The following is a 144,179-nucleotide window of genomic DNA, read 5'->3' on the forward strand; positions in this document are numbered from 1 at the left end:
CGGAAGCGCTTCTGTTTTGGAAACACTGGCCGCACGGCGCACGCTGATTGGCTGAATCTCAGCCAATTAGCGTGCAGCCAGTGTTTCCAAAACAGAAGCGCTTCCGCATAGCCCGGCGGATAGCGCTCGTTATTTCTTATTGACTGCAGGGACCCCCCGCTGCCGCCAGCTTTTACGCACATATACGCCGCAGGACAGGTACCCGGGCGGCAAGGGGGGGCGAAATACCGCCCTCCAGTGGCCGGCGCCCTAGGCAAATGCCTAGATGTGCCTAGTGGTGGCGCCGGCCCTGACTGTATGAGCAGGAAGCATATGCCACCCGCTATATTTAGGCCCTCTTCTGCGGACCTTCCAGCAAGTCCAGCTACAGAGCCAGAGCCACAAAAAACACCTTTGGCGACACCCTGCCCCAGTGGAGCTTACAATCTATATTCCCTATCACATGTATATACGCACACACATGGTTTTATGATATAAAACATAGACTGACTCATGATAGACAGTCAGATGGTCGACCCCTAATGGTCGACCGGGTCAAAATAGTCGACAGGTAAAAGGTCGACATGGTTAAATGGTCGACATGGACAAAAGGGTTTAAGGTAAAAGGTCGACATGGTCAAAAGGTTGACAGAAAAAAAGGTTGACATGTAAAAGGTCGACATGGTCAAAAGGTCGACATGGAAAAAGGTCAACATGAGTTTTTAATGTTTTTAGGGTGTCTAACATAGGTCGACATGGACACTGTCTAAGTGTACCGCGCCCCCCCCCCGCAGCTGCACTCGGCACACTATTTTATTCTCCCACCATGCCCTAGTGGATGGTAGGGCATGAAATACCGCCTGTCGGCACACGTCGGCTGAAAATTTTGTAAAAGAAATTGCATGTAGACCTTTTTTAATGCCGACCTTTAACCCCTTGAGTGGTGGGTTTTGCTGGGGCAGGTTTGTCCTGCCCCAACAAAACCCACCACAGATAGTTGGAAGCCGCCACTCCCCCCCTCACCTCTGCTCCGGCGAAACTAGCTCTTCTGCCGCCGCTAGCTCCCCTGCCGCCTGTCAGTCATGACACAGGCGGCAGGCTCGGGGATGTTTTGCAGCGGCTCGGGTTCCTGAACTCTCCCGAATCCCCCCGAGCCGCGCCGACCATCCCCGAGCCTGCCGCCTACGTCACTGATACAAATAGTGATTGGCGGCTGGCAGCAGGGAAGCTCCGGCGGCGTACGATCGCCGGAGCGGAGGGGGTGGGGGTGAAAGGAGGGAGGGGGGGGTGATGGGGGGACCCCTAAAGGTAGTGCGCCAGTGGTGCTCCAGTGGAGCACCACTAGCGGTCACCTAATTCAAAAAGTGGTATGCCCGAAATTTTCCGGGACAGCCCGCTGCGGGCATACCACTCAAGGGGTTAATCACTGTCAACCTTTAGACCATGTTGACCTATTGTGTGTCGACCTTTAAACACTGTCGACCTTATGACTGTCTATCATGAATCAGTCTATAATCAGTCCGGATTTTAACTTTGGTTGGGAGCCAATTAACCCTATCAGCATATTTTTGGATTGTGGGAGGAAACCGGAGTACCCTGAGTAAACCCACGTAAGCACGGGGAGAATATACAAACTCCAATCACAGCACTCAAGTGCCTACAATCATTTCACAGTTAAATCACTTTTGGAAGCTGAATATTTGTAGATGTACTCAGCATTTCTGTCCAATGAAGTTTGCAGTCTACATTGTGACAATTCTGTGATACAAATCAATCAAGCTGGTTCAGTAATGTGAGACTCCGGTACGAGCCAGTGATTGGTGGACTATGAATATGAGACAATAATAAGCCTTTCGTGAAGTGATATTACATGTTCTCATTACAGATTAATAACATACAACTACATTAAATTCCAAGGGACAATGAAGAATCACTTGATTGTCCCTATTATTGTCTTTGAGCACAATTATTAGACCTTCTGTCTTGGGTTGTATATATATGAATGGATAAAGCCCCTGTGTTTTGTGATTCTGGGGTAAAGCCGTAAAGGTAATACATGGTGCAGGCAGCACCAAGGTACAAGGCTAAATGATTGCCCCCAAAACATTGGGCAGCCTTGTCGATGCCTCCATCAGTGATGGCCAATGACCATTGATGATTCGAAATAATCTTTTGTTTATGGCCAGTGTTGAATACTTTTGCCATTGATGGGGAGAACCAGATGGTTTCCCTCCATCGATGGCACAGCAAAACCAATGTTTTTTTTTCTCAAGGTGCTGGGACATGACAACCCTGAAGCCCCACCCCCACATTCTGATTGGTCCATGTGGCCAGTCAAAGAAAATGGATGACCATTGTAAAACTTTTGCTGGTAATCCATCACATAGATTCTTAGTATCGATGGCTGGTTGCAGTATCACCATACATGGCAACCATCGATGGCCATCCCTAGCCTACATGGCACCATTGAATTTACTCCCCATGGCTGTAATATAGGGGTGCTGGATTTCTTATAGATGAGGAACATTAGTCCATTAATTCTATTAATATGCAGCCGGAGTTCGGAACAGACTTCACTCCGAGCATTAGTAGTAAGCATTATATACTGGAGTGAGGACGGAGACAGGAATCCAGAGACTTGGGGATCTATTGACACTCCAGCTGTTGTTGAATTATGCATCCCAGCATGCCCTGCAACAGTGGGTTGTGTAGTTCCACAACAGCTGGAGGATCAAAGGTTCCCCATCCCTGCTCTCATCCGTTGGGTGGCGGGCACACACAGAGTGGTTGAAGGAAGAATTGGACTCAGACAGAACCATTCTAGATTTATTATAAAGTTTAAGAGATGGAACCATGTAGCGTAAGACAACCATATACTAAATGCACAGTAACTGTGTGCTGTGTACGCTGCACAGGCAGCTCTTCTGTACAGAGCCAATGACATCCAGTCCTGTAATCCCTGCACTCTGAGAACGATTAAACACTCCAAGCTACAATGAAGAGGAAAGTGGGGGTGAAAAGATTTAAAGGGGTGGGTGCCTGCCGCAGAAGGCATACAGGGGCTGTGACCGAGACGGCCGCCTACAGATTCAGTTGTGCCATGTATTAAAGTCAAATCCCTTGGGTCAATGGACGAGTGTATAAATTAACCCTTGGCGGGCAGCAAGACGGAACGTGCAGAGCATGACGGGTTCCATCCTGGGCAAAGTGTCCATACGACCCCTGAAATACCTTCCCCGAACTGGCATTTACTGCAGAGAGGGTACAGATGGGGTCAGTCTTTCAGCATTCGGAAAAGGAGGAAACCCCCTGCTGTCGCCCCGTTTCTGAACTTGTGATGTCAGCGTGAATGGGCAGACAGGACCTGTGCGGTGACATTAAGGACAGAATTGGTTCCCAGCGACAGGTCACGGGCAACTCTCTGGAAAGGTGGTGGCATGTTCTGTCCATCCAAAGTATCCAGGATACCTGCCCACGGAAGAGAGAGAGAGAATTGGTTACATGTGTTCCTGATTCTGTCACACAGGAGGTGAAAGCATGCCGACATATGTCTGCACTGTACCCCACAGGGCCTGGTATAGTCTCATATCATATATCATAGTACAATATAAGGCCCCTTCTGATGTAATGCCATGCAATAGAGCTCCATGTCACAAGGGCCCCACCTACTACCACCATTCCATTAGGTGCTCTGGGTTGTCCGATATTTCTGGCAAGTATGAGCTTCACCCAACTGCGTGAATCCCAGGTTTATAGGTCACTGGAAATCACAATGTCCTTACGGCCGGATCAATTGGTCTTCCTAGGCCCATGGTCAAAATCATTATATTTAATAATGGGGCATACACACGGGAGATTTCTGCTTCATTTCTAAGCGATTTGGCTAATCACCACTTAGAAATTAAGCACATTAAGTTCTCATTTAAGCACCTTGATAAAAAGGCCTAAGGGCCTTGAAACGTCGCTCCCCACACCGCTTGTTGCCGCCGCCACCCAACTTGTTATAATATATATATTATATAGATAGAGAAAGAGATGGCAACTTGGTTAGAATTAAATCACTATTCATTAAAATTGTGCAATTATTTGTAATAAAAAAATCTAAATCTATATTACATGGTAATTGTGGTTATTTACTCAGACATTATATGCACCTGATTTTATAGCGCAGTATCTTTAGTGGATTTGCACTGTAATCAGTGAAATAGAGGTGTGTGGTTACAGACACACCTGGGTATCCGCTGCTAATAGCAATTGCTATACATTTTACAATATAGTTGTTAAAGGATAGAAAAACATTATTAGCCTCTAAACAAGTAGGATGCAACATTATTCAGCAGCGCTCCCCACAGTGCCTGTACAAGGCATTCGGCAATCTTATGTGTGTACATTATCCTGCCCCTCTGGTGACATCATCTAGCAGTGCTCCACACAGTGCCTGTACGAGGTATTCTGAAATCATGTGTTTGCACATCATCTCCCGATCTGATGATATAATTTAGCAGTGCTCCACATGTTGCCTGTACAAGTCATTCTACAATCATGTGTCCCTCTAGTGACATCATTTAGCAGTGACCCATACAGTTCCTGTACAAGTCATTCTGTAATCAAGGGCCAAATGTAATAGGGTGAGAGTTTCAGAGAGTGAGAGATTTTGGGAGAGTTTTCCTTTTTTTTTTTAAAGCAGCAATCAATTACATGGCAAAATCAACCTGGTTTTTCTGTGTAAATGATTGCCGCTTTAAAAAAAAGGGGAAAAACTCGGCCAAAATCTCTCACTTTCTGAAACTCTCACCCTATTACATTTGGCCCCAAGTGTATGTGTTGGATGCAGTTTAAATCCCGGCGGTCAGGATCCCGGCGTTCAGAATCCCGACGCCGGAATCCCGACCGCCAAAATACCGACACTTTCTCCCTCCGTGGGTGTCCACGACACCCCTGGAGGGAGAATAAATTAGCGTGCCGAGCGTAGCGAGGCACCGGGCCCGCTGCGTGGCGAGCGCAGCGAGCCCGCAAGGGGGGGCGATCCACGTCCCCCCCTTGTCGGGATTTCGGCGGTCGGGATTCCGGCGTCGGGATTTTGAACGCCGGGATACCGACCGCCGGGATTTCATACTGAATCCGTATGTGTACATCACCCCCCTCCTGGAGACCTTTAGCAGTGCTCCTCACAGTGCCAGTAGGAGTTCCTTGATCACACACCATAACCAAACAATTTTGATTATTGACATTTTCTTGGACTTTGCATTCCCAGTTAAAATACAAAAATAATCTCACTTTTGGGTAATGTGCTCATGTACCCCAAACGGGTGTGGTACAGGGGTCCGACAGTCATTATCCCGACTGGCCGGACCCAGACAGCATGGTGAGTGCAACTAAGCCCCTTGTAGGCTTGCTATGCGAGCCACCTATTCTATTCTCCCTCTATGGGGGTCGTGGACCCCCACGAGGGAAAATAGCCAACGGCCCTCGGGAACCCGGCTGTGTTTTGACAGTCGGGATCCCGACTTCGGGTAAATGCCTTTCGGGACCCTGTCCGGCACCCACCCCAAACAAGGATGAAATATATAAAGGTCAGGTCTCATTCTGCTCTTACCTTCAACAACCTTGTGATACGCAAAGTGGAGGTATAGAAGGAACAACATGTGCAGGGCAGTAATAGAGCCACAAAGGATGAGTCGCTGTGTGTGACCTACAGTGCGAGACAGCAACACCGCCACCTACAGTGTGATACAGAACACAATTATTCAGGAGTCAGGCTAACCTGGACGGATACAGGGGGGTTATTCAATAGCGCTCGGTAACCTGTGGTTGTTCGCTGCTAACCAGGCAGCTTAACGCCCCATTCCGCATGGTGTACAATCACCCCCACAGTACGCCGGGGAAGGGAATAACAACAACCTTACCATGCGCAGTGTAGACATGCCCCCAATGCACAGCCAGAAGATGTAGAAGAGTGAATGGAAATGTATGTTATACGTGATGAAGAGGACGATACAGTGTCCAAATAATCCATAGCCCTAAAACAAAAGGGGCAATAAAGACCATTGATCAGCATCAGCCTTACACATGGGTGCACTCTGTAACACCATCCCCTTTAACTGCACTGCATGTGCACACCCCAAAAACACTAACTCCCACTCCCCGATGTGACCCAACCAAGATTTGAGCATATCAGCAGCAGATTATTACTTTTTACATCATATGAGCATCCGCCTTTATATCCTTGTACATTAGGGGGCGCTATGCAGTAACATTAATATAGAATCAGTGCTGGTAAATGGAGAGCCTGCCGGTTTCAATGGCTATAGTGGTTACAAGTAGTGATTCATTTATAGCATGGGTGGGGAACCTTTTTTGGGGACAAGGGCCGTTTGTATAGGGGAAAAATGCCTTGCGGGCCATAAAAAAAACAAAACACTTACAAGTTCACCTGCGGCAGCCGTCCCATGCTCCGGCGGCTGCCGCAGTTTAAGAATTGCCGGTCTGTGTGGTCTGACGGCTGTGCAGGGAGCCAAGTATAGGGGAAATCTCGCGAGAGGTCGTAGTTCTCGCAAGATTTCCCCTGTACTTGACTCCCTCCGCAGCCGCCGGGCAGGTGGGCCGGACAAACCGGCTGCGGAGGCCGTATACGGCCTGCGGGCCAGAGGTTCCCTACCACTGATTTACACGTATAACCATGGTTATTATAATAAACATGGAGGCAGATTTTTCCCTCCATCCTGCAGCACAGGGCCAACCGATCAGACCAGATAGGCGACATAGCTGTGTGATCAGTGTATGAATGATCCTCGGTGTATACTCACCAACAGTGACAGCGTTTGCAGCATGGTGATCTGAGCGTTACACAAATAGGCAACAAAGTAAAGTAAGGACGAGATTCCAATCCAATACCCGAAGCATGTACCGATGGCAGTGCCCATTAAGGTGCCCTCTACCTGTTACACAAAGAAACACAATACTATAAATGTCCATTCATCTTGTATAATCAACTTAGACTTTCTGCAGGGTGACCATATCTATTGCACTTCAGACAACCCATTGGCTCGTATCTTTCACTCCTCTAATTTTCCTCCTCTGTTGCTTCACATTTTTTTGGTATCCCATCAGTCTTTCCGCTATCAGTCCATCAAGTTCTACCATAACGTCTAGTATATTCCCGTTAACCTATATCTACCCCTAGGGCTGATTCAGCCTCTGAGTCTCCACTTACGATGACAGTCCCTGATGATTTCATTCCATGCAGTAGAATAGCCACCATTGTGAACACCAACATGAGCGGTCCGTACAGCTCCCCGGCAATTTTCTGCAGAGAGAAAATTAGGAAGGAGCCGCTTAACATCATCACTGTTTGTAGTCGTTGACGTTTCCAATACCGGCTCCAGCAATACGCTCACCGCATCGCAGCCCTTATATGACATACTCACCTGGGGGAAGTTAATCATCTTCACTGGGATCATGGACTCCAGCAGCCTAGGAGAGGAATATGTGATTTAGCATGTACCAATCAGATTTGCTGTACCTCTCATTCAACGTAAACAAAATCCAAATGAATAAACAAGGATTGTTGCAGATGTCACCACCAGCGAAGGATTACAGTATGGGGTAATGCTTATTGCAGAATTGTGCTAGGTTGTCAGAGTGCGGACTCACCGATTGCGGACCTGTATCGGTTCCACGTCAAAGTATGGACGTAGGATATCTATGTTTGCATAAAGGTTAAATGCCTTAGATGCCTGTCTCTTTCCTGCTTGCCACATCTGGGAAGAAGAAACAAATGCATGTTACATAACATGGAGATACGGCAAGTGACTGGGGCATGGGTCAGCAAGAAACCCACTCACAGGGTACGCACCTCATCTGCTACTTGCCGGCCTAACTGTCCCTTGACTCCTTTCATCCCGAGAAAGGCTCCATCCTCTTCACCTTCCTCTGGGACTGCATCTACTTCTTCTTCATCCTCCTTCAACCTCTGATGAATCTCCCCCATATCCTCGAAGCTGGACCCCGATGTGTCGTCCATATTCTCCATATCAATCACAGCGGCTCCGCTCCCGCTCTGTACAAATAAATAATATTAATTTCTGTCCACCAGAGCCCAGGCAGAGTGCGGATGTGGGACGCTGGATGGATCACGAATTACCTGCATGTTGTCTTCAAAGCCACCCCAATCAGCTGCTGTCAGGTTTCCGCTGCTTGCACCTGTGCTGGTCATCCTGTATACAGCCCCTGTATACTGCTCCTGGGGCCTGGATATCTCTATCTATATCCTGTTACTTGTGTATTACTATATCCTATATATTTACCCCTGTGTACGAGCCCAATGTGCTGTATCCTGCCACCTGTATATTACTATATCCTTTATACTTTCCCCCTTATCCTAACCCAGTGTACTGCCCCCTATGTGCTGTATACTGCCACCTGTATATAACTATATCCTGTATACTTCCCCCTGTATACTAGCCCTGTGCACAGCAACCTGTATACAACGCCTATATCCTGTATATTTACTTCTGCATCCTGGCCCCATGTACTGCCCCCGTAGCTCTGATCACCCCAGGGTCAGGAGGTGGAGGAGCTGTTGCTGCTGTTGTCTTACTTCTGCTGACACCCGGAAGTAAACAAGATCTGGAGACGTGGAGAGAGACTGCCCCGGAGATCTCGCGAGAGCTGGGCCGCCATGTTACCGGTGGCAGAGAGAGTAGCGGAGACGCCGCTAACCTGGCCCACGGCTGCGGATAATCCTGTGTGTCAGTTAGCGGTGATCCCCTGGTCACACCGGCACTCGGCACAAGACTTTAGAATAAACTTGTCCTGACTCCTACGCCCGGGGAAGGGGTCAACTAACTCCACCAGAAACATGGCGTCCGTCTCCGTGGTAACAGCTATTGGAAGTGCCGGTCCGCGCATGCGCCGCATTCGGCTGTCTCTCAGACAGCAAGCATGGCGGACATCGTGCGGGAGATGAGGAGCCGCGTGGTGCTGGGGGAGTTCGGGTTACGGAATGTGAGTGCGCACTCACCCTCAATGTCCCACTTACTGCTGACACTCACTCTCATCTTCAGTGACAGTCTGTCACTCACTTTTTATTCCACTTATACTCAGTCTGTCACTCACTCTTACCTCGTTATTCCTGACACTCACCCTTGATTCCACTGACACCCACCTCTTCATTCCTGCCACTTATCTTACCTGTTACTCACACTCAGTTCATCGCTCACTCGCCCTGTCTCTCACCATCATAGTTATTATCACCTTCATATGGGGGTAACGCATTCACACTTGCCCTCAGTACTCGTGCCACTAGCCCAATCACTCGCACTAAGGGGCTGATTCAGACCCGGTCGTATCGGGCCAAATCCAATGTTTGGGGTTTGCGCATGCACGTTTAGTGAACAGCTTTAGGAAGAGATATACTAAGCCTTAAAAAGTGATACAATGGAGAGTGATAAACCTCCAACCAATCAGCTCCTACCTGCCATTTAAAACCCCTCCTGTGACATGAAAGTTAGGACTCGGAGCTGATTGGCAGGTGGTTTATCACTTTTCAATCTTAGTACATCTGGCCCTTAGTGAGTTTAACACTCGCCGGGCTGTTCACTCCAGAGTAGGGTGGCCAATCGGCTAGGTTGTGAGTAGACGCAGCCTAGCGAACAGGTCTGAATCGTGCCCTCAGTATATTAGGGATGGACATCGTTTTCTGATGGTTCTTAACCATCGAAGTTTATCATCTGATAGTGTTTTTACAGTTCGATGGCCACTTTCCGATTTTAAAATAAAGTGGAATTCAGGTACGATCGAGGGGTTGCTTTAGCGTATGCGAAATAGGATTTTTTGCTTATGCGCAAAATTTGATGGTGTGCTTCTGATGGCCATCCTAAATACGTCCGTCATACAATCCCTGTTCCTCCATGTCTCCAGTACTCTCCCTTATTGGTGCTGTATTCTTGGTCTGTCACTCACCCTGTATCACTATAAATGATCTTTATCAATGTCACGCTACACGTGTACCTCATATTGGTCCTACTGCTCACAAGTCACTCACATGGTGCGCACACTCCCCCCCCCCCCCCTTCTGACCTGATCCCTTCTGACCTGATCCCTTCTGACCTGATCCCTTCTGACCTGATCCCTTCTGTGTTTCTCTGACAGGTTCACAGTACGGATTTCCCTGGGAATTACCCTAACTATGATGACACTTGGGACCAGGAGAAGTTTGAGAAGGTGAGTTTGTTCCTTTAGGATTGTGTCTCCTAGTGACAGGAGGAAATACTCCATCAGATATTGGGGGTTATTTTGGTTCACTCCTTCTGGCAAATTCCTTCTTAGATGGACACAACCATGTGCACTGCAGGTGGGGCAGATGTAACATGTGCAGAGAGAATTAGATTTGAGTGAGTTATTTTGTTTCTGTGCAGGGTAAATAGTGGCTGCTTTATTTTTACACTGCAATACAGATCTCACTTTGAAGTAAAACCCCACCCAAATCTAATTCTCTCTGCACAAGTAACATCTGCCCCACCTGCAGTGCACATGGTTTTGTCCATCTAATAAGGAATTGACCAGAATAATCCCCACTGTCTCACTACGCAATGTGGGATGTTTATGGAAACATTGAGCGAAGGCTGCTCTCACCGGCAGTATTACTCGGCGCTCAGTGTAGTCATATTCATAGGGATCATTGGGACAGATGTATTAAGCCTGGGGAGGTGATCATGCAGAAGCCAGTCAGCTACTAACTGCCATTTTTAACACCAGTCTATAAGTTGACAGTTATGAGCTGTTTTGGTGCTTATCCACTTTATTACTTCACCGGGCTTAATACATCTGCCCCATTGTGCTGGTTCCTTTATTACTGAAATTGATACAGTGGGAATCTCCATGCTTATAAAGGGCCTTATTCTGGTTCACTCTTAGAGGCAAATTACTTCTTCGTGCAGATTGAAGAAAAACCCAAATCTAATACTATCTGCACATGTTACATCTGCCCCACCTGCAGTGTACATGGTTTTGTCCATTAAAGAAGGAATTTGCCTCTGAGTGTGAGCCAGAATAAGGCCCAAAGAGGGGATCCGAATGTGAATCCTAGAGTCAGCAGGTCACCCACGTGTTAATGCAGTTATGTATACTGGAGAATTGGCTGCTGCAAAAAAAAATGAACTCTTGTGTAGATGTTTGTCCATATAATAATATAGTATAGTGTTCATTCTAGCACCCACCATATTTGAAAACCCATGCAGTTCCTCTTCCTTGCCTGGGGTGTCGCTGTCTGCTGTGGTGTTTCTAGCACAGGTTTAATTTGCATATCAGTGCTGATATACAGACCACACTGTGCTAGAAGCACTACAGCAGACATCGACACCCCAGGCAGGGAAGAGGAACTGCATGGGTTTTCAAATATGGCGGGTGCTAGAATGAACACTATAGTATAGTATGCTCCACTGGTGCAGGGACTAAAGTGAATGACAGATATACAGTATTACTTATATAATTCCTGTGTGATTCTGCCTCTCTTCCCCATACGTCTTCTTAATTGTGTCTTAGAACTTCCGGATGGATATTATAAAGATGGAAGATGACCTCCTGGAGTTTGACATGATTGGAATTGATGCATCTTTTGCAAACGCATTCCGGCGCATCCTGCTAGCTGAGGTTCGCACACGAACTTAGACTTCTGTTACCGTATATTATTCACAAGAAGCAAACTGCCCCTTCATCTGAATACCAGCCTGAAATGTCTTGTAGCTTGGAGTCCCGTCTCCATCAGCAGGCTTACTCTCCCGACCCCCCTCCCCTCTTCAATTTTTGTCTAGTGACACCATATCTCTCCGCCTTGCACGCTCACCCTAGATCATGGAAATAGTGTTTTTCTCTGTATTGATTGGTGATCAATGCTAATTGTGGAATACACAACTGCTTTACTCCCACAGGTCCCAACCATGGCCATAGAGAAAGTCTATGTGTATAAAAACACCTCTATCATACAGGATGAGATCCTTGCTCATCGGCTGGGCCTGATTCCTATTCGGGTTGATCCTCGGCTCTTTGAATATCGCAGCACGGGTAAGAAATTTAAGAGATATCTGTTACTGCATAGAAGATTGTATGTACTCAGACTTTATAATGCAGGATAGACACGCCCACTTGTTAGTACAGTGGGGGCACACTGATGCCCACACACTGACACCTTGTCATGTACCTTATTTCACATTATAAGGGTACACGTGAACACTGACCCCCTCCTCCCCTTTATGCACTCCCTCCATATCACTCTCTCTCCTGTTCTCCAGAGGAGGCAGAGGGCACAGAAATCGACACTCTCCAGTTTGAGCTGAACGTGAGATGTAGGAGAAACCCCCAGGCCTCTAAGGACTCCTCAGACCCCAATGAGCTCTACCTGGATCATAAAGGTGTGTGGCATCTTAGTTGGCTTTCTGCTGCAGTATTATTCCCCTGCGATATTACTAATACCTCGTCCTCTATACCCATCTCAGTATACACAAGACACATGAAGTGGCTCCCGCAAGGTAACCAGTCCGACCTGTTCCCTGAAGTGGAGGCTCCTCGTCCTGTCCATGATGATATCTTAATCGCTCTGTTGCGTCCTGGACAGGAGATCCATGTGGTCTTGCACTGCGTCAAAGGCGTTGGTGAGTGGATACAGTAGCTAAAGGAATGGAGATAATTCAAAGCAATATCACCGGACGTGCCTGGCATAGTAAGCACATTTCCCATGCTGTTATTGGGCATTCTGCCGCTTACTCCTGCCACCATTGGTCTGATTTAAATGAGTGAAATGGGCAGGACAGGGGCTTTCTAATGTAGCCAGTAAGTGAGTGTTTAACAAATTAGACACATAACTTTGCACCTGGATTGAGCTGTCTATATACCTGAAAAAGCTGCTTGTGAATGGTTAATGTTAAATAAATTATGGGTGAAATTTAATAGGATGAGAGATTTGGTAAGAAATCTCGGTACTCTTTACCTAGAAGGGCGCCCACGATTTTGATCGTGGGCATCGTTAGGGGAAAAAAATCACGTCGGTCGCATCGGATGCGACCAAAAAATCGCATGCGATGCGACCGACGCGATGACCGCGATTTCCCATAGGGAACATATGTTAAATGTCCCAATTGACCCGATTTTCCATAGGGAACAATGTTAAATGGCCCACAGAGGCCAAATAGGCACCCTGAAGTGTGAAATGGGCCCCCCAATTGTTAACGCCACCCCACGATCAACGTCAACCCGAAGCGTGGCGAGCGCAGCCATTTAACATTGTTCCCTATGGAAAATTGGGTCAATTGGGACATTGAACAGGAAAATCGGGTCAATTGGGACATTTAACATTGTTCCCTATGGGAAATTGCGGTCATTGCGTCGGTCGTATCGCATGCGATTTTTTTTAGTACATGCGATGCCACCGATGGGCGCCCTTCTAGGTAAAGAGTACCGAAATCTCCATTTTTATTTTAAAGCGGCAATCATTTACACTGCAACATCAGTTTGATGTTGCAGTGTAAATGATTGCCGCCTTAAACTGGAGATTTCTTACCAAATCTCTCACTTTCTGAATCTCTCAAACTATTACATTTCTCCCTATGATTGTTGCTGACACTACCCAATCCCTTGTGATTGGCTGTTTGCAAACTCTTGCTGACACTGATTGGTGCTCTCTTTTTATGCTCAGGCATTTGCTTTTTTTGTTTGTGCATGTAAGACTGGGTGTTGTTTCTGCTGTATCAAGAGGAGGTTTACCGGTTTTAATGATGTCTGATAGCAAATACATTTATACATAATGGTGCGTTTTATTTTTATTAGCATATACTACTGTTACTGACCACATATTTAGGAGTTATGGATTCCCAGCAGCAGCTGCAGCGCTGACCACATAGAGCAGGGTATAAATATACACATTATGTTGTATGTGCTCCCTTATTTCTCGGTTATTGGTAGATGCTGTGTGTATCAGGTACCGTGAGTCACCCAGGACCAGGCATAATGCTTCATACTCCTTTGAAGCCCGCCCCCTAACTCCTATTGGCTAGTTTCACAGGAGTCTGTAAGAGGCTTAGAAGTGTGAAACCTTATGTATACAGTGCTGCTGATTACTGGGGGTATTACACACATCATAACTTTTATGTGTGCAATGAAAACCTTCCATTATTTATTCCTGCACATGCTACTGACCTATGTGTAATCTAGGATCCTGCTCTCTCCCCAGGGAAGGACCATGCCAAGTTCTCTCCTGTGGCCACAGCCAGTTACCGGCTGCTTCCAGAGATCACACTCTTGCACCCGGTAGAGGGGGACCTAGCGGAGAAGCTGCAGAAATGCTTCTCTCCTGGAGTCATCGCGGTGGATGAGCACAATGGTGAGTTGGTCTCATTGTTGCATCATGGAGAACGATGCTGGAGGCTACTTACTATGTAATGGTAAATACTGAATGTTACATATGGGAATGTTTATACCAGTAGATGACTTACTCTGTCATTTGGCAGCTGTGCTTCCACGTCACGTGTGTCTCCTCCCCCCAGGTACAAAGGTGGCACGGGTGGAGAATTCACGGATGGATACGTGTAGCCGCGAGATTTTCCGACACGACGAACTAAAGAACTTGGTCAAAATGGCTCGGGTTCGGGACCACTTCATCTGTAAGTGTTCTGACAATCAATGGTCATCTATCTATTTATTTGGCTGACTGGCCCATGGGCTATTCAGAAACTGGGGGCGTGGCTTCACTGGTGTCAGGGGTGGAGCTATGCTCTTGTGTCCCTGCACCTTCGGGAGAATAATAATAGCTAAAAAAAACAACTAGTTAGTCTGTGCCATCAATGCCGAGAACCATCTGGTTTACCCCCATCGATGGCAAAACTATTCTACATTGACCATAAGCTATCTGATTATAATTCATCGATGGTTGATGGCTGGTCCCTAGTGTAAGCAGTGGCCCTAGTAAACTTTGCAGCTTGTTCTGTATCGTTGCGTTTTCACCATGTAAGGAAATTCGGTCTTGGTACTTTTTGTTTAACTCACGTGAAAAGATATTAAAAAATAAATTGGTGCATTCAATGATTTTATGGCACATTAGAACATGATCCACATCTACTGATAAAGCTGCTTTCACAATAGTTAGGGCTATTTCTGAGTCTGTTGGTGTGAACGTGTCCCACTAGCTGAAGGTAGTGTCGTTTCTCATTCCTTATGTGATTCCGAGATCTTACAGCTTTGTTGGCAATGTGCAAGTTCCCTTGGTGGGCTTCTTATTTGGAAATTACCACATTGGCCTATGTACAGATGGAGCGTCCCTTATCCTTGCCAGGAGCCCACCAAAATGCCCCCTCTGGCGAGCGCCGGCAGACAGGGACGCCATTAAACTCACGCGCATCCCAGTCGGACCCTGCCCGTCTCCGCTTCAGGGAGATGGGCAGGGTTAGGTGGGGAAAAGCGTTGAAACGAGGCGGCGAGGACCCGGGGGGAGCTCCGTTGCCATTGGGTGCGCGAGCGACGCGTGCGCCCCCTGGTGGGATCTTTAGGCGCTACATCAGTACGTGTCTAAGTCCAGCTCTATCCACTGTTATTACTTAGCTGTAATCGTTGCATTGATGATTCTGTTGCGAGGCACAGGATTGTAAATGGTCACCAATGGTATAGCATGCTCAGGAACCTACTTTAGGAATGTCACAATAAGAGCGCGCACCTCTCATATAACCAAATGTCTTCAGTTTCCATAGAATCCACTGGTATTTTGCCACCGGATACTCTGCTCAAAGAGGCCATCAAGGTTCTGATGGGGAAATGTCGCCGGTTCCTGGATGAGCTGGATGCTGCCCAGATGGACTGACGTTCCAAACACTGGATGGGGACAGAGACTTGTAGCGGACACCACAACTTTAAATGAGGCCATTGCACATAAATGGGGAGCACAGAAACCCATAATCAGCAGACGCTCGGTTCTATGGAGCAGATTCTGAAGGTTTGAGCCCCAGACCGTGTGGAGAAGAGGTTTCCTAACACACGTCTGTAATACTTGATTTTTACAAGTAGGAAAAGGAGCTGTTCAGAGAAATACCGGATTATTGTAAAACATGGTGAATTCATGGACATAATTATTGTGTATGTTGTGTTATAGCTCATGATAATAAATACTGTACATAACATAGCCTCTAAAATGTAATACAAGCATAGTGCCAGTTCTTAGGGTGTGACCACATGGGACGATCTGGCATTGGCTGGCAGTGAGGGATGATGCTGCTGCTGGGGGAGCGGGGGACATGCTGCATTGGCCCTTGCTAATGCAGTGCTGCACAGCCTCTCTACATTCATTTCTCCTTCATCCACTAGGTGTCACTGGAGTAACAGTGGGGATAGAAGGGCGACCACAGGGAGCATGGGCACTTTAAATATAATTAAGTGTGGCCAACTCCTCCCCCTTCTACTCCCCACCTAGGCAGTCGTAGAATGTGCCCTCATGGGAGCTGGTCACACTTCTGGCTTGCTCCAGGGCACAAGTTTTTTAAAGCTTGTCCCGTCCTCCCTCAGCCTTTACCGCCGCCGACCAGCAAGGCAGCGGTAATGTTTTCCTGACCTCCCGCTTAGCGCGGGGGTCAGTGTTTAAAACATGGCGGTAGTGCAGGTTTTAAAAACTGGCGCCATATTGGAGAAGGGGCAGAGCTACCCCGTGGTACGTGGCATCTCCCCAGCGTGACTGAGAACAGCGGCGGCCATCTTTTAAGTGCGCACCGCTGCTGACATGCTGAGGGACTCCGCTTTCAGCTGAGACAGTCGGCAGACTCAAGCACAGCCTTCCTCCCGGTGTCCAGACCTGCAATAGCTTCCCCAAGCCCTGCATGCAGACAGTGGGGTTAGAGCTGGGTGAGACAGTTCTGGGCTGTATGTAAATTGGGCTATAGCGCTTCCTGGTACATACCATAGCGTAGTTGATGGCCTCTGGCAGCTTCTCCTTCTGATACTGTCTCTCCTGTCCAGTCCTTTCTATCTGGCTTCTGACTGTACTATCACTGGTGTGTATGTGTGTGTGTGTGTGTGTACAGTTCATTAACCTGTTGATTGCTGCATATATATTGTGTATAGCTTAATCACTGTTAAGATGGCAAGAGGTAGCTCAAAGAAGTGTTGCAAGAAATGTAATGCTAGGCTTACACAGTCTGCTGAGGGTGTTGTGGTGTGAGAAAAATGCACTCCTGAGCCCACCCCTTCCACTTCCCAGCAGCCCTCCCCGGCATGGGCTTTACAGCTCACAGAGGTGATGTCATGCCTGTCCTCTGAAATCTGATTCCCAGAGGGACAGAGAATCCTCTAGATCACAACAGCGGGAATTAACCTTAGCTGTGGAGGGTTGAATCAAGGCCTTGGCCCCAGAGCCCATACGGCCCTCTGCCCTTGACACACAGCCCCCAGTGTTAAAAAGACTGCTCACACAGGTCTTAGACACTGATACAGATGATGATATGCCTGACCTTGAGGAAGGGGAATACACTGCCCCTGAGGTGGATGTGCAACAGGATTTGCCGCCACAGCAACTGGAACCGGTTGCGCAAGGTTTAGATGACCTTATTGATATGGTCAAACTGGCATTAGATGTGGAAGAAGAGGCGTCAGCCCCCAGTCGCCCCTCCCTGTTTGGTAAAAAGCCAAAACAGGCGGCGGCTTTTCCTCCTGCAGAGGAATTAGATGACCACGTGCTACAGGTCAGGAAAAACCCCGATAAAAAATTCCAGATCTCTCAGAGACTCTTGTCTTCATACCCCCTATCTGCCGCAGGCCGAAAACTGGTGGAAACTCCACCCGTAATTGACCCTTCGGTCACGCGTCTTTCCAAAAAGACTGTCCTCCCAGTACCGGGGGCCACTACTCTTAGAGACGCCTCAGATCGTAAGCTTGAGCTTACACTTAAGTCTATTTACACTGCGGCAGGGGTAGTTCAGCGTCCGGCTCAGGTCGGATGCTAGGTCAATAAGGCCATTAGGGTTTGGGCCTCCCAGTTGGCTCAGCAACTGAAGCAAGGAGGTGAGGTGGATGTCCGGGTGCAATTAGCAGAAAATATTTCTGAGGCATCATCCTATATGGTAGAGGCCTCCAATGATGTTTGCATGCTCTTTCCATATAGGCACGCCGATCACTGGCTCCGCCAGTGGCAAGCTGATGCAGAGTCTAAGCTGGCAGTGGAAGCACTCCCCTTCACGGGTGAGGTACTTTTTGGGCCCGAATTAGATAAGTGGATATCACAAGCTACTGGTGGAAGATCCACATTCCTCCCTTCCACGGCCCCTCCTCCTACTCATAGAACCATTCAGGGAACATCCTTTCGGCCCCAGACAAAGTTCTTAGGTCGTTCTAGAGGAGGCGCTGCCTCTCAGTGAGGCTCCCGAGGTCGTGGCAGAGTTGCTTCCTCTTCCACCCAAGAGACAAAGGCCTCCACCAAGCCACCTGGGGGATCCCAAGGTGGGAGCGCATCTTCAAGGCTTCAAGCACGTTTGGCTGCAGTCTTACCAAGACGCTTGGGTGCAAGATACATTTCCAAAAGCAACCACCTCACCGGTTTTTCAAAACCGGTTTGCAAGTTTCAGCAGAAAAAAGCCTGCTACTGACTGCGGTCATCCAAAAGTTAGTCTCGGCAGGGGTGGTCATCCCGGTCCCAGAAGACCAAAGGACCTTGGGGTTCTACAGCCTTTTTCTGGTCCCCAAGCCGGACGGATCGGCACGTCCTATTCTGAACTTGAAGGATCTCAATCCTTACCTCCAACCGGTCAAGTTCAGGATGGAGTCCCTGCAATCTGTGATAGCGGGGTTGGGGGAGGGCGAGTTCTTGGTGTCACTCGACATCAAGGACGCCTACCACCATATCCCAATTTGGCCTCCACATCAGGCCTTCCTTCGGTTCCCAGTCCGCAGCCAACATTGGCAGTTTCAGGCCCTTCCATTTGGCCTCTCAGCCCCCCGGATCTTGGCGGTGATGATGGAGATTCTGCGGAACCAAGGAGTGACGGTCATACCGTACCTGGACGATCTTCTGCTTAAGGCTCCATCCAGGGAGGCCCTCCTGGGCAATATAGCCCTGACTCAGAGTACTCTCATTAGTCACGGATGGATACTCAATTTTCAGAAGTCCCAGCTCCAGCCGTCTCAACGGTTACAGTTCCTGGGAATGGTCCTGGATACCACTCTTCTGAGGGTGTTTCTTCCAGAGGACAAGATACAATCCCTCCAGGCCTTGATCCGCTTGGTTCTTCTGACCAGACAGTTGTTGGTCCTCACATGTACCAGGCTTCTGGGGAAGATGGTTACCTCCTCCGAAGCTCTCCAATACGGTCAATTCCGATCGAGACCCTTCCAGCGTTGCCTTCTCCGTCAGTAGTCAGGCTCTCACCTGCACCTTCACCACAGGATACGGTTGACAGTGCGGGCACGACACTCTCTCCTGTTGTGGCTGAACCCCGACAACCTCAGGGAGGAAAAGAGGTTCGCCATCTGGAACTGGATACTGCTCACAACAGACGCGAGTCTTCGCGGTTGGGGAACAGTCATTCTGGACCATCATTTCCAGGGCCGTTGGTCTCAGCAGGAGGCCCTTCTCTCCATCAATATCTTGGAGCTCAGAGCAGTTTACAATGCTCCCCTGCAGACCCATCATCTCCTTAAGGGTCAGGCCATCAGAGTGCTGTCGGACAACTCCACTACAGTAGCCTACATCAACAAGCAGGGAGGCACGCGCAGTCGCGCTGCCATGAAGGAGGTGAGTCAAATCCTGCTGTGGGCTCAAGATCATGCCCTGGCCATCTCCGCCATATTCATTCCTGGCGTAGAAAATTGGGAGGCCGACTTCTTAAGTCGGCAGGATGTACACCAAGGAGAAAGGTGCCTCAGTCCCCAGGTTTTTCAACTCCTGGTCCACCGGTGGGGGTGTCCCCAGCCAGATCTCATGGCGTCTCGCCACAACTACCAGCTACCCCGGTTCTTCCCCCGCACGAGGGATCCTCAAGCTGTGGGAGTGGACGCATTGGTGGCCCCTTGGTCATTCCACTTTGTGTACATTTTCCCTCCATTTCCGCTAACACCTCGGGTGCTGCAGAGAATCCGGAGGGAGGGGATCACTGTCCTCCTGATAGCTCCGGATTGGCCGCGCAGGTCATGGTACACCAGCCTCACATCTCTTCTGATAGATGAGCCTTGGCCCCTGCCACTTCAAGAAGATCTACTCAGCCAAGGGCCTTTCGTGTTTCCAGACTTAAGTCGGCTTCATTTGACGGCGTGGCTGCTGAAAGGTCCATCCTGAGACAGGCAGGTATCCCGCGGGCGGTGATATCTACCATGATGAAGGCCAGGAAGGAGGTCACCTCCAAGCATTACCACCGCATCTGGAGGGCCTATGTGGTCTGGTGTGAGAGTCTTGGTGTGTCCACCACTCTTTTCAAAAAGGCCAGGCTTCTCCTTTTCCTGCAGGCCGGCTTAGCTGCAGGGTTGCGTCTTTCCACCTTGAAGGTACAGGTATCGGCGTTGTCTATCTTTTTTCAAAATAAATTGGCCCTTTTACCTGAGGTACATACTTTCTTTCAGGGAGTGTTGCGGCTGCAACCTCCTTTTCGTCCACCCACGGCTCCTTGGGACTTGGATCTTGTTCTAAGTTTCTTACAGTCTGCGGTGTTCAAACTGCTAGAAGACGTGGCCCTTCGTTACCTCACATGGAAGACAGTGCTCCTCCTGGCCTTGGCATCGGCCTGGCGAGTTTCAGATCTGGGGGCTCTGTCATGCAGGTCCCCGTTTTTGATATTTCACGCGACAGGGCAGAACTGCGCACCAGCTGTTCCTTTTTGCCAAAGGTGGTATAGGCCTTCCACATAAATCAGCCAATTGTGGTACCAGACTTCCAAGACGGCTCTCCTGAGGACAGTACTCTTGACGTGGTCAGGGCTCTGAAGATCTATGTATCCAGAACAGCATCGCTGAGGAAGTCAGATGCTTTTTGCTACGTATGATCCGGTCAGGCGGGCAGACGTTGTCTCTTTGGATCCGCCTGACTATTCATCAGGCCTATGTGGCAAGTGCTCAACGCCCTTCTGCCTCCAACACATTCTACGCGCTCGGTGGGCCCTTCTTGGGCGGCTGCCAGAGGGGTCTCCATTCAGCAGCTCTGCAGAGCTGCCACCTGGTCTGGTCATCAGACTTTTGGGCTCTATACACCACAATGAATTTGAAATGAACCAAACAAGATGTGCTTGAACTGCAGACTTTCAGCTTAAATTTGAAGGTATTTACATCCGAATCAGGTAAACGGTGTAGGAATTACAACGGTTTCTACAGTATATGTGCCTCCCACTTTTTAATAAAGCCATCATTAGGCTGAAAAATCAAAAGAAACCCATCAGGGAGAGAGAGAGAGTGTAAAAACATTAGGTGTGGCCAAATCAAACTGTTTGGAACATTCTTAGAAAGAAAGCAAGCACCGGAGAGCTCAGCAACACCAAAAGACCCGAAGACAATGGAAAACAACTGTGGTGGATGACAGAAGAATTACTTCCCTGGTAAAGAAAACCCCTTCACAACAGTTGACCAGATCAAGAACACTCTCCAGGAGGTAGGTGTATATGGGTCAGTCAGCAATCAAGAGAAGACTTCACAAGAGTGAATATAGAGCATTCACCACAAGATGTAAACCATTGGTGAGCCTCAAAAACAGGAAGACTAGATTAGAGTTTGCCAAACATCATCTAAAGGAGACAAGAAAGTGTTCCCCTCAACGCTGTCTTGTCAGAAGATATATTCCCTCTATTTCTCTTGCAGTGTCTATCATCTAAAAAAGCCTTTGCAGATCTGGACCAACAGAGGAGACAAAGATCAGCTTGTACCACAGTAATGGGAAGAGAAGAGCATGGAGAAGGAACTGCTCATGATCCAAAACATACCACCTCATCAGTGAAGCATGGTGGTGGTAGTGTCATGGCGTGGGCATGTATGGCTGCCAATGGAGCTGGTTCCCTTGTATTTATTGATAATGTGTCAAATGTTTTCAGAACTCATTGGGCGGCGCTTCACAGTGCAGACGGACAATGACCTGAAGCATACTGCAAAAGCAACCAAAGAGGTTTTTTTTAAGGCAAATAAGTTGAATGTTATGCAATGGCCAAGTTGATTGACCTGACCTGAATCCGATTGAGCATCGCACTTGATGAAGACAAAACTGAAGGGAAAATGCCCCAAGAACATGCAGGACATTTGCAGTAGAGGCCTGGAAGTGCATCACCAGGGATGAAACCCAGCATCTGGTGATGTCTATGGGCGGTATTCAATGAGTCTGATTCGCCATGTTTTTATGGCGAATTTGTGCTGTTTGGCGAATTTTTGACTAAAACGGTGAATCACCCTATTCAATGACCAGATGGCGAATACATTTGAAGGTTTTTTTCGCCATGATTCACTGAGTAGCAATCGCTATCTTTTTATGGTGAAGTGGAATGTGAACTTTTAAAATAGTGTTTTGTTTTTTACATTTGGTGTCAAAAAATCAGGAATTTTATTCTGAGGAGGGGCATGCTATTTTTATTCATGTGCTGTAAGCACATGAATATATATTTAATTTAAAAAAAATTTTTTTTTTTTTTACACAGCAGCCAGCAGGGGGCGCCGGAGCCGAGCCGCTCATTAGATATTCATATATTCACTGCACCCGATCGTTACATATGCACGATCGGGTGTAGTGAATTTACCCATCCCCTGCTGGCACCCCCGGGGGGCAGCCTGTGCTGCCTGGCTCCCGGGGAGCCCACCGCCCCCCCACAAACGCTCTGGGGCAGGCAGAGAGACTTCCATCTCCCTGCCTGCCACCGTCCTCAGGCTCCCTGCGGCGTTCGCCGCAGGAGCTCATATTCGCCGGTCAGGGGCAGCAAGCCCCTGACTCGTTGAATACCGGTGCCGGCGAGGCTCCGGAACGTGGCGAATGTGCAGCGAATCCTAAACAGGATTCGCTGCACCTCGCCGGTATTCACATTGAATACCGCCCTATGTGTTCCTGACTTCAAGCTGTAATTGACTGTAAAGCATTTGCAACAATGTATTAAAAAGTGAAAGTTTGATTTAGGATTGTTTAGTTTGTCCCTTTACTATTGGTCCCTTAAAGAGTGGGAGGCGCATATAGAAACCGTTGTAATTCTTACACCGTTCTCCTGATTTGGATGCGAATCCCTCAAATTAAAGCTGAAAGTCTGCAGTGAAAGTACATCACAATTTGGATTTGAAATGAACCAAACAAGGTGGCGTATAGAGTCCAAAATATGAGAATTGTGTCTCTGTCCCAATATTTTTGGACCAGATTGTAAATTGTTGGGCAATTGCTGGATGTATGTTGAAATGTTCCGATTGTGGGCTATATGTGTGATTTAACATCTGCTATATGACAAATCTATGGTATTATGCTTAAGGCAGAGAGAGGATTATTTACTTTAAACCTGTGAGTGCCAGAATCTCTGTGAGATGCGCAAAATATCGGCTAAAAATGGCAGCTTCGCTCACAGTTGTTATATGAATTCTAACAAAAAATGTGTAAAAAAAGATGCTATTTCTTATACAAGGAAACATTACAGGTCATTATGATGAATAAAAATGTCAGCTTGGCAATTTTGACAGATTCACTTGGCACTCAAAGGGTTAATAAGTGGGATAAAAAAAAAAAAAAAACAATGGTTCCACTGCAATTAACTTTTTGTCAAATGCTAATAAATCAAATGCTGTATTCATTCAGCTGATGCAAATGATGATGTTCCACTGGATTGGCTAGATAAAGTTTAATCTGGCCAAGGAACTCGCTCAATTTCTTCTGAAGATACTGCCGGTATTGGATATTCCAATTAGGTGGTTATTTGGCTTTTTAATTGGATTTATGGTCCCTGTGCTGAGCTTATAATAGCCATACACCAGGCTAAGGCAAATAAGGTAACTAAGGTTAACAGTTGGGCGTATCCAATACAAATAAAATTAGTCCCAAGGCGCAATCACTTTTCTTTAGCCGGATCCAAAGAAGGGATCACCACTCAACCCCGTGTAGGTACAATTTTTGTTGGGAGAAATGGATCAAGGGCGATGAGAAGTTATCAACACATCCACGTAGTATGTAAAACAATAAAACTTGAATCAATAAATGTCCTGATATTGAGAGTGTTACAATATAGCATACCCGCACTCACGAAAATGTTACGAGAATGGTGCACATAAAGGTTTCTTTAGACCTGGTGAATCCCTTTCAGGTCTAAAGAAACCTTTATGTGCACCATTCTCGGAACATTTTCGTGAGTGCGGGTATGCTTATAGTTACCCTTCCTTCAGTCTATATTGTAACACTCTCAATATCAGGACATTTATTGATTCAAGTTTTATTGTTTTACATACTACATGGAGGTGTTGATAACTTCTCATCGCCCTTGATCCATTTCTTCCAACAAAAATTGTACCTACACGGGGTTGAGTGGTGACCCCTTCTTTGGATCCGGCTGAAGAAAAGCGATTGCGCCTTGGGACTAATTTTATTTGTTTTTGTATTGGATATGCCCAACTGTTTACCCTAGTTACCTTAGCCTGGTGTATGGATATTATAGGCTCAGCACAGGGACCATAAATCCAATTAAAAAGCCAAATAACCACCTGTCAACAGATTACTGAGATTATCAGCCATCTTTCATATATTAGATACTGTGTTCTATGACATACAAAAAGCAATAAACGTATAAATATGCTGCAACATCATCACCTACAATCTGGTTTGATAGAACCATATCAGCATAAGAACATATAAACACACATCATCAATCACCCACCACTTATATACAGGACACGTTCCAGCTGATGAGAGGCTCATCCAGAAAACAATATTCATAGTACCAATGTAGCAGAAAGGTATCAGTATAGTGAACCTTAATGCCTTTATTATTTAGATCAGGAATGGGGAACCTTTGACCCTCTGGGATGCGTAGTTCAACAGCTGAAGAGCCAAAAGTTTCCCATCCCCAATTTAAATGCTGCAAAACTTAAATGACTAAACACTAAAAAAATTGGCAGAACAAAGAGTTTTTATACTTTTTTATTTACACATCACTTTGAGTGTTTTTTTTTTTTATTTCATCTAATTGATAAAGTTTAGAGGCTTTTTTTTTTAATTAATTACTGAACCCTGATTGCCTCACTGTGGAATTGTTCCTGGGCGCTGTGGTTCTATTCTGACCACAGAAAATGGAAATGCCTATTGCCTCATTATAGTGAAACCATTAGGAGAGTCTTTGAGACCATCCATTTTCCAGTGCGGTTATACGCTCTGTAGGACTTACGCTCTCTATACAGTATCCTGTTAGAGAGACAACTGGAACACACAACATTCTATAATTACCACAAACGTAGTGTGATTTTTTTCATTTATATCACGTGAAAGAAAAATAGTTTTAAAAAAATCATTTACTGACATCTGAACACATTACAGAGCTTCTGGGTGGTCTCTATCGTTATTATTCAGCTTAAAAAGTGTAAATTTCAAAAAATTCCCCCAAATAATAAATAAGGAGCGCCAGGCAAGACCTGGTTAACTGCACTCACTGCCTTCATAACCGATATAATACATATATTATTTTAAACTGCTCCAGTCCCACAAATCGGTCACCTGTAACTCTGACCCCCATCGTTGACTACAAATAATAGTCAGAGTTTGGCAGCAGTAGGAACCAGGGTTTTTTTCGGCTTTAAAAATATAAAAGAAAAAACAAATAAGGTTAATTAGGTTGATCATTAATTAGATATTCCGGATGCAAAATTTTAATTCCCAGGTTTCGTGATAAAAATGTGTTATTCTTCCCATGTTGTTCCGATTGTGTTTTGGCAACCAGCAGCTGGGCCCCCCATTTAGCGCCAGATGTGAGCGTAAACTCATGGGATGAGGGCAGAAAACAATGTATAGAAAAAAGCAATATTGACATCATCTGTCCTAGCGCTGATGTCATCAGATTACGGCAGTAATTGATCTTTTCCTTCCCCAGTGCAGACTACTCTTGGTTCATCATACTGTGTAATGGCAGCCCCAGCTGGTGTGGAATGTCTCAATAGTGAATTTCATGATGGACCCCCATAGGGGGAGAAGAGACTGAAGCTGTAGGAGGCCAGCTTGCTTTTCTTTGTAGTGATCCGGTATCCGCCCGACGAAACGGTCAAACTTGAGGCAAGAGGTCGCACAAGCCCCCTTAAAGCTTCCTCGAACTGCTGTCCTTCCGAATAACAGGGCGGTCTATCATGGTTGAAACAAAGAGGTTAGAGCCGCTTCACAGCTGCCCAGAATGGGATCATTGTCCGGTATTGGTTTAGGTTTCTTCTGGAACAAAGAGGGCAGGTTCCGGATGTGAACTTCTTTCCGAAACTGCTCCCCTAGAGGTTTCTATAGTGAGAAGAGAAAGGTCACAGTTCAAGTTTGCACAATAACAACATTAAAGAGATCTTATGTTCAAGCGAACAATGAGATTAAAACCATAGGATGATGTGGCCTAGCCAAATGTGTTGGTGCGCACAGCTAAAGGGAGCTCTTGAAACCCAATGATTTTGTGGCAGGGCATCTATAAAAGACAATACGATTGCATTGCCCAGTACAGTACTTGGTCGTCCTCGGCCATCCACAGTGGAAACTTGGGTCTTAATAGCCAAAGCAAGATGCTCCAGAAGTGTATTCTTTATTATGTATATAAAACAATATCATTACCTCTTTAAGGCTTCCCCCAACTCCAACACATTGAATACTGTATTTTTAACCGAGACTAAGGGTGGTATTCAATGTATGGCGACATTTCTGACATTTGGAAATATCAGCACACATCTAATTCAATTCAGCCGTTTCCGACCACATTGAAGGCATGCACACGACCTTTTAAAAGCCGAGTCTGCATTGTTGAAAAACGGCCACTGGATAGTCGAATCCACGGGCGTTTGACAATCTGCAACCTTCCCAACTGTTGGAAGATTGAATTCAGACTGCTGAATCGACGTAGGAAACCGGCGGGATTTCGACTGTCGTAAATGTTCCGTTAGAATCATGATTGAATACCCTCCTTAGTGGCTCAGTAAAGCAACAGATCAGCTTAACTATCGTTTCATAGAATGTACTAGATAACGAGAGAGATTTTAGTTTTTAAATTGATCTTTATGCAGCAGATGTCTCTTACCCCAACACAGCCGGAGAGCAGCCTCTTAAACTTCTTCCGCTTCTGCGGCTGTTTCTCAACGGTGTAGATAAGAAGTTGCGAGTCAAACATCTCTAAAGAGTCCAGCTCGATCTCCGGAACTTGCTCCATGACCCCCCGCAGCTCTGGATATTGTGGACGCTTTGGAGAAGGACATACATGAGGTTCAATGTACTAAACCATAACTTAACAGGTCATCAAGAGATTCAAAAGATTTTAATAACATCACCCCGATGTAAGTGCTCCGTAAAGCAGATGAGTATCTTCCTCGTGATAACCACAGAGTCGCTATTATGTTGAAATCTGTTGGGATTTCATAGGTATATGGTCACCAGGTCGACACTATAAAGGTGGACCACCAAAGGTTCCCCGGGGGGGGTTTTGGGGGAGGGAGAAGACATATTTTTCACTTCACGCCACGCCGCAACCCCCCCCCCCCCCCCACACGCTGGAGCGGTGTCCATGATTGATATTCGGGACAAAAAAACGTTAAAAACCCAGCCCTATGACCAATACACATTTCATATTATCAATCAATAAAAATTATAGAGCCAAAAAGAGAACAGTCACACAGAAAAATAAAAATGCCAGAAAGTTCTACTAAACGTTTACAGAAAGAACAAAATCTCTAGAATGTAATGAACTATAAAGGAGAAGATAGGGAATCATCGCTTCCGTAACAGAACAGTGACTGGAGTGACTTTAATTCTTACTAGAGCCTCGTAGATTTGGAAAGCCAGGTTATTGAGGTCCGAATCGCAGCCCTCATTTTGACCGTGCGTCTGAAGTCCACCCAACACATAGTTGTATAGACAGATAACCGCTTCGGTGCGCAGGGGACGAGAGATCACCTGGTGGAGGAGAAGAGAGGAGAGAAGAGCGAGAGAGAGAATGGGGCAGTGAGTGCATTGAATACAATTTGGGGAGAGGGCAGCTGGCAGAAAGAGGCCGCAGTAGATCGGGTTGAAGATCGGTCCTCTGACACAGGATCAGGGGATGAGGGTCCTGTGCATACAATACCTGTTTCAGTAGAGGCCAGCAGAGATGAAAGACCACCTTGCGGCAGGTCGGGGTATCCTTCCAGATGAGCGAGCTGTAGGCGCTGATCAGTAATGCAGCAGACACCTCCTTAAACAAAAACATGTGATTAATACATTGTTTAACTATGTACCCAACATCAAAGACCAGCACGGATGGTGGAATGGTCAGTATGGCAACCTCATACTCCCACCATGGCCTTAACTGTGTGGAGTTTGTATGTAGGCGTTTTCTCCCTCTTGGACTGTCAGACCAGGTTGTGATGAACAGAGACAATGCTTCCAGTAGGAAGCCAATTCCTGTGTTATATACCACCAACTGTTCCTCAATTTCCCTATCAGCGCTATATGCAATAAGAGAAGTGTTTGGAACTGAAATGGTGTTGGGCTAAGAGACAAAATATGGGAGAATACACCTTAAGCAGATATTATTCACCCCCTGTATCTGTGCTAGATCCAAGATAATGGGTACATGCAGATACGCATCTTGTATGTCGAGGGATGCCATGTAGTCCCCTGGTTGCAACGACAGCACAATGGACCGCAAGGTCTCCATCTTGAACTTCGGGACCCGGAGGAATTTGTTAAGTCTCTTTAGATTTAAAATGGGACGGAAGGTCCCATTGGGCTTCCGCACCAAGAAAAGACTGGTGTAGAAACCTGTGCCTTGTTGCGACACTGGAACGGGGGCAATGACACCTGCTGACAGTAGTTTTTGTATGGCCTGTTCCAGGGCTACGCGCTTTTCCAAGTCCTTGGGAGAACTTGTTGAAAAGAAGGAATTTTTTGGTCGACGGCAAAGGTTATAGAATAGCCTTTGGAGACTACGTCTCGAACCCAAGCATCTGTCATGGACTCCAGCCACATGTCCGAAAACTGAAGCAGGCAACCCCCCACCCTGGGATCCCCAAGGTGGAGCACCGGCCCATCATGCCGAGGGCTTAACCTCGGGTTTATGTTCAGCACGTCTAGTGGGCCAGGGACGTTTTCCCCTGGCCCTAGAGGGCTTTGCGGGTTGGGCCTGAGTCTTTGTGAACGACTGTCCCCTACCCTTGCCCTGGAAACGAAAGGACTGGAACACTGGTCGAGGACGTGGAGCAGGAGTGGATGGCAGGAAAGCCGCCTTTGAGGCAGCCACCGTGGCCACGATTTTGTCCAGCTCTGATCCAAACAATAGAGAACCCGCAAAGGGTAATGCCTCTAGAGTTTGTTTGGACTCAGTATCCGCTTTCCAAGAGCGAAGCCACAGAGATCGTCGTGCCGCCACTGCTGAGGCAGATGCTCTTGAAGTAAGAGTGGCTGCATCTAATGCAGCCTCTCCCAAATATAGGCCCTTATTCTGGTTGGTGCGGCCGGAGCCGCACACGGTGCTCCGGCCGCACAAACCAATCCCCGCCCACGAGACGGATCGCCACGGCCGTCCGTACACGGACGGCTGGCGATCCGCATAAAAATGGTGGGGCGTACGCCTCCACCATGGTGGGAGCTGCCCCCTGCATTCGATGGTCGTCGACCATCGAAGGCAGGTCCGCACGCCGCGGCAGCTCCCGCAAGCTGAGACCACACGGACAATCGTCCGTGTGATAGCTTGTATGGGGGCTGAGAGCTGACATCCGGCGACGTCAGCTTTCCGCCCCCATCACTGGCGTCATACCCTCATTAGCATGCATACGCCCCGCGTTTGCATGGGAACGCCCATGAAACGCGGGGCGTATACATAGGGAAATGAGGGTATGAAGCCCCTCACGCCCCTATACGCCCCCTTTGCGGCGGACGAAATACGTCTGCGGCGAATGGGGCTGCACATGCGCAGATTGACCTCTGCGCATGTGCAGACTAAAAACATCGGCGGTACGGCCGCACGCGGGCCGTACCGTCCGATTCTGAATAAGGGCCATAGTGCAGCCTGATGCATGATGTCAAGAATAGGAAACATGTCATCTACACTATCTCCCTCAGTAATAATATTAGTGAGGAGAGAAATCTATTTTACCATTGCCTTCGCCACCCAGGCAGATGCCAGGGTAGGCCGTGCAACCGCCCCAGTTGTTGTAAAAATTAGCTTAAGAAAGTTCTCAAACTTTCTGTCAGCGGCATCTTTAAGAGAGGCGGTTGGAATGGGTAAAGTACTGGAACGCACAATCTTAGCGATATGTGCATCCACTTTGGGAGGAGTCTCCCAGCGGACTCTATCCTCTGGAGGGAGCAGGTACAGGGAATTAAACCGCTTAGGGAGCGGAAACTTCCTATTTGGTAACACCCAGGCCTCCCCAAGGACATCCTCTAGCTCAGAAGAGTTAGGGAACACTGCCCGCGTCTGCTTGTGACGTTTAAAAGATGGGCCCACAGACTGTACGGGTTCAGAGACCTCCTGTAAATTGAACACGTCTCTAACCGCAATTACCAGGGCCCCTACATCGACTTTTGCTGTTATGTCGCCTCTAGAGGTGTCATCAGCATCTGCGTCGACTGTGTCATCAACCAGCTGATCCTCCTCCTCATCAGTATCATCTGCATCAGTATCCTGATGGGTGAGGGTAGAAGGAATCTCCTCACCCCGGGGCTTACGGGTTTTACCCTTTAAAGAGGCACGGATGCCCTGAACTGAGTCTGCCATGCAGGCTCCTCGGGTGGGGCACATGGCCGAGACACGGATGGTCCCGGCTGCAGGGATGGTGCAGAAGAGAGCTTGTCTATTAACTGCGACATGACCTGGGTAAGCTGGGCCCAAGCAGGTTCCCGCGAGGGAGCTGCGCATGTGTTTTTATACATTGTAAGCATAACCCCTCTACAAGCTGGGGTACGCCCGCTCTGCAACGCGTGCAGGACACCAATATAGGGGCCCATGTGTCGTCACCGCTTTCCTTTGACATTGTACAAGAGGCAGCTGACTAACATTTAACACAATATACTTTCTGACAGGCAGTGATAGTGTTAAGACAATATGAGACACAGCACACAAACAGAGCATACAATGCAAAAATAAAAACCTGGCACTGAGCTCCGCAAAGCACTAAGGCCGGCAGGAGCATAAATTACTGTAACCTGGTATCCTTGAAGGAGAGGTACAGGGGGGGGGATTTGCCCAGATGGCCAGGCCGTGAAGAGATGGAACTGGAGACTGGCAGAGAGCTCTCGGTGTCCTTCCAACACGTGCAGCAGGCAGGAAGAGATCAGGGCTGGAAACCCCGTGGGTACATCCTAGCTCCTGTCTCCGGGGGAGGGGCTGTGTGTGAGGAGAGGCTCCCTCCCCCTACTAGCAAATGGCCACCGGGATTAAATGACTCATGTGGCGCCGGTAAAATGGCGGGGATCCGGCGCTTGCCGGGCGGCCCCGCGTACCGACGCCACTGCCCACACTCAAAGTCTCCCTGGTGGTCCAGCGGGACAAAGTGCACAACACTACGAGAGGCGGCGGTTCTGCCGCTTGCTAGTGCAGCCTGGCGATCCCCCTCGCCGGGCTGCTCAGCCGCCATTTAGACATGCGCGCGGGCTCCAAGCGGGGAGCGCGTTACCTGTAAGCGGTGCTCACCGCTGTCGTCCCGGTCCCGGCTGTGCTCTCCAGTGCTTCAGAGCCAGCCGAACACCTCCGCTGTGGAAACCACGTGGGTGGTGTGCGGCTGCCGGGTGATGGAGCGCAGTGCAGGGGTCTAACAGACCCCCGCGCTGCTGCTCTGTCACTGACTCCGGTCAGTATAAAAATAAGAATAAAAAAAATAAAAAGGAAAAGTTTTATGCTGCTATTATTAGCAGCCAGAAGTTTAACCTTTCTGGTGCTGGATTGGTCGTGACGTCACTCCTAGACCCAATGTTATCTCTGGGGCCCCTGACGTCTACCGCAGAAGATAGAGATATTGCAATCATAGTTATTCTGGAAACTGCACCAAACTGTTCCTCGGAATGAGTAAAACAGGCCTGGCCAAACTGCGGCTCTCCAGCTGTTGTGAAACCACACATCCCAGCATGCCTCGCCATAGTTTTAGCATTCCCTAATTGTAAAACTATGGCAAGGCATGATGGGACTTGTAGTTTCACAACAGCTGGAGGTCGATAGTTTGATCATGCCTGGAGTAGAAGATGAAAACAACAATGCTGGCATTTTCTGCCCATCACTACACTGACTACTTCCCAGGACAAACTAAAATCTACCACTATTAAACCCTTCTTCAACACTGCACCCGTCTATCACTTGTGTGGGGATATTTCATAAAGTATATTCCTGCACCCATCAATCGTATAACAACCACTAACTTCACGCACCTCATTTGCCATCAGAAACTTCCCAAGTTCGTTTAACTCTAATGAGCTGACCGAGGTAGCATCCAGCACCATCATCTCTTCATCTGGTGGTGAGAAAACCAATTTAGGGTGGTCCAAGTAAGGGACAATGGAAGGATAGGTCAAGTAGGAGGAGTCATGTGAGGAAACGCCCAGGGTGGTGAATAGGGAGTGGCAGGTGTTGGCACACACCCAGGTGAGAGCGAACAGTAGATGAGCAGGTACACACCCAGTAAAGGTAAGAGTGAAAAGATGGCATGTGGGTCCACACCCATGGCAGAGGTGGTTACACAACCAGACAGGGCGTGAGGAATAGGTGGGCATGCGGGTAAACATCTATGTAAGGAAAGAGGTAAAGGCAGACATACAGGCTCACATCAAAAGAAGGCTAGAAGGAATAACAGATGTCACATCCAGGCTGGCATATAGGCACACAAAACAATATACACAACAGCGGCTCCTCTTACCCTCATCATTTTGTGCTGCGCCATGCATACCATCCACTCCTGTATTTGATGCGCTCTGATCGACTTTCTTCTTGGCTACACAACAAGCAACTACAGACACAAGAGAACGGTCACATTACCAGATGGAGATCTTCGCTCCCAGAGAGAAAGACCACGTAGACCAGAGAGGAGGAACATAGAGGACTAATACTCACTTATTAAATCTACCATTTCTCTGGTGAGCAGTCGCACCAGTTCAATCTCCAGTATCTCCGTCGTTTCTGTATTGAGCTCTGTATAATCTTCCCCGCTGCAAAGACAAAAGCAACGTCTCAGAGCCTTGGAATAAGCGACAGACCAGGCACCCATAACAACAAACCCCCTCCTACACTCACCGAAGCCAAACGATCACATCAGCCCCAGAAACCTATTCTGTCGGGGCAGAATACTAACCGCCATAGATCAAACATCAGCCCCGACCTATCACTACTCTCACAGACCCCAGCATGAACCACAAAACGTATGTTCTACAACCCGTCTACAAGGACACTGCAGCTTATACCCAACATGTGCTACGTTGCTGTGAACTCACCTCCACTTCAGTGACAGTCTCTGGAATACAAAAACAAGAACATTAGCATGAACCAACGCACGAGGTGTCAGCAGGAAAACACAAGCATCCCTGACCCCATCATCTACAATGGCCACTATGGCATTTATGAACGTGGAAAAGGATTTCATGAATTTGGGACAAAATGGTTTAAACTCCTTTGTTACCCACCTCAAAATATGTGAAAACATTCCATTAAATTTGTCTCAATATCTGCACATCTATGACCGTGTCCCAGTGGAGCCAACCCCGATTTTGGCAGTCAAGAACCGCATCTTGTAAGCCGCAGGTACGGAAGAGATTACACCTATGACCTACATGACAGAACTTATCGCTTTACCGCAGTATGGGTCCCCTGTCTCATCAGAGAAAGCTGCAAACATGTCCACCATTCATAATGGCTCCACCCCCTCTCCTGTGAAGCCACCGCCCCTTCCCCCTGCACTATCACCTGCGGTCAGATCCCTGTGTGCTTCTTTCCCCTCTACTTCTCCACTGTAACCTGATTTGCCATTTTATGTGTTTTCATAGTTTGTGTTTATACATTCCCCCTATGAAAATGGGCCATGCGCTTGATGTATTTTAATGGCGGGATGTCATGCGGTCCAAGTTCCGTTCCCAGGTGGTGCAGGATGCCGGCCAAACGCTACAGTTTTTTAAAGTGACAATCATTTCAGAGGCTTCGTTTTGCCTTGTACACAATTGCCGCTTTAAAAAAGTAATCCAATATCAGCCAGCATCCAGCACCACCGGCGAATTCTGACGGTATTACATCCCGCCATTAGTGGTGAAAATTGACGCGATAAAAGTGTGCTCATCTGTTACCATGAAGAAAGAGTTCTTCAATAACCTCCTACTTGTATCAACTCCATTTTCCAGAGTACTGGGAAAGGCCAATGTGGAAAATCGCTGCCTAACCTGGATCCTTAGTTGGGAGGGTGAATATTGCGTTCAATGGATGACCCAAAATGGCTTCCACATCCTTTATATTCTCTTCACATTCTCTGTACGATGCTCATAATTTCAGAATTGTTTGGGAAGCTAAACCCAGGGCTGTATCTAGCATTAGACAGCTGCCTAGGGGCTCCAGAATACGGCTAACACAAAATGAAGGAGAAAAGCATCCTCACTGAACTTAATGCAAACGGCGTCTTAAAAGTTCAACCCCTACCACCTCCACACTTTGACCTGAGGTTCCGGAAAGTCGGTATTGTTGTGTGGGAGGTGGTGGGAACAGTAAGCTGAAGTTTTTCATAGGGTGGCAAAATCCATTGTATCGGCCCTATAATATGTTCATACTATCTGTACGACATTAAGTGCTTCAGGGCTTATTGGAGAACGAGCACTATATCATACTTCACAACTGTGCCGGTTTTCAATGGCTGCCTTACTTGTGTAGTTTCACGGCGGCAGCGTAAGCTACATTATCAGCGTAGACTGCCACCATGAAACAACACAAGTAACTACCGTACTGTTGCCGGGAACTGCATCTCTGTCCCCGGTAAGCCTCCGCCTCTTTGGCAGAGAGGCGCTCCATCTGTTTGAGAAGCAGGAGTGTCTCAGACGCTCCAGCAATGATACGCTCCTGTGTCTGAGTAGCTATTGCTGAGATGTATGATATGGCAGGTGAGAATGTGTTCCTGAAACACCCCCACTATCCACGGCAGCCCGAAGCGTGGCGAGCGCACGCGTTACGCGCCCTCCAGACTTTTTCATACCCCCACTATCCACGCCGGCGTGGGGCTGATTTTATATAGTGTGGCGAGCGCCCATCGAGCCCCATGAGGGGACGCGGATTACATGTAAGGTAATCTGGGTCCCCTCGCTGCGCTCGCCACACTATAATAAATCATCTCCACGCCGAGGTGGACAGTGGGGGTATGAAAAGGTCGGGAAAGGAAAAGTAGTAATAGAACATGAGGACATGCACTGAAGCTGGAGGGAGGTAGGTTCAGGGGAAAGGTTAGAAAGAATTACATCACAGAAAGGGTAGTGGATAAGTGGAATAGCCTCCCATCAGAGGTGGTAGAGGCTAAGACAGTAGAACAATTTAAACATGCTTGGGATAGGCATTTGAATATCCTTACAAAGAAATAAGGATTAAAAAGGGTTGAGTTTACCTGAAGGGTAAAAAAAGGGGCAGACTAGATGGGCCAAATGGTTCTTATCTGCCGTCAAATTCTATGTTTCTATGTGGACGCGTAACACGTCCCCTCGTTGCACTTGCCACGCTTCGGGCTGCCGTGGATAGTGGGGGTGTTTCAGGAACACATTCTCACCTGTCATATCATACATCTGAGCAATAGCTACTCAGACACAGGAGCGTCTCAGACAGATAGAGCACTTCCCCGCCAGTGCCAACATGATCCCCTCTCCGCCAAAGAGAGGGGATCAAGCTGGCGCCCGCGGTGTGAGAGAGGCACTGACTAGGCTTCCAAGGGACGTCAGGGACAGAGATGCAGTTTCCGGCAACAGTACGGTAGTTACTTGTGTAGTTTCACGGCGGCAGCCTACGCTGATCATGTAGCTTAGGCTGCAGCCGTGAAACTACACCAGTAAGGCAGCCGTTGGGCTACGCCGATTCTGACAGGGACGCTACGCTACTTCTGACTGACTACGCTGGCCTCGGGAACACTACACTGATTCTGACAGGGACGCTACGCTGACGGTGTAACTGCCGCCGTTAAACTACACAAGTACCTTTTAAACTCCTCCCATTACTCTGTGCCTCCACAATGCTGCCATGTATGTGCTGTCTGCTGACTACACGTGTGATGTGATGGGTTATGGTATATTAGACTTCTCCCATCACTCTGTGCCTCCACAATGCTGCCATGTATGTGCTGACTACACGTGTGATGGGTTATGGTATATTAGACTCCTCCCATCACTCTGTGCCTCCACAATGCTGCCATGTATGTGCTGTCTGCTGACTACACCTGTGATGTGATGACCTTCTGCAGTAACTTGCTGGGGTCCTGTCATTATTTATATTGTCTGATGTGGTCCCAGAGCAAAATTGTTTGAGGACCCCTGGTCTAGGTAAACCCTTCTAATGGGACAGCAGGTAAAGGATTGTGGATTCATATGACAGTAGGATGTTGGGGTACATGTGTGTATAATGATTAGAAGCATTGACGCATAAGTAGCACATACCTGGTGCAGAAAATTCAGGAGAGGTCCCAAAATCGGGCACAAGAGGATTTCGTACTTCTCAGGTGGACAGGAAAGGACAAAGGGCTTCACAAATGAACGTAAATTAACCAATTAAGGAGATAATAAAAACCAGTTGGAGGAGTCCAGCAAGACCTTTCACCCCTTCCTGCAATCAGAACACCCCCCTTCCTCGATTCACTGCACGATTCGTCAAGTGGTCCCTACCAATCACTATCCTCGACCTGAGGACTCTCCCATTTCCCAGCCCCCCCCCCCCCCAATAAAACGTATCTCACAGCTCCCCACTCAGACATTACATTCCCCCCATCATGATGTGATTCTTACAATGACCCAACACATCTTTGCAACCTTACCAACCCCCCCCCCCCCCCCCCAACACAGGCACGAACATTTGCTGAGGTTCCAAAAAAAAAAGATATGTAACAGGGGTTTGAGGCGGAAGTCAGGCACATTGTTAAGGTTGCAGAAGGTGGAGTTAACCAGGAGGGTCTCCAGGTCAGGAATGGAGTAGAAATCCATCAGTAACGAGGGTCCAAGGTTTCCCAGGATCTGATAGCTGAAACGAGGATATAAGTAGGTGTTATATGGCTAGTTACCTCTCGTACCTCCTCATACACAGTATCAGCCCATAGAATTACTCACCAGCTGTCCGATATGGAGCAGAAAAAGGCCTGCAATCTCTCCTGCGTGCTCTTATATACAGGGACATCATACGCATCAGCAAGAGGCGGAATTATCCCTGCAACATCAATTCAAGGTCAGTGGGACCAGCACATGCAGCAGTAGGAAAGGAGAGGATGCAACCGTCATTCATCCTAAAAATTGGAGACCAGTGTTGGCCTTAGATGGGTCCAACCTGATCTTCAGACTGAGCAACTGGATTGTTTTACAAACAGGTCACACATGTGAATGGCCCGAGTGAATGATTCCAGATATTTGATAGAAAGTTTAAAATCGGACAGCTAAAAAGTTCTCACACCAGTGCACAGTGCCATCTGCTGTCTGCACTAAGATGCACACTTAGGAAAAGGTGGAGCCTGCAGCCAGCAGAACGGGACATGACAACATAGACAATGTGGAAACCTTCTTCTAGGATTCCAGAATACAAAGCAGGTGATAGATTACATAAGCAGGGTAAGAGGGCGATGAAGTATCGGGTGTATACAGCTGGCGATGGGGAATATATTAGGGAAGCAGTGAAAGATTAGGGCTTTGTATAGGTGATTTTGGGGTATGTATCAGAGGAGCAGAAAGATTGGGTGTATATAGCTAGTATTAGGTTATGTACAGATGTGTCCACATAACTGGCCATGTAACGCATGGTCTCATGCGAATCTGCTAGCACCAGGCAATTTCACATCCTTTTGCGCAAAAAAAGCATTTTTGACACAATGCGATGCGATTACGATGCACTAGAAGACACTGCGGATTAAGTTTACATGCAATGCTTGCATATCTATGGGCCTAATTCAGATCTGATTGTAGTGCAGCTGGTTATTCACCCCCCCGTCCTCACATGCTCCACTCCTTACCCAGGATGGACTTCTTCTCTCCCTCAAGCATGTCCAAACATTTGACGTAGTAATCCCCCATCTTCTGCATGATGTCCGGCAAGTACAGATTGTTGTATGTCCTACATGGGGGGCAAACAGGACAGCGGCGTTCAGCTATAGGGACATGTGGCGGAGTAGGTAAAAGCTGAAGATGCTGGGATGGAGCTTACCATCCCCCCACTGCGTATGTGCGACACTTACCTGACCAGGGATAAGAGCGTGTCCAGAACCTTCAGCACCTGTTCGCTGCAAGGGTTGCGGAAGATGGGCGTCCCAGCAGGAGTATAACCCACAACAAACCCACCAGATTTGGCCTCGGCAGGGTCACTGGGGCAGCGCACTCGCCTCACCGCTGACTCGATGGCGTGCAAGCCGAAACTCAACTGTGTGATGTACAAGCGGCAGGATTAGCTGAGGGGGGGGGGGGGGGGGGGGGGGATGGAACATGCCGCAGCTCAGTCACTTCATTAGGAACAGGCAAAACTAACCTGAGCGCGCCTCATCTGACACAGCTCATCCTCTTCCTGGGTTCCTCTCAGCACTTCCCGTCCAAGGTACGTAATGAGTTCATCAGGGGAGGAGACCGCTCTGTGAATAAGGCACGACACAGATAAAATGACAAACAGTGAAAACACCCACACAGGGCGAGAACCTTTCTACAATGGAGCTACCTATATAAGCGCCAATTCAGGACTTTAGATAGGTCAGAGTTTAGAGTAAAGGTGCCCATACACTAGTAAGATTTATCTGCAGATCTGGCTGGTTGGAACAAAAACATGGTTATGGATGATGACAGTTTGTCAGTTTTCCAGCATTTCCAAGCAAATGGTCAACTGTCATTTGCTCTCATCCATAACCAGGTTTTTGTTCCAACCAGACAGATCTGCAGATAAATCTGCGTGTGTATGGCCACCTTTAATGCTCCCCCCAGACAGCACCTGGGTAACATGTCCTCTGCCAGATCGACAGAGATTTACCTGCCCGAACACAGCGGCTTATATTGGTGTCAGAAAGTGGGCGCTGAGAAGTTCTGGCAAAGAGCAATGTGTATAACACATGGGGCCAGATGTACGAAGCTTCAAAGAGTAGTCAAGTGGAGAGTGATAAACTACAAGCCAATCAGCTTCTTACTGACATGCTACAGGCTGGGTTTGAAAAATGATGGGTTCTGGTTGGCTGGAAGTTTATTGCTCTCGTGTTTTGGAGCTTATGGGCCCACAGTGAGAAATAACAAATCCTGCTAGACATCAGTATCAAGTCATTAGTAGAACACTATGTATTGTGTCTCTATCCGAGTCTTACCATGCATTATCTCCCTCTATACACAGTGGGATCCTGCCTCAACCCACATAATATACAGGCGGTCCTATCAGATATCACTCCTCTGCTTATTAGGTCTCTATAAGAGCCCTGCACAGCAGCCAGTCCCATCTGGTGATGTCTCCTATATACTGCAACATCTTGGCTCAGACTATAGAAATCACTACACGGTAATCGGTGTAATACAGACACCTAATGTCACAGAAAGTCAGGAACTACAGTATTATTCTACTCTAATGTCAAACACAGATGAGCGCACACTCAGACAACACGCCAAGTGTCGCACCCCAGCAGCGGATGGAGATAAAATGACGATGGGGTATTCTGCTCATTGAGCCTAGGAATTAAGTGTAAAGACTTTCAGGAAAGGCCTCCCCCAGCCCACTCACCTCTGCACCTCTTCCGAAAACAAGACCGACACCGCAGGCAGCAGAAGCTGCTCCAGGAAGACCCGCTGCTTCTCAAAGTCTTTGAAGTGGTTACTGAGTACCACTTGTGCTTCCATTACCGCACACTTCTCCATGGGGGCGACCTGCCGGCTGTGGAGTAACAGCATAGAGCGCGTGCACAGGAGGTCCAGGTGTGGCTGAGAGGAAGAGAGGAGACAACCAACAACCTGTGTTACAGGCAACCCCAGAATAATAATAATAATAATAATAATAATAATAATAATAATAATAATAATAATAAATATATATATATATATATATATATATATATATATATATATATATATATATATATATATATATATATATATATATATATAGAGAAAAAGGGGGATGTATGGCGCCACCTGTGTTTCTGGACTAATAAATAACCTAGTAGTATGGTTATGATAGGTAACCTTTATAAAAAAGGAGGGGGTTGTCAGCTGGTCCTTTAAGGAAAAACACCTTGGTAAGGGGTGTAAATAACAATTAGCAGCAAAATTGGATAAAGGATAGCGACTACCTGTACCTATATAAAAAACGTATCCAGTTGTAAAAAACAAAGGATTTTTATTCAAGTACACAGTACTAGTTAAAAGAGCAAACAATGGGTAAAAATAGAAAAAACACTTTTACGTAAAATATGCGAAATATTATAAAAAGGCCTACAACAGAATTCGCTATAAAAAAGGGGGGTGAAGGGGGAGAGAGATAAAGCTGTAATAAGTAAATAAAACAGGATCAAAAAGAAAAAACGTTTTCTTAAAAGCTGAAGTGGAGTGTCACTTATCTAAAAGGGAGGAGTCAGCAGGCTGTACCCAACGCGTTTCGTCGTAGAGACTTCATCTACGACGAAACGCGTTGGGTACAGCCTGCTGACTCCTCCCTTTTAGATAAGTGACACTCCACTTCAGCTTTTAAGAAAACGTTTTTTCTTTTTGATCCTGTTTTATTTACTTATTACAGCTTTATCTCTCTCCCCCTTCACCCCCCTTTTTTATAGCGAATTCTGTTGTAGGCCTTTTTATAATATTTCGCATATTTTACGTAAAAGTGTTTTTTCTATTTTTACCCATTGTTTGCTCTTTTAACTAGTACTGTGTACTTGAATAAAAATCCTTTGTTTTTTACAACTGGATACGTTTTTTATATAGGTACAGGTAGTCGCTATCCTTTATCCAATTTTGCTGCTAATATATATATATATATATATATATATATATATATATATATATATATATATATATATATATATATATATAGTCACATTTTCTATAAAGCCCATGTTTCTAAATATCAGGATGCAAATCCTAATATGGGAGATCTGACTGGGCGATCTTTTACATCACTACAAAGAAGCCACTTGCAGCTTCCCAATTGGGTTAAGACTTTGACTTGGCTGCTCCTCAGTCTTTATTCTTGATCAGCCATTTAGTTGTAGGTCCTGATTAAACATTCCAGGTGCCCTAAGCCAATACACATGTAGCTCCCCTTGTAATAGTGCTAAACACAGGTGTATGGGCGCTCAGGGACTCACCAGTCATACTGACCATGTGCAGGTAATGCTGCTATACACACGTGTATGGGCGCTCAGGGACTCGCCAGTCATACTGCCCATGTGCATGTAATGCTGCTATACACACGTGTATGGGCGCTCAGGGACTCGCCAGTCATACTGCCCATGTGCATCTAATGCTGCTATACACACATGTATGGGCGCTCAGGGACTCGCCAGTCATACTGCCCATGTGCATGTAATGCTGTTATACACAGGTGTATGGGCGCTCAGGGACTCGCCAGTTATACTGCCCATGTGCATGTAATGCTGCTATACACACGTGTATGGGCGCTCAGGGACTCGCCAGTTATACTGCCCATGTGCATGTAATGCTGCTATACACACGTGTATGGGTGCTCAGGGACTCGCCAGTCATACTGCCCATGTAATGCTGTTATACACACGTGTATGGGCGCTCAGGGACTCGCCAGTCATACTGCCCATGTGCATGTAATGCTGTTATACACACATGTATGGGCGCTCAGGGACTCACCAGTCATACTGCCCATGTACATGTAACACTGCTATACACACGTGTATGGGCACTCAGGGACTCGCCAGTCATACTGCCCATGTACATGTAACACTGCTATACACACGTGTATGGGCACTCAGGGACTCGCCAGTCATACTGCCCATGTACATGTAACTCTGCTATACACACGTGTATGGGCGCTCAGGGACTCACCAGTCATAATGCCCATGTACATGTAACACTGCTATACACACGTGTATGGGCGCTCAGGGACTCACCAGTCATACTGCCCATGTACATGTAACACTGCTATACACACGTGTATGGGCACTCAGGGACTCGCCAGTCATACCGCCCATGTGCATGTAATGCTGCTATACACACGTGTATGGGCGCTCCGGGACTCACCAGTCATACTGCCCATGTACATGTAACACTGCTATACACACGTGTATGGGCACTCCGGGACTCACCAGTCATACTGCCCATGTACATGTAACACTGCTATACACACGTGTATGGGCACTCAGGGACTCGCCAGTCATACTGCCCATGTACATGTAACACTGCTATACACACATGTATGGGCGCTCAGGGACTCACCAGTCATACTGCCCATGTACATGTAATGCTGCTATACACACACGTGTATGGGCGCTCAGGGACTCACCAGTAATACTGCCCATGTACATGTAACTCTGCTATACACACGTGTATGGGCGCTCAGGATGTAATGCTGTTATACACACACGTGTATGGGCGCTCAGGGACTCACCAGTCATACTGCCCATGTGCATGTAACGCTGCTATACACACGTGTATGGGCGCTCAGGGACTCACCAGTCATACTGCCCATGTACATGTAATGCTGCTATACACACGTGTATGGGCACTCCGGGACTCACCAGTCATACTGCCCATGTACATGTAACTCTGCTATACACACGTGTATGGGCGCTCAGGGACTCACCAGTCATACTGCCCATGTACATGTAATGCTGCTATACACACGTGTATGGGCGCTCAGGGACTCACCAGTCATACTGCCCATGTACATGTAATGCTGTTATACAGGTGTATGGGTGCTCAGGGACTCGCCAGTCATACTGCCCATGTACATGTAACTCTGCTATACACACGTGTATGGGCGCTCAGGATGTAATGCTGTTATACACACGTGTATGGGCGCTCAGGGACTCACCAGTCATACTGCCCATGTGCATGTAACGCTGCTATACACACGTGTATGGGCGCTCAGGGACTCACCAGTCATACTGCCCATGTACATGTAATGCTGCTATACACACGTGTATGGGCACTCCGGGACTCACCAGTCATACTGCCCATGTACATGTAACTCTGCTATACACACGTGTATGGGCGCTCAGGGACTCACCAGTCATACTGCCCATGTACATGTAATGCTGCTATACACACGTGTATGGGCGCTCAGGGACTCACCAGTCATACTGCCCATGTACATGTAATGCTGTTATACAGGTGTATGGGTGCTCAGGGACTCGCCAGTCATACTGCCCATGTACATGTAACTCTGCTATACACACGTGTATGGGCGCTCAGGGACTCACCAGTCATACTGCCCATGTACATGTAATGCTGCTATACACACGTGTATGGGCGCTCAGGGACTCACCAGTCATACTGCCCATGTACATGTAATGCTGCTATACACACGTGTATGGGCGCTCAGGGACTCACCAGTCATACTGCCCATGTACATGTAATGCTGTTATACAGGTGTATGGGCACTCAGGGACTCGCCAGTCATACTGCCCATGTACATGTAACACTGCTATACACACGTGTATGGGCACTCAGGGACTCACCAGTCATACTGCCCATGTACATGTAACACGGCTATACACACGTGTATGGGCGCTCAGGGACTCACCAGTCATACTGCCCATGTACATGTAACACTGCTATACACACGTGTATGGGCGCTCAGGGACTCGCCAGTTATACTGCCCATGTGCATGTAATGCTGCTATACACACGTGTATGGGTGCTCAGGGACTCGCCAGTCATACTGCCCATGTAATGCTGTTATACACACGTGTATGGGCGCTCAGGGACTCGCCAGTCATACTGCCCATGTGCATGTAATGCTGTTATACACACATGTATGGGCACTCAGGGACTCACCAGTCATACTGCCCATGTACATGTAACACTGCTATACACACGTGTATGGGCACTCAGGGACTCGCCAGTCATACTGCCCATGTACATGTAACACTGCTATACACACGTGTATGGGCACTCAGGGACTCGCCAGTCATACTGCCCATGTACATGTAACTCTGCTATACACACGTGTATGGGCGCTCAGGGACTCACCAGTCATAATGCCCATGTACATGTAACACTGCTATACACACGTGTATGGGCGCTCAGGGACTCACCAGTCATACTGCCCATGTACATGTAACACTGCTATACACACGTGTATGGGCACTCAGGGACTCGCCAGTCATACCGCCCATGTGCATGTAATGCTGCTATACACACGTGTATGGGCGCTCCGGGACTCACCAGTCATACTGCCCATGTACATGTAACACTGCTATACACACGTGTATGGGCACTCCGGGACTCACCAGTCATACTGCCCATGTACATGTAACACTGCTATACACACGTGTATGGGCACTCAGGGACTCGCCAGTCATACTGCCCATGTACATGTAACACTGCTATACACACATGTATGGGCGCTCAGGGACTCACCAGTCATACTGCCCATGTACATGTAATGCTGCTATACACACACGTGTATGGGCGCTCAGGGACTCACCAGTAATACTGCCCATGTACATGTAACTCTGCTATACACACGTGTATGGGCGCTCAGGATGTAATGCTGTTATACACACGTGTATGGGCGCTCAGGGACTCACCAGTCATACTGCCCATGTGCATGTAACGCTGCTATACACACGTGTATGGGCGCTCAGGGACTCACCAGTCATACTGCCCATGTACATGTAATGCTGCTATACACACGTGTATGGGCACTCCGGGACTCACCAGTCATACTGCCCATGTACATGTAACTCTGCTATACACACGTGTATGGGCGCTCAGGGACTCACCAGTCATACTGCCCATGTACATGTAATGCTGCTATACACACGTGTATGGGCGCTCAGGGACTCACCAGTCATACTGCCCATGTACATGTAATGCTGTTATACAGGTGTATGGGTGCTCAGGGACTCGCCAGTCATACTGCCCATGTACATGTAACTCTGCTATACACACGTGTATGGGCGCTCAGGATGTAATGCTGTTATACACACGTGTATGGGCGCTCAGGGACTCACCAGTCATACTGCCCATGTGCATGTAACGCTGCTATACACACGTGTATGGGCGCTCAGGGACTCACCAGTCATACTGCCCATGTACATGTAATGCTGCTATACACACGTGTATGGGCACTCCGGGACTCACCAGTCATACTGCCCATGTACATGTAACTCTGCTATACACACGTGTATGGGCGCTCAGGGACTCACCAGTCATACTGCCCATGTACATGTAATGCTGCTATACACACGTGTATGGGCGCTCAGGGACTCACCAGTCATACTGCCCATGTACATGTAATGCTGTTATACAGGTGTATGGGTGCTCAGGGACTCGCCAGTCATACTGCCCATGTACATGTAACTCTGCTATACACACGTGTATGGGCGCTCAGGGACTCACCAGTCATACTGCCCATGTACATGTAATGCTGCTATACACACGTGTATGGGCGCTCAGGGACTCACCAGTCATACTGCCCATGTACATGTAATGCTGCTATACACACGTGTATGGGCGCTCAGGGACTCACCAGTCATACTGCCCATGTACATGTAATGCTGTTATACAGGTGTATGGGCACTCAGGGACTCGCCAGTCATACTGCCCATGTACATGTAACACTGCTATACACACGTGTATGGGCACTCAGGGACTCACCAGTCATACTGCCCATGTACATGTAACACGGCTATACACACGTGTATGGGCGCTCAGGGACTCACCAGTCATACTGCCCATGTACATGTAACACTGCTATACACACGTGTATGGGCACTCAGGGACTCGCCAGTCATACTGCCCATGTACATGCAACACTGCTATACACACGTGTATGGGCGCTCAGGGACTCACCAGTCATACTGCCCATGTACATGTAACACTGCTATACACACGTGTATGGGCGCTCAGAGACTCACCAGTCATACTGCCCATGTACATGTAACACTGCTATACACACGTGTATGGGCGCTCAGGGACTCACCAGTCATACTGCCCATGTATATGTAACACTGCTATACACACGTGTATGGGCGCTCAGGGACTCACCAGTCATACTGCCCATGTACATGTAACACTGCTATACACACACATGTATGGGCGCTCAGAGACTCACCAGTCATACTGCTATACACACGTGTATGGGCGCTCAGGGACTCACCAGTCATACTGCCCATGTACATGTAACACTGCTATACACACACGTGTATGGGCGCTCAGGGACTCACCAGTCATACTGCCCATGTACATGTAACACTGCTATACACACACACGTGTATGGGCGCTCAGGGACTCACCAGTCATACTGCCCATGTACATGTAACACTGCTATACACACACATGTATGGGCGCTCAGAGACTCACCAGTCATACTGCTATACACACGTGTATGGGCACTCAGGGACTCGCCAGTCATACTGCCCATGTACATGTAACTCTGCTATACACACACGTGTATGGGCGCTCAGGGACTCACCAGTCATACTGCCCATGTACATGTAACACTGCTATACACATGTGTGTGGGCACTCAGGGACATGCCAGTCATACTGCCCATGTGCATGTAATGCTGCAAAACACATGTGTATGGGCACTCAGGGACACGCCAGTCATACTGCCCATGTGCATGTAACGAAGGTTAAAAACCTGGCATGTAGTATCTATTGCTTGTGGCATGTGAAGGAGACTTTGGCTTTAGGCTGCCCGGCTGGCGCTGTAGCACAATGTACATAAAGTAATTGGCACAGTCATCCGGCAGTGGGATGCAGTTACAATCCCGACCGCCGAAATCCCGACACTTTCTCCCTCTATGGGTGTCCACGACGGGATTCCTACCACCGGGATTTAGTACCACTCCCCCGGCAGTCACCTTAGGAACTTTACCCCCCACAGTACATCGGGACGGGTGATAACCAAGAAGAATGGCATCATTTAGGCATTCATTTTATTCCTCAGCTGCGTCCTGCAAGGTTCTCCCCCCCCACCCCCCGCCCAAGTTCTTCTGCACCAGGCTGCAGCCTAATCAACCTATTGCAAGTAACTGTTCCTCTGCACAAGACAGGAGCACCCCCTGCCTTAGGGGACAGCTTTGGAACATCCCAATGTCCCCATGTTATTTAGTAAATCCCATACACACTAAGCAATGATGACCGCGGCCAATAGAGTTAAGATTATTGGCCGCGGGTAGCCCATATGGTGAGTACACACTGAACTAGAGTCTCCATCTACTCACCATAACCAGCTCGGCAGAGTTTCGGCAAATCTTGATAAGGGAGAAGTAGGCATGTCGGCGAAGAGTCTTCACCGCGCGCGAACGGGGACCCTGGAAACACCAGCAATGACCATGTAAAATGTGCAAAGAAAAAATTCCACCCAAAGATATAATGAAGGATAGAGAGAGAGAGAATTCCCACCCAGAGTGACAGGAGGACCGGAGCGCTGCACAGTCGTCACTAATCACCAGGGAGAACCCACCATAATGGCTGATACACTGTCAGGACTGTTACCTTATTATCCAAATCCAAGGTGGCGGCTGAAAAGAGCTGCAAATAAAAAGGAGGGAGAACAATCAGATTTAAAAGGAAGCTCTGACCATAGTGTCCTATTAGGAGACATCATTTCCCCTAGCCGCTATTTCAAGTACCTGAATCACAAAGGCAAACACGCTGGGCACTTGGGAAATATTCTCACAGAGGAAAGCAGGTTTGTATTACATGCTCCTTATACTACAGTTACCTTAATAGAACCTACCACAATGTAACAAGGAACAGAACCGGCCTGATGGCAGAATACAAGCAACTAATATTTAGGTACCCAGAGGGCAAAGAAGGAATTGGAACGTTCACAAGAGACAGGGGGGTAAAATAGACTTGCAGGCATCTGCACATTTCTGGAGAGTTGATCCCATGTTTTAAAGGCTTAGTATTTTATTTATTTATTAACAGTTTCTTGTATAGTGCAGCTTATTCCGTTGTGCTTTGCAATAGGAGGCAGTGATACAACAAACTGGGTATCTACAGACAAAGGTACGAGGGCCCTGCTCGCAAGCTTACAATCTATAGGGAAATAGGCATTATTTCCACCAGAATGCAAAGGTTCCTGGTGTGCTGTATGATACGGTGACCCAGCAGTTTGGCCAGGGGTCAGGTGGATGGAAAATGTGAAAAAGAAAGAGTGGATATGTGTGGTCTGTACAGTGGGGATGTGATTGGATAGGACAGTGGCTATGTGTGGCCTGTACAGTGGAGATGTGATTGGATAGGACAGAGGATATGTGTGGCCTGTACAGTGGGGATGTGATTGGATAGGATTTGTGTTGCCTGTACAGTCGGGATGTGATTGGATAGGACAGAGGATATGTGTGGACTATACAGTGGGGATGTGATTGGATAGGACAGAGGATATGTGTGGCCTGTACAGTGGGGATGTGATTGGAAAGGACAGAGGATATGTGTGGCCTGTACAGTGGGGATGCGATTGGATAGGAGAGGATATGTGTGGTCTGTACAGTGGGGATGTGATTGGATAGGACAGAGGATATGTGTGGCCTGTACAGTGGGGATGTGATTGGATAGGAGAGGATATGTGTGGCCTGTACAGTGGGGATGTGATTGGATAGGAGAGGATATGTGTGGTCTGTACAGTGCGGATGTGATTGGATAGGACAGAGGATATGTGTGGCCTGTACAGTGGGGATGTGATTGGATAGGAGAGGATTAGTGTGGCCTGTACAGTGGGGATGTGATTGGATAGGACAGAGGATATGTGTGGACTGTACAGTGGGGATGTGATTGGATAGGACAGAGGATATGTGTGGCCTGTACAGTGGGGATGTGATTGGATAGGAACGTTATATGAAGGTTACGTGGTTGGTTCTGGAATTTGATAAGCTTGCCTGCAGAGGTGAGTTTTCAGGGAACGCTTATAGGTTTGGAGACTGGCGGAGAGTCTTATTGTGCTTGGGAGGGCATTCCACAGAGTGGGTGCATCCTGAAGAAAGTCCTGCAATAAGGAATGGGAGCGAGTAATGAGTGTGGATGAGAGTCTTAGAACTTGTGAGGAGCGTAGAGGTCGGGTTGGATATTGTGAGATAAGAGAAGATATGTATGTTGGTGTAGTTTGGTTTATGGCTTTGTGTGTAAGTGAAAGGATTTTGTATTGAATACGGTAGAATACAGGTAACCAATGAAGTGACTAATAGAGTAGCTTTGCAGACGATGAACGTCTGGCTAGGAAGATTAGCAGCTGCATTCATGATGGACTGTAGTGGTGAGAGTCTGTATTGGGGACTATTACAATAATCACTGCGTGAGATGATGAGAGCATGGAATATGTTTTTTAGGTACACGTGACATGATTTCGAGACAGATTTCATGAGGGGAACAAAGGAAAGTTCAGAGTCAAGAATGACTGATTGTCATATTCTCAACAGCGCAAACCAGGTTAGGGGGTTGAATCAACATTGTGGAACACCCACACCAGATATCACCTCTAGAGAGAGATCAGGGATGCTCTCCCCCTCCAAAATACAGATACTTAGGGGAGGGGGTAGGTTCATTACAGGGTCCATTGTCCAGCAGTGAGCTGGTAAATACACAAGGGTGGGGGCATAAATCTGCAAGGTGTAACTGTCTCCCGGTACTTCTTGGGGGATCAGCAAGAAGGCTGGAAGTGACCGTGTTTCTGTGCCATCCCCCACAACAGATTCCTAAGTACTTGGTGTAAGTGTTAGGTTCTGACATATTATTCCCTTTTTATTTTTCCCTTTTTATTTTTATGAGATTTCTACGTACTGTATTTCCTGTCTGTTTGTAATTGTTTTGTAATGATACCTTGGAATATTTTGTTCTAGTGTATTTTCTGTGTCCTGTGAGGCCAAACACTTTGTGAGTTTTGCAACTGGTAAGCCTGGATACAGGTAAGTGCAAGAGATAATCGGATATCCATATGGTTATTAATTATTTTCCTTTTGTCGGTGGCAGTTAGTTTATGAATTTTAGCATCCCAGGTGCTGGAGCATCCATAAGTCTCTGGTGGCGATTCTCAGATTAAGATATCTGGAGAATCGGCCATCCAGACCGTGACTATTAGTAAATAGATCCCTTAATACCCCAATCCCCCTAGATGTCCTGCCTAGAGAATAGAGAACTAAATGAAAATCAGTGTTTGGTGCGACCACCCTTTTGCCTTTAAAACAAACATATGCAGGTTTAAACGCATTCAATAACTGAAACAGAAACAGCTGTGCAGAAGGCTTAATACTGGGTAAGGAGTACAGACACACCCAGAAAGCATCAGGTTTCCACCCCAAATGCCAGCTTCCTGTCAGTCAAGCTCTGGCCCCACATGGTAAATGACCTGTGACCTAGGGCCTAATTTAGCATGGTCGCAAATCGCTAATCTATAATTTGCGACCATGCTGAATTAGGTCACAGGTCATTCACCATGGAAAGAATGATCGCAGCAACAAGACACAAGGTAGTCCTACTGCATCAGCAAGGTCTCTCCCTGGCAAAAAAAATTCAAAGCAGACTGGGGTTTCAAGATGCGCTGCTTAAGCTCTTTTAAAAATGTAGTGGTGTATGGCCAGCATAAGATAGTTAGCTGTCAGCCCACATTATTCTCTAGGCCAGGGGTGGGGAACCTCCGGCCCGCGGGGCGGATACGGCCCCCGCACCCAGTTTGTCCGGCCCGCCCGCCTGCCTATATTACAGCCGCCCGCCCGCCAATACTACAGAAGTATCATCCGCCCGCCGGCTGCCTACATTTCATACCAGCCGCCGGGGATGGCTGCTGCTGCTGCCGCCGAGGAGATGTGCAGAAGACGCGCCCGCCAATCACTGCCGGCGCATCCCCTCCACAGCCACTGTGATTGGAGGGCGCGTCTTCTACACATCTCCCCGGCGGCAGCAGCAGTAGCAGCCATCCCCGGCGCCTGGTATGTAATATAGGAGGGCGGGCGGCTGTTAATATAGGCGGGCGGGCGGCTGATACAGCGGGCGGGCGGCTGGTATGAAATGTAGGCAGCCGGCGGGCGGATGATACTTCTGTAGTATTGGCGGGCGGGCGGCTGTAATATAGGGCGATAATCACCCTCCCTTCCCAGGCAGTGACTGACACATCCAGGGGTTGTCATTTACCCCTGGATTCACCCCCAAACAGGTTAATGTGATTATGTCTGATTCTCATAATCAGACATAATCACATTAACCTGTTTGGGGGTGACAGCCCCCCTTCCTCCACACTGTCACTTTTTATGTCGCTGCCCGTGTGTATAATGCCCACAAGTATATGCCGCTGCCCGTGTGTATAATGCCCACATGTATATGCCGCTGCCCTTGTGTATTATGCCCACATGTATATGCCGGTGCCCTGTGTATAATGCCCACATGTATATGCCGCTGCCAGTGTGTATAATGCCCACATGTATATGCCGCTGTCAGTGTGTATAATGCCCACATGTATATGCTGGTGCCCTGTGTATAATGCCAACATGTATATTCCGCTGCCAGTGTGTATAATGCCCACATGTATATGCCGCTGCCAGTGTTTATAATGCCCACATGTATATGCCGCTGCCCTGTGTATAATGCCCACATGTATATGCCGCTGCCCTGTGTATAATGCCCACATGTATATGCCGCTGCCCTGTGTATAATGCCCACGCGTATATGCCGATAATTGATAATTTTTATATGGCCCCCGAAGGGTTTTAAAATTTTCCAAATGGCCCTCGGTAGAAAAAAGGTTCCCCACCCCTGCTCTAGGCAAACAGGCTGCTTGGGAGTTACAGAACTACACTGCCTGAAATAGCATTGAGATATCCTGACCCAAGACCTCCGCACCCAACCGGAGTAGAATTGGCACCAGAGGGGATCTTCCACTTGGATATATAATGACAGCAATTTCGCAATGAAGAGCAATCTGGTCTGTCCCAGTGTATTGAATCCCACAGAGGGCAACCACCTTCCCGGCTAAGCGTAGTTCCCCCACGCAAAGCATTCTGGATATGCAGACACATACACACATAAAACATAACCACCTCTCTCTTACTAAATCCAAATGACCTCACCTTGTTCAGCACAGTGGGCATAAAGCCATTAATGTAGCACACAAAGGGGAAAAATGCAGACAGGAGGGTCAGGATGCCGGACAGGATGATGGGGTCCTTGGTCTCGTAGCTTAGCACACTTTGGAGAAGTTCAACCCCACGTGAGACTGGCAGCTCCTGAACAAGAGGACACAGAAAAAACATGATATCCCTCCTGCACAGGACAAGCTTTAAGTGCTTAAAAGGTAAATAAAAGGGACCTATGGGACCAGAATATACATCTAAAAGGTGCGTACAAACTACGATAATAGCTAAATACATGCAAAACACATACATAATGATATTGTTAACTATGCATATTGACTAGTGTGTATGGACTATGGGCAGTATTCAACGTGAAATATTCTCCGTGCATGGCGAGAGATTTTTTCTCTCGCCCTGTTCCGGAGGGCTCGCTGCCTCTCCTGCTCCCACTATTCAATGTGGTTAAGACTCGCCGCCACTCGCGGCGAGTCTTAACCCCTGCAGCGGACGAGCGTCCGTGGCAGGGAGCCGGGGGACGGTGGCAGCCAGGGAGATTAAAGTCTCCCTGGCTGCCCCAGAACATATGTGGAGGGGAGGTGGGCTCCCCGGGACCCAGTATTCACTGCACCCGATCGTGCATATGTAATGATCGGATGCAGTGAATATATGAATTTTTAATTAAATATATATTCATGTGCTACATGAATAAAAATAACATGCCCCTTCACAGAAAAAAAATCCTGATTTTTTTACACCAAAATAAAAAAAAAAACCTTTTAGTTTAAAAGTTCACATTCCAGTTCTCCATGAAAAGATGGAGAATTGCTACGCGGAGAGACACGGCGAAAATCACTTAAAAAGACGGCGAAAATATCACATTGAATAGGGTGGTTCACTTTTGGAGAGCAAAATGCTCCTTCCAACGCGAAAACAGCATAAACTCGCCATAAAACAAGGCAAATTTTTCTCATTAAATACTGGCCTATATATTTAACAATAAACGCTCCCACAAGTCATTAACGACGTCGTATTGCATGTACAGACGAGGGAGGACATAGCTACAACAGCAAGTGTGTATGCACACCCGCCTGGTTCCATCACTAAAGACATCGCTGGGTACACGTATTGTGTAGTGTGTACCCAGCTGGACACTCACACCAGAGGTTACATGAAAGCCCAACATACGACAATCATGTCTCATGTAAGGACAACCCATGCATCATATCCTGTACTAGGTCATTCGTTCATATTCACAACAAAATGGTTTATTCCCCAGCCTGGGGGGAAAACACAGACACTTGCAGCTCTCTCACCTCTTTGGGAAGTACTCTGAGGATATTGCTGATCACACACTCACAGAAACCAGTCATGGCTTCCCACTGTATGTGTGACGGGGGCAGGAGCCGGCACAATCCCTCGCCAAGTGTAGCTAAAAATGAAACAAACAAATAGTCACCCTACTCAGTATAACAGGTAAAAACCTAAGCTACTACAGATACCAGAAATGTGTTATGCTATACAACAGACCACTGCTGATTTAGATCATCCAACAGGGGGCTGCCGTAAGGAGAACGTACAATTCTGGGGTATAGAATCCAGTGGAGCGGACAGTTGAAATTGAAGCCATTCGTCAGCCAATCGGAAGCTGGTCTGGGGGTCTATGCGACAAGCTTCCCTGATCACATCTTTCACTGACGCTTTATAAGCTACAAAGAGAAACAGAACAATGACACTAATCCAACACTGCGCATATATAAGTATTTTCACCATTATACCAAATCTAGTAATGAGATTATATATATATATATATATATATATATATATATATATATGAGAGAGAGAGAGCGCAAGAAATAAAAAGTACCAACCCCCCCACTCCAAAAAAAACAAACCATCCTTTATTCCTCCTCAACTATCCCAAGAATAAAATTTCCCCAAGTAAAATGGTTTCTCTCTCTCCAGATGAGACAGTGATATTGTTGACATTCATTGACCAATACATCAGCCATAGGGCCCCGCAAGCTGATCACTGCGTTATTGCGGATCTCTCTCCAGCTGAAAAAAAGTGAAGGACTACCCTCTCCCCATGCAATCCAAGAACGGAGAATTATCACCTCCCCATTGGGCCAGAGAACTTCCCCTTTCCCCATTGGTCCCCGGAGCAGAGAACATCCCCTTTGCCCATTGGACCCGAGAACAGAGAACTTCCCCTTTCCCCACTGGTCCCCGGAGCAGAGAACTTCCCCTTTCCCCACTGGTCCCCGGAGCAGAGAACTTCCCCTTTCCCCATTGGTCCCCGGAGCAGAGAACATCCCCTTTGCCCATTGGACCCGAGAACAGAGAACTTCCCCTTTCCCCACTGGTCCCCGGAGCAGAGAACTTCCCCTTTCCCCACTGGTCCCCGGAGCAGAGAACTTCCCCTTTCCCCACTGGTCCCCGGAGCAGAGAACTTCCCCTTTCCCCACTGGTCCCCGGAGCAGAGAACTTCCCCTTTCCCCACTGGTCCCCGGAGCAGAGAACTTCCCCTTTCCCCATTGGTCCCTGGAGAAGAGAACTTCCCCTTTCCCCACTGGTCCCGGAGCAGAGAACTTCCCCTTTCCCCATTGGTCCCTGGAGAAGAGAACTTCCCCTTTCCCCACTGGTCCCGGAGCAGAGAACATCCCCTTTGCCCATTGGACCCGAGAACAGAGAAATTCTCTCGCCCACTTAGCCTGAAAAAGGATTATAAACTCCGTTTCTTTCTGCTATATAAATAGATGGTAATACAAATAAATCATAAAATAGCCCAACATAATGCACCCTCCCCTCTACTGCATGACCAAAGACAGTGATGGCTAACCTTGACACTCCAGCTGTTGTTGAACTACACATCCCAGCATGCCCTGCTACAGTTTTACTATTTGGCCATGCTAAAACGGATGTAGGGCATGCTGGGATGTTAGTTCCACAACAGTTAGAGTGTCAAGGTTAGCCATCACTGGCCTAAGAGGCAGAAAACTCCCTCTGTCCACAAGGCCAGAGAATAACTGGTCTGAGGAGGAGGACCATCTCAGAATTCACACCAGAATTCACACCAGAAGTACAATGCACAAATATCAGCAATTTTATGGAAAGAAACAGACTTTACTCACAGTTGAAAAAGTTATTGAAATCCTCGTCGCTGTCAAAGTCGAAGCGAGAATATTCGCAGCTCGGACTATCATTTCTGGAAGGGAAGCCCACCTGATCAAACAAAACAATTACTGGATAAATCAAACTAAGCGCAGAGGTGGCAAAATAAAATTAAATAATTAAATGTTTGTGGACAGAAACCTAGAAAAGAGACAAATAAACTCACCTTGGCAATGTTAGCCATAGAAACTCTCATAAACTCCGGGACTATGGCCTTCAGAGCAGGGTCCTTCGACAACACCTCATGTTTGAAGAGAGACCCCCACGTCAGTATGGTAGAAGATCTGAGAAACTGAATGAGTAACGATATGAGACGAGGGTGGCCGAGTGTGCCTGGAAATCACCCACCAAGAGGCCGCCGGTCACTCACCTGACTCGGGTGCACTGTAAAGTTCAGCAGCACGTGTAAGTATTTGCCGAAGGTCACGGGGATGTCCACTTTCACGTCCGGAGACTGAAGGCAAATAAATTAGGGAATAATTTCATTCAAATTTCTATTAAATACTTTTATATGCTAAACCGCTGTATACCAATGGATAAAAGTCTAGGAGTCAGAAGCATAAGCTCCATCTGAAGGTTTGTAGGGCGACTGATAAATCTTCCTAAACTGTCCTTGAAACAAAGGATTTTCCTAAAGGCCCCCCCGTCCCCATACACTAATCCTCACGGTGGCAGGGTACGTTATATCGGTTGTGAAAGGAGCGCATGCCAACCTGACCTCGCATAAGGCAGTAAATCAGGCGTCCGCTTGCAACTACAGCCAATTTGTGCGCAACTCGAACTTTGCCCCACTGGTGCCGAGGCGTGCTTCGCCATACCCCTCGTCACCACACACAAACACACAGAGGTTACTTAGGTGGGACACAGGAAAAAGACACCAGATGAAGGAGTCCTAACACTACATACATTCCGTGTGTGTGTCATTTCCAGCCTCCACTCAGCTGGCTAGGGAGGTAACAGGTGCATGTAGGACTGCACAGGAGTGAGTTAGGAGACCTTGGCTGGAAATCAGGCTGGGGAAATGCAATGTGATCCTTACCAGAGTCAGAGCGCACAACTGGCTGCTAATCGCGCACAGGACCTGACACAGCCTCTTCAGAAACACGTAGCGCTTCTCCTGTAGCCCCTCTCCATGCGCCTTCCTGGGGAAGTACAGAACAGGTCAAGGCTTAGTGAATCAATCAGTAGAATCAACGCCTGTTTTGAGATATAGATCCGTACTCACTGTGCAGCAGTCATGATGTAGTGCATGGGATTGTCTCCGAACAAGATGAGGAGCGGAGTCCGGTGATCGAGCCTTCCCTGCGCACACAATAAGCCAAAGGTTAAATTCTCCAGACACTCTTAATCGCACAAGATACTGAGATGTTCCTGCTGAAAACTACCAAATACAACTACTCCTAGTACCAGATACTGGTGCCAGCATGTTACGTATATGCTGTACACTTCCCGTGACTATTACCCATACTGCACGCCTCCTCCGAGGACTCACCTTCCTGCTGACAGCAATGAGCAGAGCCTCCGCGGCCTCCACTTGCAGCTCTTCCTCACTCAGCAGCAGACACAGCATCTGCAGCAACTTGCAGTCCTGGGCAGTGATGTGACTGATATGCACCCAGTCAATGTAGCCAGCCAAAGTGTTCAGGGCCGCCAATGCCACTCGGCACATCTCCTGGCACTGGCAAGAGTAAGGAACAAGTGAGAGGCCAGCGGGGAGGAGATTGGTGGGACAGAGTGGGGAGAAGTTAGAATGGAGGAGAGACTGCAGGGACAGAGGAGCGGGAGGCAGTTGGGAATCAGAAGAGCAGAATTATCAGCAGGACAGGGGTTGGGGGGTGTTGTCTTAGGGTGGAGAGAACAGTCTGTGGGTTACAACTATAGCACAACATTCCGGTACAGTTTGAAAATCAGCAAATGTTCATAAGGATAGAGGAGAACTAAAAGGTGCCCCCATACACAGCCAATTGAGCCGATTCCAATTCGTCTGAGTCGTCCCAAGTTTGATGTCCCCTCAGGTCCGATGCATGGTCCTGGGTGCATCGGACCACCTGACCTGGGACCTCCCTCCCCGTGTGGCGGGCAGCGGCGTCTGTCCGAGCAGCATTTTGGTGGGCAGAGGGGTGGGATGCGGCTGCTGAATATTTTGAAATGACTGACCGGATGTCAAATTCTCTCAACCAATCAAATGGGAGGCCAATGATTGGCTAAGAGAATTCTTTCAGCCAATCATTGTCCAGCAAGTCATTAAAAAAATATTCAGCAGCCAAATCCCGCACCACAAAATGCGGCTACAAGCTCCCAACCGCCCCTGCTGCTGCTCTGACGGACCCCGCCGCTACAAGCTGAATGCCGCCACCCCCTCAGGTGCCCCCCACCAAGCAATCATGCCTCATACAGTGTGTCCTGGATCTGGACCAATGCATGACGACAACAGAAGAAAGGTTAATAAAAGATATAAGATATAAGTCATTTATCTTCTCTTTACAAATGGTAGATTAAAAGGTGTCAGGGGTCGTTAGTCATAACAATCAGACTAATTAGTCGCTCACCTTCTCTTTCTGTGCGGGATCACTCTTCTACAAGAAACACAAACACAGAACATACGTCATATACAAAGCAGAGCATCATGGGATATATTGTGAAGGCAAGGAGATCTGAAGAACCTTTATTCCATTTACTAACAGACAGCATCATCTACCTGACAGTGGGGTGTATGAACAGGGCATCTAAGCTGGGTTTCCGTCCTATGAAACAACCAGTACAGAAATAGCACACAACCGATCTCTTACCAGCTGCTGGTACTGATGAACGCAGTCCCCCAGGATGTTAAGCATGAAGGTGAATAGCTTGTCCATGTTCTTGGTCATGGTGGTTTGTATATCCTTCCGCCTCATGGTGGGGAGACTTCGGAAAATGACCACGTCCTCTGCCAGCCGCAGCAGAATGAGCATTACCAGCTCGGTCTGTACCGCCTATACACCAGAGACACATAACACGCGTGATTAGGAGGCTCCGCGTCTCAGGCGTTGACATAAGAGGCTACACAGAAAGGTTATGGCTAAGAAACGGTAAAACAAAACAGACGCTACAAAAAGCCATCTCTGCTAAATAAAACAATTCAACCTAGTGGTATACAGGCTAGGCGCGGACTGACAGGCACCCAGCTGTTTTCCAAACCGCCCCCAAGAAAAGATTTCATTATAGAAAGGTTCATTGGGGGGAGACTGTTCTGTATGGGGTAGCGATGGTTGGCATGTAAATGTGTACAACATAATGCTTCTCCACAGGGCGTACCAGACTACAAGCCTAAAGATAATGGCTTCTTCAACCACTAAACAACCCTGTAAGATGGGTCGAAGAAAGATACTAGTGACAAAAGGGTACTTGTTTCCTAGCACGGCCACAATCGCATCCATCGTGTACCTTAAAGTTAAGGTACACGATGGACCCGATTTCCTTTGAAATCAGGTCCATTTTGCCGGCAAAAGCAAAATCGGGGGCATCGCGTCGGTCGCGTGCATTAACATGTCCCCCGACGCGACGGATGGCACAAGATGAGATGGACTTGATTAAGTCCATTTTACATAGGAAACAATGTGAAATGGGCCAATATGACCCATTTCACATTGTATATGGCCCCGTCATGGTGTAAAAGTAACGCAACCCCATTGTGAGCGTCACCCCACGATTGATGCCAACCCGAAGCGTGGCGAGCACAGCGAGCCAGCGTGGGGCGGCGGTGCGCGTCCTCCGACCTTTTCATACCCCTACTATCCACGTCGGCGTGGAGTTGAGAATATAAAGTGTGGCAAGCGCAGCGAGCCACCGAGCCCGAAGCGTGGCGAGCGCAGCGAGGGGACGCGTATACCTGTGAAGTTATACGCGTCCCCTCGCCACGCTTCGGGCTCGCCACACTTTATATTCTCAACTCCACACCGACATGGATAGTAGGGGTATGAAAAGGTCGGAGGACGCGCACCGCCACCCCTCGCGGGCTCGCCACGCTTCAGGTTGGCGTCAATCGTGGGGTGACGTTGAGGGGGTAAAATTGGGGGCCTGGGGAATACTTTACATTGAATCCAATGTAAAATAGGGTCCCAGGGGCCCTATTCACATTTGATTCAATGTAAAAATCGCGTCGATCGCATCGCATGCGATTTGGTCGCATGCGATGCGACCGACACGATCACCCCGATACAAATCGGAGTGGCCGTGCTAGGAAACAAGTACCGACAAAAGTATATAGACATAATTAGGGGCCGAATTGCCCAATCTGTGCCATCCCTAAAAGTGGCACAGATTGGGCAATGCAATAGGAATAAGTAGTGTCCCTCAACCAAACATGGAACCACTTGACCCATCTAGTCTGCCCCCAAACACACATACATGTACACAAAGGTTAATTTGCTTATTGAGACCCGATTAACCTACCAGTAGATTTTTGGGGACTCAGTTAGGGACATGGTGGGCATTGAACCCGTGACCTCAGCGCTGGGAGGCAGTAACGCTAACCATTACACCATCTGAACTGGCCAACATGCAAAGGCGGCGATACCCATCTATTAATACCCTCACTATAATGATGAAAAGGTTCTAAATCTGACGTAATGCTTGTTTCAAGCCTAAATTGTCCAATTGGTGAAAAGGAACGCTTGGTCTTCCTTTGAATGAATAGAGTGAAGTATCTCAGATACTTTGCAGTCCTGCCTGTTTAGTTATTAGCACACAGCCTGCATTAGATCACACACACACACACACACACACACACAGTGAGGTCATATAGCACCCAGAACTAACCCAGAGAAGGGACTTTGGCTTCTGAGACTTGAGCAGTAAATGCAATCCTCTCTAAAGAGATAGAAACCTTGTAGAGCAGGGCTGGCCAAAGCGGTCCTCGAGATCTACCAACAGTGCACTTTTCCAGACCACCTAACTGGTGCACAGGTGCAGTCATTACTGTCTGCACATTTCCCAGACCACCTAGCGGTGCACAGCTGTAGTCATTACTAACTGTCACATTACCCAGATCACCTAGCTGGTGCACAGGTGTAGTCATTACTAACTGTCACATTACCCAGACCACCTAGCGGTGCACAGCTGTAGTCATTACTAACTGTCACATTTCCCAGACCCCCCAGCTGGTGCACAGCTGTAGTCATTACTAACTGTCACATTACCCAGACCACTTAGCTGGTGCACAGGTGAAGTCATTAGTAACTGTCACATTTCCCAGACCACTTAGCTGGTGCACAGGTGCAGTCATTACTAACGACCACATTTTCAAACGTGTTGCATTCATTCCTAACCGATCCCTCTCAGCCTAAAAAAAGGCAGGGGATTCAGGTGTTGTATGCCTGTCCCGGCGCCCGCTGTACTCAAATGTTCCTGCAGAAGGGCATGCACACATCTTTCAGCTCGCTTTCCCCAGGGTATCGAGCAAAAAGACGAGAAATGTCACCCGTTTAGCTGGGTCTGAGCACTTTGCGCGCCTAAACCCAACCTTAATGGGTGCGATAGCTGTGATAAAGATAATTATTTGAATATCGCCCTGTGATCCCCCGTCACGGAGATCAGGTGCAATTAAACATTTCAATTCCCCTGACGGTCACAAAAGACACCAGCATGTGAAGGGTGCTTCATACCCCATTCTTGGTGAGAGTTTCCAGCTCAGTTAACATATCCGGCCATTGCTGAGGCCATTCTCGTTTTATCATCTCCACCACGATTCTGGCAAGGACGTCCTTAATGTGCCCCTCTTCTTGCAGGATAGGATGAATTCCCTGAGGTGAGGAGAAGAAAAATAATTTATAAAAATAAAATAAAAAAAAAAACCACACACACACACACACACACACACACACACACACAGAACAGAGACAGAAAAAATGACATTCCAATAGATGTCAAGAGGTCACCGCGTAACCCGGCATACCCCACAGGAGAGAAAGAGAGGACTCTGTGCAGCCCGGTATAACACATAAGTGGCCAGATGCACTAAGCTTCACAAGTGATAAAATGGAGAGTGATAAAACAACCAACCAATCAGCTCCTGTCTGACATTTCTCAAACACAGTCTGTGACATGGCAGGTAGGAGCTGATTGGCTGGCTGTTTATCCCTCTCTATTTTATCACTTTTTGAAGCTTAGTGCATTTGGCCCAAAATAAGGCATGTAATCCTAAAAACAATATATAACCCTGCCCGGCTATAATCTGTCATCACACTATACAGTTACCCCATTTATATAGATGTCATCACACTATACAGTTACCCCATTTATATAGGAACAGTTTACATATCAAACTCCTGACAACTTACACTGGCAATGAGACCCATGACGCTGTCCTTCAGACACACCTTCTCCGCACCCTTCATATTATTCCAGCGAAACCTGCACAGAGTATATAGCGGGGAGCAATAGGTTATCTATCAATATGTGACATTCTCCTCCACATACGAATAACAGAGTCAGCAATAAAACATTCCTTGTATCCTGGAATAATCTCACCCTGGCAGTTAGGGAGATGAATTGTCTAGGCACCAGCCAGGGGCGCGTGCAAACGTACAACACGAGTCTAGGCACCAGCCAGGGGCGCGTGCAAACGTACAACACGAGTCTAGGCGTGCGTGCAAACGTACAACACGAGTCTAGGCACCAGCCAGGCGTGCGTGCAAACGTACAACACGAGTCTAGGCGTGCGTGCAAACGTACAACACAAGTCTAGGCGTGCGTGCAAACGTACAACACGAGTCTAGGCGTGCGTGCAAACGTACAACACGAGTCTAGGCACCAGCCAGGGGCGCGTGCAAACGTACAACACGAGTCTAGGCGTGCGTGCAAACGTACAACACGAGTCTAGGCACCAGCCAGGCGTGCGTGCAAACGTACAACGCGAGTCTAGGCACCAGCCAGGCGTGCGTGCAAACGTACAACGCGAGTCTAGGCGTGCGTGCAAACGTACAACGCGAGTCTAGGCGTGCTTGCAAACGTACAACGCGAGTCTAGGCGTGCGTGCAAACGTACAACACGAGTCTAGGCGTGCGTGCAAACGTACAACACGAGTCTAGGCACCAGTCAGGGGCGCGTGCAAACGTACAACACGAGTCTAGGCGTGCGTGCAAACATACAACACGAGTCTAGGCGTGCGTGCAAACGTACAACACGAGTCTAGGCACCAGCCAGGGGTGCGTGCAAACATATAACACGAGTCTAGGCACCAGCCAGGGGTGCGTGCAAATAGACAACACGAGTCTAGGCACCAGCCAGGGGTGCGTGCAAATAGACAACACGAGTCTAGGCACCAGCCAGGTACGTGTAAATGCAGTATGTGTATCTACTCATAACTGCACAAATGTACACGTATCGATTTACATGTGAGCCATAAGCGCAAATGTGTGACCTGCACAAGGTGCATTTCTGTAAAATGTAGGACATGCATTTACTTATACGTCTAACAAATTTATTTACATGTGTGCCTTATATTTAGCATATAAACACATTGAGATTCTGGCGATCAAGTTTGACTATATAGGTCAAAATCAAATAGAAATTTAGTCTGAGCCGCAGAGAGTTCAGTCACAATCGATGCGGATGCATCACTGGTTTTCTGCGATCCTCGATGTTTAACCTGGCAGCAGCGTGCAGCATTGAATACGGGCCTAAAGGTGCCCATACACGTTACAATTATTGTATAAAATATCGCATCTCGGTTTTGCGATGAGATCTAGTACAAAAGTATGTGCAGCACAATCAGATAGTCAAGATCGGATTGAACTGGAAATGCACCGTGTGTCCACACTTATGCGCTGTGTGTACATTTGTGCCATTAGATCTGTCCAGAAATATATTGCCTTTCACAGATAACACGCAATTTCCTGAGTGAAAACGGTTGCAGGCAACTTGAGTAATCAGCCGTCCACGAAAGATGTGAAGAGAGTGGAAACCACAGACTACAACACTACAAAGTGCTGTACATCCTGACACAGCCCTGCAAAGCTAAACCACTCATGTGCAGCACAATGTGACGCTCCAGGTGTGCGATTATCCTCGAGAGCAGACCCTCTAACAACAGTCCTTCATAGAGGAAACCCCAGAAGTTCACAGCTGGAACCAAGTGTGTCTGACCCCTCAGTGTCTCAGCAGCTGCATGACAGGAGCTTATGCAAATCTGTCTAACGGCCTACCCAGATCAGCCTTGTGCACCACAAACAGGACAGATCCGCCCCCCCCCCCCAACAAACCACGGATGTGTCTGTCCCCACTGAAGCCATGCCACAGACGTATCTGCTCACCAGTCACACAGAGTAGACACAACAAAGAGGACCCTAACCCGATCTCAGGACGCCCTTCTCTTACTTGACAACATGCTCCAGAACCTGTAATCCAAAATGTCTTATGACTGGAGGCTGTGTCTTCTCTGCCAGCTGCAATCCGCAGGGTACACAGACAGGGCACTCCTCCTTGAAGTTCTCACAGAACTGCAGAAAAAGTAGATTATATTAAGACCTCTGACAACGGACATGGTTTGAAGAAAAAAAAAATGCTGTCAATTATCCTCTGTGCCTGCTAATCCTGTGTTATACAGCCCCATGAGCCTACTGTGCCACACGAATATATCCCCAAGTCCCAGCTGCACCCCAAACTGCCCCATGTCCCTGTTGCAGTCCCACTTCCAATCTCTTCCCAAATAAAAGTCACGAGTCCCTGCTGTACCCCAAATCTGCAGCCCCACATCCCTGCTGTACAAATACCAGCTGTACCCCAAAATACGGTTGACGTCACACCCCCCCCCCCCCCCTCACACCCAAATCCGCCTCAGTAACATAGAATTTGGCTGCATTAGGAACCATTTGGCCAATCTAGCCTGCCCTTTTAGGGTGTGTTTATTAGGGTTATGGGTTAAGGAAGTGGTTCCCAAACTGTGTGCCTAGGCACCTAGGGGTGCTTTGGAACACTTGCAGGGGTGCCTTGGGTTGGTGGTTTAGGCCCAAAACAAATTATGGCACTTCCTCATTTGTGGCCACCATTATGCCAGTTACGTTAGCCGCTAAGTAAGGATTTTAGGCTAGGGAACCTGTGTCCACACCTCTGTGTATTACCTTTAGTAAAGTTGTGGCGTGCGAAGCAGAGCGAGCCACCGAGCCCGTGAGGGGAGGGATGATGATGCTACATAAATTCTGCAGCGTAAGTGGTGGTCGCAAAGATGAGGAAGTACACAAATTATTTTTGCTCAAAATGAAAAGGTAAAACTTGTGCTGGTGGCTGCCAACCATAAATTATAGCATTCATTCTAGCACCCGCTATATGTGAAAACCTTTGCAGTTCCTCTTCCCTGCCTGGGGTGTCACTGTCGCTTCAGTGTTTCTAACACAAGTCTGGTTTGCATATCAGTGCTGATATACAGACCACACTGTGCTAGAAGCACTACAGCAGACAGCAACAACCCAGGCAGGGAAGAGGAACTGCATGGGTTTTCAAAGTTGGCGGGTGCTAGAATGAACACTAAATTATACAGAAAATTAGAACCAAAACTATGTCCACCACCACACGACCACTGAACATAAGGCTGACAGTTAAGCATACTTTATTTAAAATTTAATATATTTTTACTTAATATCAATAAGAAGCATTTGGATTTGGGGAGCCTTGAAATAATGCTATTACTCTAGGATGCCATGATTCAAGAAAGTTTGTGAACATCTGGGTTAAGGGTTCAGCATGCTGGTCTGACCTCCGACTCAAGTCCGATGTGCACGGGACCCTGCAGTGGTCCTGAGGGGACATCACACTGACCACGATTGGGGACGATTTCTCTGGCCGTTCCGCCAGGCCCAAATCATGTTATTGTACGTGGGGCCTTAAGGGATGGGTGTTAAGATTGTAGAATTGTGACTGGTACTAGTGTTAAGATTACTATTGCGAATACAATGCTGCAGCTCATGTCACCCCTGTACCGAGGCCCCATATCCCATCTGTACCCCAGTTTTGCAGCCAAAAGTCTCCCCTATACCGGTGCTCAGACCCCATGTCCCCCCTGTATCCCAGTGCTGCAGACATATGTCCCACCTGTACCCCAATGCAGCAGACCCAAATACCCATCTTTTCCTCATGGCTGCAGCCACATGTCCCCCATTATTGCAATGCCATGGCCTCCCTGTACCCCAATGCTGCTTCCCCATGGCCTCGCTGTACCCCAGTGATGTCGCCTTTCACTCCCTATCATCAGCAACCTCAGCCCTCACCTTTAGCGCCTCCAACCTGAGCTCCTGGGAGGAACCCGGCTCCATAATGACAGTCACAGCCTGCACCAGCTGCTTGCATAGACCCTGCACTTGCTCCGCCATCCTCCCGGAGTATTTCGTCAGGAAAGAGACCGGGACCACAATGAGGAGAGCCGCACCAGCCGCGCATGTGCACCGTCCCCGGCCAGCATGGGAGACACCGAGCATGCGCACTGGGCGCAAAGTAGCCACGACACATGCGCACTGACATCATGCGACCGCGGCTCTCTGCGCATGCGCCGCCCCATACACTGACGTCGCTGCCCTGTCAGCGGCAGCGCTCCGGCGGGAAACTGTGGCTGGCTGCGAAAGGATCCTACCGCCACACACACCACAGAGACACAGGGTGAGTGACGGTCACGTCATGCTAAGAGACTGCGACGTCTACACCAGGAGACAGTGAGAGTGCAGTCACCTATATGCGTGTATATATAATATATATATATTATATATATATCTGCCAACATGGCCCATTCCAAGATGGGCACATTGATATTGGACTTCCCTTTTAATCTATGGTTGCCGTTACCTAGTGTTCATTCTAGCACCCGCTATCTTTGAAAACCCATGCAGTTCCTCTTCCCTGCCCGGGGTGTCGCTCTCTGCTATGGTGTTTCTAGCACAGGTCTGGTTTGCAGATCAGTGCTGATATACAGACCACACTGTGCTAGAAGCGCTACAGCAGACAGCGACACCCCAGGCAGGGAAGAGGAACTGCATGGGTTTTCAAATATGGTGAGTGCTAGAATGAACACTAATTACCAGATCTAAACAGGTTAATTGGTAAGAAAGGTGTCTCGACACAGGTGATGCTAATCATAGATTAAGAAGGAAGTGCAGGGCTAAAAAAGGATCTCAGGGGTAGATTTATTATAGCGGCGCTAAAAGGCGAAGCAGGAGGAGACAGCGCTAACTCCCCCCTCCAGCGATGTCCCCTCCAGCTGACAGCACGTCAGTTAACACTGCCGGCCGGCTGGACTGCGCATGTGCGGGATCTTGCTACTCACCCGAGATCCCCAGCGCAGCTCAGACCCAGCAGCAGGGACAGCGCTGTCCCTGCTGTGGGCATACGGCATTGCGGCCTGCAGCTGTCGAAGTCGATAGCTGCAGGCGGCGGAACGGTCAGCGATGCTGACCGTTCATAAATTAGGCAGGAGGCAGGGGCGCAGCACGAAATATCGTAGCTGCGCTATGCCTCCTGCCCCACAGCGCCGCACGATAGACACCCGCTCAGCGGGTGTCATAGATCAGGGGAAGCGCTATCCCCTGCCATAAGGCACGGGGATAGCGCATATTCCCCTGATCGTCAGATAATGAATCTGCCCCTCAGTTCTTTACTCCTCTCGCCTTTTCCAGAGCGTATAAGTTAAGCGATTTGCATGCTAAATGGGTGATTGCGCACCTCCCAACTGTCGCGCTTTCCACAGGAACGTCCTGTTTTTTGGGGACATTCTTGCTTCCCGCCCAGGGCCAGCAGTGTCCAGCGGGGGAGGGGCAGTTGGGATTCTCCACTGCCACCCGCTAGGCTGCAGTGAATAGACGCAGAGGGGCAGCAGCAACATCACATGTGAAGTAGAATTCACATCTTAGTAAATTTCCCCCAGAGAGTGTGGTTACACCTAACGATGTGAGAGACAGAGAGAGCAGTCACACCTATGATGGTGGGAGAATTCTGGATAGACAGGTAGCTATGCCCCTTTACACATGGGTCTTTTGAAAATGTCCCTTCCACCCTGATTACACAGTGCAGTAAGCAGCACTTTGCCATCGATGGCAAAAGTGCAACAGGACATCGATAGTGTATAACCATTCAATGTATGATATTGATGTTTTTGCATATCGATGGTCATCCATTTTCTCTGAGTGGCCTGCGGGCCAATCAAAATGTGGGGGTGGGGCTTTGTGGGGGCACAGCTATCCGGCACTGTAGGGAAAAAGCAAAAATGAAACTATTCGTTTAAGCTTTACATCGATGGTGGTTCTCCCCCATCGATGGCAAAACTTCGACATCGGCCATAAACCATCAATGACTTCTAATCATCGATGGTCGATGGCCATCCCTAAGCAGCACTGTCATATACAGACTGATCAGATTTACTTAAGGCAAAACAAGAGTTAAGGTGCGTACACACGGGGCAATATGTCGCTGGCAATATATTGCTCAGCAATCATATTGCTCAGTGTCCTGTTTTCATCTGCGACCAGACATGGTCGCAGATGAAAATGTCACACTGCCGGGAGAAGAGGCAGGGAAGTCGTTGGTCGGAGGAGCATGCTCCTCTGACCAGCAACCATTCAGGGGCTGAAAACGGGAGAGCGCACCCGGCGATTTATCACTGGTGCACACTCCAATCACTGGCCATATGGTCGCTCACCAGGAGACTCTGTGCTGACTATGGCCGCCGGTCTCTGTGGGAGCAGGGAAAGGGAAAGCAGCTTAAGGGCGGTAAACCTGCGGGAGCTTGGCGCCCAAAGCTACGGTAGGAACTGCAGGCTGGCCCCGCCTCCCCTAACCTGGACCTCCCCCACCAGTGCTAGTAAGCCCTATGTAAAAATGGGTGAATACACCCATCCTGCGCTAAATGCTCCGGTGATCTAGGGGAGTCCCTGCCGCTAGCAGCAGTGTCCACGCCAGCCGATGCGGGCCGGCTTTTCAATTTGGACGGCTGGAATTATAAACGCACGGATACAGTAAAACGTGTGTGTTCACTAGAAACAACAGCTTGGACAGATCAATCTTCAGATGAGAGATTGGATGGATACGTTTTGTTTTGTGTATCAAGATTTAGTGTTCTGTGGTATAAACATACCTTTCTTCAAGATACATCTCTGGATGGAGTGTTCTGCAGTACCGTGCATTGAGTGGCCCTCCACATTGGCCTGCTGTAGTCTGACATCATGCCATTGGTATTTACATCTTCCTTAAGCAAAACCCTTGTAAGTAATCGGAGACAGGGCAGTAGAGAGTGTGGCAGGGCCCAGGTAGTTTTCAGGGGGCATGGCCTAATAGTGGGAGGTGTGGCCATGCACCTTTAGAATAAAATACAGACACAATTGCTGTTTAAGCACCTCCCTAGTTACACAGCAGCATGTGTTGGATTGAGAAGAGCTTCTGCTGCCAGGTAACAAGGACCTCACTGGGTCCCTCCATCAGACTTGGGCTCGGGTAATTAGTATCCCCCCTCCCCCCCAGTGCCACTGATCAGAGGAGTGGAATGGACCACGAGAGTTTTTTCTTTATTACCAGTGTGTGAATTTGTCCAGCTGCATGTGGAGTGATAATACACTACAGTCCCTACACTTTGCTCACCAGTCTGCTCTGTTATGTCTAGTGATAGGACAACATGATGGACTCCTCTCCGGGCCGTGTGGTAGCCCTGGTGGATATGGATTGCTTTTATGTGCAAGTGGAGCAGAGACTGAAACCAGAACTGAAGAACAAGCCAGTGGTTGTGGTGCAGTACAAAACCTGGAAAGGAGGCGGGTAAGAGGGACTCTGGAGCGTTGTATGTGTGCATTCATATACAGGATGTAAATGTGCTTTACCTGGGGTGATACAGCAATGAACTGATGTGTCCAGCTCATGTTCTGTCTGTAGAGTTATGTGTCACACTTTTGTATCAATAGTAGGGTACCCTATGGCTATTTTGGTGTCATGGACCTGTGACTATATCCACCATCCAGGCTGAAATCCATTAACTCTATTCAAGTTTTATTAATAGAAAAAAATCCATCATGTTAACAAATGAGCCTTACAATAGTATAATAATGCCTTCGTTACTGATCAGCACCCTGCACCTAGAGTGAATATTAGTGACCACTCCGGTGTTCCTGCTTTACACCAATGTTTCAGTGGCTCCTCCCCTTTGTGTGGTTCACTGTCACTCTACCGTGTTTCCCCGATAATTAGACCTACCCCGATAATAAGCCCTACCCCAGATTTTGGACGCTGGTCCAAAATAAGCCCTCCCCCGAAATTAAGCCCTATCAATTTCCCCATGTAATTTTATGTATTTGATAAGTGTAGCCCCCGCTCAGCCCCCGCTGCCCTCCGCTCACCTCCTCTCACTCACGCCCGCTCACCTGCAACACCGCAGCTCCCGTTCCCAGGGATGCATTGCGGTAGGCGCGGCGTGACGTCACGCCGCGCACGCCGCGCACATCACGCGGCTGCTGCTCACCACACAGCGCCGGCACAATACCGTTACAGTACGGTAATAATCCATTTAGAGAGATCCCCTTACACAAACAGGTGGGGGCATGTACCGTACGTTACATTATGGATGACTGGGATGGCATTTTTTTAAAGGCGCAGTGGGGCATGTAACATGTAAAATAAGCCCTCCCCCGAAAATAAGACCTATGGTCTTTTTTGAGAGAAAAAAAATAAGACAGTGTCTTATTATCGGGGAAACACGGTATCAGCAAGGCTTGCATAGAACCCATTGAAGGAAGACGTGAAAATCCTCACAGTCCTTGTGTAGCCCCCTGCTTCTCCAGTCAGACCAGCAGGGTGTGGATCATTAGGTCACCAGCAAGTTGGTTGGCAGTCATTACGTCAACACCATTAGGTCGACATGAGTCTAGGTGGACATGCAGGAAGGTCAACATGGGTTGTCGTCAGGGTCATTAAGTCGTAGTCGGTTAGGTCGGCAGTCAAAAGGTCGACATGGGGTTGTAAACAAAATTTGTCCCGAATGTCAACACAGTCAACATGGACACTGAAACGTAGCACCGCGTCCGCTCGCCATGCTTCGGGCACACTATTTTTCTCTACCATCCAATGGGATACTGGGTTGTATACTATGGGGATAGAGATCCTCCGCACGAGAGACAGGCACATTAAAGCTTTCAGTGTGGGTGCACTGGCTCCTCCCCTCTATCTCCCTCCACTAGTCAGTTTAGAAAAATGTGCCTCAGGAGAGGCAGTGCTTTCTGGATGCTCCAGAGTTTTTCTTCAAATTTTATTTAGTTTATTATTTTGGGGCGCTGCTTTGACCAGGCAGCTGTCCTACTTCGAGGGTGTCAGGGGTAGGGTCAGTCCCCGACCTCTTAAGGTGCAGAGCTGACCCTGCTGCAGGATAATCTGTCCTGAGTGGGGCCTGTCACCGCACAGCATTGCGCTGTAGCGAGCAGGTCCCCCAGCTGCCGCACACCCCCTGACTGTTCTGAAGACGTCTGTGGTGAGTACAGGTTGGGGGTCCCACAAGGGGACACCCCAAACCGTTCCGTGCGGCAAGATGGCAGGTTCCCCCCTCTCCCCTCCCCTCATCACATTGGCATAGGGTGATGCCGCTGGACCACCAGGGATGCCCAGGGCGTTTTAAGTGAAAAGCGCTTCTTATGCCAGTTTAAATATACTGGAAGCGCCAGCTCTGTGTAAAGGGGGCGGGGCTTCGCTCAGAGCGGGACCAGGCTCTGCTGGGCGCGCCCTGTCTCTGCTTCCTGCTTCTTCACGCATCCAGAGGTCGCCATTACAGCTCCTCAGCGGCGTGGTGGATTTGATCCTTTGCAGCAGCGGCAGAGACAGCAAGTTATAACAGCGCAGCAGCGTTGCTTAGCTGTGTTATATTACACTGTGTATGACATATCACTGTGTGTTTTGTGCGTTACCAGCTCACTCAAATCCGTGAGTTAAGGTTTAGGGTGTACTGGTCTCCTCATATTGCTCTGAGTCTACCCCACTGGCTAGTTGACCACTTGTACACACACTATAGTCTCTAATACAGAGGTGTATTACACTTATACTGTGTAGAGTTACAGTACATCAAGTGTGGGTGTTGTGTGTGCGTGTGTGCGCTGCTGGGGGTGTCCTGTTGCTTCATCATGGTGAAAAAGTTAACATGCATGGTGTGCAGCACAAAGTTTATTCCAGCTTCACAGTCACAGGTTATCTGTGAGCCGTGTATGCTGCCACAGCCCAGTGGTGTAACCACTCAGGTCAGTGGGGTGCCACCACAACTTGTGGATGGGTCACAGGCTGATAGTCAAGAGCCTGCCTGGGCCAGCAGCATAAAAACAACTCTGTTGCTTCCCAGCTCTCTGCAAATACACAGCAGACGCAGAGGGTGCAAAGGGAATTAGCCATGTTGTCTGCCAGGGTTGATATTCTCACCCCTCCCCCTGCTCAGCCTCCAAAGCGGCCTGCTACTGCAATGGCCCCTGACTCTGATGATGATGATGACATCCTTGAAGTGGGAGATGGGGCAAATGAACAGGATACTGTTCAGGAGCAGCCTTTAGTCTTTAATTAAGGCCATTAGGGAAGTGTTAGAGCTTCCTATGGAGGAACCCTCTGAGGGAGATTCCTTTTTCATGACCCAGAGAAAACAGCCGGTGTATTTATCAGAACAGGCTAAATTAGAGAGTGCTTTTAAAGGTGCTTGGCAGAACCCTGAAAAGAGGTTCCAGCTTTCAAAGAGGTTCACAAATGCGTATCCCTTTGATCCTGTTGGTAGGAAGAAGTGGGAGGAACCGCCAGTAGTGGATTCCTCTGTTTCCCGCCTTTCAAAGAAGGTGCTGTTACCAGTCCCTGGGGTGTCCACACTCAAGGATGGTGCAGATAGGAGACTTAAAGCAACGCTTAAGTCCATGTTCACGGCCAGTGGGGCTTCACAACGCCCGGTATTGGCCAGTTGCTGGATGGCTAAGGCCATTTATACTTGGTCCACGCAGATCCAAGAGGGTTTGTTGGGGGACATGTCCGTGGCTCAGATAGGTGAAAACATGCGTCACATTCAGGACACGACACGGGTGCTTTGTGAGGCACAAAAGGAATTGGGCGCTATAAACGCGCAGAATTCTGCTATGGGCTTGTCGGCTAGGCGGTCTTTGTGGTTGCGCCAGTGGGTGGCTGATGTGGATTCCAAGAAGAGTGTGGAAAGCATCCCTTTCACAGGGGAGAGGCTCTTTGGTAGTAAGCTGGACGACTGGATTTCTAAGGCTACTGCAGGGAAATCCACTTTCCTCCCATCAGCACCCACTCCGGCAAAGCGCCCTTTCACTGGTCCCTCCCAGCAGTCCTTTTGTGGGTCCAAGTTCCACCCTAAGGCCAGAGGCGCCTCTAATGCTAGCAGAGGCACTAGAGGGAAATTCAGGAAGCCAAACCCCTCAGGTCATCAGGACCGTTCCACCGCCCCTGCCGCTTCCAAGCCGGCAGCATGGCGGGGTGCACCCACCACGAGACTGTCTCAAGGTGGGGGCCCGACTGTCGCACTTCAGCAAGGTGTGGGACGCCTCGTGCCTAGATTCCTGGGCCAGGAGTCTTATTTCGCTAGGCTACAGGCTAGAGTTTGCCAGGCCCCCTCCTCGACGCTACTTCATGTCGGCCCTCCCAGCCTCAGTGGAGGATCAGTTGCTCCTTCAGGGAGCAATTCACAAGCTCCTCCTGTCCAAAGTAATCCTACCTGTACCAATACAGGAACAAGGTCAGGGTTACTATTCAAACCTGTTCCTTGTCCCCAAACCGGACGGTTCAGTAAGGCCCATTTTGAATCTGAAGTCGCTGAACCCCTTTCTGCAGGTGTACAAATTCAAAATGGAGTTGCTCAGGTCGGTGATTGCCTCCCTGGAAAAAGGGGAGTTTCTGGCCTCTGTAGACGTCAAGGACGCCTATTTGCACGTCCCAATTTGGCCTCCCCATCAAGTCTTTCTAAGATTTGCGGTGGGAAACAGCCATTACCAGTTTCAGGCGCTACCCTTCGGGCTGTCAACTGCCCCACGCGTCTTTACCAAGCTCATGGCAGAAATGATGGTCCTTCTCAGGCTCCAGCGGGTGAATGTCATACCCTACCTGGACAATCTGCTGATCAAGGCAGGATCGGAGGAGGCCCTGAGAAGTGCGTTAAATCTGACCATGCAGGTGCTGAGGGACCACGGGTGGATTTTAAATATACCAAAATCCTCATTGCTCCCGAGCTGGAGAATGGTGTTCCTGGGTATGACTCTGGACACGATGGAGCAGAAGGTGTTCCTGCCGGCCGAAAAGGCTTCAGCTTTACAGGAATTGGTAAGAGAGGTCCTATCAAATCCTTGGGTCTCGGTGCACCTCTGCCTGAGGCTCTTGGGCAAGATGGTTGCTTCATTCAAAGCCATCCAGTATGCCAGGTTCCACTCCAGGACTTTTCAGCTGGATACCCTCACAAAGTGCTCAGGATCCCCCCGGCAAATGCACAGGAGGATTTGCCTGTCTGCGCAGACCAAACTCTCCCTGCAGTGGTGGCTAGATTCGCCAAATCTATTGGCGGGTAGCTGCTTCCAGATACAGGACTGGCTTCTGATTACCACGGATGCCAGTCTCAGAACCTGGGGAGCCGTGATACAGGGAGTCCGCCTGCAAGGCCGTTGGTCTCCGATGGAATCCATGCTGCATATAAACAACCTCGAACTGAGGGCTGTTCACTATGCCCTATTACAGGCGGAGCCTATGCTGCAGGGCAGGGCGGTGCAAGTCCAGTCGGACAATGCAACTACGGTTGCCTACATCAACCGCCAAGGAGGGACAAGGAGCATGCCCTGTATGAGGGAAACCACCAGGATATTCTCCTGGGCTGAACGCCATGTAAAAGCCCTGTCTGCCATCTTTATACCAGGAGTCGACAACTGGGAGGCGGATTTCCTCAGTCATCACGATCTCCACCCCGAGGAGTGGGGTTTTCACCCTCAGGTGTTCCAGGACCTGGTAGATCTTTGGGGGCTCCCTCAGATCGACCTTATGGCCTCACGATTGAACCAAAAGCTGGACAGGTACTGTGCCTGGACCAGGGATCCAGGGGCGACAGCAGTAGATGCCCTGACTTGGACGTGGGATTTTCAGCTGGTGTACCTGTTCCCACCGCTCCCGTTGCTGGCACGGGTGCTAAAGAGGATTCGACACCAGAGAGTAGAAGCCATTCTAGTGGCTCCAGACTGGCCTCGAAGGGCCTGGTTCGGGGACATTCAGGCCATGCAGGTAGAAGACCCGTGGCGTCTTCCTCTAAGAAAAGATCTTCTTCTCCAGGGACCGTTTGTCTTTCAGGACTTACCGCGGCTGCGTTTAACGGCCTGGAGGTTGAGCGGCAGATATTAGGCCTCAAGGGACTACATCCCTCTGTAATTACAACCATGACGCGTGCCAGGAAGCCAGTCACGGCTTCTCACTACCATGTGATATGGAAGAAGTACATAGCCTGGTGTGAGAGAAATGCTTTGCCACCAGCGGTATTTCGTCTTAGCAATCTGTTAAGATTCCTTCAAGCCGGTTTGGACTTGGGCCTCCGGTTGGGGTCCTTGAAGGTACAGATCTCAGCTCTGTCAGTATTTTTTCAGAAGAAACTGGCGCTGTTGCCGGAGGTCCACACCTTCCTGCAGGGGGTGCTGAGGATTCAGCCTCCCTTTGTACCACCCACCGCGCCTTGGGACTTGGATGTGGTCCTCACCTTCCTCAAGTCCTCTTGTTTCGTTCCTTTGGAACAATCGGAGTTAAAACATCTTACTTGGAAGACTGTTGTCCTGCTGGCCTTAGTCTCAGCCAGGCGGGTGTCTGAGCTTGGGGCATTGTCTTGTAAAAGCCCTTACCTGGTATTCCACGAGGATAGGGCAGAGCTCAGGACCAGGCCACAGTTTTGCCAAAGGTTGTGTTTGCATTCCACCTGAACCAACCTATTGTGGTTCCTTCCAGCGTGGTACATCCTGATATACCTCTCTCTTTGGATGTGGTACATACCCTCAAGGCGTATTTTAAATGTACGGCTAGAATCCGGAAGTCGGATAGTTTGTTTGTGTTGTATGATGCGCAAAAGAAGGGCTCTCCTGCATCTACAAGGACCATAGCCCGGTGGATTCGATGCACTATACAACAGTCCTATGCATCGGCTGGGTTGTCCCTTCCTCCAGCGTTGAAGGCCCATTCCACCAGATCTGTTGGGACTTCTTGGACGGCTGCCCGAGGGGTCTCGGCCCTGCAGCTGTGCAGGGCCGCAACTTAGTCAGGTAGTAACACGTTTGTCAAGTTTTACAGATTTGACACTCTGGCCAGGGAGGATTCCCAGTTCGGACAAGCGGTTCTACAGCAGACTTCACACGTTCCCGCCCGTTCTGGTAGCTTTGGGACCTCCCCATAGTATACAACCCAGTATCCCATTGGACGGTAGAGAAAATAGGATTTTGGGTACCTACCGGTAAATCCTTTTCTCGTAGTCCATATGGGATACTGGGAGCCCGCCTCTGTGCGGCTTTCTGCTGTAACGACACTGTTACTAACACGGTTAGGGCTTGTTGTCATATATTGACCTTCTTCAATGATTATTGGTGAACTCAAAAGTTGTTCTGATTCACCTCTTTTGTTATTTTATGTTTATTATTTTGGTTTGGGTGTGCTGTGAGAATCTCACCACGTTCTTGTTCACATACCTCCTCACATAGCTCTCCTAGTGGAGGGAGATAGAGGGGAGGAGCCAGTTCACCCACACTGAAAGCTTTAATGTGCCTGTCTCTCCTGTGGAGGATCTCTATCCCCATAGTATACAACCCAGTATCCCATATGGACTACGAGAAAAGGATTTATTCTCCCACCACACCCTAGTGGATGGTAGGGCATGAAATACCGCCTGTCGGTTAAAAAAACAACTGAAAATAATCCATGTCGACCTAATGACCCTGTCGACCTAAAGGCATGTCGACCTATTGACTGTCAACCAACATGTTGGTGACCCAATGACCATATACCGACCAGCAGGATCCATAAGCCCAACACACAGGAGACCAAAGTGACGCACATTATACAGTGACTAATGCTATTATGAAACAAGCAATCCTCTGCCATAAATTCATATAAGGACTAGAAACATTGCATCAACCCGATTGGGTGTTTGTGCAAGGTGAACAATCTAAGTAGGTGTTTTACTGCCCCGAGCCGACCAATCAGTACTAAGGGGCATATGAATTAAAAAATAAAATTCAGTGTACATCACATGGGTAAAAAAATCAGTATTGCAGTGACACTGCAAAATTCCTGAAGGTTACATCATCTGGCATAAACTAATGGGTCCAAACTAGAAAAAGGCTTTGTATTTCAGAGTTTGGTATAGAACGTAGGCCCATTGAGAATATTGGGGCTCCGGTCTACTGCTGTAGTTAGCCTTGTGCAGGAGATTTCTGTGAACCTTCATGCATTAGGGCAGTGATTCCCAACCTGGGGTACTCTGCAGAGCAGTTGGGGGTACTTGAAAATAATATTGGTAATGGCGGAAGATGAAAAAAAGTCTTTTGATGGCAGAAGAAGACCCATTGCTATGGAGAAGAACCATGTTGTGTCTCTTATGGTTCTGTCTTCAGCGTCTCATTGTGCTTTTGCCTGACCAGCAATCCAATGAGAGCTACCCATGCTGCCCTCAGACATCAGCGATCATCTGCCCTGCACTGACACAGGTGGAAGAAGCAGCGGCATTAATCCTACAGGTGTTAGTGGGAACCCTGGAGACAATACACAGCCAGTGGCCAGACACAGAAGGGTACGATTCCTGTCCGCTACTCCTTAATATAAGGACATGCATAAGGATAAGCATACCGCTCACTTCCACTCCACGCATAAGTACTGTCTATATTTTAAATTGAGAGGTGGGGGTAATCATCAATGAAAAGCCTAATCAAGGGGTACGGGAGAGAAAAAAGGTTGGGAACCACTGCATTAGGGTGTTCTTACATAGCTGGAATACATACAATTATAGAAATTAATTATAAATGGGTCCCTAAATGTGATTGAGATAAATGATAACCCATTTCTGAGTGCGTGTAGTTATTTTTTCTCTGGCTTTGCGAAGAGAGAGACCTAGTCTCATAGCACTGATGTGCAGTCAAGGCTGAAATGTGGTGGTTGATACCCCTTTCACACTGGAAAGGGCTTGCAAGCCGGGTACAAAATCCAGGCTGAGACCAGCCTTGCAAGCGCTTTCACACTAGCTGCGACCCAGCATAAAGCCGGGCGGGTGACATAATCGTGAGGCAGGGCCAGGCGGCGCCTTTACAGTGCAGTGAATGGGTAGCATCGACCCGGGATACCCGTTCACATTGGCCCTTGACCCACGACTGTCAAGGGTTCAACCTGGTCAAGACCCGTGATGAAATCCTGGAACAATCTTCCAGGACCCTTTCACACTGACCGGTTTACCGGGTTGTAGCACGTTCATGTGCAGTAACCCAGGAAATATTTGTCAGTGTGAAAGGGGTATATGTAAACGCCATCCACCCGGCTACCTGATAAAGGCACATTGGTATGACTTCCTATTATCACGCTATTGGCAGACCTGGCACTAGTTCAAACATGCTGGTTTCCCCACAGGGATATGTTCTGCTAGTGTTCCCGCTAGGCTGATTTAGCGGAGCGCTGCGCCCTGCCCAATTTTTATATGGCAAAATGCACCCTGCCCTCTGGTGTGACCGGGGAAGCCCGGCGCCGCTGTAGATAGCGGTGCCCGTGGCTTCCCCTGGCAGGGCAGAGCCTTCGGGGTGGCCAGGCCCGGCCCCTTCTGTGACGGCGGCGGCCGGGCCCGCCCCTTTTCTTGATGACGGCAGCTGGGCCCGCCCCTTTTCGTCACAAGCCGGGCCCGCCCCTTTTGTGATGCTGGCGGCCTGGGACCGCCCAAAACAGTGATGTCGGCAGGCCCAGTCCGCCCCCTTTACGCTGCCCCTGTGCAGCGGTGCCCTGCCCTCAGTAGTTCCTAAAAGGAACACTATTATGTTACAGTGATAAAACTTCTGTATGTTACTATTCCGAATTTTACTGTTCTGTATTTTGCTTCTGTTCTGTTCACCCTTACGTGGAGTAATGTAGCAAGACCCACGTCTTGCTACATTGCTGTAGAGGGATTGTACTGATGGTGTGTCCAGATGGGCGGATGATATTCCTGTACATACCGCTGTCCTGTCTGTCTTCTACCATACAGGATTATTGCTGTTAGCTATGAGGCCCGAGTTTTTGGGGTGACTCGAAACATGTTTGCCAATGATGCCAAGAAGCTGTGTTCCGACCTCCAGATTGCCAGAGTCAGGGAGGCGCACGGGAAGGCAGACCTTTCAAAGTGAGTGTTAACAGAGCAGCCAGGTGTGTAAGTTCTGTGTTGGAAGTGCTCTAGCAGTGTATTGCTGCATTCCCTCTGCCATGAACAACTGGAAATAAAAAAAAAGGTCAAGATACAATGACTTGAACCTAAGACGTTCAGCCGGACACCTGTTTTCCTGAAGTCATTCCTCCTCCTGTCAGGTTACAGCATTTAAATGTATGATGTCATTTGTAGCTGCAGAACTGACATCTCTTTATATGGGAGTGTAATATGATTGATGTGACACTTGTTGAGGGTACAGCTGTTATATTACATCACGTGAGAGGTTAATATGTATAATGCGGGAGCAGTTTGTAAATCGTGTTCCACCGAAATCTCATAAAACGGGCATACGATATGACTTGCAGGTATCGGGCGGCCAGCGTGGAAGTTATGGAAGTCATGTCTCGGTTTGCGGTGGTGGAGAGAGCGAGCATTGATGAGGCCTATATCGACCTGACTGACTCTGTGCAGAAGCGGCTACAGGAGATGGGGGCCCTGCCTATATCGGAGACCTTGCTGAAGACCACCTTTGTGCAGGGCTATCCCCATTTTGACCCAATAACTGAACAGAGCAGCGATGGCTTATCAAAAGGTGACCTCTTGTTCTGGAACAGGCCGCGTCTCTGACATCCATTTGGGAAGTGTATTTAGCATCCTTCATCCATGTGTCGTTTAATTTTGGGTTGCTCCTTTTCCGTTCCTGACTCAGATGCAAAACCACCGACATCTCCGTTTACATTGGAATTTCTAGTTGTGGTGCTTATGGGGGAGGGCGGATGACGTTTTGTTAGTTACGGGAGGGTGATGTTTGTTGCACCCCTTTTACACCTAAAAGCTGGGTCGCACCGAGGTTTTGACCCCTTTTACTCTGTGTCCCCACCTGGCATAATGCCGGACGGGTGACGTCACCGGAGGTGGGGCCAGAGTCGGCGCAGGGAGATGACTTTTCCATTGCAGTGAACGGATCCCTGGTCACATCGACCCAGGTTACCCATTTACACTACACCATGATCCCGGTTGAACCAGTGTTTAGCTCAGAATGTTTGCCGTGTTGGAATCCCAGGTTGGCCATTACTCAATACAGTTATATTAAATCCTGTGTAACTTTAAGATCTTAGATTTCTTGGAGCATTAAACATCTTCCCGAGATTATAATAGAATGTTTTCTCTTGTCCCTCAGAGGAGCTGCGCCTGCTGGGGATGAAGCAATGGCTGGCTTCCCTCCCCACAGAGACCCTCCAGAGCTCAGAGCTGCAGCTGACTGTTGCTGCCATGATCGTGGAGGAGATGAGAGCAGCCGTGGAGGAGGAGACCTCATTCCAGTGCTCTGCTGGGATCTCCTACAACAAGGTGCTACATTATCGGGGGTTAATAACGGGGATATGCATTCAAGATTAATATTGCTGCTACATATATAGCAGGGGTTGGGAAACCTTTGGCTGTTGTTAAATTGCACATCCCAGCATGCCTTGCAACAGTTTTGCTATTTGGCTATGCTAAAACTGTTGCAAGGCATGCTGGGATGTGTAATTCAACAACAGCTGGAGTGCCAAAGGTTCCCCAACCCCTGCTATATATTGTAGGGTGGGAGGACAGCTATGGAGATGAGGGAAAGAATCCTGATCGCTCTTCATCCTTCCATTGCTGACAAACACCATAAGTAATATACAGGAACCCCAAATGTGTATGTGTATGGGATTTTAGGCTCCTGGTTTCTTTTATTAGTATACCTGTTCATTATTTCCTTTGCTCTGTATATTTAATACTTGGTGTGTCAAATATTGAGACCTCATGAATCCGAATTCCAACTTAAATCCATGATGTAGCGATTGCTGTTAGAATCATTCCTGTCCTTCTATCTGTCGTCTTCTCCGATCTAGGTACTGGCTAAGCTGGCCTGTGGGTTAAACAAACCAAACCGTCAAACCATCTTGTCCCAGGGCTCAGTGGCCGAGTTCTTCAACCAACTGCCCCTCGGCAAGATGTAAGTCCTGGAGCGTATGGCATACATTGCTCTGGCGTACACCTGCTAAGGAATTATTACAGGTGCCAGTGAGCTGAGGTTTCTTGAACATAAAAGGAGAAAACTAAAATCTTTACCTAGGGACTTATCCGTATAGAATTATTCATATCAATGTGCCTGTCCCAAAGGTTCTGTGTAGCTCAAGGTAGCGCAGGCAAGAGACCAATCGCCTTATAGAAAGCAGCTAGTCAATACTCTGTCAATGAACATGCCAACACCTTCCTATTCCTGTAAATAAACATGGAGAAGTAGAGTCTGATGTTAGGTGTTCCTACCTTTAGGGGCGACTATTATCTGGTAGAGGTACTAAATAAATAAGTAGTAGAATCTGGTTGTTATGGGTAAATTTAACCCTATGTATCCACGTTAATTATAAACATGTATCCAATGTACTGTCCGTCTAACAGTCTGTTCTTTTATCAGTCGTCACCTTGGAGGCAAGCTTGGGTCGTCAATCAAAGAGATACTAGGTGTGGAATACATTGGTCAGCTGACCCAGTTTGACGAATCATATCTCCAGAAACACTTTGGGGACAAAACAGGGTAAGGGTTGATTTGTAAGGTTATGAGAACATTGGTCATTGACTGTATTCTGTAAGTGTTCTTTCATATAACCTGACACTCTTTTACTTTGTTGTGTGCCACTTCTGCCAGCGCCCTTGTGGCACAGTCCCTTCTTTTATACAGGAAATGAGTCCCGTACACACAGGTCTTTAGCTTGATTGCTAAATTATCCCATTGGTGGTCGCTCAGCAATCAGTACAGGTTATAGGATATTAAAGGGGGGATCCAGTACCAGTGGAAGGAGCCTATGTGTCCAGCTAAAAAATGGCATTGAGGGGGCCTGGAAGAATCTCTTCTTCCTCTATCTCTTCTATATACAAGTTATGGAGAGGAGTCTGCATAGTACGTGGATCCAGCTTATAACGCAATGCTGAGGATTCTTACATAAAGTGAGGAACCTGAAACATCCCCCAGAAAGAGTTATTTGTATAATTATAAATGTGTTATTTAAGTTATTGTTTTCCAGTTGGTTTCAGTGTTCTGCGGTGACAAATCATCCAGTTCCTGCTATTCATACCACTAATAGAAGTTAATATTCACACATTGTAATGATTAGTTTTGTACCCTGCCTGCGCCCTCCTCAGGATCGCTTTCTAAGTCTGTGTTGTGTTCTGTAGCTCCTGGCTCTATTTCCTGTGCCGCGGTATTGAGGATGAACCTGTGAAGCCCAGGCAGTTACCCAAATCCATCGGCTGCAGTAAGAATTTCCCTGGGAAGACATCGCTGTGCACTCAGGATCAGGTGGGCGAGCTACAAAACTGTTCTCATGCCGGAATGTATCGGTAAGGAGTCTGCAGTCCAATCCCATGTAACAACACAATATAAAAACACAAGTTGAAGGCCCTTCACCAGCGCACCAAATGATGTCATGAAAGCTTCCCTTTTGGCTCTCTGGTATGGCACACAATCGAAGATGATTTCGGTTCTTGGACCATACATCCGTTTAGGCAATATTCCTCATATGGGTTTCATCATAAAATGAAAAAAAACATGTCCATAGCATAATACTTTAATTGTAATATATCAATCACATGACACAATTAATACAATCAAGAATAAGTCTTCACAAGTGATAGTGCACTAGACACAGTGTCTCTGGCTTATAGTGCAAGGATGTCAGCAGAAACTTAATTACCGGATGGGTTGGAACTGTCTATAAAAGAACCGTTCAAAGCAGGTACAGATGAAATGCCCGGCAACCTGCAGCCAGATGGTGGTCTCCGGTAAAAAGCGCATCTCACAGCTTGCAGTACCATCAGTGACCACTAGAGGCTACTTGATGGGGCAAATTACTCCTTAATAGAAAGTGAAAGCAAAATGATCGTGTGAACTTGTCGGATATGGAGAGCAGGAGCTGTGAGGACAGAGATTGGGGGTAGGAGCAGATAAGGGACAAAGCCGTCATTTTGACAGGCTGTTAACTAGTGTGCTTTTAAGGCCGATAGCAGGACTCCTATCCTGATTCCCGTATCCAGTGGGATAACACTGTTTGCAGCGTCGGCATGTTAATGTCACACGTTAAATCCTAATAGACTGTCCGTATAATGTCGCCTCCTTGTTCCTGCAGGTGCAGTATTGGCTCTCACAGCTGGCTCTGGAGCTGGAAGAGAGATTACAGAAGGACAGGGACACGGTGAGTAGCTCAGACACTGGCCCTGTGTTTCCCAGTAACTGATCGTTAATGTGTACCATGTCCCCTGATATCCATGTGTTTGCTTTCTCAGAACCACAGAGTGGCCAAACTGCTAACGGTGGGCTTACATCGGCAGGGAGACCCCAAATATAGTAGCTTGTCCCGATCCTGTGCCCTTGCTCAATACAATGCGCAGAAGATCAGCAGCGATGCCTTTGTGATCCTGAAAAGCTTCAACACTGCAGGGTCTCAACAGGCCGCATGGTATGTACTTGAGAGAACTTGTAGCGGTAGATGTATGCAGAGCAGTAGCTAGGTGACATGGTGCCCGGAGCAACGGTATCTTTCAGCGCGCCCCCCCCCTCCCCCGTCATTTTTCCCTGTTATCATAATGCTCCTTACACATTATTCCCCACAAAACTGTGTAATACACATTACTCTGCTTGCCTACATGATGGTTGCCAGGGGTTCCATGCTTGTTGCTAGGGGTTCCTTGCTTGTTGCCAGGGGGCATACTGAGGGTGATTCAGCTTCATTCTGTGTTATCTGAATTCAGACCCATTCCGATGTTTTGGTGACTGCGTATCAGCCTGCGCGATGATGCGATATGTAGCCCCCCTGTGCGCTATCACAGTCGCCGAGGCGTTCGCAGGCATCAGGGCGAGCAGGAGGATGGTGCATAGGGATACTGAGCCTTTCCTGGGCGTGCCCACAAAAGGTGGGTGTGCCCAAAAAAACGCTGGGTGTCCCCATCCGCACACAGGTGTGGGGAAGCCTGCATGGGGCGGGCGGGCAGCTGACGCCACATGAAGTCACCACCCACCATGTTCTCTGGCATTTCCGAGCCAAATAAAAGTCAGTATAGACTGACTTTTTTTTGCGTATGCGGGAACCATCAAATGATTTTTCCTCCATACACTCGCATGCGAATGGATGTGTCAGCATACACATCCAATCTTATGCTTCTGCGGGGATATATGGGGTGGCAGGAAGTGGAGGTTCATTTGCCTGGTGTGAGGCGTTAAGCTGACCAATAAGCAGGGAAGGACCGCTGCTCAGCAAGCAGGCCTGAATCACCCCCCACAGTACATATTAAAACACACAACAGAAACACAGACACTTACATTTTTAGAGTGCCCTGGAGGATGCCATTGCCACAGATGATCATTATTGGAGTACTGGGGAACATCACTTTCCATCATTAGGACCTGCCTCCACGGCATTTTGCCGCGGGTCGGCGGGAGGAGGCGGAGCCAAAGTGACGCAATTTAATGGGACCTTGTGTCATCATATTTGAATCACACCCTCCCCCCTCCCTTCACAGACCAGCGATTTACAACATATAGCCGTGAAGGGGCAGTACTACAATGAACACATAATGAGAAGAGGAGCTGCTGCTGGTCAAGCACAGCAGCCCTCCTCGTCCCGCAGACATTTTTAAACCTCCCCTGCTGCCCTAACTTGCTGCTGTAGGGTCCGGGCTGAGCTGCCTGATCCCAGCTGAGCTGAGAGTCCCAATCACGGCAGCCAGCCTAAAGCATGAGGCGCGGAAATACAGGACTGTGAGTGGATGGCAGAGGGGAAGAGTGGGCGGGAGTGATGGGTGAAAAAGAGAGGATATCCCTCTTCAAGTTGCCGGTGCTGCTGTCATATAGATACACTGACAGGCGCAGCACAGCCAGCAGCAACCACGGACATGCAGCAGGCTCTGTATGTCCGTGGTTGCTGCTGGCTGTGCTGCGCTGCGCCTGGCAGTATATCTATATGACAGCACCGGCAGCTTGAAAAGCATATCCTCTCTTTTCCACCCATCACCCCCGCCTACTCTTCCCCTCTGCCATCAACGGGCGGCATCCAGAGGGTGGACCGACGGGCAGGGAATGTGGTGCCGGGCGCCCTGCTAATCTTCTGCGCCCGGAGCTGACGCTCCGCCGGCTCCACCCTCGCTACGCCTCTGGATGTATGAAGCCGTGATGGAGGAGAAGTGATAAAGTGCCTGGTACTTTATCACCGGCCAATCCGCTCCTGACTATTAAGTTACAGGCTGGGTTTAATAAGGGACAGTCAGGAGCTGATAGGCCGATGATAAAGTACCAGGCACTTTGCACCAGTGAATCATGGGTAGTATAATTGGATTTCTCTTTTTTTCATGGGGGACACTGGAACCTTGGGTATAGGTGGAACTAGGTTAGCTGTGAAACTGTGACTGTTGCCCCTTCTGTGACTGTAAAGGTGCCCATACCTGGTGCGACAATGCAGTGCGATGAGATGCAAGCTCCCATCGCACTGCACATAAAGTAACTGCTACCCGTGCTTTTAGTACTAGATTGCACAATATCTAGTACACGGTACTGTAGCACATTGTATGCTTTTTGTACCAGATACAATGCAATCTAGCACCATGTATCGGCACCTTCAGTTGGGATTGCTTAGTGGCGATCCTGTTATTCTGCTGTATTGGACTGGGGATGCCATTACCACCACTGGGAGGAGAATGCATCTGGTTCTTTCTTGTCCCATCCTTTGGCACACTTCCATTCTAAGCTGCCCAACAAAGGTTCCCTCTCTGGAACATTGGGCAGCCATTTTCCTTTAGATGTTTTGCGTTCCCACTGGGCTGTTTCAGCGGAGCGCTGTGCCCTGGTCATTATTAATATGCTAAAATGCGCACATCTGTTATGGAGCAACTCCCCCGCTGCCGCCCATCTGCAGGCCGGCATCCACATGGCATCTGTTCACAGTGCTGGGAGAGCTTGGTGACAGGCCAGCATGACTGCATCGGTGCCCCTAAAGTGACTAAGAAGGGAAATGTCTCAAGGCCACACCCTCTTTTCAAATGACCACACCTCTTTTCTGCGGGCCCTTTCTCCAGTTAAGGGCCCTGTCACATTTAAAGCCTAAAATGAACACTAATCGGTCGGTGTTAGAATGTTACTGCGATGGCACATCTTGTACCCTTTCCCAGCAGCCCTAGACTCCCTCTCTGTGTCCCTAGACACCCTGCTTCCAGGCTGCCGGTTTAGGTTTTGTGCTGGCAGTATTGGGTAGCGGTCAGTGAGGGGGTCTGTATTAGGTGGTCCCCGTTAGTATTTCTTCTGCGGCAGACGTCAGGGGCCAGAGGGATTACATTGGGTAGAGAGTGAGGTCACGACCTTTCCAGCACCAGAAAGGATAAAACTTCTGGACTGCCCAGAGACAGCCCTGGCTCCTCCCTCCTCTACCCCGCCTCCTAGGCTAGCTTACTTTCAGTTTTGATTGTGCTGGCAGGAGCCAACACGCATTTTGAAAGGGCTGCTGTTAAAGCAGCTTAAACTTCGTTTTTAATTTTATTTTATTCTTGTTTTTACACTGACTATTGGTCAGTGACAGAGCAGCAGCGCTGGGGGTCTTTTAGACCCCTGCACTGCGCTCCATCACCCGGGACCCGGCAGCCCAACACCACCCACGTGGCTTCCACAAGCGGAGGTGTTCGGCTGGCTCTGAAGCACTGGAGAGCACAGCCGCGACGGGGACCGGGACATCAGCGGTGACAACCGCTTTCAGGTAACGCGCTCCCCGCCGGGAGTGCGAATGCGCACGCAGTTATAGCGGCTGAGCAGCCCGGTGGGGGGGATGGCCGGGCTGCACTAGCAAGCGGCCAGAACGCCGCCTTTCACTAGGTGTGCACCCTGACCCGCTGGACCACCAGGGAGACTTTGAGTGTGGGCAGCGGCGTCGGTATGCGGGGCCGCCCGGCAAGCGCCGGATCCCCGCCATTTTACCGACGCTGCATGAGTCATGAAATCCCGGTGGCCATTTGCTAGTAGGGGGAAGGGAGCCTCTCCTCACACAGCCCCTCTCCCGGAGACAGGAGCTAGGATGTACCCACGGGGTTTCCAGCCCTGATCTCTTCCTGCCTGCCTGCTGCAAGTGTAAGAAGGACACAGAGAGCTCTCTGCCAGTCTGGAGTTCCATCTCTTCACTGCCGGGCCATATGGGCAAATCCCAACTGTACCTCTCCTACTGGAGCACAGGGTACAGTACTTTATGCTCCTGCCGGCCTTTGTGCTTTGCGGAGCTCAGTGCCACTTTATTATTTGCATTGTGCTATGTCTCATAACTGTGTTAACACCATCACTGCATGTCAGAAGTATAGGTGTTAGCTGTACCAGTTTAGCTGCCTCTTGTACAATCTTAGAGGACAGCGATAGTGACACAGGGACTCCTATATTGGTGTCCTGCACACATTGCAAGGCTGGCCCGTGTACCACCGGCCAGCCTGGGCATATGAGTATAGCCTGATGGCGCAGCTACCCTTTCAAAAAGGGACGCCATTGTAAGGACGGAGCTGGTCAGGAGGGAAGCTTACCGCAGGGTTTGCTCCCAGAGACCATGACACTTCCCCAGCTATCACGCGGTTCTGGCGGTCATTTTAACATGCTTGCCGCCATTGCACGCTGCTGGAGGCTCCTGACTACTAATGCCAGGGCTGTGCTCAAGCTTGTCCTGGTTAACTGCATATTGAATGCAGTAGCTCCCCCGGGTTCTGTGATCAGACAGTGGGGTTTAGAGCATAGTGGGACAGTATTGGGCTGTATGTAAATTATGTCATAGCACTCCTGTGTTATATACCATGGTGTTGTTGATTGGCCTGTGGCAGCTCATCTCCTTATACTGTCTCTCTTATCCAGTGATTCTATCTCTGGTTACCTATACCTACTCTCTCTCCCTGTGTGTGTGTAGTGTATATATTGGCAGGTGGAAAGTGTATAACTCAGTTTACACTGTCATCTGAGGCATGTGTCTGCTGCCTTCCCTGATGTATTTTTCCTCTGTGACATAGAGATCGTTAGATTTCTGCAATAAGCCTCTAATTGTGCAATGTGTATCTGCTGGCTGACAAAATAAAAACCCCTTCTTGCTTTCTTCCAGAAAGATACTGTGTTCTCAGATTACAGTTTATGGGGGGACAGTTTGCTGCCAGCTAGGTCATACAGAGGACAGCAGGAAGTCTTATACCCTGCTATCAGAGTGACACAGAGGTCACTCCATTAATCAAAGGCAAGGGCAGCAATATCTAATGCAGATAGCATGACTTGTATGTTACTAACTCATGAGTTAGCAAAGTTTTCCATAGCAAGTCAATTAGAAATCACAGTGTGTGCAGCCATTACAGTTCTGGTCCAGACACTTAGTGTAAGACACCTCTGCTAACTTTTAAACCCTGTCGGAACATAGTCCAGGCCTGTTTTACCCTAATAGAGCAATAGCTCAATCAGCAACGCTCCCGTCTCTTAAGTAGACAAGGCGCACGGCTATAAGGATTCAGTCCCCACAATACCAGGGGTTATTTCATGTTCTGACAGGGCACTATGGCAAACGTCACTATCCAGACGAGGCGCACGGCTATAAGGATTCAGTCCCCACAATACCAGGGGTTATTTCATGTTCTGACAGGGCACTATGGCAAACGTCACTATCCAGACGAGGCGCACGGCTATAAGGATTCAGTCCCCACAATACCAGGGGTTTTTTCATGCTCTGACAGGGCACTATGGCAAACGTCACCAACGGTGGACTCTGAAGTGTAATTTCTCCACAGGATAACCTTCGGTATTCCTGGTCATTGGAAGTTGGAACATTGCACTGTCACATACAGAGCTGTTTGTGGTGTGTACGCACAATACAATCCAGTGTGGGATCTGACTATGAAGTCGGATTTACATTAGGATCACATGCATGTAGCATGCAGATCGCACATTTGAGATAATTTGACTTAGTATTCCTCCAGGCCTCTAGTAGCCTTGCACCCCAGCGGGGTAGCATTTTTGGGAGATGCAGCTGTGGAGGTGCAGTACGAACTGTGTAATGGTTAACATTACTACCTCACGGCACTGATGTCAATCTATATTCATACCACACTGGATATGCCCAATCTCGTTTGAGATCACATGGGAACACCAGCTGTTGTAGATAACATGGGTTCCATTCAGACAATGCCATTACCCTAACGGTGTGGAGTTTATGTGTATTCTCCCCGTAATTGTGTGGGATTACTCCAGGTACTCCCGTTTTCTCCCACAAACAATTCGGTTTGTCATTTCTTATGGTTCTCCTTTAAGTTATGTTAGCGGAGTAACACTGGCTGTAGCTTTTATAATTAAAAGCTAATATGGCCTTGACTACACATCCCTTCAGGGACGCAATCTCACTTTGGTAGAAGTTTTACTGGTTGCCAATGTTGACGGCCTTGTTCATATCAGCGCCACCATATGCTATATACCAATATGTTGCCTCTTAATCTGTACGACCTATTGTATAGGGGTACATGAATGCATATGTTTATGCTTGTAGGCATTTGTGTATGTACATGTGTGTGTATATATATATATATACAGTACATGTACATACACAATATATATATATATATATATATATATATATATATATGTTATATATATATATGTGGATATATATAGCGGTGCTAGGTCAGCATTCTCGCTTCTTACATTCAAACAGCGGTTCGATATAGTTTCCTGTTTGTTTGTTTTCTAATGTATCTACATACACATACATTATGACCAAAACTGATCCTTTTGGTAAATCCGTGTTTTATACACGCAACAGTACATCTTAAGGCATAGACTTAATGCTATTATAGAAAAGATGCTTCTGTCTTGAAACCGAAGTGAAAAAGACAGTCCTGTGGGATTTCTGCAAGGTAGAACCTTGGTTTCTAGGTCACCCTGTGCAGGTCCAGTCGGGTGATGCAAAAAGGGTGGTTTGTTATCAACCACTAGGGCGACACTCTGAGTGAGCCGGCTATGAGCCTACGGCCACACCACTCTGAACACGCCTGATCTCGTCTGATCTTGGAAGCCAAGCAGGGTCAGGCCTGGTTAGTACTTGGATGGGAGGCCGTCTGGGAATACCAGGTGCTGTAGGTTTAGGCCTCCCGCTTCTTCCAATGGGTGCAGCGCAAGATCCCGGCCTTGTTGGCAAAACTATACCGGCAGATGGACCCTCCCTTCGGAGGTGTTCCTGTGGTTGGTAGGCCATTGGGGTGGACCAATGGTGGATTGATGGCTTTGCGTCACATTTACCAGGTCACCCTGTATGTGTCCAGGTCTCGAGACCCTGCAGGTTACAGAGTCCACGCTCTGTTATGTCAGTCCAGTGGCTATTCGTTCGGAGGTAGGCTTTTCCCCATTTTTGCTCCTCCTCAAAGTAATTTGTACATTAAAAGTGGAGGTGGGGGCACCTTAATCCAGGAGAATCTGGTTCTCGGATCTGTGAACCCTGTTAGGGGTCTCACTTATCTGTCTGCCTCTGGGGCCAGAACTGCTCACAGGGCTGTTAAGACAACCTTATTAAGAGCCACGGATTGAATTCAATCCCAGAATTTACCGTTTGTCTAGGGTTTTGTCCTTTCGGTAGAAGTAGTGGGGGCTGGCCTCCGCCTGTTTCTTTAAAGCAACAGGGCTCGGCTCTCTCCTTTGTATTCCACAGCCTATGAGCTCTGTGGTATGATCTCCGCTCATTCTTGCAGGGGGTCCTGCAGATCCAACCTCTGGTTGTTACAAACATGGTGGTTTGATAAAATCTTTCTCTGATTCTTTGGGCCCTTTAGGGCTCTTTACAGGCTAACTGGGACAACGGTTTTCCTGTTGACCGTTGCTGCTGGGTGTCTGCCCGGTAGGCTCTGTTAGGTCAATCGCCTTTCATAGTCTTTCATTCTCATAGAACGGATTCTTTGAAACGTTACTTTACACCTCACAAGGTGGTTCCTGAATTTCAGGTCATCCAGGAGATAGTGATCCCTGCCCTTTGTAGGCCGGCGGTCTCTCCTGGGCATCAACTGGAGATGGTCTGTGCTTTGCACGTCTGTAATACTTTGGCCATCTGACTCTCTCTTTATCCAATAGAGAATTTATAAGAGGGGCTGGTCTGCTACCATGCAGACTATTGCCAGCCGATATCTGCGGTCGTTTATCAAGCAGGATTCCTTGTTCACCTCACTCCCCGTTCTTGCAGGGGTACGGGCTCATTCCACTACATCTGTGGGTGTGTTTCGGGCTTTTACAGGTGGTGCAACGGCAGAGCAACTTGGCAAGGCGGCAACTTGGTCGTCTGCCAACGATTTCTTACGCTTTTTTGCGTTTGTTATGTTTGCCTCTCAGAACTCGGCATTCGGCCACAATATATTGGCCGCGGCACAGGCGCGTCCCCACCCTTAGGTGGCTGCTTTAGGACATCCCAATGTAATCCCTCTGGCCCCTGACGTCTGCCGCAGAAGAAAACGAGATTTATGTCTTACCTGTTAAATCTCTTTCTTCGAGGACGTCAGGGGCCACAGGGATCCCTCCCTGCCGCGCCTGCTTCATGGTATTGAAGTTCATAGTTCCTCCGTTGAGTGAACTTAGTTAAAAGTTCCTTTGTTGAGGTACTTATACATGTCACAGTTATGGTTTCTCTGTTGAGCAACCACACACACATATATTTGTTAAATGTGTTACTGTATGGGTTTCTCTTCCTTCTTTCTTGTCTCCTGCCTGGCTTTGGGAAAAACTGAAAGTAAGCTAGCCTAGGAGGCGGGGTAGAGGAGGGAGGAGCCAGGGCTGTCTCTGGGCAGTCCAGAAGTTTTATCCTTTCTGGTGCTGGAAAGGTCGTGACCTCACTCTCTACCCAATGTAATCCCTGTGGCCCCTGACGTCCTCGAAGAAAGAGATTTAACAGGTAAGACATAAATCTCGTTTTTATTTATTTTAATTTGTTTTTAAGTTCCTAAGAGCGACAGGGTCCAGTATACGTTTTTCTCCTGGAGTCAATATTTGTGCATGTAATTGATCTACAAATTAAGCTTTTCATATATTATTTCCCAACTGTATTATTACTTTAAAGTTTGAAAACTGCTTTGCAAGTTTTAAGACTTTACTCTAGTTTATATCTCTGAGGTTTGCTGCAAAACTTTCTCAGATAAGCAATAAGTTTATATATGTCATCTTTGATTTTCATTTGTTGAGTGCATCCCTTATACACAGTACATTTTACATGTCCTGTGTGTATGTCACATATTTTGGCATGCAACTGCATCTTCCCAGGGAAATTTCTCAAAGGTTGCCCAGGAGAGGACATAGAAACATAGAATTTGACGGCAGATAAGAAACACTTGGCCCATCTTGTCTGCCCCCTTTTTTTTTTTTAACATATTACTACCTCAAACCATATTTGATCCTTATTTTTTTGTACGGATATCAGTATGCCTATCCCAAGCATGTTTACATTGTTCTACTGTATTTGCCTCTACCACCTCTGATGGGAGGTTATTCCACTTATCCACTACTCTTTCTGTGAAGTCTTCCTCCCTCTGAACCAAAATAAGGCCCTAGTGTCAGTGCCTGTCCTCGTGTTCTGCTGCTCCTCTTCCTGTGAAGAATGTCTCCCACCTGTACCTTCCTCCCCCTAGTGTCAGTGCATGTCCTCGTGTTCTGTTGCTCCTCTTCCTGTGAAGAATGTCTCCCACCTGTACCTTCCTCCCTCTAGTGTCAGTGCATGTCCTCGTGTTCTGTTGCTCCTCTTCCTGTGAAGAATGTCTCCCACCTGTACCTTTCTCCCCCTAGTGTCAGTGCATGTCCTTGTGTTCTGCTGCTCCTCTTCCTGTGAAGAATGTCTCCCACCTGTACCTTCCTCCCCCTAGTGTCAGTGCATGTCCTTGTGTTCTCCTGCTCCTCTTCCTGTGAGGAATGTCTCCCACCTGTACCTTCCTCCCCCTAGTGTCAGTGCATGTCCTCGTGTTCTGTTGCTCCTCTTCCTGTGAAGAATGTCTCCCACCTGTAACTTGTTAAAACCCTTGACACTTCTGTGCTGGGGGACCAGTGCCTTCAAAATATGTCAGGAACAATTTTCTAGTGCATAAAGAGGGCATTGTGGACAGTGCTTGCAAAGGTACAAGGCCAGGTTCCCCAGCAGTGGAACCTAAACCCAGACCTTCTTTTTTTTGGTCCTTTTTGCCTTTGCACAGAGATTTTAGCCCCCTCAAGGGGCTAGGGTCCCTTGTCCCTGTGGAGATAAATCCAGGGCCAGGTTTGGTCAAACCTGTGGATAAACAGATGGAATGACAACCGGACTCCCACCTGGGAGCACCCAGGGTGAGGGGCTGTTTTACACGGATTTGCTACAGACAGCATTTTACCTCTATGAGCGAGGCCTAATGACTTGGGGTTGTGCTCTGGACTTCCAGGGGCACCCTCAACTCCAGTGATTCAAGACGGGTCTTGCTGTCAATATATCCAAAGCAGAAGCCATCACTGGTTTTTACATTTAGCCAGTTCCTCATCCAGAAGCTGAACAGCTCCCTCCACCCCATCTGTAACGTAAAGGGCCCACATCCTACATGTAATGGGATGTGATTTAGTGCTAAACTCTCATGTCTTCATGCCAATCTCACAGATCATTGTGATCCGTACATGCTTCTGTCAGGAGAAGTTTGCACCTTAGAGGAGCTCTGCCTCTCATTCGCTCTAGGCATCCCATAGAGCTCAATGTTCTGGAAATAACATTTAGCTTTATGATGGGAACCAGTGTTTGTGGCTGAGCGCAAAGTTAATTGACCTAAACTACAAGGTTATAAAGGTCAAACTTGTAGTTTAGGTCAATTTACTTTGGTAACCCGAAGATCAGAGCATTGGAGTACGAAGAATCTCTTCCTCGTAGCCTGTGCTGCAACATGTATTTCATTCAGATATTTCTTGTGCTGCTCCAAGTTCTACCGCTGCATCTTTGTACCTTTTTATCGTTTGTGTGAGGGGCTATGAATGATAAAGGTGGAGCTACTTCTGTTCTTCTGCCTCCGGTAGTGAAACTAATTAATTAATATAATGGATTATTTGGTCAGATAACCAATCGGTCTTCTTGTGTGTTCTCTGTAGGTCCCCAGCTATCGGCTTGCTTCAGCTCTGTGCCAGCAAATTCTCCCCGACCGCGTCCTCTGGAACCGGTATTGCAAGCTTCCTGAGCAAGGACGTAGACGGAACCCAAAGATCTCAGTGCTCTACTACACAAGCGTCACCAGGCAATCCTAGAACCCCACAGAGCTCGAAGCAAGATACGGAGATGAGAACTCCCAACAGCATTCAACTCTTGTTCCAGAGAGCGGCAGACAAGACAAGAGATAAAAGAGAAGCACAAACCTCAACCTCTAGTGTTTGCGTGTCTCCTGAGCGATCTCCCGAGAAACCGGACAGTGTGAGAACAGAGTCCGACTGTAGGTCGTTCTTCCTGGCCAATTCTCGGCGGCAGCTGAACCTTCAGGAGACGGATCTTGCAGCCACTCCACAAGACACACATGACTCTCTAGAGGAAGCGAGTGGTTTCCTGGACGGTTCTTCTACCAGCTCCGATCCATGTCCAACAGAGGACAACAGCAAACAGTGCAAGGAGGACTTGGTGAACTGTGAGAAGTGTGACCAGACCATCCTGGTGTGGGACCTCCCAGAGCACATGGATTATCACTTTGCCCAGGAATTGCAGGACTCTTTCTCTACTCCCAGTCCCAGAACAGCTACACCTGCCCTCACACCCACAGTCAGACCAAAGAACAAAGCTAAAAACCAGGCAACACCAAGTGCAAAACGCTCCCGGAGTGAGGGTAGCAGGACTCTGGATTCATTTTTCAAAAGGGCCCCTCCGTGACGTCCATCGACGACACGTGTCCAAGGAAAAAACTTTTATTCCTCATATATTGTTTGGAATTATGTGAAATACTGGTCCATGCAAAACACTGGATGTGAATCCTGGAGAGATCATCCCAATGGGAAATACCAGACGTTTCAGTGATCAAAACAGCATCCCCTCTATATGGGCACTGAGTGGTTGTCTCTGGGATGGTCCTCCACTTCCATTGTAGATTTTATGTGCAAAGATTATATACATATATTATGTGTTGTTAACAGGTGTATACAATAGTGTTCACTCCTCTGGGCCCGCCCCTCCAGCTGGAACACCCCTCCCCCCATCACAGAGCAGGCATTTCCGTTTAGCGGTGTGTCAGCTATTCCAGCCGCATCCGGTCCCCCACCGCTCTCAGCCTGTCAGCGCGGCAGATGGGGCAGGGTGCATTAAGTTTAAAAAAAAGCCAAAACTCCTAGAGGGAACACTAGTATTGTACACATTATATATGTAATCTAATTTTAAAAGAAATAAAAGTTTACCATTTGCTTAAAGATTGGGTTGTGAATATTTTTCTACTGTATTATATAAGTCTTCACACAAATGCAGGAAAAATGTAGTGCCAACAGATCGGAATCCTTTCCTGAAAACAATATATACATACGGTAATTAGCTTGTAAAAGTATTCAACTCCCTATAAGTTATCAGGTTTTCCTGTGTTACAAATAACATAGACAGATTGTTCCAGGCAGTATTTTATTGTGAACCAGTAAATGTACTGTCAGAGTCGCCATATGTGTAGGATGTAGCCAGGGAGAGTGTTGCATCTCCAACTGTGCTCTACTATTGTGGGGTCCTGTAACACCTAGATCAGGCCTGGCCAACCTATAGCTCTCCAGATGTTGTGAAACGACATTTCTCCTTCATCCTCTGGGGACACTGAAGTACTACGCTGGGGATAGTGTGGTGTTATGGAGGAGTTGGCACTTTAAGAACTTGAAATGTGGTGTGGCTCCTCCCCCTCTATCCCCCCCTCAGACTCCAGTCTTAGTTTAGTGCCCGGAGGAGTAGGATCCCTGGGCAAGAGGCTCCCGCAGGAGTCTCTGTTTGTCCTTATTTTATTTATTTTTTGTTGTTTATTATGAAGTGTGCAGGCAGCCTGGGTGTTAGAGTGTGTACACACGGTTCGATGTTCTGTGCAATCCGATGTACGATTCGATGTTTTGTCCGATTTTTACTTTTCCCTTTTTTTTTTTTTTTTTCTCTACTCCTTGAGATATGCCTTAAGATATGCTTAAGATTTTGACTTTTTACCATACAATTTGCTATGCGATTTCCTATTTGATTTACTATGCGATTTCCTATGTGCCTTACATGTTGTTATCATAATCCAGCTAACCTCAGTATATCTCCCCCACTGACTATACCCCTCCTCCACAATCTCAACCAGGGCATCTTAGACTAATCCAAATTTGAAGATATTTCCTCAAGGACAACAGTCTGTCCTTTCTCCTCTACTGTTAGTATGTCACTAATACTAATAGGAATAAATTATGATACAATGAAATAATAAAATATAAAAAATAATAAAAAATAAAAAAATAATAATAAATCTCAAAAAACTTAAAAACACAAACAACCATTAATAAAAACCAAAAAATAATTTAAAAATTAAAAAAAACAAAATAATAAGTTTTGATTAAAAAACCATAATCACAAATTGTTACTTATATATTCCTCTTTTTATAAACACAGCAAGCAATCCCTCGCTGGAATCTACCAAAATAAACATTCTTTAAAAGTGATAAACCAGCTTAAACTCTCAAATCTGCAATCACAGACACCAGCAAACAGCCCATTGGCTGTCAAAATTGTCAATCGGAGACTATCCAATACTATTGGTCAGGAATCAGAATAAAGGGCAGTTGCCCTCAAACAAGATGGCGCTGCATGAAGAAGCCAAGGAGGCGAAACACGTGTTCAAGCAGGCGCCCCACGTTACCCCCACTAGAGCAAGACGGACCTGGCTCTCCCTTCCTAATCCCCCTGCATACAGCCGACTTCCAAACCGCAAGTACGCATCCTGACGCCCGCCGCGAGTTACGACGGCACCAGAAGTGACTACAAGCCGTTTCCGGCGTTCCCTCAGCAATTAGGACGCATCGCCGCACTTCTCCAGCCGCATCTCGGCTACGGACAGCTTTCACCACCCCCGCTATCGGGCTCCCTGGATCCTTCCCCCCAGCCGGCACGCTAGAGGATAAGGTACAGGAGTTGCCACAGTCTGGATCCTCAGCTGTGGTACACTCCACCAACAAATGCCAGTATTATACCTGTATACTATTGTCTGTTTAACCCCAGGCTCTTCAAGTTGCACAAATTGACTATATCTGACACTTATTGCATTAGTCACGATATCCAGGCTCACACATTTTTTTGAGTGATTAGGCTGTATTGTCCCAATACTTGCACTTAGCTATCGTTTGCCAGCAAATCACAGTGCTTCTGGAGGATCAAAGTTCTGTTACATTGCTCTTATGGTTACACTGTGACCTAATATCAGACCTTCAAACAAATTGTATCAATACCAATGACTGATCTTTTTCATTTGTAACAAAACCGTGTGTATATAGCAACAAAAGTGTGAGACACAGACACTGGAACTAAAGCCGCATAAATAATCTAGCTATTGCAAATCTGTCATCAGATACCTGTTCAGTGCATCCAGCGTATTATTATTATTATAATTTTTTTCTTACTACTTGCTGCGAATGATTTATTTGTAAATTGTACGTTGTTGGTACCTGATACAGTTGCGTGACATATACTTAAAATCTTTTGCCTTTTTGTCCCAAATTATTTGGGTTTATTTCTTGTCTTTTGGATGCTATCCAGCAGTTAACCTGGGCTGTTGGGTCGTGACACAATTCACAATAAGTATACCACCATACCTCACTGGTGTGCCCAAACCCGTCTCGAACTTGGAAGCCAAGCAGTGAAGGGCCAGGGCAGTATCCAGGTGGGTGACCCCTGGAGAAGTCCAGGTGTGGTACTACACCTGGGTATCCCAGTCAACAGACAAACAGCACAGGAGCCGCCTACTGCTCGATTTCAATTATAATAAATTTTTTTTAGCTCACTTATAGAGCCACCCCGTAACGTGGGGTTGCTGATACCCCAACCTGTGTAACAGTTTGGGGCTACCAACTCATTTTTGCCACCTTTGGTCACTCTGGTTATTATACCGCTGATGATCACATGCAACAAATGATAAATTATACGTGTGGTTAACTTCAAAAATTGATAGTTGTATCAGTAATTTTCATACACTAGTACCACACAACAAAAATTAAACAAGAGACTCAAAACAATTTTTATTGTACTCATGCGTCATGCCGCTATATCCTAACAAGTCCACATTAAAAGTTATGTCTTAAATAATAAGTAATATACATTATATTTTCAAAGAGTGCGCCCAAAAAGCGTTTACTTTCTTTTGTTTTGCTTCTTGCGAACACAAAACAAACCCACCCTCAGTTATTGTTACTGAACGCTGGGCGCACCACCAACCATATAACCACCGGCATTTAGATTAAGTGGTTTTTTATGTTGGTTACAATAAATTGGTTACAATAATATCAATCAAATAATTGTTTCAGCTGTGCGGGTCCTTTCCCTCTTCTTCCTTGTATCTGTGTGGCTGTGTTTGAGTGTGCTGAGTGAAGGAAGTGTTTGTATTGGATTGCATTATGGCAACAAAAGCTTCTGGCTCTAAGGCCCCATACACACCAGAAAGATCAGGATCGTCTAACGATCGTCTAACGATTTTGTGTGCACTTTCCTGCGGCGCTCTCCCGTGGCCTTTTAACGATGTGCTAACGATCGTGTTCTATGTTCCATACGATTTACTAACGATGTACTCACGATACGACATCGCACATGATGGTCGTACGACAGTCGGATGTGCGGATCGTGAGTGCATCGTGAGTGCACTGGTCACGGTCGTTTTTGGAATGTAAATAAAGGGCCGGGCTACCAGAGGGGAGACAAGGTGGGGACAAAAGAACACAAAGAATTATGGGCTGGGCTAGCAGAGGAGGGTAACAAGACTAGGAGCCATTTTGCAGGACCTCATTTCTGCTTTGTGACTAGTGAGGCTTGGTGTATACCTGCTGAACGCAGCACATTGCTATTTTTGTCTGCTTTGTTTTTGCATTCCTTCTGAATGCTGCACATTGCTATTTTTGGCTGCTTTGTTTTTGCATTCCTGCAGAACGCTGCACATTGCTATTTTTGGCTGCTTTGTTTTTGCATTGCTGAACAAAGTGTGTTTTTTTCCCCCATTTTGCTTTTTTGAATTATGGATTCGTTCCAGCAAGATTTCCTGCTTTCCTACGTTGTGCTCAGGGTGAGGAGGATGAGGGCCCAGCGTAGGAAGGCTCGATCCTGCTGGACCAAGCAGTGGCTCCTGGGACGACAAGCGCGGTCTCATATGCCCCTGCTGATGGAGATTCGCGAGAATAATCCCCAGGATTATCGCAATTTCCTTCGCATGGACGATGAGACCTTCCAGGAGCTGCTGCGTCTGGTCACCCCCCACATCCAGAAGCAGGATACCAAGTACCGGATGGCTATCCCTGCTGAGGACCGGCTGGTGGTAACCCTCAGGTTTCTGGCTACAGGACGATCGCTGGCGGACCTCAAGTTTGGATCCATCATCTCCCCGCAAGCGTTGGGACTCATCATCCCGGAGACCTGTAAAGCCATCGTGAAGGTCCTGCAGCATCAGTATTGCAAGGTAAGGAAAAATATACCACACACTTGTAGTGAAAAGATAACGTTTTTTATTTAAATAATGGAACTGTGAGTTTCACAAATACTGATAATTTTTTTTTTTTTTTACAGTATAAATATAAAAATTGCCAAAAAAGTTATGCAAATATCAAAAATATAAAGCAAATGTATTGTCTTTGTTCGGACATGAGGTAGATCTCAGTATGACACATGGTGCTTGTGCAGATAATGCATGTCCCCTCCACCTCACGTGATGCATAGTGCAGATGCAATAGTCCTGGCACCATTGATATGCACTATGTGCCACGTGGCCATGTCCTTTGTCTGTACCACAAGTACCATGTGTCATACAGCACATTGAGTACACATAATTTTTAAAAGTGCTTTGTGTTGATTTAAATATTGTTATCCTAAATGCTTATATAGTAATGTTGTTTATTTAAATATTGCAAGAACATTATATTAATTGACTGGAATGCAGCAAGGGGGCAGCATGGCAGACGACGCATGTAGCGCGGACAACAAAAGCACCCTCATGCATCCATGGCGCATAGTGCAGAAGTAGTGGTCCCGGCCCCATTGCTCTGCACTCTGCGCCACTGTAGCATGAAGGTCCTTTCATTGTCTGCACAACATGCACCATGTGCCATACTGCTCCAAGCATGGACCTATAGAAAGAACACACATAGCATATAAAACATAGGCAAAGTGCCCTAAAAATAACAAGGCATTTCAAATGCTTCATTGCCATGCGGCAAGGGACAGTATGGCAGACGACGCATGTAGCGCGGACAACAAAAGCACCCTCATGCATCCATGGCGCATAGTGCAGAAGTAGTGGTCCCGGCCCCATTGCTCTGCACTCTGCGCCACTGTAGCATGAAGGTCCTTTCATTGTCTGCACAACATGCACCATGTGCCATACTGCTCCAAGCATGGACCTATAGAAAGAACACACATAGCATATAAAACATAGGCAAAGTGCCCTAAAAATAACAAGGCATTTCAAATGCTTCATTGCCATGCGGCAAGGGACAGTATGGCAGACGACGCATGTAGCGCGGACAACAAAAGCACCCTCATGCATCCATGGCGCATAGTGCAGAAGTAGTGGTCTCGGCCCCATTGCTCTGCACTCTGGGCCACTGTAGCATGAAGGTCCTTTCATTGTCTGCACAACATGCACCATGTGCCATACTGCTCCAAGCATGGACCTATAGAAAGAACACACATAGCATATAAAACATAGGCAAAGTGCCATAACTACTAAAATTATTTTAACTTAAAACCAAACCAGTGCCTCATTGCCTTGCAGTATGGAGCAGTAGAGAGACGGCGCTTGTAGCGCAGATAAAGAAAGGGACTCATGATTACCTGTTGCATACTGCATATACAATGGTCCCGGCCCCATTGTTCTACAAGTATGCAACAAGTCAGCATGGCCATTATCTCCGCCACAAGCACCGTGTTACATACTACTCCATGCCAACTGCGAAATAATTCTATGGGATGCGGTCATAAATCTTGCAAAACCGGTGTATCATCCAGGTTCGTGCTGTCTCCCAACAATGTTGTATACATGTGACTGTACCGGGGTGGGGTCTGAGGTTGGGTACAGGATTGTCTAATGGGCGGGGTGTTTAAAGGCAATGATGCAATGGCTGGTGAGGGTACGGCAGGCATCTGTTGCAGCGTCTGGTGCAATGGAAGAAGCCCCATCAGTGTGGTTTTGATTGACAGGCGGCCCTGTCGGCCCATAAACAGGAGTTCGCTTGTGACGCGTTCGAACGCCATCTGTTGGTCCGGATGTAGCTTCCGTAAGCCATCAGCCATGTACTTTCCAAAGGTGTCAAACTCATCAGATGGCCTACGCAGCACCTGTTCGGCTCGAACCAGAATATCATCGGGTTCTTGTTCAGGAACTGCCTTGGTTCTGCGTTTTTTCTTTTTGCCAAATAGTTGAGGCGGGGTGGGGGTTTCCGGAACTCCATAGATTGTTCCCGATGAGTCTTGTGGCTCTGGGGTTGGATTAGGGGTTGAGGTGTGGACCACCTCTATCTCTGTACTTGTTGTCTGTGGAAAAGAAAACAACAACAATTAGTTAACATCACCTTCTCTTTTTTTCAGTTCCCCAACACCGTTCAGGAGTGGCAAAACATCGCTGCTGAATTTGATGAGGCGTGGAACTTTCCTAATTGTGGAGGAGCCATCGATGGGAAACACGTCCGGATCAATCAGCCACCCCACAGCGGTTCGTACTACTTCAACTACAAGGGGTACTTCAGTATTGTGCTGATGGCTGTGGTCAATGCGAACTACGAGTTCCTCTTTGTGGATGTCGGCAGGAATGGTCGGGCCTCAGATGGTGGAACTTTGAAGGACACCAAGTTCTACCACAGGCTCGCCTCCAACACCATGCACTTGCCCACAGCTCAACAAACCAAGCATGGGCTGAACTTTGTATTTGTTGCGGACGAGGCATTTGGGCTTCATGAACACATCATGAAGCCCTATGCCAAGCGTGTACTGGACCACGACAAACGGGTGTTCAACTACAGGCTCTCCAGGGCACGCCGGCTTGTGGAAAGTGCATTCGGGATAATGGCCAGCAGATTCCGCATTTTCCACACAGCCATCAACCTCCGGCTGGATAAAATTGACTGGGCCGTCATGGCGTGCTGCGTCCTGCACAATTTACTTCGCCGCAAAGAAAGGGCACATCGCCCGGCAGGACCAGCACCGCCGGAGGACCCAGATGATCCCAGGGAGGTTGCCCCAATTGTGTCCCTGGAGATGCCGGCCCAGCAGTACCGGGGGACAGCACGAGCCAAACAGGTCAGGGACCAATATAAGGCATATTTCAATGGTGTTGGTGCTGTCCCCTGGCAGGAAGACCACATTTAAAATCTTTTTGGATAAAGGAACAAAAAAATGATTGAAAGAAAGAAATGGGGCAAAGGGGTGATATACACATTGGACCAGTACTTACTGATAACGGCTGGGAACTTTCATCCATGGCCGCTGTCACGTCATCCGCCTCGCCTTCCACCATCATGCAGAGCCCTCGCCTTGGCACCTCCTGGCTGAGTGTGAAGGTCAGCAAGTGGTAATACCACAGCGACGTCTCATACACCTCTCCTGCACCAGCACCGGACCTTTTGGAAGACTGTATTTTTTTATGTTCCTTAAGAAACACAGTCCGCAAATTCTGGATCTTTTTACGGACCCATTCCGTATCAGCCTCTGGGTTGTAGCTCTTGCTAAATTCAAGGAGATCTTGCAGCGCTTGAGCTCTTTTGATTTTATTGCTATAGTCTTTCGACTTTGTCTTCCAGAGGCATTCAAGTTCGCGGTATTTCTCTATGAATGCCTCCACAAACTCCTGTTCTTTGGCCAGTGCCTGGGACATTCCTGCCAAAAAAAAAAAAAATTTGACAATAGTCTATGTACATATTTTTCAAATGTCAATAGTTTGGTTAATATAAATAGTAGTTAAAATTAAATGTTTCATTAAACTGTATATAATTAATAAAAATAAATGTTTTGTTTTTATACATTTAAGAAATTTTAATAAATCATATTTCTATACATTTATCATCTTTACATTACATTTAGTGGTGGTGGCATAATATTTGGTAGGTAGGCCGCAGGGGAAGATTGGCGGCTGGGCTGGCATAATACATCTGGCCACCTTTATTAGTGGGCAGCGGGGACCCAGGTGGGGTGTTGAGTTCAGCGGTGGCCTGGTATGGGCAGCGGGGACCCAGGTGGGGTGTTGAGGTCAGAGGTGGCCTGGTATGGGCAGCGGGGACCCAGGTGGGGTGTTGAGTTCAGCGGTGGCCTGGTATGGGCAGCGGGGACCCAGGTGGGGTGTTGAGTTCAGCGGTGGCCTGGTATGGGCAGCGGGGACCCAGGTGGGGTGTTGAGGTCAGCGGTGGCCTGGTATGGGCAGCGGGGACCCAGGTGGGGTGTTGAGGTCAGAGGTGGCCTGGTATGGGCAGCGGGGACCCAGGTGGGGTGTTGAGTTCAGCGGTGGCCTGGTATGGGCAGCGGGGACCCAGGTGGGGTGTTGAGGTCAGCGGTGGCCTGGTATGGGCAGCGGGGACCCAGGTGGGGTGTTGAGGTCAGCGGTGGCCTGCTTACCTGCTGTCAGGTGCGCGCAGTAGAAGACGCCGTGTGCTCCTTCGCTGCTGCATCCACGGGGCAATATGGCTGCGGTAGGAGTGTCCAGGAACTCGCGCGAAAACACGGATCGGATGGATGGTCGCGACGACGGAAGCACACTCAATGTGCTAACGATGTGCATATGATCAACACACAATCTGCGGTCGGATCGGCTGATTCTGCTGCAGGAGGCAAAACCGCCAATGCGACATACGAGCTGACGGGAGCGCGCATCCAATCGTTAACGACCACAATCGTGAGTAAAAAACAAACGATAGTGATAAGATTCATGCACAACCGTCGTTACGAACGACGAATTGTACCCTAATCTTGCATGAATCTTTCTGGTGTGTATGGGGCCTAAGGCTTCTCAGAAGCTGTTCACTTGCACTCAGTGTAATCAGCAATTTACACAACATGTGAAAGGTGTGTCACTGTGTAAGGATTGCTATAAAGGAGGGGCTGTTCAACAGCAAGCTGCTCTCCTTAATGCTGAAGGGGTTACAAGTGTGTTAGCTACCTTAGCTTCTGAGCTGGCAGCGTCTCGTAGGGACAGGGAGATTTTACATTCTCATCTGTCTACTATGTCTTCTGCTGAGCCTTCATGGGCCAGAGAGTTGATTAGGTCAGTGGATTCGCTGGTACAATCCACCGTTATGCCTACACAGTCCAGCGCCCCTCCTCCACCTAAAAAAAGGGGTGCTCCTTTGGTTTTGAGGATTGATACCTCTGATGAGGAGGAAGTTAACCCTCTAGAAGAGGGGGAGTGCCAGGCGTTGGATGATACCTTTGCGCCTGTGGATGAAGAGCAGGGTGTTCAGGATGAGGCTCAAGGTTTAGAGGCCTTGATTCAGGCTATTAAGGTGACCCTTAATGTTACTGAGCAAGAACCTCCTGCTCCGGTTTCTATTTTTGGCCGTCCTGTTAAGGCTGCGGTAACTTTTCCTGAGTCCATAGAGTTGGAGAAGCCTCTGTTGGACATTTGGAAAGTGCCTGAGAAAAAGTTTCAGTTATCCAGGCGCTTTAAGGCGTCTTACCCTTTTGCCCCGGAAGCCAGGGCGAAATGGGAGAACCCGCCGTTAGCGGACGCATCCGTCTCTAAGCTTTCGAAGAAGGCAGCGCTTCCCATTCCGGGAGCGGTGGCCCAGAAGGAGGCGCCAGATAGGCGTTTGGAGGCGGGGCTTAAGCACATCTTTTCTACGGCTGGGGTCTCTTTGCGTCCTATTTTTGTTATCTCCTGGGTCAGCAGGGCCATGGAGAAATGGGCAGAGGATTTGTCCAGGGGCTTGGAGGAGCAGAGGCCTCCTGAGGAGTTAGCTCAGTTGGCTGATCAAATGCGGGAATCCGCGGCATATATTGGAGAGGCGGCCAGGGATTCGGCTTCACTGGTGGCAAGGATCTCGGCTCTGTCTATTACAGCCAGACGGTCTTTGTGGCTTAAGTCTTGGCAGGCGGAGGCGGATATAAAAAAAGCAGTGGAAGCTCTTCCCTTTACGGGGGATGTTCTTTTTGGCCCAGAGCTGGATAGATTAATTGCTCAGACGACAGGGGGTAAATCTACCTTCCTCCCTTCCTCAGCGCCTCCTCCGAAAAAACCTTACCAGGGTCCGGCTTTTCGCTCCTTTCGAGGGGCCCCGAAATTTAGAGGTAAGTCCAGAGGTTCCTTTACCTCGGGCCGTGGTAGAGGTAGAGGCTTTGGCGCCGCCACCTCCGCCGCGAACCCTGGCTCCCAGCGTGCAGACGCCAAGCAGCCAGAAAAGCCCGCGGCATGACGCCCTCCCCTCCTACCTGGGGGATCCCAGAGTAGGAGCGCGGCTTCTGGATTTCCGGCAGGCCTGGGAAGAATCCTGCAAGGACAAGTGGGTTCTCTCAGTCGTGTCTCGGGGATACAAACTAGAGTTTGCCGGTTCTCCTCCTAAACAGTTTTTTACGATGGGTCTTCCGCATGCGGAAAAAGACTCTCAGTTACTACTCCAAGCAGTTCAGCGGTTGTTATCAGCCGGCGTGGTAATGCATGTCCCAACCGATCAACGCAAAGAGGGTGTTTTATTCTCCTCTTTTCCTGGTTCCAAAACCAGACGGGTCGGTAAGGCCGATCTTAAATTTAAAGAAGCTGAACGAGTACATTATGTACCACAGATTCAAAATGGAGTCGCTTCGCTCGGTGGTGGCAGGTCTGGAACCGGGGGAATATTTGGCATCCTTGGACGTCAAGGATGCCTATCTACATATTCCCATTTACGACTTACACCAGAGGTTCCTTCGGTTCGCAATCAAGGACCAACATTTTCAATTTCGGGCTCTGCCCTTTGGCCTGTCATCGGCGCCTCGCCTTTTCACCAAGGTAATGGCAGTCATGGTTGCCTTTCTCCACACACTAGGAGTCAAGATTGTTCCGTATCTGGACGATTTGTTGATAAAAGCCGGATCCAAGAGTCAGCTGGAACAGGCGCTTCACGTGACTTGTCAGACCTTGATTCGGCATGGCTGGATTCTAAACTATGGGAAATCCCAGATGGTACCTTCCCAAAGGATTTTGTTTCTTGGACTGATTCTGGACACAGAAGTACAGCGGGTCTTCCTTCCCTTGGAGAAATTTGCCTCGATTCAGGACTTGGTGAAGCAGGTGCTTCGTCCTCGGAGGGTGTCGGTGCACCTTTGCATTCGGTTGCTTGGCAAGATGGTCGCCTCCTTCGAGGCTCTGCCTTTCGGCCGTTTCCACTCCAGGACTTTTCAACTCGATCTGTTGAGACAGTGGTCGGGTTCGCATGTCCACATGCACAGGACGGTAATTCTTTCACCCTGCAGTCGGCTGTCCCTTCACTGGTGGCTTCACACGGCCAATCTGTTGGAGGGGCGTCGGTTCGGAGTCTGGGAGTGGACTATCATCACAACGGATGCCAGCCTGAGGGGCTGGGGGGCGGTTGTGATGGGACGTCACTTTCAGGGCCGTTGGTCTCCGCAGGAATCAAGGCTGCCGATAAATATTCTGGAGATTCGGGCTATCCGTCTGGCTCTTCTCAAGGCGGACCTGTTCATCAGAGGGAAGCCGATCCGAATTCAGTCGGACAATGCCACGGCTGTGGCATATATCAACAGACAGGGAGGAACGCGCAGTCGGGCAGCTATGCAGGAGGTACGCCCGATCCTTCAATGGGCGGAGAGGAATTCTCTGGCCTTCTCGGCGGTGTTCATTCCAGGGGTGGACAATTGGGAAGCGGACTACTTAAGTCGCCAGGATGTGCACCCAGGGGAGTGGGCACTGCATCCGGAGGTGTTTGGCCAGATTGTCAATCGTTGGGGGTTACCTCAGATAGACATGATGGCATCCAAACGGAATTGCAAGGTGGCTCAGTATTGTTCCAGGTCACGAGATCCGGAGGCAGTGGCGACGGATGCTCTGACCGCAGAGTGGAATTACCATCTAATCTATGTGTTCCCTCCGTTACCCTTGATTCAGTTAGTACTCAAACGGATCAAGCGCGAGAAGGCAACGGTGATTTTCATAGCTCCAAATTGGCCTCGTCGGCCTTGGTTTGCCGATCTTCAGGGGCTCCTGATAGATCAACCCTGGCTACTGCCTCAAAGAGAGGATCTATTGCAACAGGGACCATTCGTCTACCAAGAATTAAGGCAGCTGCGTTTGACGGCGTGGCTGTTGAGGCCGAGCTGCTGAGTAGGCGTGGGGTACCTAAAGAGGTCATTCCCACAATGATGAGAGCCAGGAAGGAGGTTACTTCCCGGCATTATTACAGGATTTGGAAGGCTTATGTGTCGTGGTGTGAACGACACAAGTGCCCTACAGCTGTTTTTTCTTTGTCCCGATTGTTGAGGTTTCTGCAATCAGGGTTTGAGGCGGGCCTTCGTTTAGGGTCCCTTAAGGTCCAGGTGTCCGCCTTGTCGGTTTTCTTTCATAGGCGATTAGCCTTGATGCCGGAAATACAAACATTTTTGAATGGGGTTCTAAGGCTGCAGCCTCCGGTAAGACCTCCGGAAGAACCTTGGGATCTTCCTTTGGTGCTGGACTATCTCAAGTCGGAGGTGTTTGAGCCTTTAGAATCTATTGATTTACGTTTACTTACCTGGAAGACGGTGATCTTACTGGCTTTGGCATCGGCTAGAAGAGTGTCTGACCTCAGTGCTCTCTCATGTTGTTCTCCGTATTTGGTGTTCCACTCAGATAGGGCGGAACTCCGGACTAGATTGGATTACTTGCTAAAGGTGGTGACGGCTTATCATCTTAATCAGCCAATCGTGGTTCCGGCCTTGACAGGAGAGTTCGCTTCACTGGATGTGGTCAGAACTTTGCAGGTTTATGTGGACAGAACCAAGGATCTCAGGAAGTCGGATTCTCTGTTTGTCCTATACTGTTCCGCAAAACGTGGTTGGCCGGCTACCAAGCAAACTTTGGCCAGGTGGATTTGTCTAACCATTAAACAAGCTTATGTTCAGGCCTCCCGGCCTCCGCCTACTAGAGTTTCGGCTCATTCCACCCGTTCGGTGGGACCTTCTTGGGCGGCGGCCAGGGGGGTGTCTCTTTCTCAGGTATGTAGGGCAGCCACTTGGTCTGGGCCCAATACCTTTATTAAGTTTTATAGGTTTGACACCTTCGCGGCATCCTCTACTAGGTTTGGCCGCGCGGTGCTTCAGGATGCCCAGTGCCTTCCCGCCCGTGGGGATGGCTTTGGGACGTCCCCAGCGTAGTACTTCAGTGTCCCCAGAGGATGAAGGAGAAAATAGGAATTTGGTACTCACCGATAATTCCCTTTCTCCGAATCCGAAGGGGACACTGAGCGCCCACCCGGCACTGGTCTAATGGTAAGGGAGGGGTTTTTACAGGTCGCATGTGGCCAGGTTGTGTTGCATGCGATGGTCTGTATGTAAGTTCTTTTGACTTATTTTTGTTTCGGTGTCTTGTTTTCATTCTCTCTCTCTCTCTGTCAGAGGTTTCCTGGTCTCTTTTCTCCTCTCGGGCACAGTAACTAAGACTGGAGTCTAAAGGGGGGGATAGAGGGGGAGGAGCCACACCACACTTCAAGTTCTTAAAGTGCCAACTCCTCCATAACACCACACTATCCCCAGCGTAGTACTTCAGTGTCCCCTTCGGATTCGGAGAAAGGGAATTATCGGTGAGTACCAAATTCCTATTATCCCAGCATGCCATGCAATAATTTTAGCATTCCCTAAGGGCAAAGCTGTGGCGGGGCATCCTGGGATTTGTAGCTCCACAACAGCGGGAAAGCCAATTTGATTTCTTCCCCACAGCTGCTGATGGCTGTGGCAACAGTACAACAAGTGCCTGATTCAGCGTCTGTGTGCTGCTTTTGCGTCTGTGACTACATGGAATTATATACAGCCAGGGCTATTTTTCTGCAGGCTCCAGCAGGAACTGTGTCCCTTATTCTAGTTCACTCTTTCTGACAAAATATTTCTTAGATGGACAAAACTATGTGCACTGCAGGTGAGGCAGGTGTTACTTGTGCAGAGATAATTAGATTTGGGTGGGGTTTTGCACCTGCCTCACCTGCAGTGCACATGGTTTTGTCCATCTAAGAAATATTTTGTCAGAAAGAGTGAACTAGAATAAGGGCCACAGTTCCTGCTGGAGCCTGCAGAAAAATAGCCCTGTATACAGCTATAGGTCCTTTCCTGGTGTACAAGTATGCATATAAATCTGCACGGATTTAGACAGCCACTTTCGTTATCATTAGAGCCAGTGGTTGCCACATGCTGGCTGCAGATTCTCAGAGTATAGCATCCAGTGTGTGTCTGAGTTTGCGACCACTTCAGTGACACAACTGACATTTCCAAAAGATTAATTATCTCCGTGCAGAGAGCCACGTTCCCACTGAGTTCTGCGATCTTTGCCATTTAACCCCCTCGCCGGCCGCACTGAATACGGGCCTATGAAGTGGTTTCTAACGTAGTGCAATTCTGCTGAGCAAAGGCAATAATAAGTAGTGTTACAGTATTTATGTATACGATTCCTCTTTCTGTCCAATCCATGCTCTAGTCCAGCGGTGGCCAACCCGTGGCTCGCCGCGCTGTAAAGTGCGGCTCCAGCCTCCCATCCCGTCTGCAAAGCGGGGTTTTGAATTTGGCGCCAATTCGGCTGCCAAATTCAAAACGCCACATCGGCGGCCAATAGGAAACGGCCGCGGCGAGCAAATCAGCGCTCGCCGCGCCGTTTCCGCCCTACCCCCGGTGTCTGACATCAGACGCCAGCGGGAGGGCGAAAAGTCTTCTCCACGCCGGCGGAGCGCAGGAGCGCTCCTGAAGACACGAGAAGCCGCCGGAGGATGGCGCAGAAGACGGCGGCGGGGAGAAGAGTTCTGGCGCCGCTGAAGAGGCCAGAAGACGCCGGGATCAAGACAGAAGATCTCCGGCGCCTTCTGCAAGAAAAAAGAAGATGGCTCCCGGAGAGGCCAGCGGGGGTGGGAAGCAAAAGAGCTGACGAAGCTCCCCCCAGCGGCCTCTCCCAACACCAGGTAGGGGCCTTTGGCCTCCTACCCTCCATCCACCCTAGACCACCGGGTGTCGGGCACTAGGCCCGTGGGCAAATTCAGGCCCTTCTGGCCTGTGTGCGCATTAGTCGGGCCCTCTTGGCCCGTGGCTCATTTGTTTGTTGGGCCCTCTAGGTGGGCCCTTTAGTTAGGAAGCTGGGCCCTCCAGCATAGGTGTTGCACTGTGGGCAACACCTGTGCTGGAGGGCCCAGCTTCCTAACTGTGGGGGCATATGATGTTTGGCACTGTGGGGGGCATATGTTTGGCACTTTGAGGGGCATGTGATGTTTGGCACTGTGGGGGGCATATGATGTTTGGCACTGTGGGGGGCATATGATGTTTGGCACTGTGGGGGGCATATGATGTTTGGCACTGTGGGGGGCATATGATGTTTGGCACTGTGGGGGGCATATGATGTTTGGCACTGTGGGGGGCATGTGATGTTTGGCACTTTGAGGGGCATGTGATGTTTGGCACTGTGGGGGGCATGTGATGTTTGGCACTGTGGGGGGCATATGATGTTTGGCACTGTGGGGGGCATATGATGTTTGGCACTGTGGTGGGCATATCTGGCACTGGGGGCATAAAGTTTTGTCATGTGGCCACTCTCCTTGTGTCATATGACCATGCCCCTGACCACTCCTCCGATCACGCCCCTTTTTGGCGCGCGCATGATGTTGGCTCTTTGGCTTGACGACTGATATTTTTCGGCTCTTTACCTCTGACCGGTTGGCCACCCCTGCTCTAGTCCATTGCCGCTTAGTAGTCACCTAGATATAAGGGTGCTTTTGCTTTACAATATACAGCCTATGTCACACATCATCTTCTCACCTGGGCCTTAAATCCACGGACCTTTCTTTTGTGTTCAGATAGGTAGCGAATGGGAGTATTGTTCAGAGTCACCTACTAAAACTCTAGATACAGTAGTACATACATTTTTATTAATCAATATAGGTCTGCGTTATATTTGAGTGTTGTTCCTAAACCACTGCTGGCACATTTAACTCTGGACCAGTAATATGATCTAGTAAGAAATTGCTGCTGTAATCCTAAAAATAGGAATCAATTTTTATATATCAGGGGCAGATTTATTAAGCTCGGTGAAGTGATAAAGTATCTGATTTTTATCACCGGCCAATCAGTTCCTACCTGTGAAGTTACAGGCTCGGTTTGAAATATGAAAGGTAGGAGCTGATTGGCCGGTGATAAAAACCAGACACTTTATCACTTCACCGAGCTTATTAAATCTACCCCTGAGTCACCTGACTGCTCTGATTTGTTCAATAAAGCATGACCGCTTCTATTAAATGGCCGCATGATTTACACCTGCCTCCCTTCCGAGATATCTGTCCCTTATGAGCTGCATGGCACTTTACTTATCCCCTGGAGCCACAAGAATATTGCTGATGTCCTTCCGAGATTATATACCTTAAGGTGTGTACACACGGTCGACATGCCGTGCGATGCTAGTCCCGATGCGATCTGATCGCATCGGTACTCGCATCGCACGGCATGAAGGAGAGGACACGAAACCTGTCACAGGGTGCTGTGCATGGGCACAGATGACATGGTGTTCCGGCACAGCAACAGCTTCCCCCCGCCGCCCCCCATGTGTATGTCAGAGGCCACATCCCCCCGCCCTCCTCTATATGGCGGACTTCCGGGACCGGGTCACTGCACTTCAGCGTTCAGCCCTGCAGCCCCAGAAGAAGCCCCCTCGCCGCCGGAGCTAATGTGAGTAAAGGCACAAAGACTATATAGTGCAGATCTGCACTATATAGTCTTGCCTGCCCTCACTATGTCGCTGCCGATTTGCGCTCTCTCGGGAGCGCGCATCGGGCTCGCAAGCCCTGAAAAGTACACAATCGTATGCGATATGGCTTCCGATGTGCACTATATCTGCAACATCGGAAGCCATATCGTGCCCGTGTGTACACACCATTACAGCTCAGCTCATGGGCACTGGGGCTGCCCGTTGTATGTGCGGCTGATGTCACAGATAGCCAATAGGAAGCTATAGAACTCCATGCTTGGTAAAGTTACCCCTATGAGTGCAGAGAAATAAAATGCAAGAAACTGCACAGAATTGATCCCACACCGACTAATAAGGCATTCGGTGACTAGATCTACAAGAATTAGGTCGACACCACTAGGTCAACATGCATGAAGGTCGACATGGGGTTAGGTAGACACAAGGGTACATGTGTATTATCACGGTGCCCATTAAGTATTATTACATTAAGGATTACTTGACGTGTATTCCGCGTCCCCTCACGGGGCTCGCCGCGCTTTGGGCTCGGTGGCTTGCTGCGCTCGCCGCACTTAAATCAACATAAAATCAACTCCACGCCGACTTGGATAGTGGGGGTATGAACAGGTCGAGAGGATGCGTACCGCGTCCCTCACGGGGCTCGCCGCGCTCACCACGCTTTGGGGTGACGTGGAAAAGTGGGGGTGTACTAAATCTCACTGCACGCAGTCAAATGGCATGCAATGCGATCTGCGGGCAGGGGTGCCGTGAAACCGCACAAGTACCATCGCATCGCATGGAAATTGCATGCAATGTGATCCCAGCGCCGCTGTACGTAAACTATTTGGGTGCAGTGATAATACACAAGTACCGACACAATCATTAGGTCGACAGTCAAATGGTTGACATGGGGTCACTTTTTTTTTATTGAGCCAGCATGTGCCGACAGGCGGTATTTCATGCCCAATGGGTCTTCAACCTATGGCCCTCCAGATGTTGTGAAACTACATGTTCCAACATGCATTGCCACATTTTTTCTAGAAGAGCATGCCAAAACTGTCAGGGCATGCTGGGACATGTAGTTCCACAACATCTGGAGGGCCACAGGTTGAAGACATGTGCAGCGAGGCTCCGTGCCCCAAGCCTGGCGAGGGGACGTAGTGCTACGTTTCAGTGTCTATGTTGACTGTGTTAACGGATTCAGTATTGAATCCCGGCGGTCGGGAACCCGGCGTTCAGAATCCCGACGCCGGAATCCCGACAGCCGAAATGCCGACAAGGGGGAGACGTGGATCGCCCCCCCTTGCGGGCTCGCTGCGCTCGCCACGCAGCGGGCCCGGTGCCTCGCTACGCTCGGCACACTAATTTATTCTCCCTCCAGGGGTGTCGTGGACACCCCAGGAGGGAGAATGTGTCGGTATTTCGGCCGTCGGGATTCCGAACGCCGGGATCCCGACCGCCGGGATTTTAACTGCATCCCGTGTTAACATTCGGGTTAAAAAAAGTGAAAAATTCCATGTCGACCTAATGACCCTGTTGACATTCAGTTATGGCGACCTAGCTGATGTCTATGCAATGAGCTAAACCCGATTATTATATATGTTAGCAGGAGTAACAGATGTTTAATAAATGAATTGCTTGTTCTTCCTGCTGCAGCTACATTCCCGGACTCTCCTCGAGGTTCTCCAACCCCATTGTTGTCACTTGGGTTCTGGCTTATTACCACAATATTACTGCCCCACAACAACATAGCATCAGCTTTCTGAGGATTAATGAAAATGTCCTGATGTAATGTACATGTAATGGAATGATGGTTGTTTTTTTTATCTTCGTCAGTTGCTGGGACCTCAGTGACCTCTACTATGTGATCACTGGCTTCCACAGCCTTTCCTTTTGGGGAGCTGATATCTCTGACCACTGCGGTGGTGGTACTGCCAGCGCTGCCTCTCCACTTGGTGAGCTTACCTCTATGGACTTTCTATAGGGGGTGGTTAATGCTATGGGCTCTCTATTGGGGGTGTTCACCTCTGCAGCTTCTCCATTTGGGTGCTCTCCATTCTCCAAGGGGTGTTGGCCTCTTCACTGAGCTTTCTATCCTCTTTATTGGGAACAGTGGCCCCTCCAGTCTTTCTGCTGGGAATGCTGTCCATAAGGGCCTCTGTACTGGGCTCTCCAGCTTCTCCACTGAGGCTGTTTTCATTGGCCACTCCAGCCTTTCTGCTGTGGAAAAGGTCCACGGGGGTCATTCTGCTGTGGAAAAGGTCCACGGGGGGTCATTCTGCTGTGGAAAAGGTCCACGGGGGCCATTCTGCCGGGGGAAAAGGTCCACGGGGGCCATTCTGCCAGGGGAAAGGTCCACGGGGACCATTCTGCCGGGGGAAAAGGTCCACGGGGGCCATTCTGCCGGGGGATAGGGTCCACGGGGGCCATTCTGCCGGGGGATAGGGTCCACGGGGGGGGGGGCAATCTGCGGGGGAAAAGGTCCACGGGGGCCATTCTGCCGGGGGAAAAGGTCCACGGGGGCCATTCTGCCGGGGGAAAAGGTCCACGGGGGCCATTCTGCCGGGGGAAAAGGTCCACGGGGGCCATTCTGCCCGGGGAAAAGGTCCACGGGGGGGCATTCTGCCGGGGGAAAAGGTCAACGGGGGGCCATTCTGCCGGGGGGAAAGGTCCACTGGGGCCATTCTGCCGGGGGAAAGGGTCCACGGGGGCCATTCTGCCGGGGGATAGGGTCCACGGGGGCCATTCTGCCGGGGGATAGGGTCCACGGGGGGGGAATCTGCGGGGGAAAAGGTCCACGGGGGGGGGGGCAATCTGCGGGGGAAAAAAGGGATTTTTGTAAGAACTTACCGTTCGAATCCCTTTCTCTGATATGGTCCTGGTGACACAGCTCAACACTGGGATGTAGGAGGGTCCGAAGGAGCCAGGCACCTATCCTAAAGCTTTAGAGGGTAGGCTCCTCCCCTACTGCATCCCTGGACTCTTCAGTTCAATCTTTCAAAGCCACTGGAATACATTAACTCAGTACAAACGCCTGCACATATTATATGCACATTTTATAACAGAAACTGTTAACTTTTAACCATTTTAACATGAACATCATGAAACTTCTGGCATACTTACTGAGCGTAAGGGAGGGATCGCTGTGTCACCAGGACCATATCAGAGAAAGGGATTCGAACGGTAAGTTCTTACAAAAATCCCTTTTTCTCTTTCAATGGTCCTGGTGACACAGCTCAACACTGGGACGTTCCAGAGCCGGTCCTTTGGGAGGGTACGCTCAGGTCTGCAGCTCTCAGCACTGCTCGCCCGAATGATGCGTCCTCCGACGCGAACTCATGGAATCTATAGAATTTGGCAAATGTGTGAACAGATGACCAAGTGGCAGCTCTGCAAACCTGCTCAGCTGTGGCCCCATGTCGAACCGCCCAAGAGGTGGCAACTGACCTGGTGGTATGCGCATTAATTCTGGCCGGTACAGGCCTACCCACTTTGGTGTATGCAAAAGCTATCACAGATCGCAACCACCTAGCAATAGTCTGCTTAGAAGCAGGCCAACCAATTTTGTGTACGTCATACAGTACCAATAATGTGTCAGTCTTTCTGACACTCTTCACTCTGTCCACATATATGTGTAAGGCACGCACAACATCCAAAGTCTTCAACTTGTCCCTTTTCTTGGAACCCTCTGGGGGTTGAAAAACAGGTAGAACTATCTCCTGATTTAAATGGAAGGCAGAGACTACCTTCGGTAAAAATTGAGGCACTGTTCTCAGAACAGCCCTGTCATCATGAAAAATTAAGAAGGGAGATTTGCATGACAAGGCTCCCAACTCTGACACTCTTTTAGCAGATGCTACTGCTAACAAAAACACTAGTTTCCACGTGAGAAACTTAAAGTCAGCCGACCTTAAAGGTTCAAAAGGTGCCTTCTGAAGGCAATCCAAAACCAGTGACAGATCCCAAGGCGCTACTGGTTGCTTGTAAGGGGGTTTCAGTCTGGATACCCCTTGTAAAAAAGTTTGAATCTCCGGCAAAATGGCTACTCTTTTTTGGAAATAGATGGATAAGGCCGAAATCTGCACCTTCAATGATTGAAGGCTTAGGCCCGATGAAAACCCATCTTGTAAGAATTCCAACATTCTTGATAACTTGAAGTGAGATGTGTGAGCTTTTCGCCTCTCACACCATCTAATGTAAGTCTTCCAGACTCTATAATAATTTGCCGACGAAACAGCTTTCCTGGCTTTTATCATAGTCTGCACTACTGCGTCAGAAAACCCTTTCCTTTTCAAAATGGCGGCTTCAATAGCCAGGCCGTCAAAATCAATCGATCGGAATCCAGGTGATTGAATGGGCCTTGTCTTAAAAGATCTGGTCTCAGAGGTAGACGCCATGAGTCCACAGACAACCTCTGAAGCCTCGAGTACCAGGACCTCCTTGGCCAATCCGGGGCCACAAGGATCACCGTAACCTTCTGGTCCTGTATCCTTTTCAAAAGTCTCGCTAACATTGGAACTGGAGGGAATGCATAAAGAAGATCTCCCTGCCACTGAGTAGTCATGGCATCCACTGCCTCTGCTAGCAGATCTCTCATTCTGGCATAAAACCTGGGCACCTGATGGTTGAACCTGGATGCCATCAGGTCCACATCCGGAGTTCCCCACATCAAAGTGATCTGGTGAAACACCTGAGGGTGTAAGCTCCATTCTCCTTCCTTGAGCTCCTCCCTGCTCAGGAAGTCTGCTTCTATATTCTCCACTCCTGGAATGAATATAGCCGATACAGCAGGAACATTCTGTTCCGCCCATAGGAAGATTCTGGACACCTCCCACATGGCCAATCTGCTGCGTGTACCTCCCTGGTGATTCAGATATGCCACAGCTGTGGCATTGTCGGTCTGAATCCTCAAAGGGAGGTTCCGTAACCTGTCTCCCGCCAAGGAAATCACTTTCCAGACAGCTCTCAGCTCCAAGATGTTGATTGGTAACACTGATTCCTCTGCCGTCCACAGGCCCTGCAGCCTGAGATCCAGGACTACTGCCCCCCAGTCCCTGAGACTGGCGTCGGTAGTTACTACCAACCAGTCCCAGGTCTGTAATGACCGACCCCACTGAAGGGAATCTACTTCTGTCCACCATTTCAAGGAGTCTCAAGTGTCCGAAGACAGCACTATCATCTCCGCCTTCATGGTCAGAGTGTTTCCTGACCAGGCTGACAAAATGTTCCATTGGAACACCCGAGAGTGGAACCTGGCAAATTGAAGCGTCTCGAATGACGCCATCATTTTCCCCAGGAGCTTGAGGCACCTCCATACTGACAAGCTCTGAGCTCTGAGAATCTCCTGCACTAGAGTGACCAGATCCCTGGCCTTTACCTCCGGGAGAAAAACCCGATGGAGATGGGTATCCAGTATGACTCCCAAGAATTGAAGCCTCTGTGATGGTACCAACTGAGATTTTTGTAAATTTAAAATCCAGCCGTGAGCCTGCAAAAAACTGATGGCCTCTGCCAAGTGACTTTGAAGCATGGCTGCTGACCCTGCTTTGAACAGGAGATCGTCCAAATAGGGTATTACTGTGATTCCTCTGAGCCTCAGCACCGCCGCCATCACTGACATTATCTTTGTGAATACCCTTGGCGCGGTCGCTAGCCCAAAGGGTAACGCCCGGAATTGTAAATGCAGGTCTCCTATAGCAAACCTCAACAGGGTCTAATGTTCCGGGTGAATGGGAACGTGCAGATATGCGTCCTGGACATCCATGGACGCCAAAAATTCTCCCTGGTCCAGACTCAGGAGTACTGACCTTAAAGACTCCATTTTGAAATGGTCTACCCATAGATGGACATTTAAGGATTTCAAGTTTAGTATTGGTCTGAAAGACCCGTCTGGTTTGGGCACCAGGAACAGCGTGGAGTAAAAGCCTTTCTTCCACTCTGCCCTGGGAACCGGAATAACCACCCCTTTTTCCAAAAGGGAATGAGCCGCTCTCATAAGAGCTGTGCGAAGGAGCGCCTGTTTCGGCACGGGTGTGGGGATGAACCTCTTCGGAGGCAACCCTCTGAAAGGGATTTTGTAACCCTGGGTAATAATCTCTAAGACCCAGGAATCCTGGTCTAGAGAAGCCCATGCGTCCCTGAAATGTGTGAGACGCCCCCCCACCTTTATCACTGTCGGGCCTATCCCCTGACAGTCATGCGGAGGGTTTGTCCTCTCCTTTGGAGGCAGGCTTCTTATGGAAGGAGCCAAACTTGGACCTTTGAGTTTTGCCCCTAGAGGCCTGAAACTTTCCCCTGAAAGACTGTCCTCGAAAGGACGCACCACCTCTAGGGGAGGGCCGAAAGGACGGCCTAAAAGCAGCGAATCTGGATGTCTGCTTTGCTGAGGGGGCCGGCAGAAATGTACTCTTGCCGCCCGTGGCTTGCTTTATAATTTCCTCTAGCTCAGAACCAAAAAGCAACTTTCCCTTGAAAGCTAACATTTCTAGGGCCTTCTTGGACTCATTGTCCGCTTCCCAGGCCTTAAGCCAGAGCACTCTCCTGGCATTAATAGAGACTGTGGACACTCTGGTCGCCATTTTAAGAGCTTCCTCCTCTGCTTCCACCGCATATTCTGCAGCAGCCTTAATCTTCTCTGCTATAAGCAAAGCACCAGGGTCAGCTTGCAGCATGGTGCATAATTCACCAGCCCACTCTATCATGGCCTTAGAGACCCAGGCTGAAGCAATAAGGGGGCGTAGGGTAAACCCCACCCCTTCAAAAATAGCCTTGAGGTTTCCCTCCAGCTTTTTATCCACAGAATCTTTAAAAGCTGCACCGCCCTGTACAGGTAATACCGTAGCTTTGGATAAACGTGCCACTGAAGCATCCACAACAGGCACCTTTTCCCAGAGTTCAGCATGAGACTCTGGCATGGGGTACAGACTAAGGAATCTCTTAGGCATCTGTAGCCTCTTATCCGGGGTTTTCCAAGCCCCTTCCAATAATTCCTGCAACCCCTCATCTGAAGGAAAAGTAACAGCCTCCTTCCGCTGTCGCTTGAAAACACCTTTAACAGGAGTCTTATCCTCCACAGACAGTTTTAAAGCCTGTTTCACAGCTACAATAAGATCCTCTATACCAGCAGCAGAGGTCTCTTCAAAATCATCACCCTGATCCCAGGGGGTGTCAGTATACGCTCCCTCCTCCTCATCTACCACAGTAGGCATAGCATAAGACCTTTTAGGGGTCCCTGCCACATCATCCATTTTGTCCAGTATTTCACTGAACCTGTTGATCCCCTTTGCAGTATCCTGCATCACCTGAATAAGAGCAGGATCTGCCTGGGTAAGAGGCAAGGAGCCAGAAGACTGCTGAGATGATGGCATAGGTCTCTGTGATTCTACCAACACATCACTCTGCCTGTCTAGAAGCTGCACCAAAGCGTTTACTGAACTGCCTAGGGCACTGGCCCACGCAGGTTCACTCTGCTCAGCCCTATGGGGTTCACTGCCCATGGGTCTCACATCAGCGCAAGTAATACATAAGCCCCCCTTGGCCATCTGCTCAGGGACAAACTTTTGTGTGCAAACATTGCACGCGCTCAGTGCACTAAGGGCTCCCTCCCCCAAAACCACAGCCTGATGCTCAGACATGATGTAAGCGATAAATGTATATCTATCAGTATACACAGTGCAAACAATGTACAAGCGTTTATACAGAGGCAATGCACCCAGTCACTTAGCTGTCTGTTGGTTTCAACTGCGGGGAAGCGATGCCCAGGAAATCCAAGTCACTCTGCCAGGATCAATTAGCCAGCTCAGCTCCGCTGCAAGCGTTCTGAAAGGCGCCAAAGTCAGAGTGAAGGAAGAGACCAAAAGTCCCTGCTGCTGCGGGGTCCGTGACCTTTTGGCGCCAACCACCCCCAGCCAGCCGCTCCTTAGGTAGGATTTCCTAGTTCCAGTGTCTCCCCCTCGAATGGGGACCACTTGGAACATGCCTGTCACAACGCTGCTGTCCTCTCAATCAGGAGCTCAGCGTGTAAGCTCCGCATAAAATGGCCGCCGCCATCACGGAGCGCCTGTCCCCCATGATCCCCACCTAAACGTGGAGCCGGTTTCAGGATGCTCCGGAGCCCAGGCAGCCTCTTAAAAGAGGCTAAAAGCGCTGCACAGGGAGGCCAGACAGCGTCTCCCCTGTGCACAGTGAGCTGACAGGACGCGATTCTGTCAGCTCCTGCTGCGCTAGCAGTGTGAGGATTCACTATGAGAATCCTCACACTGTGCCTACCTAGCTAGGGTGAAAGTTAATAAAACAATAAAAATTCCCTAACTACTCTATTTCTTCTGGTAGAAAAGAATACCGACAGAGTTTTCAAGCGCTCCTCCTATTCCTATGTTTTCATGTCACCCCGTCCTTGGCAATTCTGACGATGACTCGTTTGACATGAAAAAGAGAGAAACCATATAGTGTAGCACCCTTGGGTATGACCACTTATACGTATATATTCTGATGTCAGAAAACCGTACCCTATATGGTGGTCCACTAAGTGAAAGGTGGACAAATCACGCTCAAGTGTGAGGGGGTGATCAACCTCCAATAGATCCTCCAATCTCCTCCAAACAATTTCACATGGAAAAACCAAAGATAGGTGCCAAAATGGTGAAGTAACGTTTAATAATTAAAAACATATACAATTAGAATTAATGGGTGTAAACAATGGACTCTCACCCGATTGATGTGTCTACTAGATGAAAGCAGACATACAGAGCATGAGATAGAATAGCCACAGGCGTCCCTGGATGCTGTCTGTATAGGATTCAATCCTGGTGTGATGTCCAAAGTCCACAAGTCCCTTCTGCCAACGCGTTTCAGACCTCCTGTCCTTTATCAAGGCATAGAGACTTATCCCCTTACCTGGGTTTTTATACCCACAATTCCCGCTAAAAACCCCAAGCCTATTTCCAGACATGGATTCCTAACAACTAATGTAGTCCCGTATGTCCCCGGTATAGTAGTCCACTTCTTAGAGAATACACGCTGTTATCAGGTGTCACGTCTGATTGAAGCTGCATTTCTCTGTCCGGCGCCGTCCGCCGGAACTTCCTTGCGTTCCATGGGCGTCGGCGCCGGAAGTGACTTGCGTGTCACTCCCTTCCAGCTTGGTTCCTGAGTCTAACGCCGTACACCGGAAGCTGTCATGCGTTCCACCGGCATCAACGCCGGCAGTGCGCTGCGTGTCACTCCGTTCTTGCTTCTTCTCTGTGTGTTTTACCGTCTGGCTTATGTTATTCTGTTTTTGACCCATACGGTGTCACATGTGCGTTCCAGAATGGCCAGGCAGGAAATATTTGCGGTTCACTGTGTGTTTTATTTGCAGGTCTCCGCAACACAGAAGAAGTACAGCGAAATGTTTCATCAATATTGCAGGCATCCCATAATAAATAGAAATAAGAAAAAAAAAAAAAAAGGCATTAATGTCACAATATATAAAAATTCATATAAAAATCCATTAAAAAATGAGGGAATTTAAAGTGCTAAATACATCGATGAGAATTAATATAAAATCCATAAAAAATTCATAAAAAATTCCTATAAAAACCACTTCAATTCAAAATCCTTATTCAGGCCACCAGGTATTAGCGTCTTATACTGATAGATCATGCTCATTTCAGTTTTAGCTAATTTTGTGGCTATATTTCCTCCTCTTTCCCCCACATTGATCTTTTTGAGGGCCGCAAAATTTTTTATGTATTTGGGGTGACCCCAAATACATTAAAAATTTTGCGGCCCTCAAAAAGATCAATGTGGGGGAAAGAGGAGGAAATATAGCCACAAAATTAGCTAAAACTGAAATGAGCATGATCTATCAGTATAAGACGCTAATACCTGGTGGCCTGAATAAGGATTTTGAATTGAAGTGGTTTTTATAGGAATTTTTTATGAATTTTTTATGGATTTTATATTAATTCTCATCGATGTATTTAGCACTTTAAATTCCCTCATTTTTTAATGGATTTTTATATAAATTTTTATATATTGTGACATTAATGCCTTTTTTTTTTTTTTCTTATTTCTATTTATTATGGGATGCCTGCAATATTGATGAAACATTTCGCTGTACTTCTTCTGTGTTGCGGAGACCTGCAAATAAAACACACAGTGAACCGCAAATATTTCCTGCCTGGCCATTCTGGAACGCACATGTGACACCGTATGGGTCAAAAACAGAATAACATAAGCCAGACGGTAAAACACACAGAGAAGAAGCAAGAACGGAGTGACACGCAGCGCACTGCCGGCGTTGATGCCGGTGGAACGCATGACAGCTTCCGGTGTACGGCGTTAGACTCAGGAACCAAGCTGGAAGGGAGTGACACGCAAGTCACTTCCGGCGCCGACGCCCATGGAACGCAAGGAAGTTCCGGCGGACGGCGCCGGACAGAGAAATGCAGCTTCAATCAGACGTGACACCTGATAACAGCGTGTATTCTCTAAGAAGTGGACTACTATACCGGGGACATACGGGACTACATTAGTTGTTAGGAATCCATGTCTGGAAATAGGCTTGGGGTTTTTAGCGGGAATTGTGGGTATAAAAACCCAGGTAAGGGGATAAGTCTCTATGCCTTGATAAAGGACAGGAGGTCTGAAACGCGTTGGCAGAAGGGACTTGTGGACTTTGGACATCACACCAGGATTGAATCCTATACAGACAGCATCCAGGGACGCCTGTGGCTATTCTATCTCATGCTCTGTATGTCTGCTTTCATCTAGTAGACACATCAATCGGGTGAGAGTCCATTGTTTACACCCATTAATTCTAATTGTATATGTTTTTAATTATTAAACGTTACTTCACCATTTTGGCACCTATCTTTGGTTTTTCCATGTGAAATTGTTTGGAGGAGATTGGAGGATCTATTGGAGGTTGATCACCCCCTCACACTTGAGCGTGATTTGTCCACCTTTCACTTAGTGGACCACCATATAGGGTACGGTTTTCTGACATCAGAATATATACGTATAAGTGGTCATACCCAAGGGTGCTACACTATATGGTTTCTCTCTTTTTCATGTCAAACGAGTCATCGTCAGAATTGCCAAGGACGGGGTGACATGAAAACATAGGAATAGGAGGAGCGCTTGAAAACTCTGTCGGTATTCTTTTCTACCATTTGTCTTTTCAGTGTGTTTGGTGACACACTCACTGTATAGATTCAAGCTTGCACCTCAGCGCAGAATTATATCCCAGAACCCCATTTCTTGTGTACTCTATTTCTTCGGCTGCTCCCGCAGCCCTTTAGAATAGCACCCACTCCAGTGGGCACCTAACACGAACTGAAGAGTCCAGGGATGCAGTAGGGGAGGAGCCTACCCTCTAAAGCTTTAGGATAGGTGCCTGGCTCCTTCGGACCCTCCTACATCCCAGTGTTGAGCTGTGTCACCAGGACCATTGAAAGAGAAAGGTCCACGGGGGCCATTCTGTGGGGGGAAAGGTCCATGGGGCCATTCTGTGGGGGAAAAGGTCCACGGGGGCCATTCTGCTGGGGAAAAGGTCCACGGGGGCCATTCTGCCGGGGGAAAAAGGTCCACGGGGGCCATTCTGCCGGGGGAAAAAAAAGTCCACAATAGCCATTCTGCTGGGTAAAATGTCCACGGGGGCCATTCTGCTGAGGGCATTGGCCTGTCGACTGGATAAGAGTTTCACAAGAGCCACTCATTAACCCCTTGGGATCGGGAGTGCTCAGGAATTCAGGCGCCCGAGTCCTCCCGAGCCGCCACGAACATCCTTGAGCCTGCCGCCGATGTCACTGCTGACTGTGACTGGCGGCAGGGAAGCTCCGGCATAGGAACGCTGGTGCGGAGGGGAGGGGGCCTTCCTACGTCCTGTGGTAGGTTTTGCTGGGGCAGGACAAACCTGCTCTGGTAGGTTTGTCCTGCCCCAGCAAAACCCACCACTCAAGGGGTTCTTACATTAACACAATATGAACGCGCTGTCCTGGGGCCTGACTCAGACCTGATCCCACAATCCTAAATTCACTGACCAGTGATCCAGTAAAAACCGCCTTGCAAATTAATGTGCACGCTGTGTGAATGTGTACGGCTGCACGTCCATTCACACCCAAGCAAAAATGTTGGTGGCTGCGATGAATACAGACATATCCGGTCTGCTACTAATGTCACACACCCTCCCCTAACAGGCATTGACACGCCTGCGGTTTCCTGACATTCCCGCCAAAAAGCCAACTGATTCCCACTCCCACACGCCCTCTCAATCACCTTTGCGAACGGACAGCAAACAAAACGCGTTGCCGGAGTGCATCGCAGCACAGGTGTATCGATAAATCATCCGCTGTATGAATTTGCAGCCATGCAATCAGTTCTGAATGAGGCCCATGGTCTCTATAGATTTCACCTCATAATATCACAATGGGAAGAGATGATTGACAGAATCTAGATTGACAGGAATGAAAGACGCACGTGTTAGATCGATGGGCACGTGATCAATAGTCACAAGTTTTTAATGTTTTTTTGCTTTAGACCTACTTGGTTCATAGTTTATCATCCAAGTGGACATACCGTTAGACCAGTGGTTCTCAACATCGGTCCTCAGGACCCCCCCAACAGTTCACGTTTTCCAGGTCTAACCAGTGAAGTAATTAGCCCTACCTGTGAATCTTTTAAAATGTGTCAGTGAATAATGCGTGCACCTGTCGGGTGAACTGGAAACCGTGAACTGGTGGGGTCCTGAGAACCACTGTGTTCGATTATAATAGTGTCCCGAGTGTAGCGAGGCAGCCTGCACAAGGCATGGCAAGCACAGCAAGGGGACACAGTGCACTTTTTTGGCATCCATGTAAACCTATGTCAACCTAGTAAATTTCGTTACCCTCGATCTAGACTCTTTTGACTAATGCATCTAACTAGTCGCGTTTGACCAAGAGTCCTAGACCAGGTGATTGTGGATGTAGAGGTCATTGACCCGTTCTACCGGAACCAGATTAGTATACACCATGGACAAAGCGAGAACAGGCCAACAAATACCTACCCAGTTAGCGACCAGCAACTTTTGCTGATGCAAGAAAACATGATCCACCCTCCGTAAAACATTTTATTCTGTACAGAACGTGCAAAATGATAAACACTCACACAGTAATACAATATAACTGCACACGTGGAGAGGGAGAGCAGCCACACTCTGCCAACCTCTTGCTACTTTAGCAGCAGAGCACCGAGTCACTTCCCCAAATCAGGAGCTACATTACATTAAACACTCTGATTCTGGACCTGTCCCGCTCGCTGCCCCCCACCCTCAGCACATAATAGCAGTCATTACCTCGTTTGATTAACCCATTGTGCCGGACAAAAACAGGTCTTTGGAGAAAAAAAGGAGGAGGGGCTTACCCCGTATAATAATAATAATAATAAAATATCTGATTCTGGGAACACCTGTAATGCTGTCACTTGTATGCACACGGATTGGACATTCTTGGGATTACAGCTCTGTTCTAAGGAAACATGAATCCGGCGTTCCAGGCTGGTTATTGGGGGAGGGGGTTATTAAAACGTGGAAGCTGATAATTGATATAAACCTAATGAGTCTGTGATTTCCAGCTACACTGGATTGTACATTGGAAGGAATTCCCCCGATCACCCAGTACCACGCAGCAGGTGCATAGGATGGAGAATATAAATGATCCCTATTCCACCACAATTTTCTCTCTCTTTTAAAAATCAGGAAAAATTGAAAAAAAGGGAGATTTAAAAACTGCTTGTATAAAAGACACCGGTCGTGGCAGAATAAAACTGGGCAAAGAGAACGGTTTATATGGGAGGATTCTAAAAACGAGGATGCTGGAACCAGGCCGCTGTGGAGGTCGTGGGTCAGAGGTTGCTGATCTCTGTGGCGATGACCTGTAGGCTGCACACATGTCCAATTCCCTTGGTTACTCCCTCTCTGAACAGAAGCTTGGTGCCGGGCTTTAGGTACTCTGGGTGTTTGATGAAGCGGAAACGGACCACGGCCTTCTCTCCTGTCCGCAGCTCATCCTGGTGGAAGAGAGAGGGAAGGGCATAGACGAGAATTAGAAAAAGTGATATTGAAAGGAGTTATCCGGATGAGGAATAGGAAGTGGAAAAGACACGGAAAGGAGGAAATTAGCTGAAAACTAGAAGGAAGATGTTGCAAAGGAGAAAAAAAAATTGGGGAGAAGATGTGAGACTTCGATGAGAACGACAGGAGCAGATTAGAAGAACTGGTCAGAGGTGACACAGGCCGCATCTCCCGGTCACACCGCCCACCTGTCTCCAGGACCGACTGCCTGTCTCCCGGCCACACCGGCATATGTAAGAAAATATAAGGGCGGTTGTGGCATTTTTATTAGGGAACCAATCCTAGGAACCTGGGATTGAGCATTTGTCAAAACCGAATCCCGGGTTTGAAAAATTGCCCTGGGATTGGCTTCCTTAACCGTGTGTATGCTGGACCTGCTGGCCAATATGTGCTCCGGTAAGTCATTTACACCCCCCTCTAGATGATGGAGCAGATTGTTCACCATGAACATACAGAACACAGCATGGCCCACGTTACCCATAGGTGTACATACCTATAGATAAGAGGAAGAAATGGATGAGACAGGAGAGATACAGGGAGGGCTCAGATGTGGATAAGGAAGAAATAAAAACGATATGGCGAAAGTATTTAAGGAGGAGGTCTCACCTTGCCATGTATATGCTCCAGGACGGCTGTCTGCCTGACATTCCCCACGTGCACCGTCACCTGTACCCCGCGCCTGCAGGAAGTGGCGTGAAACAGGAGTACGATCTCGGCTTCGAACATCCAGCATACAGTGGGAAGCATCTCCGGACTGACCAGCACCATGCCCTGAGCAGAGAAGAGGGACACTCAGCAATCTGACTCCATCTCTACATGGTGTAGACTCACCTCAGCAAGGCGCTTACCTTTCTGAGCAGGGAGCGGTCAAAGGATCCAAGTGCAAGTGTAGCGGCTTGTCCTGCACGTAACACCCGGCACGCGGAACGGTTGCGCTGCATACTGCACACTTTGAGGGGGAGAAAACTCCCCACATCTGTCGGGCCAACCACAAGACGCTCACCCTCCTTACACACCCCGCTGGAAAAGTGATAAACGAGCCAGTCACTATTTCAGAACAGAATCCCTTCCTGCCAAACCCTCCTTTGTGTGCATTACTTTATGCCACGTACCATCCACCCCACTCCCAAACTCTGCCCTCTGATGTTTTATCACTACTCTGCCACCCACCACCAACTCCTCTGCCATGTACCATGTCTATACACACACACACACACACACACACACACACACACACACACAACTAGCCCACCCCCCAAACTCTGCCATATAATACTATGGTACATAATGCCCCCACCATACTGTGGGGTAGATGTATGAAGCAGTGATAAGGGAGAAGTGAGTCAGAGGAGAAGTGTCCCACGGCAACCAATTTTATATTATGCAAATTAAAGATGTTACATTAGAGCTGATTGGTTGCCGTGGGCCACTTCTCCCTTATCAATGCTCCACCCATCATTCTACTCTGCTTTCTTATACTGCTACCCATAGACCCTGGAATCTCATACTGACGAGTCCCCTGATAGATTCATTACCAGCTCTTACCTGTACAGCGTTCCCCCCACCACTGTCCCAACTTCAGGAACTGTATAGATCTCATCCACCTGTCGAGAGAAGAAAATGGTCAAAGCAAATCTTACCGGAAACTCCTAGGCACTAGCCTGGAACACAGTAGCAGATCTGCTCCTCCCCTCCTACATACAATTACTAACCTGGAACTGTACCTCCTCTATCCCATCACTGATCTTTAACTCCTCCTCCCACTAACAGTGTAACCAATAGCCTGTAGCTCCACATTGGAATCCCCCCTCACTGTCCAATCATCGATCAGGAACGCTGCATCTGAAACAGCTCACTCACTGACCAATCCAATCCCTAACCTGGAGCACTGCATCAGATATCCCCCCCTCCCCCCTCTGACTGTCCAATGTAATCAGTAACCTGGAGCACTGCATCAGACCCCCATCTCACTGTCCAATCCAATCACTAACCTGGAGAACTGCATTAGATCACCCCTCTCAATCTCCAATCCAATTACTAACCTCAAGCACTGCATCAGAACTCCCTCTCTCACTTTCCAATCCAATCACTAACCTGGAGCACTGCACCACATCTCCCCCTCTGGAGCACTGCATTGGATCCCCCCCATTATCTGCACTAGTCCCCTCACACTGGCTGATGAGGTCCAGTGCAGAATTGGAGGTCAATGACTCATCTCCCTAATCACTAACCTGGAACTCGGGCAGCTGCTGCATCAGCTCTTCTTGCTCCCGACTGTTTGTGAGAGGAGGTAAAATATTCAGGAAAACTTTCAGCAGGTCCAGAGAGTCTCCGGACACACTGGAGAGGGCAAAGATCGGAGTGATGCTGTAGAAAAGAGATAAAGTCTGGGGTTACTAAGCAGTTTCAGGGCTGGGTTACAGGAGCACAGAGGAGAGAATCAGGGACTGTGGCCTTTACTTACTTCGGTGACTGAGCAAACTGCTGGGCGCCAGTGACCGCATCATCCTCAGAACGCACCATAAAAGGCACTTTGTTACACCCGGGCTGCTTTAGCGTACGTTCCAGCTGCCGGAGCGTCCTTTCTACTGTCTGTGGGGCGCAGAGGTCAACTTTACTGACCACCAGAAAAAAAGGCACCTTGAGCGCCATGGCCAGTCCCAGGTGCTCCCGCGTTGTCCCTGCTGCAGAAAGATGTAGGCATCAGTTACATATCTGTACATTACAATGATCATTCTGCTGTAGAGATGCAGACACATCGTAACCCAGATACAATCCCCGGAATGGATATTTGTGTTTGAGCAGCCCAAATGCATGGCTAAGCCTACAGAACGAGGCTACTAATAGCAAGGTACACACGAGTCAGACACTAGGGGTATAACTATAAGGGTGCAAAGTTCATTGGACCAGCACAATCTTGGATATTAAGGCGGTAGATTTAAAGTCCCAATCATTTAAAAGGCTAAACCAGAGGTTGGGCAGTTTGACAAATCTCGCACCCTATTACATATACCCCATCCTTAACGAATGATATAGTGCCCCAATAACCACCGCCACCTGATGTATATTCTACCAGCTCCAGTCCCTTGAACCCCTACTGGCTCAATACTGCTCTCTCCCTGTAGATTGTTAGCTCTGAGGAGCAGAATCCTCTCTATCCTGTAATTGTTCTGTTTTATGGGAGATTTTTTTTCCTGTAGGACACAGAATCCTGAGGGCCCAGACTGCGCAGTTTTGCGGCTCCTTACAATGATAATCGGCCTCCTCAAGCGATGTATTATCCCCAACTGATTCGCTCATCACCAAATTATATTTCAGGACTAGGCACCGTTCTCACTGAAAACAGCAGCTATCTTTGTAAATGGGAAACCAACGTCGGATTCCTTGTATATGCACACAGTGCCTGTGCTTGTTTTTGCACTGTTCCTTAGAGCCCACAGACATCTGTAAGACGTTTAGTGGGGGTGGTTACCATGGGACAGAACCATGATGGGGGGGGGGGGGTGTTTGCTGTGCACCTCTATGGAGCTGTAGGAGAGCCTGCAGTGATGCTGGATAAAAGAGGCAAGTCCAGAAATTGCACATTGCGCTGTTGTTCCAAGTGGCCTGATTAGGATAAGACCAGTATTACTTATCAGTGTACAAGTGTCCAGGGCATGTGAGAGGAGATGCAGTACAGAGTCTTTAAGGGGGTGATTCAGCATGGCTTGATATGCAGCATAAACTTACTGCTTACCAAGCAGGTAAACGCCGCCCCCTCTTCGCCACCTGAATGGCTGCATTTGCATGCGAATGGCTGTGTTCTCTGACACATCCATTCTGATGCGGCTGTACGGGCGAAAAATACTTCAAACGATTTTCACCTGCTCGCAGATATAGGTCAGTCCATTCTGAATTTCATCTGGGCTGGAGATGGCTGAACAGGGGGCCCAGGCTTCGCCACACTTACGTCCGCATGGGGACACCCAGTGATTTCTGGCCGCACCCACCGTTTTTGTGGGCATGCCCCGGAAACGCTGGGCATACCCTTGTGAAATCCCCAGGGCCGGTGTAAGGTTTCTCAGCACCCTAGGCAGAACTTCAACCTACTCCCCCCCCCCCCCCTTCCAAAAAAAAAATAAAAAAATAAAAAATAAATTTAAAAAAATCATCTGGTCCTCACAGCCCCCCCGGGAAGGTGGGAAAGACCCCTGCTTTCCCTGGAGGCCCTCTGCACCCTCCCTTTTGCCACCCACAACTGAGTACAAGAAGGGGGGGAAGCAAAGTAGGGAAGTATGTCTCAAGGGAAAGTATGGAGGTGAGGTCTTAGAAGTTCCACAGTCGCCACCTGCAGTAAGCAAAACAAGGATCCTCATAGACATCCTTGATTTTTTTATTTGCATACTTGGTGCCGCCCCCCCAGATCCCGGCGCCCTAGGCAGATGCCTAAAGCTGCCTAATGGTAGAGCCGGCCCTGGAAATCCCCCTCCCCCTCCCTCCCTGTACACTGTTTATGTGCAGATATTTCAGCAATAAAATACAGCTTCTTCATAATCGTTACATTTGTTGATAACGATTAAGATTTGTCTACACAGACAGAGAGGGTTTGTTACCCGCACAGGACCCTCATTATACTTGAGGAAAATAGGACCCTCCTAGTTGATGTTCAAAATGGTATTTTCAGCATTCATTTTCATGGGAGGTGTGCTACCACTCGACAAAAAATGATTTGCCCAAGAAGAGGAAGAAAAGTTTGTCACTGGTGTGGTGCACCTGAGGTCACTGGCAACTTCAAATAAAATATAACCTTTATTGGTATAATTAAAAAAGCTAAATATAACAGACACATATGTAACAATAACAAGTGAAGACAGGGAAGGAATGAAGTGTGTTAGAATTCGGTGGCTCACCGCCTACGCACTGTATGATATGGGTTTATACCCAATCTTTTATTAGGTTGTTGACAAGTTTTAATATAATACATTTCTTTACAAACAATCTGTATGGACGTGTCTTTATTGTATATGATAATGGGGTATGTCTGGCTATTTCTATGTGGTGGTAAGAACTGGTTCAAAATACCAGTCCGGAATTATTTCAGGGTCACCCCTTGGATCAACTCTGTTTTCTGTAATCAGGGGTCAGTTCACTTGGTACAAATATTCTGCAACAATGTAGCTCCAATTTGAAGAGAATAAATTCTCTTGACTAGCTAAGATGTAACAAAGGTGTCTATTTTCAGACTATCTCTTTATATATATTTTCTCTTAATGCTGCATACGTTGCTTCCCATCTGGGGAACAATAAATCATCCTATCCTGAGTGATCAAGGTTTTTATATATATATCAATAAAGGTTATATTTTATTTGAAGTTGCCAGTGACCTCAATTGCTCCACACCAGTGACAAACTTTTTCATCTTGTGCTAAGATTTGTCTAAGGAAGCAGCGTCCATGTTGCAGCATCTGGCATTAGTTGATTGAGGCGGCAGAGAGAAGAGAAGAACCTCTCCGCTAACTTTTGCTCTACAGATGGGCTGTGGGTCAGAGATATTGTCCCGTCATTTTCCCATCTATCTAGTCACGCTTCAGTACATTAGATGTTTGGCGCAGCCTGTATACATACAATGAGAATATGGGACAATGGCTGGCCATTCAGTGGGTGTCTTGGAGCTCCACAGTGCTTGACCATTGCTGAGAGCAGCAACTCAATACAGGAAGAGGCCCCGGTTCCGAAGAGCAGTCAAGAAACAGCAAATACTGACCTTGTTCTCCGCGGTCCAGTGGTGGCGACACGTGTGCATCACGTGACCACATATAGTATCTCCACAAGACCTGGCGCTCAAGTTTACCAGTGCATAGCAGGCCATTTATATTATATATAGTACTGTATATTATTTTGCCATCCGATAAGGGGCTTTTTGTGTATGTAGGGTGGCTGAGCCATGGAAATGATTGCATGATATAACTGCATCCGCGCTGTGTAACACAATCGTTTTATTTATTCAGCAATTATCCCACAATAGAACTCAAAGCATTTCACATTTGCAACTAAAGCCACACAGTATACAAAGTCAACGTGAAGGGTTAAACAGCATGCAGAAAGACAGCTGGGAATTGAGCATTATGAATGTGGATGTGTATTACTGAAACGCATGAAAGCTTTGAGTCTGATTTTGAAGTTTTCTAGTTTTCTAAAGAGGTTTCTCCAAATGGAAAGAGCAGCAAGTGTCACCTGGTACCATGACTAAGAACCGGAACACCGTATGAAGGCTACGTTCTATTAGTTCTTCATTTGCAGATGAAAGTGAGCAAGTTGGAAATCAATTTCTGCGTCGAGTACCCCGGACCCTGGTTATGTAAGGCTATGAGTGTCACTCTTGGAACAGACTTGCCAAGTTCCAGACGGTGACAAGACGGTGACAAGACGGTGACAAGACGGTGACAAGACGGTGACAAGACGGTGACAAGACGGTGACAAGACGGTGACAAGACGGTGGAGCAAGTGCCAAAAACCCAGCTGGCTGGGAAGCTGCACGTTTTCTGGATGATTGAGGTAGATCGGGTTGCAGGAGTCCAAGTGTGAGGGCACAAAGCCTAAATTATATGTATACTGTTTATGTAAGCCACTTATTAGTATCACTAGGTGATTATCGCGCCCTACGGGCGCTCTTCACACCGTCGTAAGGGGCTGCGCCCCCTTAATTTGTGAACATTTGCATATGAGAAAGATGGTTAGAATTGTATGAAAGATGGCCTGTATTGCAACTTGAGTTATAGGTGAAATGTGTTAAATAGAGAGTATATGATGTGGAAGGGGGTGTGTATTGTTTTGTTTAATTAAAAAGCGGTTACAGAGTAAGATGTACATTGATAGTGTGGATGGTACAGTGACATTTGTGGGTGTGGGGGGGGGCTGTGTGTGCATGTTGTTTAGGTGTGTGTGTGTGTGTGTGTGTGTGTGTGCAATAGTATAGTAGGGTGTTTCTGAGTCAGCGGCTCCCCACTGGCGGAGGTCACGACACAGGAAAACAGGAGGCTGGGTAGTGATAGGTGTGTGTGGGCATAAGGGGGACTAAAGAGGAGGGTGGGAGATACTGTGCAGCTTCTGCCAGTGGGTGAGGGTCCAGCGTGGCAGTACAGGAGTACAGGATGGTGGCCCTTAGTCAGTGTCTCCTCCTACTGGGTGGGAGTTTGGGTGCATGAGAGCAGGAGGCTGGGCTATGAGGCATGATAGGGGCATGTGGGCAAAACAGCGTCAGCAAACTCCCCAGTGGTGGAAGTTACGGTTCAGGAGAGCAGGAAGCTGGTTAGTGATAGGGGTGTGTGAGTATACGGGGGACTAAAGAGGGGCTTAGGGGTGCCGTGAATTGCGGGAGGGGCGTGGGGGTGCCGTGAATCAAGGGAGGGGGGGCGCAGGTGTCGGCGAATCGCGGGAGAGGGCGGGGGTCCGCAAAGCGTGGGAGGGGGCGTGAATTGCGCGAGGGGGGGTTGCAAATCGCGGGAGGGGGGTGCGCGGGGGGTCCGTGAATTGCGGGAGGGGGAGGGCACGGGGAGCGATGAATCACCTAGTTGGTTATATATTCTTGTAGAAGGATGGTAGGATGTTGCTGTCATTCAGAATGCATTTACATAAACAGTAATAGTAGCAGTAAAAGGTCTGACTTAAAACACCTACAGTAAAACAGAACAGGTGTTATATATTATACAAAGAATTGGTTGATGATGTGTAGGTTGACGTGCACATAGTTCATAGTTGCTACAAGAAAAAATCACAGAAAGTTCAACACATGTAAATGTTGACATAAGTGTGGCACTTCATCGGTGTCCATGTCGACACATGAGAATGAATATGAAAACATTCAAAAAAAGAAAAATAAATCTTCAAAAACTCATGTCAACCTTTTTCATTGTCGACCATAGCCGTGCCAGTGTTTTGCATGTGCCATTTAATCCTGGGGTTGCCGTGAATTGCGCGCGGGGTGGGGGGGGTGGAGGGAGGAGGTGGAGGGAGGAGGTGAGGGGTGTCCGCGAATCGGGAGGAGGGGTCATGGGTGGATGCCGTAAATTGCGGGAGGCGTGCCGCGAATTGTGGGAGGGGGGGGGGGGGGGGGCGGGGGGGTTGCAGTGAATCGCGGGAGGGTGGGTCGCGGGGGTTTGCCGCAATGACAGGAGGGGGGGTCAGGGGTGGGGAATCGCGGTAGGGGGGGTCGTGGGGGGCACCGTGAACCGCGGGAGAGGGGGCCCGGGGGGTTGGCGCGAATCGTGGGTGGGGGTCGCGGGGTGCCGCGAATCGCAGGAGGGGGGTGTGTCATGGGGTGGGGCCGCGAATTGCGGGAGTCACCGGGGGTGCCGCGAATTGCGGGGGGGTGTGCTGCAAATCGCGGGAGGGGGATCGCGGGGGGTGCCGCGAATCGCCACAAGAGAAAGTTCAACACATGTAAATGTTGACATAAGTGTGGCACTTCATGGGTGTCCATGTCGACACATGAGAATGAATATGAAACCATTCAAAAAAAGAAAAATAAATCTTCAAAAACTCATGTCAACCTTTTTCATTGTCGACCATAGCCGTGCCAGTGTTTTGCATGTGCCATTTAATCCTGGGGTTGCCGTGAATCGCGCGCGGGGGTGGGGGGGGGAGGAGGTGAGGGGTGTCCGCGAATCACGGGAGGAGGTGTCGTGGGTGGATGCCGTGAATTGCGGGAGGGGGGGGGGGGGTGTGGGTGCCGCGAATTGTGGGAGGGGGGGGGGGGCGCGGGGGTTGCAGTGAATCGTGGGAGGGTGGGTGGCGGGGGCGTGGGGTTGCCGCAATGACAGGAGGGGGGTCAGGGGTGGGGAATCGCGGTAGGGGGGGTCGTGGGGGGCACTGTGAACCGCAGGAGGGGGGGCCCGGGGGGTTGGCGCGAATCGTGGGAGGGGAGGTCGCGGGGTGCCGTAAAATCGCAGGAGGGGGGGGTGTCACGGGGTGGGGCCGCGAATTGCGGGGGGTGTGCTGCAAATCGCGGGAGGGGGGGTCGCGGGGGGTGCCGCGAATCGCCACAAGAAAAAATCAACACAGAAAGGTCAACACATGTAAATGTTGACATAAGTGTGGCACTTCATTGGTGTCCATGTCGACACATGAGAATGAATATGAAAACATTGAAAATCTTGTCAACCTTTTTCATTGTCGACCATAGCCATGTCAGTGTTTTGCATGTGCCATTTAATCGTGGGGATGCCGTGAATGGGGGGGGGGGGGGAGAAGGTGCATACCTCCCAACATGACCCTCTCCAGGAGGGACACATTGCTCTGTTTCTGGACTTTCTTCTTAATTTATGGATTACCATCACCTGTGCTTAAACACCTTTCTTATCAATTACCCTGTTTAAAACAGGTGATGACAATCATAAATTAAGATGGAAGTCCACAACCCAGCGTTACAGCTCCAGACACACTTTGAGTGACAGATGTAGCCAAATATATAAGAGATAATGTAGTTAACCAGTGTTTATGTAAATTCACTTCTGGTTCCACACACTTATATTTGTTTACAACCCCATAGGGCTCGGTGTGAAAGCCTTCCCCAAAGGAGAGACAAGTTGTGGCTCAGTAATCTGGTGCACCTTCTCCTGATACCCAAGATCACTTTTTGGGCAAATTAGGGTATTTTAGTGGAAGCATGAGGTGGCAATACGAACGTCTCATTACAGCTGCCTAGACCCCAGCAATCTGGATGAATGGGAGCAAATAAGGGACAGCGGATTGGTTGGTAGCAGTTACAATAATTTTTTTAACCTTTCTACACAGTTATCAGGTTTTCAATGCCACATTCTACAAAACAGTCACCTGTACTAGAGGGGTGCGCACTTACCAATCCCCGTGTTGGCGCTGACCACCAGCATGGCAAAGTCCGGACAGTAGCTGGTCAGGCCAAAGATGGTGGTTTTCAGGTACTTGTGGTGTCCGGCCAGATCTATGAATGTGATCATCTTGGAGGCACTTTCACAAATCTGCTCTGCAGTGCGAGACTCGCTGTAATTCACCACCTGCCCAAAACAGAAGGTACAGACTCGTCAGACTGGCCACCAGGGGGCAGCACATGCAAGTGACCTCCAGAAGAAGTCCTCATACGTTCTACTGCTCTGTTGGGTGCCGGACGACTCACCGAGAGTCAGGATTCCGACTGCTCCCTCATAGAGGGAGAATAAAATAGGTGGTGAGCGCAGCAAGCAGCGTGGCGAACGCAGCTAGCCCGCAAGGGGCTTCGTTGTGCTCCTCCCGCTGTGCAGTCAGGATTCCGACGTCAGACTAATGACTGTCCGAATCCCGACTGGCGGTGTGTTGTACCACACCCGCTCTGTTACACTGCTAAAGAGGGAAGGTGAATTTTGAGCTGTTACAATATTCATCTGTTGGTCTGATATGTCTAGGAGCCCCAGGGTGGAGAAAATGGCAATTCTAATCATGAATAATGTTACCTGAATCAGGTGTGAAAAATATAAAAAAAAAAAAAACACCCAATCCAGTACATTTACCCTCCACCCAGCCCTGCTCTCGCGTGCCAGGACAATAATACCATTGCTCGCCATCCTGGCCTGCTCTCACCTCCCCCTATCCACAATATGTACTGCGATTACAGCCCTCACCTCCCCCTTGCTGTTGAACCCAAGGATCTCAAAGCTTATGCTGGATGTCCGACCGGACTGGATCTCATGAAGGTGGCGGAAGAGATTGAGTCTGGCCCGGCCTCGGCCATTATCTAGTTCCCCTTGTGTCAGTACACCAAGCAGAGTAGACTTTCCGGAATCCACATTTCCAAGGACGGCAACTCGCAGGTCCAGAAACTGAAAAAAACATTGCTGGATTATTATCCGGTATTTAGCAATTGACCGCACAGCCCTGTACGATAGCATTTGGGCCCGATTCAACGAAATGAACGAAAAACGCTCAGTGTGTATGAACCTTAACACAAAGTTTACGTTTTGTGTATTCTTCTTAAACCGCTAGTCATAAGAAGCCATTGTGAGGGCAATAACATAAATGCAGACAAATCATTGAAGAAATGACATTGAAACAGGCGAGAGGTTGTGGAGCGGAAGATGAGGCGGGGTGATGACAGATTACCAGAAGTGGGAGGAGTAACTTCTGGTAGGACAACGAGATGGAAGGATCCCGATTTCAGAAGGTGCAGTATGAATGACAGCAGCAGGGGGAATACCACCGGGAACACACTACATCAACTGCTCTTCCAGATCTACCAACGGTCCACGGTTTTCAAATCACCCAGCTGTGCACTGCTGCATTTATTCCGTCTATAGATCCACAGGGTGCCTGAGACACGTGAACTGTTGGTAGATCTTGAGGACAGGTTTGGCCACCCCAGAACTAGATCATTACTCAGTGGCTCAGATAGGACGGCGTCAGCAGGATGTTCTACACGGTGAATGATAATTCTGGGACAACCTTATGGTACCTGTTGGTTGTCCGGAACCTTCCTGATTAGGACCTCAGTAATCTTCCTGGGGGCATTACTGTCATAATCCACCTCACGCTCCCGCAGCACCGTGATGTCTGCTCCAACCCTACAGTGACGTGACAAGTTAGCGAGAGACCCCGATAAGACACACACACACACACACAGGCAACATGGGAAATTCAGTACTTCTCGGCCATGTGGTGCAGGGTGTGTAGTGATGCCCTCATCTCCTCCTCCGACAGCCCCACCAAGAGTCCATTATCCTCTACGCCGATCTGGTACACCGCCTCGCCTCGCCCCTCCTGCAGCCGCCACTTCATCTGGGTCACCAGGTGCTCAAAGCGATACTGAGAGGGGTTCACCAGCTTCAGCTGCAGGAGAGAAGAGAACCCCAATATATGGATGCTCCATTCACACAGATAGGGAGAGGGGGGGAGGATAGATAAATGACACTTACCTTGTATTCTATGTTTCCTTCCTCTGCCTGTAATAAAGCAGAACCAACATTACTGAGATCAGACACCACCACACTACTCCCGACTCTGCATAGACCAGGCATGTACAAACTATGGCCCTCCAGCTGTTGTGAAATGACAAGTCCCAGCATGCCTTGCCACAGTTTTTCTATAAGGGAATGCTAAAATGATGGCAAGGCATGCTGGGATGTGTAGTTCCACAACAGCTGGACGGCCACGGTTCAGACATGCCTGACAGACCTTAATGTATATCAGGGACATAAAAACACATAACTCCATTTTGTATGAAACCTGAGCAGCCTTTAAACGAAAATGTTAAAATTCTCACGTCCTAGGAAAACTTAATTTCAATCAACATTATACCCCCCGATAAAATGCATACCCACTATGGATAGGCAGGGAAGGGGTTAAGCACACCCATGGGTTACAGACAGGCAGGCAGGGCTTAGCAACATAACCAGCGACACGTCACCAGGATTTCCTATAAAACTTAACCCTTTGACAGCTAAAGTCAGGAGAATATTCCCACCATCATATGCTGTATCTATAGTCACCACAGTCACAGGACACTTATTCTACATAATGGTCCTCAGGGAACTCTAACAGTCCAGATGATAAGGATATCCAAGTTTAATCACATATAAAACCAATCTGAGCGAGGTACTATATAAAATCACGTGCACCTGTTATTCTTTAAACCTGAACTGTTAGGGAGCCCGTAGGACCAAGTCTGGGAAACGCTGACATATACATTCCTTAATACCAAAATGGTGACAGGGCATGCTGGGACTTGTAGTTTACAACAGCTGGAGAGCCTCTGGTCGGTCAGGCCTGCTACAGAATAACACCATATAGCAGTGATTCCCAAACTGTGTGGGACTTGCAGGGGTGCCCCGGATTGGTGGTCCATGATCAAAATTAAGTTGTTTATGGCCAAAGTAATAGCCAAATTGTGGACAAACAGAGGTGAATCCTGATATTTACCACATAACTGTCCCTAAGGACGAGCTATAAACACAATTTTATTAACTTAATAATTTTTTCTGACTTTCTTAATGGGACACTTTTGGTCTAGGGGTGCCATGAAAAACTTTCTGATATTCTGGGGTGCCGTGTTTCCACAAAGTTTGGGAAGCCCTGCCATATGGGATATGTGTATGCATACGTATGATAGAGCTTTAGGCACCAAGCAAACTGCGCTCCTACACTGGGTGGTACCAAGAGTCTCTGTATAAGGGAGGGCAACAGACACCTGCACTTCTATATGGGGACAGGTACCATGTTGTACTACAAGGGGGGCTGTGCCTCTATACAGGGATGGGCACCATGCCTGACGATACAGGGATGGTACCAAGCTACTCAATACCGGGACATGCACCTCAACATAGGGACAGGTATGGCACCAAACACCTTGATACAAACACAGGAACCCTGTGCCTCAGGGATGGTACCAGGCACCCCGATACAGGGACAGGCATCTCAATATAGACACCATGATACAGGGATGGGCACCAGGCACCCTGCGCCAAGAAACAGGGATGGCAATAAACACCTCAATACAGGGACGGGAACCATGCACCCTGTGCGGCAACACAGGGATGGCACCAGGCTCCTCGATAAAGGGGTGACACTAGGCACCACGATACAGGGACAGGAACTGGACACCCTGCGCCACAACACAGGGATGGCACCAGGCACTTCAATATAGGGACAGGAACTAGGCACCCTGCGCCACAATACAGGGAAGGCACCCCGACCCCTTGGCACAGGGAAGGCACCCTGCGCCACAATACAGGGAAGGCACCCGACCCCTTGGCACAGGGAAGGCACCCTGCGCCACAATACAGGGAAGGCACCCCGACCCCTTGGCACAGGGAAGGCACCCCGACCCCTTGGCACAGGGAAGGCACCCGACCCCTTGGCACAGGGAAGGCACCCCGACCCCTTGGCACAGGGAAGGCACCCCGACCCCTTGGCACAGGGAAGGCACCCCGACCCCTTGGCACAGGGAAGGCACCCGGACACCTTGATACAGGGAAGGCACCCGGACACCTTGGCACAGGGAAGGCACCCGGACACCTTGATACAGGGAAGGCACCCGGACACCTTGGTACAGGGAAGGCACCCGGACACCTTGGTACAGGGAAGGCACCCGGACACCTTGGTACAGGGAAGGCACCCGGACACCTTGGCACAGGGAAGGCACCCGGACACCTTGATACAGGGAAGGCACCCGGACACCTTGGCACAGGGAGGGCACCCGGACACCTTGGTACAGGGAAGGCACCCGGACACCTTGGTACAGGGAAGGCACCCGGACACCTTGGTACAGGGAAGGCACCCGGACACCTTGGTACAGGGAAGGCACCCGGACACCTTGGTACAGGGAAGGCACCCGGACACCTTGGTACATGGAGGGCACCCGGACACCTTGGCACAGGGAAGGCACCAGGCACTTCAATATGTTGGCACAGGTGCAGCAGAACAGCGGGGAACTCTGAGCCTCTGTACATGAGCATCAGGCACCCTGCGCTCCTATAAAGGGGTCACACTGCACTTCTCTATGGAGCCACTGGTCAGCCTGTGGCACTGGGCAGGCAGCACCTCTATGCCTGGGTACCGGGGCAACGCTCACCTCCGGGGGTAGGTAGGGCGGGTTGTTGCTCCTGCCTCGGTTCTTGCCGGATTTCTTGGCCTTGGCTACCGGTTTCCCCCTCATCCCGGATCCCCCGCCCGGGCCGAACAGCTCGAACACCCGCGGCTCCATCCCTACAGTCCTTCGGCACTGAGCGCCCAGCGCGGGCATCGGCTTCCCAGACCGGACACAGCTCTAAGGAGACACCGAGCAGCGGGGACCATAACCGGGCCTGGACACGCCCACCTGCCGCTGCCGTCACCAAGCAGCCAATCCCCACCGCCCACCGGCAACACGCTCCACCCTCTTGTTTGGATCCTGAGAGGCCCGCCCATATAACACGCCCTCAAGCCTGCCGCTTATCAAAGCCCGAGTTCTATAGCTCCTCCCACATAGAACGCTAGCGCCCAGGACACGCCCCTTCATTCTTGCATCAGGCGCGCGGTGCATCATGGGAAGCGGTTGGCTGTTGTTTGTTGTTGCTCAGCTGTAGTTCCAGTTCGATTGGGGCTGAAGATGTACAAGTGCATCCGGGGATACGGTCTCTAGGTCGACCACTAAAGGTGCATGAAATAGGCCTATATGGCTAAGGTCGACACATGCATTAAGTCGACAATGGGAAGGTCAACAGTCAAAAAATTTGGTACTTGTTTCCTAGCACGGCGCGATTTTAATTGTATCCATCGGGTCCTAAGAAAATTGCGTCGATCGCATTGCATGCAACCAAATCGCATGCGATGCGATCGACGCGATTTCCACATTGGAACCAATGTAAAATTGGTCCCTGAGACCCGATTTTACATTGGGCCCAATGTTAAATGCGCCCCAGACCCCAATTTTCATTGTATAACCACCCTGATGGGTCAAATGCCCCCCCATTGTTAACGCCACCCCACGATGAACGCCAACCCGAAGCGTGGCGAGCGGCGGCGGTACGCGTCCTCCGACCTTTTCCTACCCCCACTATCCACGTCAGCGTCGAGTTGATTTTATATAGTGTGGCGAGCCCCGCGAGGGGACTACACATTACTTCACAGGTATTACGCGTCCACGCGCAGGGCTCGCTGCGCTCGCCACGCTTCGGGCTCGGTGGCTCGCTGCGCTCGCCACACTATATAAAGTCAACTCCACGCCGACGTGGATAGTGGGGGTAGGAAAAGGTCGGAGGACGCGTACCGCCGCCTCTCGCGGGCTCGCTGCGCTTGCCACGCTTCGGGTTGGCGTTCATCGTGGGGTGGCATTAACAATGGGGGGGCATTTGACATACAAATTACCCATCAGGGTGGGTATACAATAAAAAATTGGGTACATTGACCCATTTAACATTGTTCCCTATGGAAAATCGGGTCCGTCGCATTGTATGACATTATGATGGCATACAATGGACCCGATTTTACATAGGAAATTAACATTGAGTACAATGCATTCAATGTTAAATCGTGTTGGTCGCGTCAGTCGCATCGCATGCCATTATAATGACGTGATGGACCCGATTTTCTAATTGTTGGGAAAAGGCTAAAAATAGCCAAAAATCGCGTCGGTCTGGTCCATCGCATACCTTAACTTAAGGGATGCGATGGCCCATGATGGGCGCCGTGCTAGGAAACAAGTACCAAAAATTTGTAGCCATATTGACCTCTTTCATCGATCTAAGCCCTGTCGATCTTCATTGTGTTGACCCTATAACCCCATACCAGTGTATCTGTATGGGGCTATGTACCAAGTCTTGGAGCGGGATAGAGGGCGGGATGTATCCAGCAGTTGCGATACATCCCGCCACACATCGCAATCATACTAATCGCATGTGTATAAACATATGCGATTAGTAGCACAAAGGGCAGCTCTTTGCGCTTTGCGATACAGCAGGTGGAAGGATGATTGGTTGGCACTTTATCTCTCTCTAAAGTCAGGCACACACTAGGGATGGACATTGGAAACACCATCGAATGATGGCTGGCTTCCGCTATCGAATATTTTGATGCGATGGTCACTGACCATCTCATCAAAAGAATTCGATAGAAAAAAATTCTTATGATTGGCGCATGCACAAAAATCCCTTTTTTTTTTTTTGCACATACACAACCATCTTCAGCCCGGCCACGCATGCGCAGAAGCACTGAAGCGTGGCTGGCTGCCATTGATTGGTAAAACCACTACCATCTAAGTAAAAACATTGATGTTCGTGATTCATCACGATGCATATACACTACAATATTTTAAAAGATATCGCTAAGAAAGGGGAAAAGTACATGCTAGATAAGAATGTAAAAGATATCGTTTAGTGTGTACACTCCTGCGCATAGTTATTGCTGCCCCTGTCCCTAGCATCTGAACATGCAGCCAATGACCTGCATGTTCAGTGGGTTCCGGTGACATCACTAAACGTCCCTTGTGAGTCCCAGTGACATCACTGACATCCTCTTCTATTCAGCTGGTCCCAGTGATGTCACTGACATCCCCTTCTGTTCAGCTGGTCCCGCTGACATCACTGACATCCCCTTCTATTTAGCTGGTCGCATGACGTCACTGACATCCCCTTTTGTTCAGCTGGTCCCGGTGACGTCACTGACATCCTCTTTTGTTCAGCTGGTCCCGGTGATGTCACTGACATCCCCTTCTATTCAGCTGGTCACATGACATCACTGACATCCCCTTCTATTCAGCTGGTCCCAGTGATGTCACTGACATCCCCTTCTATTCAGCTGGTCCCAGTGACGTCACTGACATCCCCTTCTGTTCAGCTGGTCCCGGTGACGTCACTGACATCCCCTTCTATTCAGCTGGTCCCAGTGACGTCACTGACATCCCCTTCTGTTCAGGTGGTCCCGGTGACGTCACTGACATCCCCTTTTGTTCAGCTGGTCCCGGTGACGTCACTGACAAGGCTCCTCCCCTATGTGGAGGAGGCAGAAGAGTTGCAGTTACATAATGTTGGGAGGGATATGGTCATTAAGTTCAACAGTGCTTAGGACAACACCTGAAATTGGTCGACATGGGTAAGGTTGGAAGGTTGACACAAGCTTTCGGTCGACAATGAGTTTTTAATGTTTTCTTTTTAGGCGACATATGCCGACAGGTGGTATTTCATACCCTACCATCCACTACGGCATGGTGCGAGCCATGCAAGGAGACGCGGTACACTTAGATGGTGTTCGACTATATCCAAATTCAGGACAAAAAAACCATGAAAAACTCATGTCAACCTTTTGACAACCTTTCTATTGTCGACTTAATGCTTTCCGACCCTGTAGACCTACTCCAGGTGTCAACCTTGGCCCTGTCGACATTCAGTGGTTTACCTATTACATGTCGACAATGACCCATACCCTTATTGATGAACTGACCGTGTGGTTGGTCGCTGTGAGGACAGATTATACAGGGACAACATCATGTAAACACAGTATCTCGCTGCTTATGATGTAACAAGGAGTAACC

At 48.5% G+C, this 144,179-nt stretch overlaps 6 protein-coding genes and 2 pseudogenes across 6 annotated transcripts; 4 read left to right on the plus strand and 4 right to left on the minus strand.

The window, feature by feature from the left end:
• Positions 1-2,791: 2,791 nt before the first annotated feature.
• YIPF3 (Yip1 domain family member 3) lies at positions 2,792-8,696 on the minus strand. The gene is made up of 9 exons (XM_083175367.1): positions 8,123-8,696; positions 7,835-8,038; positions 7,633-7,739; positions 7,407-7,452; positions 7,193-7,285; positions 6,786-6,917; positions 5,886-5,999; positions 5,576-5,699; positions 2,792-3,447 (listed from the first exon to the last, which is right to left on the minus strand). Exons 1-9 carry the CDS (start codon positions 8,192-8,194, stop codon positions 3,320-3,322), a joined length of 1,020 nt encoding a protein of 339 aa, XP_083031493.1. The 5' UTR covers positions 8,195-8,696; the 3' UTR covers positions 2,792-3,319.
• POLR1C (RNA polymerase I and III subunit C) lies at positions 8,694-16,161 on the plus strand. Its single transcript, XM_083175366.1, has 9 exons — positions 8,694-8,985; positions 10,132-10,203; positions 11,524-11,631; positions 11,910-12,042; positions 12,270-12,389; positions 12,474-12,629; positions 14,204-14,353; positions 14,517-14,633; positions 15,705-16,161. The coding sequence occupies exons 1-9, from the start codon at positions 8,923-8,925 to the stop codon at positions 15,821-15,823; spliced, it is 1,038 nt and encodes a 345-aa protein (XP_083031492.1). The 5' UTR covers positions 8,694-8,922; the 3' UTR covers positions 15,824-16,161.
• Positions 16,162-25,087: 8,926 nt separating this feature from the next.
• On the minus strand, positions 25,088-66,128 carry XPO5 (exportin 5). Its single transcript, XM_083175368.1, has 32 exons — positions 65,903-66,128; positions 64,017-64,138; positions 61,979-62,051; positions 61,304-61,441; positions 58,451-58,633; positions 58,211-58,237; positions 57,154-57,339; positions 56,887-56,963; positions 56,701-56,803; positions 56,032-56,115; positions 55,828-55,953; positions 55,622-55,712; positions 54,068-54,196; positions 53,804-53,919; positions 52,488-52,643; positions 47,923-47,958; positions 47,649-47,738; positions 40,008-40,204; positions 38,787-38,886; positions 38,500-38,681; positions 38,278-38,378; positions 37,388-37,484; positions 37,165-37,301; positions 36,725-36,822; positions 33,551-33,570; positions 33,174-33,268; positions 32,980-33,069; positions 32,495-32,577; positions 28,218-28,325; positions 27,911-28,048; positions 27,180-27,338; positions 25,088-26,401 (listed from the first exon to the last, which is right to left on the minus strand). Exons 1-32 carry the CDS (start codon positions 66,107-66,109, stop codon positions 26,258-26,260), a joined length of 3,693 nt encoding a protein of 1,230 aa, XP_083031494.1. The 5' UTR covers positions 66,110-66,128; the 3' UTR covers positions 25,088-26,257.
• Positions 66,129-66,173: 45 nt separating this feature from the next.
• Positions 66,174-95,156, plus strand: POLH (DNA polymerase eta). Its single transcript, XM_083175370.1, has 11 exons — positions 66,174-66,287; positions 69,274-69,425; positions 78,862-78,996; positions 79,386-79,612; positions 80,201-80,370; positions 80,901-81,004; positions 81,467-81,586; positions 82,225-82,348; positions 83,175-83,240; positions 83,332-83,504; positions 94,148-95,156. Exons 2-11 carry the CDS (start codon positions 69,286-69,288, stop codon positions 94,908-94,910), a joined length of 2,022 nt encoding a protein of 673 aa, XP_083031496.1. The 5' UTR covers positions 66,174-66,287; positions 69,274-69,285; the 3' UTR covers positions 94,911-95,156.
• Positions 90,048-90,166, plus strand: LOC146065709 (5S ribosomal RNA; annotated as a pseudogene).
• Positions 95,157-97,823: 2,667 nt separating the features above from the next.
• Positions 97,824-97,942, plus strand: LOC146065433 (5S ribosomal RNA; annotated as a pseudogene).
• Positions 97,943-100,828: 2,886 nt separating this feature from the next.
• Positions 100,829-103,461, minus strand: LOC146063205 (uncharacterized). Its single transcript, XM_083175371.1, has 2 exons — positions 102,670-103,461; positions 100,829-101,753 (listed from the first exon to the last, which is right to left on the minus strand). Exons 1-2 carry the CDS (start codon positions 103,087-103,089, stop codon positions 101,196-101,198), a joined length of 978 nt encoding a protein of 325 aa, XP_083031497.1. The 5' UTR covers positions 103,090-103,461; the 3' UTR covers positions 100,829-101,195.
• A 21,716-nt stretch (positions 103,462-125,177) lies between these two features.
• On the minus strand, positions 125,178-141,051 carry GTPBP2 (GTP binding protein 2). The gene is made up of 12 exons (XM_083175372.1): positions 140,745-141,051; positions 138,091-138,117; positions 137,820-138,004; positions 137,631-137,739; positions 136,804-137,001; positions 136,029-136,203; positions 128,658-128,877; positions 128,425-128,560; positions 127,739-127,797; positions 127,042-127,213; positions 126,800-126,964; positions 125,178-126,129 (listed from the first exon to the last, which is right to left on the minus strand). The coding sequence occupies exons 1-12, from the start codon at positions 140,913-140,915 to the stop codon at positions 125,965-125,967; spliced, it is 1,782 nt and encodes a 593-aa protein (XP_083031498.1). The 5' UTR covers positions 140,916-141,051; the 3' UTR covers positions 125,178-125,964.
• Positions 141,052-144,179: the final 3,128 nt, after the last annotated feature.

This window comes from Crinia signifera, chromosome 3, assembly GCF_055691185.1.
Source record: "Crinia signifera chromosome 3, ASM5569118v1, whole genome shotgun sequence".
NCBI classification, from domain to species: Eukaryota; Metazoa; Chordata; class Amphibia; order Anura; family Myobatrachidae; genus Crinia; species Crinia signifera.

Coding starts and splice junctions, on each gene's coding strand:
- YIPF3 (XM_083175367.1), bottom strand. CDS start 8,194: ATGACCAGCACAGGTGCAAGCAGCGGAAACCTGACAGCAGCTGATTGG. Junction 6,918..7,192: donor AATCATCAGGGACTGTCATC/GTAAGTGGAGAC, acceptor TTTGTGTAACAG/GTAGAGGGCACCTTAATGGG. Junction 3,448..5,575: donor GTATCACAAGGTTGTTGAAG/GTAAGAGCAGAA, acceptor TTCCGTGGGCAG/GTATCCTGGATACTTTGGAT.
- POLR1C (XM_083175366.1), top strand. CDS start 8,923: ATGGCGGACATCGTGCGGGAGATGAGGAGCCGCGTGGTGCTGGGGGAG. Junction 8,986..10,131: donor GGGAGTTCGGGTTACGGAAT/GTGAGTGCGCAC, acceptor TTTCTCTGACAG/GTTCACAGTACGGATTTCCC. Junction 14,354..14,516: donor CGCGGTGGATGAGCACAATG/GTGAGTTGGTCT, acceptor TCCTCCCCCCAG/GTACAAAGGTGGCACGGGTG.
- XPO5 (XM_083175368.1), bottom strand. CDS start 66,109: ATGCTCGGTGTCTCCCATGCTGGCCGGGGACGGTGCACATGCGCGGCT. Junction 33,269..33,550: donor AGACTGTCACTGAAGTGGAG/GTGAGTTCACAG, acceptor TTGTCTTTGCAG/CGGGGAAGATTATACAGAGC. Junction 27,339..27,910: donor TCCAAATCTACGAGGCTCTA/GTAAGAATTAAA, acceptor CCTTCTCCAAAG/CGTCCACAATATCCAGAGCT.
- POLH (XM_083175370.1), top strand. CDS start 69,286: ATGATGGACTCCTCTCCGGGCCGTGTGGTAGCCCTGGTGGATATGGAT. Junction 80,371..80,900: donor CTGGGATCTCCTACAACAAG/GTGCTACATTAT, acceptor TCTCCGATCTAG/GTACTGGCTAAGCTGGCCTG. Junction 83,241..83,331: donor TACAGAAGGACAGGGACACG/GTGAGTAGCTCA, acceptor TTGCTTTCTCAG/AACCACAGAGTGGCCAAACT.
- LOC146063205 (XM_083175371.1), bottom strand. CDS start 103,089: ATGTCCCAGGCACTGGCCAAAGAACAGGAGTTTGTGGAGGCATTCATA. Junction 101,754..102,669: donor AAAGTTCCCAGCCGTTATCA/GTAAGTACTGGT, acceptor TCTTTTCCACAG/ACAACAAGTACAGAGATAGA.
- GTPBP2 (XM_083175372.1), bottom strand. CDS start 140,915: ATGCCCGCGCTGGGCGCTCAGTGCCGAAGGACTGTAGGGATGGAGCCG. Junction 128,878..136,028: donor CAGCGCCAACACGGGGATTG/GTAAGTGCGCAC, acceptor ATCTTTCTGCAG/CAGGGACAACGCGGGAGCAC. Junction 128,561..128,657: donor CAGTTTGCTCAGTCACCGAA/GTAAGTAAAGGC, acceptor TCTTTTCTACAG/CATCACTCCGATCTTTGCCC.